This window comes from Talpa occidentalis, unplaced genomic scaffold, assembly GCF_014898055.3.
Source record: "Talpa occidentalis isolate TD23 unplaced genomic scaffold, MPIMG_talOcc4v2.1 talOcc4.12, whole genome shotgun sequence".
Lineage (NCBI taxonomy): Eukaryota > Metazoa > Chordata > Mammalia > Eulipotyphla > Talpidae > Talpa > Talpa occidentalis.
In genome coordinates this window covers 47630762-47751849 of record NW_023601212.1, presented here as the reverse complement: position 1 = coordinate 47751849, position 121088 = coordinate 47630762, and the positions used below count along the sequence as shown (strand labels likewise).

Genomic DNA, 121088 nt, shown 5'->3' with positions numbered 1-121088 from the left:
TTAATACATGCAAACATGACTGTTCAAGCAACACATGTATATTTTCTTTGTAAAAGATGGGGGAAAAACAACCTAAATGTATTTAGAACAAAGAACAGTTTCCCCCTTCTCACTTCCACATACCAATAAAGTGAAATGGATAAAATATCACACCAGAAACTTTCTTCCTCACACACTGGAGGTCCTGCAGCCCCTCCACAGGGTGGACTCCCAATTGCTGTGTGAATAGTGACAGCCTACTCACACAGAAGACACGGAAGTGTGTACTCTGTGAAAATACCTTCCCGCCCATGGCACTGGTCTGGGATCTGTAAGATGTATAAACAGGCGTGTTCTAGCTGGAGCCCTTAATGCAACAGCACAACTGCACATTCTATTCTACAGTGACTTTTTTTCACTTAAAAATGTACATATGTCTACGATGGGCTGTTACTTACACAAGCCTGCTCCTGTTGCCACGGGGCTGTTCCTAAGCTTTAGCTCCTACATTCGAGAACTCTTGTTTATAAAGACCCAATGGATCCTCCCCACAGTCTCCCCCATTCCTGACCCCTTCATGGCATTTCTGTGCCATTCAACTTTGGCTGCAGCCTGCCAGTGACCACATTTGCCCAACTGTGCCTGTGGGAGCTATGGACTGAGGAACTGCAGCTGTTCCCACCGGTGCCCACCCCTTCTCTATACTCAGGACACAGACCAGCTGACACCCCAGGTTCCCCCACCCAACATTGTTCTAGAACCTGTGTTGTAGAGGCTAGCAGTCTAAACCTGCCCTCCCTGTTGAAATACTCCCAACACCCAGTGGTCACCCATTGCCCAGCACAAGGGAATCAAGGCTGGTGTGTCTCACAACCCACCCTCCCTGGGCCATAGAGACGGGACCCTCCATGCCTCAGTTTTCTCTGTGAACCGGGGTGGAGACTTGCAGGGTTTCTATAAGACCCTCATGGAGAGGGTTTAAAGTTGATGTTTGTTCATCCTCTGTACCCTTGTCCCTGGGCCTCAGTTTCCCTTCCTGTGAAGTGGACATCCTACCTTCCACTGCCTGCCTGCTCAAGGGCAGGACCACATCTCCAAACAGCCTGCTTCAGAGACGGAAGGGATGCAAGGGTCCACTGAAGAGAAAATTGTCACCCTCCTGTGTGTTGAGGGAGTGGACAGTTGAGAGGACAAGCCAGGTGACAGTGCTTCGACTGTAGCCACTGACCTGCCAGCTGTTCCACCCTCTTGTACAGATGGGGAAATGGAAGCCCAGAAAGAAGAGTCTTGTCAAAGTCTTTGTAACTGGAATCTGTTTCCCCATTTTGGTTCAGGCTGGTAGTGTGTGGCACAGCAGCAACCTTTCCAGCTAGCTGTTGGGACTCTGGGGACAAGGTTAAGTTCCTACTCTTTTTTTTTAAATGAAGTTAAAAATTTTTATTTACTTATTCATACAAGAACTGGGGATTAAGCCAGAGGTACCAGGGGGGAGAGGGAGGATTCACCAGAGACAGAGTGGGGAGCAAAACAAGTGGATCTACTGAAACACACTGCTGAGGGGAGCAGCAGGCGAGACAGGAGAGGTCTGCTGCACCATGTGGGTATCTCCCTGGCCGGGGATCAAACTTGTGCTGCAGTGGCTGCTGATAGCTTCATAGTGCTGAGACTTAACTCCTTGCACCACCAGGGAGGCCCCTAAGTTCCTACCTTTGAATGTCATGTTGACAAGGCTGTGAATCCGTCCTCTACCATCAATGGGGATGATTCTCCACCCTGCCCCGGGTTTGTGGGACCTCCAAGACTTGCTTCCCAGGTCCTTCTCCAGGCAGCCTGCCCTACTCTCCCCAGGCCTGTACCTGACCACCTGGGCTGATGGGGCATCCTACTAACTGTCTCGTCCAGAATGGCACTTGAGGGCTGGACCCCTAAACCACCCCCCGCACAAAATAAATGTTTAATGAATGGACAATGCATATGTTGTACTAGGTGGGGCTCACCTTCGGGTAGACAGGCAGACCGAGTATAGTCCCACAGGGACATGACGTTAGATGACCCTGACCCCTGCCTTCTGGGACTCCCATCGACTTGGTTCCTAACCTAAGATTATAAAGTATGAGTTAAAGGAGCCAAAAGTGCCATTAATTGAAAGTCCCCTACTGCAGTATTTATATGCTATTTTCAAATACCGCGTTTGGTTGAATAGAAATAGAAACACAAACTCAAATATTTAAATACACAGTAATGAAAAATTCTGGAAAACTCCATATCCACATACTAAAGGGGTTCCTTTGGGAAGTGGGCTGAGCTGTAGGGGATTTCTCACTATCACCTCATACATTTCTGTGTGGTTTGAAATCTTTATTTATATGACTTTAGAGTGTCCAAAAAGTTAAGTGTTTATGAAAACATGGATGATAAACAGCCCTGGGTTCGTCTGACAGTCAAAAGAGGTCATGGGTATTGACTTCAGAATCTGGAGAACAGATTATAAACTGTGACAGAACTGAGTGTCAGTGGCCTTTCTGGATTCAAATCCAGTGGAGACCTGACCACTTCTCAGTGGAGAAACTGAGGCCAGGGTTGGCCTGATTCCAAATCCAGATCCTAGACACCAGCATTTCCAGTTGGTTTCATATGGTTTCAAAGCTTCTCATCCACACATGCACTAAAAATGCTCAAGCAGGGTCTCCCCGGTGGCGCAGCGGTTGAGTGCTGGGTTGCGAAGCTGCCCGCAGCCTCTGCAGCACTGGTTCGATCCCTGGCTGCTCCCCGGCCACTGGAGGAGGGTCCCACATGGCGCACAGACCTCTCCTGCCGCCCACTGCTCCCCTCAGCAGTGTACATCAGTCCTCCTGCCTGCTCTGCTCCCCACTCTGGCTCTGGTGAATTCTCTCACCCTCCTGCGCTTTTGACTGTACCCAGTGCTTGTATAAATAAATAAATAAATAAATAAATAAATAAATAAATAAATAAATCTTTTAAAAAAAAAATAAAAAAATAAAAATGCTCAAGCAACTAAAAATGCACGCGTGTGCAACATTCACACACCCATACATGTGTACCACACACATGCATACACACAGACGTGCACACGCGGACTCAAAGACATACACACATGCCCACGTGCATGTGCACAAACACAAGAGATGTGCGTGCACATATGAACACCCACCTGAGTCACACACATGGGCATATACAGACACGCGTGCTGCCCTTTCTATCTCTCAAGCCCATCAAGGCTCTGGGAAACCTTCACTCAGGATTCCAGCTGACCTTGAATCTGATAGCTGCTTCCCTGCAATCCCAGAAGGGGGACCTCATGAGCTGAGCTCTGCTCTGCTTGACTTCTACTTCCTCAGGAGAGCACTGCCTCCAGTTCCTCCAGTTCCAGGAGTGAGAGGTGAGGTCTCACTTCTGGATTTCTGGCCCATGACTTGATGACTTGCTTTTACCTGGAGTGAACTCAGAGCACAGCAGAACTTGCAGGTTTGAACTCTCAGTCTTAACATCCACCTGTACTATGTGCCTGGGGGCGGGTGATTCACGTCTGAGCCTCAGTTTCCTCCCTTGCAAAATAAGAGAGCAGCAGCACCTACAGCAAGGTTCCGAGGATCAGTCCTAGGACTCTGAGAAGCTCGCGGATGCCCGCAGTACTATGCCAGAGTCTGTCACAGGCGTCCTTCCCCATTCCTCCTCCTAAAAATTGTTTTCCAAGTCCTGACCTAGACCTGGTGATGTGATGGAAGGGCCACATCGGTGACCCTGAAGGACTCACGTTAGCCCTGGTGGCCTCAGTTTCCTCATTGGTAGAATAAGGACAGTCGTCTCTGGTGCATTAGCTGAGAAGTGGGGTTGTGCAGGAATTCAGAGGAAAGTGGTGCACACAGTTGACAAATTCCTGAGGAGAGTCCCCTCATTGACCATAAGCCCAGCCCCAGATTAGCTATGCTGATACCCAGCCTTTGCCTGTGCTGGTGGGATGGCACACCCTTCCTTGCTGGCATGCCTGAGGATTCCCCAACCTTTTTGTTTCTATGATAGAAAATTCACATAACAAAATGAACCATTTTAAAATGAGCCATCTAGAGGCATTTAATATATCCACAATGTTGTGCAAGCACCACCTCTATCTAGTTACAGAACATTCCGTCACCCCAAATGGAGACCCTCTCTCCCTCACTCTCCACCTCACTTCCTCAGCCCCTGAGAACCACCAATCTGCTTTCTGTCTATAGATTTACCTGTTCTGGATGTTTCCTTAAAAGCCCACATTGTGCTCTGTTGTGTTGCGTGTGGTACTTTCTCCTCAAGCATTTTTCTCACAAGTATTTTTTTGCCATATAACTAATTGTCCATAAAGCAATTTTACCATAAAAAAGAAAAGAACTGGTTGACACTGGTTTCGTTTTTCCACTGATAAAATAAGAAACCAACTCTTTGCAAATGGAGATTTCATTCTCCAGTATAGTAGTATTCAATCTGGCTTTACACTCTAATTTCACAATTGCGGTAAACCTGATTGCAAAAAAAAAGCAACAAGAATTGTATAAAACCATGAACAAATGAAAGACTTCGAAGACAAGTACTTAGGTACAATCCATGAAAGGAAAACAGTTCCTGGGCAGTGTTGCCAAGAATCTATACACACTTTGAAATGTATTTGAATATTTTGTATTTTTCTCAATATATTTACATTTGTTTAATGTTTTGTCTTTTTGTCCTGTGATTAATTCTTCATGCTTCATGCTGTCTTTTTCAATATCTTATTATTTTTTTTTTAGAGGCATGTTTTATTTATTTATTTCTTTATTTGTTTGTTTGTTTTTGTTTATACAAGCACTGGGTACAGTCAGAAGCGCGGGAGGGTGAGAGAATTCACCAGAGCCAGAGCGGGGAGCAGAGCAGGCAGAAGGACCGAAGTACACTGCTGAGGGGAGCAGCGGGCGGCAGGAGAGGTCTGCGCGCCATGTGGGACCCTCCTCCGGTGGCCGGGGAGCAGCCGGGGGATCGAACCGGCACCGCAGAGGCCACGGGCAGCTTCGCAACCCAGCGCTCAACCGCTGCGCCACCGGGGAGGCCCTCAATATCTTATTTTTATTCCTTTCTCTTTTATGGCAAAATTGCCATGAGGCCTGTTAATTAGGTGGTGAAAGTGCTTGGGAACAAAGATGCTTAAGAAACTGCCTGAACCCTTTATGTCTGTCTGCTTTCACTTCGAGTGATGATTTTAAGGTTCATCCACTTTGTAGCATGTATCAGAGCTTTGTTCCTTTTGATGGCTGAGTGAGACTCCACTGTGAATGGGCCTCCCTGGTGGTGCAAGGGGTTAAGCATAACACAGTGAAGCAATCCACAGCCTCTGCAACACAAGTTTGATCCCTGGCCGGCCAGGGGTCTACCCACAGGGCGCAGCAGACCTCTCCAGTCTCACCCGCTGCTCCCCTCAGCAGTGTATTTCAGTCAGTCTGCCTGTTCTGTTCCCCACTCTGTCTCTGGTGAATCCTCTCACCCCCACACCTCTGGCCTGTACCCCAGTTCTTATATGCATAAATAACCTTTTTAAAAAATAGATACTCCACTGTGAATGGACAACACTATGTTTAGGCATTCATATGTTGATGGACATTTGGGTTGTTCCTACCTTTTGGCAACTGTGTGTTCAGGGATTTATGTGGCTCCATGTTTTTGGTTCAGAAAGGTGGACACTAAGAGTGAAATTACTGGATCACGGGCATATGAGTCAGCTAATGACGTTTCAATCAACAAGGGTCCCCATAGACAGTATACCCTCTGGCCTAGGTGTGTAGTAGTCTGTACCCTCTAGGTTCATGTAATTAACTTCATTACCTTCTCACAACAGTGAAATCACCTGACAATCCATCTCTCAGACTGCATCCCTGTCATTAAGTGACGCGCGACTGTGGCAGCTCCATATTTAACCTCGAGGAGCTGCTGAGCTGCTCCACAGGGCTCTCATCCCAGGCCAGTCTTTCAACTGACCCGGGCCCATGTTCTTCTCAGATACAGAAAAAATCATCCAGGTCCTTGTCCGCATGTATCAGGAGCTTGTTCATGCTGCCAGGTCCTGGAGACAAATACAGGGACGGGAGGGGGAAGTTAAAAGGGCCTTCAGCTGTGAAATATGACGAAGATTTTAACAGAAGTTAAGTGGAGGAGCTGCAAAGCTTGGTGTGATTTGGGTAGAAATTCTATAAAATGTAGGCCGATCTCCATACACGCAGCTGTGTCTGGCCACGGGGGAGGGGTGCAAGGGAAAGTGAGGGTGGAGGGGACGGCGAGGGTTCTTCCTGTCTTCTCCCAGCCATGTGCTGTCACTCTGGGTAGACGCACGTGGTTTGAAAGGAAAACCCATTGAAGAATAGTCAAAGGAAGTAGAAATGACTAAACACAAGCTGGCACAATCGCCGGTCTTTGTTTCCAAGGCAGCTGTGGTCCTGGAGAAAAAAGCACCAGGTTTGAATGGAGTCTCTTACAGAGTCACATCGGTGAGCATTGTTTCCGCCAGGACTGATTGCAGGCCACCCTGAAAGTCCCTCCAGCCTCTCCCTGAGTCTCTTGCAGCCTCTGTCCATCTCTTGTCAGTTCATTCATCCACTCATCCATTCACTCACCCACCCACACTTTCTCTCACTCACTTGCTCATTCATTCATTCATTCACTACTCAGTCACTTATTCACTCATCACTTACTCATTTACTCACTCACTCACTCACTCATTCACTCACTGAATTCCTCACAGGGCAGATTTCCTAGCACTCTGACAGTGTGTCATCGCCTGGCCTCCCTGAGGCTGTCCCCGCAGCCTCCGTCCCAGCACATTGTCTGAAATGGGCCACCGACAATGTTCAGGTTCCAACCCAGCCCTGAGCACAAGGAGGTCACTTCTGAGGAAATGAGGCAGCCTGCCCCTTCCAGAAAAAGCTCAGCTCTCCCACTGTCTGCCCTGGAGCCTCTGACCATTCCTCTAGAGCCCAGTCTGGAAAGGTCCCCTTCTGCCACCTCTGACACTTGGCCTCTTGGCAGATTGTTGCGGTGGGTGCGGTGCTGAACTCTGCTGTGTCCCTCAGAAAACCTTTCTGTATCTGAGATAGCAAGGGCCAGGAGTGCTGGGATTTTCCTAGATAATATTGGCTGTTTTATAACATCAGGCACAACATAGGGCACTCACCACACACACTCCTCTCATCTTAGATAATCAGTTATTTCACAGATGAGAAAACCAAGGCCCAGAGAGGTTGTTTAACAACACATTTTTAAAAAGGATTTATTTATGGATTTATTTGTTTATGCATAGAAGTACTGGGGTATAGACCAGAGATACAGGGCGGGGGGTGGGGGCGGTGAGAGGATTCACCAGAGACAGAGCAGGGAGCAGAACAGGTGGATCTATTGAAATACACTGCTGACGGCAGCCAGTGGGCTAATCAGGAGAGATTTGTCGTACCGTATGTGGGTGAGCTCCCTGGCTGGGGATTGATCTCAGGCTGTCATGGTGAGGAACCCCTACACCGCCAGGGAGGCTCCCTTTAACAACCCTTATCTACTTTTATAAGAAGTGAACCCATGAGAATTCTTTTGGCCCCATAAAACCGAAACAGAACAAATTGATTAATAGAATTGAAATTATGATTCAGGTTCAGATGGATCACAGTTCTTAAGCCACCTCACCAGGGCCGCTTCTTTGTCCATCTTTTGGCTTTCCTTGTATCAACTTCATTCCCCGGCAGGTAGGAGGGTGGCTCACAGCTCTGAGCCAACCCTAAGGTGCGTAAGCAGCACAAAACAGCACCAGGCTGCCTCAGCGTGGCGTATGGATGGCTATGTCTGAATCAATCTCAGAGGCCAAAGGGCCAAAATACACTGATTAGCAAGGCCAATGAAGCCCACCTAGAGGGCAGAGGAGCCGTCCTCCCTCCACACATGGAAATGCTGTTCCCCAAGGAGCAGGAGGAAACTACGGGTGGGCAGATCTGATGGGAACCCGGGCATCAGCCCTGAGCTATACTGGCCTCAGCAGCTTTTGACCCAACATATTCATCTCTTCAGAGGTCACCCTCTTCAAATCACCATCAGTCAGGCCTGAAACCTTCTCCCCCGGCCACCCCCCCACACACACACCGAATCCCAGTCCCTGCCCACTGTGAGTCTCAGTTTCCTTGTCTGTAAAATGGGTCACAGGAAGGGAGTAGCACTCAGTGACAGGTTGAAGGTGACACTGGTTTTACGAAGAGCAAGTTGCTTCTTCAGAGAGAAAGGGAAGGACTTTTCTGAGTGACAAGGGGTCCTCACTGGGAGTGGTGTCTAGCCCGGGGTCAGGACTCAGCAGGCTTCTGTGGTGGCGCCAAGGAGCAGCTGGGGGCACCACAGAGGCTGCCCTGGGAAGCCGGCATCTGAAGTTCCGAATTCAAAACCCAGGATGGGCACCCTTCTCTGCCCTGCAGCCTCTTCCGGGTCTCTCCACTGCCCTACTTTCTTGTTTACCCATTTGCAGCCATGATTTTTTTTCAGATGAGAACACCCGTCCTCTTCACGCTCTGTGGCCACCTCCAGAGCCACATGCTGGCCACACTGCAAAAAGAGAAGTCGAAGGAGTCCAGCCTCCCTGAGCTGAGAGAAAGCTAGTCCTGGGGAGGGTCTCAGCAGGCCTGGCCCCCAATCTTCTGCTTATCCTCATAGACAGTAAAGGGGGTGCAGGCCAGGCCAAATGCTCCCATTTCTCCATGTTCCTGATGAAGGAAGAGACTGACATGCTTTGCAGTAGATGTGAGCACTGTTGCTCAGATATTGGCTCAGGTGTGGTTTAGGGTGGGTTGTGAGGTGTCCAAACATAAATACTACTCCAGCTCATGCACACAAATGCGGTGCATGCAATTTCATTTTAATTTTTTAAAATTTTAACCCATTTCCCATTTATTAGATTTATAAAGTTGAATTACCCATCAGTCTCCACTTTCAACTGGGCAAACTCCTATTCATCCTTCAAAATCCATCACACACACCCCCTCCTCCATCCATCACACATCTATACAAATGCTGCATCTTTGCCCTCTTCGTGCTGTAAGAAAGGAACCCCTGACGCTGCAGTCATCTATTTATGACTTGCTCTCCCCCGGGCTTCTGTTCTAGCGCTTAGCTCAGTACCCAGTACACATGGATACTCAGGAAATATGGGACTTAGTAGGAACAGTTTTAAAAACAGCTTTATTGAAATATAATTCCCATAACACTCAATTCACTCTTTTGAATCATACAGTCCAATATTGCTAGTGTATTTACAGAGTTATACAAGCACCACATCTAATTCCAGAAGATTCCATCACCCAAAAGGAGACCCCATTCCAATGAGTAGTCACCCCCCACTCCCCGCCCCCAGTTCCTGCAAACCATAATCTGCTCTCTGTCTGGGTCTGCCTGCTCTGGACGTTTCATGTAAGGACCACACAATGTGGACTTTGTGTCTGGTCTCTCACTCAGCATTGTGTCTTCAAGTTCATCCACATGGTAGCATGTGTCAGAGCTTCACCCCTTTTGATGGCTGAGTGATACTCCACTATAGGGATGAACCACACTGTGTTCACCCTTCATCTGTTGGTGGACACTTCAGTTGTTTCCACCGTTTGGCTATTGTGGACAAGCTTGTGCAAGCGCATGGAGTGTGTTCCCTTCTGTTGGATACATTCTGAGGACTATCCGCAAACACTGTTGAACCCAGTTAAACTGTAATCCTGCTGGGTAGATGAGAACTTTGATCCCACAGGCTGAGAAACTGAGTTAGGGGTGGAACCTGCCCACCAACTCCACAACCTTAAATGGCTCCATAACCTCCAAAGGACCACGGCCCATGAGCAGAAGAGGCCCTTTGGCTGTCAGTTATGTAACCACTTCCTCTTTCCTGGGTCTCTCCAAAGTGAATGTTTCATTCTTCAAGGTCCACTGGTGCACCTCTCCTGCCTCTCAAGGCCAAGAATGGCCTGTCTGAGGGGCAGGCAGCACCCAGATGTGTGACCAGATCAGGCCATGGGGTGGGGAGTAGATGATCTCTGGGCACCTGACCCTGGGTTTATTTCGTTGAGGGTGGCAAGCGGGTAAGCACCACTGCTGGGACTGTGAAACACGAGGCTTCTAATGCTTGTCCTTGGCCTGCCTGCCTGTGTCTGGGGGCGGGGGCGTAGGCGGGGAGGCCCTGCCAGCATCCAGCTGGGAAAGGCCAGGGTAAGCAGTTTTGAGGTCCCACCACTGGGTGCTCTCATTTTACCAAGACTTGATTCCCCCCTGCTGGGCTTCAGGGTGCCAGTATCAGTCAGAATCTCCAGAGATACAGAACCAAGAGGACATATGTGTAATTGATATATGTATATACACTCTCACACGATCTTCCTCAACTTAAGGTGGGGTTACATCCAATAAAAAATTGAAAATATCGTTTCAAAACATTTAACTGCACTTTGACTCATTACTACCCGAACATCACAGCTCAGCCTAGATGACATTAAACTCAGAACACTTATCTGCTCACAACACTGACGTGAGCCTCCAGTTGGGCAAAATCATCTCACACAAAATGTATTTTATAGTAAAATGTTAAATATTTCATGTAATTGATTGCAAATGAAAAGCAGAGTGTCCTAACTCAAAATCCGAAGGATGGTTTCTAATGAACATGTGTTGCTTTTGGATCATTGTAAGTCATGGTAAGTTGGGGATCATCTGCAGAGAAATTTATGTTATATAACTGGTTCATGTGGTTATAGGACCCACGAAGTCCCAAATCTATGTCCATTGGACTGGAAACTCAGGGAGGTTTTCTATGTTGCAGTCTAGAGGAGAATTCCTTTTCTCCCCCCAGGAAACCCAAGTTTTTGCCCTGAAGACCTCCAACCGATTAGCTAAGTTCCTCCTACAGTACTGAGGATCACTTCCTTTCCTTAAGGTCAAATAATTGGAGATGTTTACCACAGCTACAAAATGCTTACACAGCAACACACAGAGGAGTGTTTCAGCAAACAACTGGCAAGCAGACACATAAATTTTAACCATTATGGTATGCTCTCCTGGCCCCCGCTGCAACCCAGCTGCTAGAAACCCAAATCCTCTGAGAAATCCTCTGTGATGTGCCTTGTCACCAAGGAGCAAATTTTGACCAGCTGCATCAGAGGGAACCAGAGTGGGTGAGCAGGGTGGGCATGTGGGGTTGTAGAGATGTCAGGAAGCAGTGCTCCAAGGCCAGCCAGAAAGTGCAACTTTGCTGTTAGGGGGTGGGGAGCCATAGTAGGCATTGGGGCAGAGGGGGGTATCCTTAATAAACATCAAGTTGCAAGATATAATACTGGCTGTATCCCTCAGCTGCCTGGCCAGAGCTACGTCATGGGCTGCACACATTGAAGAACACGACCCTGCAAGTCTGTAGCATCACCTAGAGAGCTGTGTGTAGAGTTGGCTGCCACCTCTCCCTGCTTCCAGTGGAAAGCTCACAGGCATCTGTGTGCTGACTTCCCTTCCGCTTCTGGCAACACAAGAGCTGCCAATGCTGCTGATGCTCGGAACTGAGCAGGGTATAAATGAACATTCTGAACTTCTCCTGAAACCAGGCAAACCCAAGCAAAAGGGGATGACACACTTGGTGGGTCCTCACCCTAGCACTTAAGAATGCAGGACAGAACCCAACAGCAGACACACAGAAACAACAACAGGATTTGTTTACATGGGGAGTGAGAAAAGGGATTGCTGAGAAACAGGGAGCGGAAAAGAGAAATAATTTATAGTTTACAGGCTGGCGAGTAGCTGGATGCCATCTGTACTACCCCAGATAACATCCGCTAAACAGACTGAGGTCCAAGCCAAAGCCGCACGTGGCAAGCTAGTGATTTCTCCACTGACACCCTTTCTCACCAGTGGCTTCACTACCAAAGCGCTAGCCACTTAACTGCCACAGTGCAGTGGTTTTAACTGCCTAACCCCCAGCCCTGCCTCTACATCCCATGAGTCCCCAGGCCACCCTCACCTCATGACATCAAGGGGTGGAGCTTGGAAACGCCACCTTCTACCATCTATTCGGCTATGGGCACCACCCACTGGCTAGGAGATTGCTCCTCAATGTTCCTCTTAACATTCCTAAAAGGGAAGGGAGTTGACCTCTCCTGCCGCCCGCTGCCCCCCTCAGCAGTGTACTTCGGTCCCTCTGCCTGCTCTGCTCCCCGCTCTGGCTCTGGTGAATTCTCTCACCCTCCCGTGCTTCTGACTGTGCCCAGTGCATGTGTAGACCAAACAGACAGACAAATAATAAATAAATAAATAAATAAATAAATAAATAAATAGGACATGCCTCTAGAGAATTTAAAAAAAAAAAAAAAAAAAATTAAAAAAAGGGAAGGGAGTTGCAGGAAGCTGAGGTCACTGTGACTTACAATGGTCCAAAAGTGACACACATTCAACTGTACTCTAAATTTAGATTTAGATTTAGGGCACTCTGCTTTTCACTTTCAATACAGTCATCAATAAATTACATGAGATGCTCAACATTTTATCATTTATAGGTTTTGTTAGCATCATTGTTTACAAAAGAAGTCCTCGAGATTCTCCCAGTCTGAGGAGCAGAGCCAAACATAAACACCCTTGGCCTCAAGGAGTCAAGTCTGGGCTAGAGGAAGGAATTGTGGCTGATGTACCCCAGAGGGGAAGGCTGTCTGGAGGTTTAAAGAAGTCTCCCTGGAAGAGGGGCCAACGACAATGGGTACTGAAAGGTGAATACGAGTTCAGCAGTTGGTAAGGTGATGGGGGAATTCCCTGATAGAGGGAATCAACTAGCAATGTGTCCAACTACACTAAGCAAATCTGGGGAACTGTGAGCACATGAGTTCACAGAGATGGCGCTGCTCAAAAATCCCAGTCCAGGGCCTCCCCGGTGGCGCAGCGGTTGAGCGCTGGGTTGCAAAGCTGCCCGGCAGCCTCTGGAGCGCCGGTTCGATCCCCGGCTGCTCCCCGGCCACCAGAGGAGGGTCCCACATAGTGCACAAACCTCCCCTGCTGCCCGCTGCTCCCCTCAGCAGTGTACTTTGGTCCTTCTGCCTGCTCTGCTCCCCGCTCTGGCTCTGGTGAATTCTCTCACTCTCCCGCGCTTCTGACTGTACCCAGTGCTCATATAAATAAATAAATAAAGCTTAAAAAAAAAAAAATCCCAGTCCACTGAATGACTGCAAGAGTGCCTCCTTCCTGAGGTCAGCCTGGCTACTGTGGGATAAGACCAGCTTCCACATCAAATTCTGCTAGACTGAGATGAGAAACTTCCTTGCATAAGTCCTTATGCTACAGTGCTAGGTGGGCATCATCTCTGTGCCTGTGGACAGCAATATGACACTCACTGCATGCTGCTTCCTCACTATCGAAGGCAAAAATAGATGCTCATAGAAGTCAGGGCTTTGGATTTGAATCCTGGGCTAACGGGGGTGGGGGGAGCATCTGACCTGGGCTAGGGTTGGGGTATCTTTTCCTGCATCATCTCATCATCTTCACACCAACATGAGGGGGAGAGATTGGTCACCATTTATGAGCCTCTGATAGAGGCTTCCCAGTGCTGGCACCTCCAAGGAAATGCAGAACCTGTGGCCCCACCTGTACCCTCACCCCTTACTCCTCGAACGGAGGAGGGCGCCACCACCCACCCTCCGGTCTGGTCCTGGCCAGAGGCGCACCCAGGAAGCTGTTCCATCCCTTGGTCTTACATGACCATTTTCCCTAATTATAAAAAGGTTGGGCATTTTCCTGATGGAGAATAAAGAAGCAAAAAATAAAACGATCACACCTTTCCCACCACTGCTGGGCAGAGATCATCTCCACTCTGCTGCCTTCCAACATTTAAAACATGGTCTTATCATATTTTTGTTGTTATCTAAGTAATGTGACTCTGCTGGAGAAAAAGCAACTGCAGAGATAAGCAGAAAGAAAAAATAAACAGAAATTACCTCATTTCCAAAACAAGAACTGTTCACATTTGAGAGCACAGTATTTACTTTTTTCATACACAGCACTTCATATCTACTGCAGATGAATAGAAAATACAGAACAGTTGGAGGCAGGGAGGTTATATTTCATTCCCTGTGCGGAGATGGGGCCTGTTCCATGTGAATCCTGGTGTTTCAGACTCTGGACTAGACAGCTCAGGTTCAATGCCAGTTCTGATAACTGTCTGGGCAACTTTGCCCAAGCAGTTTCACCTCTTTGGGCTTTGGTTTCCTTATCTGATCAACAGGAAGATCAAAATTACGCTTGTTTCCAAGGGTGCTGTGAAGATGGAGAGAACGACTTACTGTGAATGGGAGAGTTTAAAAACCTTAATCTGGGCCTCCCTGGTGGTGCAGGGGTTAAAGTCTCTGTGCTATCAAGCTTTCGCCAGCCACTGCAGCATAAGTTCGATTCCCAGATTCCACCCCCCCACAAGGACCTGACCCACATGACACAGCAGACCTCTCCTTTCTAGCCCGCTGCTCCCCTCAGCAGTGTATTTCAGTAGATCTGTCTGTTCTGCTCCCCACTCTGTCTCTGGTGGGTCCTCTCATCCCTGTCCCCCACAACTCTGGCCTACACCCCAGTTCTTATATGCATAAATAAATAAAATCTTTGAAAAAATAGAAATAAAAACCTTAATCTTCTGACTTCTGCTCAGACTTGTGTACCTTGTGCGCCAGCCATGCACGCGCATGCACACACACACACACACACACACACACACACACACGGGTGGGGGTGGGGAGAGGGGCATTGCAGTTGGAAACCCAGCCCAGCAGAACCACAAGAATCAAGTGATAAGAAAAAAGTTAATTCTTGCAAAATTGTTTTCTGTTATTTCACTTAAATATAAAAATAGGGGACGGGTCAAATGGGTGAAGGGGGTCATTATAAAATAAGTAAGTCCTGAAGATGGAATGTTTAACATGGAAACTCTAGTAAATAACTCTGTGTGGTATGTTTACGAGTTGCTAAGAGAATACACGTTAGACGTTCTTATCCTATGTGTGGTGATGAGTGTTCATTAGATTTAGGTTTATTGCCGGTTTATTCTGTAAAATATATAATTACCGAATCATTATGTTGTATGTCTGAAAGGAATATAATGTCAGTGATAGGGCAATAAAAATATATATATTCAGTGTGAAAAATTGAAATTTATAGTTCTGTAGATAGAGAACCCTCATCCTCCCGGGTAGTTTACAACTGTCAAATATAAATGCACGGAGGCAGAAATATATACATATCCTTAATTTTACTAAAATGTGATTCTGCATTACATATGAATGTGCAAATTGTATTGTTTACCAACTCTGTGTTGTAAATATAAGCACATTTATTCACATAGATTTATCTCATTTTTTCCATAAATGGACCACCTTAACCCCTCCGTATTATCCAAATATTTTCAAATTTTTTGTGAAACATAATTCCATATTTTCCCCTATTTTTGCATCATGGAACATTCATACAGTGTATTAATTTTAGGTGTGGAGTCTGGTAAACTTTTATATGGTATACCCAGGTAACCACCGCACAGGTGACCTGGTAGAACCCCTCATGGTACTCTCAGTACATCATCTTTTTTTTTTTTTTAAAGATTTTTTTTTTAATAGAGGCATGTTTTTATTTATTTATTTGCTTGTTTGTTTGTTTTGTTTATACATGCACTGGGTACAGTCAGAAGCGCAGGAGGGTGAAAGAATTCACCAGAGCCAGAGCAGGGAGCAGAGCAGGCAGAAGGACCGAAGTACACTGCTGAGGGGAGCAGCGGGCGGCAGGAGAGGTCTGCGCGCCATGTGGGACCCTCTTCTGGTGGCCGGGAAGCAGCCGGGGATCGAACCGGTGCCACAGAGGCCGCGGGCAGCTTCGCAACCCAGCGCTCTACCGCTGCGCCACCTGGGAGGCCCTCAATACATCATCTTGATTGAAATAGCTGTTCAGGTACTACTATCTTCAGAGACCCCGCCCCACTTTACAAGTAATATTTATTGTTTTCCATTATATTGAATTTGAAATCTTAATCCTCTAGTATGGCAAGTCTTTTCTTCCCTGTCATTAAACTTTTTACTTTGAAATAATTCTGTGTGCAGTAGTAAAAATTAATACTGAGAATTGAAGGCATATGTTCATATAAAATCTTGCATGTGAATATTCATAACAGCACTATCATAATAGCTCGAAGTGGAAGTCATCTAAATAGCTACCAACTGATGAACAGATAAATAAAAAGAGGAATATAGACAGAGGAATATTACTTAGCATAAAAAAGAATGAAATTTTGGTACATGCTCTCGTGTGGATGCATCTTCAAAACATTGTGCTAGGGCCTCCCTGGTAGCGCAAGGGGTTAAGACACAACCTATGAAGCTATCCGCAGTCAGTGCAGTAGCTCCCGGCCAGGGAGCTACCCACACGGTGCAGCAGATCTCTCCTGTCTCACCTGCTGCTCCCCTCAGCAGTGTATTTCAGTCATTTCTCCTGTTCTGCTCCCCACTCTGTCTCTGGTGAATCCTCTCACTGCCCGCACCTCTGGCCTGTACCCCAGTTCTTGTATGCATAAATAAATAATTCTTTAAAAAATAAATAATAAAACTTTAAATAATAATTCTTTAAAAAAATAAAACATTATGCTACATGAAAGGAGCCAGACATAAAATAAAAGGCCACATATTATATGAGCACGTTAAAATGAAACATCTAGAATAGACAAACCTTATTGGAACAGGAAGTAGATTAGCAGCTGACAGGAGCAAGGGGATGGGTGGTATGTTAAGGGATGAAAGATAGGGTTCATTTTGGCCTGTATGGATGTCCTGTTCCTTCAGAACAATTTCTTGAAAAGTCCATGCATTTCCACGATTGCACAGCTAACCAGGGATGAAGCAGGGATTGAGTCCAGATCCCCAGATCCATTTGACTCCACTCCAAACAGTCTCTACATCCCCTGTGGGTCTGTCCTAATGTCTGGCCCAGCTTTGCCCCATCAGCAAAATGCAGCTTCTTTGTGGAGTGTTTGCCAAAGGAAGCAGGATGGGAAGGCTCAGGCCAGCTTCAACTCGCTTCCTTCCCGCGGGGATGATGAAACTCTGCCTCCTGCTGCCCCACCCCACCTCTTTCTATTTTTTCCTTTTCCTGCCTTCCCTTGAGGGGGAAGGTGGACAGATGTCGCAGCTGTGCATGCATTCCCCATGTGGAAGGTCTCGTGTGTCTTCACCAAGGGGAAGTTTAAGTTCATCTCCAAGTCTAGTACCTTCTGCCACTGCGAGATGTTACTCTGAGGGTCCACCCCAATCCTGACCAGTGTCCCCCAAGCCTTCTTAAATCAAGGAGAGGCTCCCCAGACTCTTCTCTCAGCCTGCAGAATATTTTACCCTTTGGCCAGCTTATCATGATTCCCTCCCAGACATCCTGGCCATCTCTCTCTGACTGGAAGACGTCTGGGCTCATCTTTTGCTTCCCTGACACTACCTAGTCCCTTTTCCCTGCAGCAGCCACAAAGAGCTTTCCAGATCTTAAACCGCATGGAGTTACTCCCCAACTCAAAGCTTGCCTATTGCTCCTATTACCCTGGGGTAGAAGCCCCTGCTTCTTGTAGCACTCCTCCCCAAAGAAAACCCAGCCCCTACCATCTCCCTGCCTTGCTCTCCCTCCTTCTCCCCTCACTGGTCCTTTTCTAGCCTCAGATACCTTCTCCATGCTTGTCACTACAACATACCTAAGGACTTTCCATTTCAGGGCCTTTGTGCTGGCTGTGCCCTCCACCTGGGGAGCCCTTCCTCCTGCTTGTGCGTGACTTCTCCCCATGTTCTCCAGGCCACATCCCAAATCCTGTTAGGTGTTGTTCTCTGCGCACATTGCCTTGTGGCTTCTCCTTGTTTGTATATTTGCCTTCTAGGCTTCAAGAACCCCCAGCACCCAGCCCAAGGCCTAGGACATGGTCAGGCCTCAACACATATTTGTAGAATGGATGGATGAATGTACTAAAGTGAGCAGAACTGGGGGCCAGAAGTGACGAGAACCCCTTCTGAGGCCCCAGCACACTGTAGACTGTCTATACCTGCCCCATGCAATGCAGACAAGACCCCAGTCTTGGCCAACAGGCATTTCTGGAGGGGGCTGAGTCAGGTGTGGGGTGTGGGGCAGCCAGACCTCATAGCTTGGTGGAATTGAGCCCTGGAAACACCTGGCTTGGGACCCTGGGCAACCCGGACACTCTGAACCTCAGTCTCCATGTTTGGAAAGCAGGCATGATAATGACTGTGACTCCTCCCAACCTTTCCACGTGGGTGAGTCTAGACACAGAAGTTACCGTCACCAAGGGGGTCGTCAGGGGCCGTAGCAGCAGGCACTAACCTATGTTGAAGAAGCCAGAGTTGCATTTATCCCTCCTTTAACCTCTTAGTTTTCAGAGTTTCAGGTGCTTCTCTCTGCTCACCTACCCACCACCCCAGCAGGAAGTTTGCTTTTCCTAAACCCCCAGCTTAGAGTGAAGGGGAGGAATTTGAGCCTTGGAGATTCCAAACTCATCTCACCTCAGTGGGGGAACATATACATGACCCTAAGCTTCATGGTAGCCCAGATGAGGAAACTGACGCACAGAGAGTTGGTTCCCCCCGCCCCGCCACTTTCTTTGCAGGCTTGAGAACAGGGCTGACCTTCTAGCAATGTCTTTCTGGACCTCTGAGTACAGTCTGGGGATGGACCCAGGGACTAAGGTTCAAGGAGGTAACCTTGTCCACTGAGGTACCCAGTGGGGAGGTGCAAAGCAAGATTTCCTGAGATGGGGTCCAGGCTGGCTCCACACCCTGCAGGTCAATAACACGACATATCTGCTTCTCACAAACACCCAGTACATGTGGGACCAGGTTCTAGAAAGGTTAGATGGTCACCATCAGATACCAAGGAATCCATTTCCCCTCCCTCAAGCCTCCCCTCATGTCATCTTTCGTCCCTCTCCTGCTCTCCCTTCCCTCCCTGCCGCCTTCTTTCCTTCCTTGGAGCATCAGCATGAACATGAATAGATTGATAACACATGTGATACCTTCCATCTCTTCCATATCCTCGTCCTTGCTCATTTGTTCCATCTCCGGCCAGGGGAGCATCCCTCAGGATTCGCTTGTTCCTCAGTCCTTTGACATAAATCCAAGCTTCAACTCCTCTGACCGGACCCTACTCAAATCTGACTCTTCTCCAGCGTGGCTCCTTTTGGGGAAATGGTATGTTGTAGAGACCATGGTTGGCCTCAGGCTGCTCACAGCTGCAGGGCTGGGTGCTCTTTTGAGGTCTTTTCAGCAGAGCCAGGAGATGCTTTTTCTTCTTAAGAAATTTGAATTTGGACCTGCCTGGTGGTACAGGGGGTTAAGACACAGCCTATGAAGCTATCTGTAGCCACTGCAGCATGAATTTGATCCCCGGCCAGGGAGCTGCCCACATGGCACAGCAGACCTCTTGTGACTCACCCGCTGCTCCCCTCAGCAGTGCATTTCAGTCAGTCTGCCTGTTCAGCTCCCCACTCTGTCTCTGGTGAATCCTCTCATCCCCACACCCCTGGCCTATACCCCAGTTCTTTTATGTATAAATAAATAAATCTTTTTTAAAAAGTTAAAAAAAGAAATCTTTAAAAAAGAAATTTGAAGGGCCTCCCCGGTGGCGCAGCGGTTGAGCGCTGGGCTGCGAAGCTGCCTGCAGCCTCTGCAGCGCCGGTTCGATCCCCGGCCACCAGCGAGGGTCCCACATGGTGCGCAGACCTCTCCTGCCGTGCCCACTGCTCCCCTCAGCAGTGTACTTCGGTCCTTCTGCCTGTTCTGCTCCCTGCTCTGGCTCTGGTGAATTCTTTCACCCTCCCGCGCTTCTGACTGTATGTACCCAGTGCTCGTATAAATAAATAAATCTTTAAAAAAAAAAAAAAAAAAAAAAAAAAGAAATTTGAAGTTCTTTAAGGATTTGAACCTGGGGGCAGGAGGAAGGCTACAATATATTCTGGGGTCTATTGATTTTCCAATTTAAATTAATTGGGACTGCAGAATTTGACTTAACTTTCTTGCTTTTATTTTTGTTCAACTTTCTTTCTGGAGCACTGAAAATCTTGGTTTCTAATATTCTTAAAGCAACAAAATTGCTTATTTACTTTATTTTAAAAAATACATATATAATAGTTTTAGAATAACAACACCAATGTTATTAATAACACTACAATTGTCAAAAACAGCTTTAAGATTTCTTTGCAATTCTTTTTGTCCTTGGGGTAAAGCCCACCAGGGAATGTTCTGAGTGTACTGAGCACAGTGTTCAAATGACAATGTTTTAAAGGCAGCAGAAATTATTCCTGCTTGTGGATTAAGCCACCAACTCAAAAATACAACTAGATTCAGTTGTTACATTTTGACTTTAAATTTTTTTTTGCTCTCTTCTCTTTCATTTAGTTTTGTTTAGTAACCATATAAAGCATGTACATGATTGGGGGCCTCCCTGGTGGTGCAAGGGGTTAAGCATAAGCACTATGAAGCTATCCACAACTACTGCAGCAAGAGTTCGATCCCCAGTCAGGGAAGTGACCCACATGGCACAGCAGACCTCTCCTGTCTCACCCATTCTCCCCTCAACAGTGTATTTCAGTGGATCCGCCTGTTCTGCTCCCCACTCTGTCTCTGGTGACTCCTCTCTCTCCCCTACACCTCTGGCCTACACCCCAGTTCTTGTATACATATAAAATAAAAATAAATATTAAAAAAAATAGAGGCACATAAACATACATTCAGACTCCCTCTTAGATAAATGGTAGCACATTCCATGCACTCTCTCAGCCTTACTCTTTATCTCTTTATGGTGTGACTTGGAGATCACTTTGGTGACAAAGAGCTGTTTCTTATTGCTTTTTACAGTACATGCTCCATGGGGTGGGTACATGGGTAGCTTTTCCCACCACTCCCTGTATGTTTCTTCCAGCCTCTGTTGTTACCATGCATTGCTATTTACACATCTCTTTGGAATAGATCCCTGTAAGTAGGGTTGCTGGTTCAAAGATCAAGTGACCATGCAGTTTTGCTACATACTTCCATCACCATGCCATTGTATTGCTTTCCATTCCCACCTGCAAAGCAAAGAGTCAGAGTGCCTGTTTCTCCACAGCCACTTCTGTGTAGGTTCCTGTGGGCTTGCACGTCTGTCTCCATGCATTTTTCTCCCAAAACAAAATGGAAATATAATTACTATTTTGTAAAACTCCAGAGTTAGATGGTCCGGAGCAGGCATGGTTGTGTCGGTCATGCTTAACGCTTCATGGTCCAAAATGGCTGCTTCAACTTTAACCATCACACCTGCATTCCAGGCAACAGGACTGAGGAAGGAATAGTGAAGGTAAGAAACAGGGTGTCTTCTTTTTTTTTTTTTTTTTTTTAAATTTCTTTTTTTTTTTTTTAATAGAGGCATGTTTATTTATTTATTTATTTATTTGTTTGTTTTTGTTTATACATGCACTGGGTACAGTCAGAAGCGCGGGAGGGTGAGAGAATTCACCAGAGCCAGAGCGGGGAGCAGAGCAGGCAGAAGGACCGAAGTACACTGCTGAGGGGAGCAGCGGGCGGCAGGAGAGGTCTGCGCGCCACGTGGGACCCTCCTCTGGTGGCCGGGGAGCAGCCGGGGATCGAACCGGCCCTGCAGAGGCTGCGGGCAGCTTCGCAACCAAGCGCTCAACCGCTGTGCCACCGGGGAGGCCCTCTTCTTTTTTTTTTTAAAAAAAGATTTATTTTTATTTATTTACACAAGCACTGGGTACAGTCAGAAGCGCTGGAGGGTGAGAAAATTCACCAGAGCCAGAGCGGGGAGCAGAGCAGGCAGACTGAAGTACACTGCCGAGGGGAGCAGCGGGCACAGCAGGGGGTGTCTGTCGCACCATGTGGGACCCTCCTCTGGTGGCTGGGGAGCAGCGGGGGATTGAACCGGTGCTGCAGAGGCTGCTGGCAGCTTCGCAACCCAGCGCTCAACCACTGTGCCACCGGGGAGGCCCGAAACAGGGTGTCTTCTGTGTAATTTTCCTTTGCATTTCTTTTTTTTTTTTTTAAGATTTATTTATCTATGCATACAAGAACTGGGGTACAGGCTAGAGGTGTGGGGGGTGAGAGGATTCACCAGAGACAGTGTGGGGAACAGAACAGGCAGATTGGCTGAAATACACTGCTGAGGGGAGCAGCAGGCTAGTCAGGAGAGGTCTACTGCGCTCACGCTGCGGTGGCTGCGGATAGCTTCATAGGTTGCATCTTAATCCCTTGCGCCACCATGGAGGCTCTGCATTTCTTATTAGAGTGCAATTAGGTATATTAACCCTCTGTAAGTTGCTAGTATTTCTCCACTTCATCATTTGTCATCTTGCATTATTAATAATGCGAAAGTTTTGTGTTGTACACATTCATAGACATATATTTGTATGAAGATGTGTAGAAAAATGTTCACACATGGTCTTTAGTGCTTGTAGGGTGTGTGTTTGCAAGTACTTCTCTGATCCATTAGGACTTGTTTCTGTGCCTGGTGAGGAATGGACCTGGTTCTACACTTTTTTGTATAGTGATCCAGTTAACCCAACACCTTAATCCCCTACCCACCAATCCCATGGGCTTGAGACCGGGGGAGGGAAGCCTACTTTGTTCAGCATAGTGGCATTTGAGCTAAGACTTGAATGAACAACCAGTCCTGAGAGGTTCACGACTGAACAACCAGTCGTGTTCAGAGGCACGAGCATGTGTAAAGGTCCTGAGGCAGGAGTGATTGACTCAGGAGGGCCAGCAGCAAAGATCAGGGGGAATAGAAGGAGGCGAAGGTGTAGAGGGGAGGTATCTGACTTTAGTTGAGGTCTTTGGCTTGCAGAAAGGGACCGACTCTGGTGCACAAAAGCCTCCCTCTGCTTCGGGCTGGGTGTGCCCATTTCTCAACTGTAGAGACTGAGCTCAAAGAGATTGGGAGTGTGGGGTAACGACAGCAGGTGGGAGTGTGGAACTCTCTCCTCTACCAATGCGCAAACTACATGGTCAGACGGCATCAGCTGCACTGGTTCCTGGAGCTGCGAAGCGGACACCAGTTAGTGCGCGACCACCGCAGCTGACTCGGTTGGCCCAATCTTGCCCCAGGTGTTCCTGCTTGACAATGGGGGCAAATGATCTTCCACAGCCCAGGTGGCCCATGGACCCCGCCCACCAGGTACCACTCCGCAAGGTGTAACTTTAATCAGTCCAGCCCACCAAATGAGGAGCTCTCACCTCTGTCCCAGCCCACTAGGCGTGACTCTACTCACTTCAATATTATTATTATTATTTTTTTTTTCTACTCACTTCAAATGGAGGCAGTCCCGCTCCGGCCCCGCCTTCCAGGCAGGCTCCCACCAGCCCCGCCCATAAACTGGGAAGTCCCGCCCCAGTCTCACCTGTGGCTCCACCCATTTAACATGGTAGCCCCGCCCCACCAGGCGTGAACCAGTCCCCTTAAGCTGGTCCTCCCCACTGTGCGGGCCAAGGGCACAGTGCTTGGGTCCCACCTAATGGGGTAGCCCCGCCCATCCCCATAGCTGCACCCGGGTTCACCTCCACTCTGCTGCTCACTGCTGTGTAACCCCACTGACCTTCTGTGCCTCATCTTCTCTCTATATACAGCCAAAAAGGAATAGCCCCATCCCAACTAGACCCTGCATGCCCCTTGCTGTATGATCCCAACATGTCAGTTCCCCTCTCTGAACCTCAGCTTTTCCTCATGTACAGTGGGTGCATGTGGAAACTCCCCCAAAACCTGGTCCTGCATCTCCCAGCTGCATCTACTTTGGCAAGCACCTTAACTGCTCCGTGCCTCAGTTTACCCACTCATGGTGGGCAGTGGGAAAATGAACAACTCTGAGGAGGCCCAGCACACAGTCAGCACTCAATAAATGTTCCAGATTGTTGACTCACTTCCCAAGAGATGAGATGAGGAAATAGGAGGTGGTGGAAGAGGATAACTGGGGGAGAAGTCAGCAGGGTGTGGGCTCAGGGTCAACTCTGAACATCAGTGTCCTTATCTGCAAGAAAGGTCTGTGCAGTTGCAGGGAGTCATGGGTCTGGGCTTTTTAGACAGTGCTTAGCAGATGCTTTAGGAAGAGGATTTCTGCACTGGTAGCATCAGAACAACCTAGCAATGGCAATTGGTCCAGCCACACAAGGGACATTCATGACTGACCACTGCCTGGGCAGATCTAAGGTACCCCAGCTTGGAGGCCAGAACAGGCCTGGTGCTTCTGAGAAGAGATTTTGAGCCCCCTCCAGGAGTGGGAAGGGCCAGAGGGGGCAAGTACCAGGAGCTAGTTGTGTGGGGACAGTGGGCTGTCTAGACACTGCAGACCAACCCCCCTTGGCAGGATCCCTTCCTGCTGGCAGGATCCCTTCCCACTGGGGCCAATCTGAGAACCTGAGCACCCAGACTGCAGCTGGTGGAGAGGTGGGGAGTAGAATTTACCTGAGGCACCTGGAGGAGGGAGCCACTTGCAATCCTCCCCAAGTGAACAGGTTAGAACCCTCCAGAAACTGAGTCCTGGCCCGAAGTCTTCCTAAACTCTAGAAAGACCCCTCACCCCAGCTCACACCAAAAGTCCCTTACAAATGGGCCATTGAAGAGAGTTGGGGGTAGCTGGGAAGCCTCTGGAGCCAAGTCATGTTGAAACGCCAGTGCCTCCCCAATCTCCAGAGTGCCAGGGGAAGGGCATTCATGGGCAAAGGTGAGGTGGTGGGGATGGGGATAGGGGAACTTTGCAGCGGGCACTAGCCGGGGTTTACTGCACAGTGTGAAACAGTGGGAGAGAGGACCCAGCTGCAGCACAAAGGGATGGGGTGCCTGTAGGAAACAGGATCACCACCAGTACCTGTTGGGTGCCCATTGCACACAGGCCACCTGGCTCTAAGGGCCACTTAAGATGACAGCTCCTAGACCACCCTGCCAGTTGATCAGTCCCTCAACCTGCTTCCTCCCTGTTTTTTCAGTGGCTTAATTCAGAGCATCCAGCAAGGACAGAGTCTGGCAATATGCAGGTGGATGTATGACCCGAACTGCCTCTGCTGGTCCCATGCAAGGCCCCACCAGAGTCCATGTTGGGTTTTTACAAAAAGCTCTGTCCAGAGAATGCTGACCATGGACCAGAGACTCGCCACATTGTCCCCTTCCCCCCAGGGCTTGGGAGTTAGGTTTGGGGACAATGGTAGGTGTGATCTCAAGTAATGGCAGATGTGACCTTTCTCCCCACCAGCCACTGCCCCCATGGGGCCATGCTCCCCAGCCACTCAAGTCCCAGTGTTTCCTGGCTCTAGGCCAAGAACTCCCATTTTCCTTCCCCTTCCGCTTTGGGGAGCCACTATGGAAAGTTTTCTGCCCATCTCTCACACTCTGATTTATTGCATACAATTCATTTGTTCTTCAGATTTTTATAAAGACAAAAATAAAGGAAAATATAAACAGGGGGTTAAAAACGTGTATCCTACCTGCTCCTGGCCACAATGCCTTTTTCAGGGTGGATTTTGGTGTTTGGCAGATTTTTTTTTTTTGGCCTGGCTCTGATCCACTGTCCATTGTATATTGTGTACATTGTATATTTTGCTAGCCATGATAAGAATAATCAGACTATAACTACTGTTTCATAAACATTCATTATTAAACAAATATTTACTGAGGACCCACTGTTTGCACAACACACAGTCAATGAGTGAGCAAGTGAATGAGTGAAATAACCTCAAGGAGTGATGAAAGTTAAGAAAAGAACAAAAGGGATCCTCCCTGGTGGCGCAAGGGGTTAGACACAACTTATGAAGCTAGCCACAGCCTCTGCAGCATGAGTTCGATCCCCGGCCAGGGAGCTACCCACATGGCACAGCAGACCTCTCCTGACTTGCCCCGCTGTTCCCCTCAGCAGTGTATTTCAGTAGAACTTCCTGCTCTGCTCCCCACTCTGTCTCTGGTGAATCCTCTCACCCTCCACACCTCTGGCCTCTATCCCAGTTCTTGTATGCATAAACAAATAAATCTAAAAAAAAAAAAAAAGAGAGAGAGAGAACAACTAAAGGGGGGACAGATGGAAAGTGCTGGAAGGGGCATGGGATTTGGGTGCAGCAATGAAAGTGCCTTCCTGGAAGAAGACATTTTTTTTGGGGGGAGGGGCCTCCCAGGTGGCGCAGGCGGTTGAGCACAGCGCTGTGGAGCTGTCCACAGCCTCTGCAGTGCCATTTCGATCCCTGCCATCCGCGGAGCAACCCACATGGCACAGCAGACCTCTCCTGTCTCGCCTGCTGCTCCCCTCAGCAGTGTATTTCGGTCATTCTGCCTGTTCTGTTCCCCACTCTGTGTCTGGTGAATCCTCTCACCCTCCCATGCCTCTGGCCTGTACCCCAGTTCTTGTATGCATATAAGTCTTTTTTTAAAAAAGATTTTATTTATCTATGCATACAAGAACTGGGGTATAGGCCAGACATGCAGGGGAGGGGTGAGAGGATTCACCAGAGACAGAGTGGGGAGCAGAACAGGTGGATCTACTGAAATACACTGCTGAGGGGAGCAGTGGGCATGACAGGAGAGGTCTGTTATGCCATGTGGGTCAGCTCCCTGGCTGGGGACCAAACTTGTGTTGCAGTGGCTGCTAATGACTTCATAGTGAAGAGACTTTACCCCTTGTATCACAAGGGAGGCTGTGGAGGAAGACTTTTGAATAGAGTTTTGGGAACTTTCTGGAAGGCAGAAACCACAGGCTGGAAGGGAAAACCTCTGGTTTTGTTTGTTTGTTTTTTGAGGTAAAATGCATATAACAAAAAATTCACCATTTTAAATCCTGCAGTTTTGTGGCATTCAACACATTCACAATGTTGTGTAATCACCACCATCTTTTTGAATTTCAGAATATTTCCATCCTCTCAAAAGGAAACCATGTTCCCATGAGCAGTTAGTCCCTATTCCCCCTCATTTTTTCTTTTCAAAGATTTATTTATTTATTTATACAAGCACTGGGTACAGTCAGAAGCGCGGGAGGGTGAGAGAATTCACCAGAGCCAGAGCAGGAAGCAGAGCAGGCAGAAGGACCGAAGTACACTGCTGAGGGGAGCAGCGGGTGGCAGGAGAGGTCTGCGCGCCAGGTGGGACCCTCCTCCTGTGGCCTGGGAGCAGAGGGGGAGCAGCCGGGGATTGAACCGGTGCTGCAGAGTCTGCGGGCAGCTTCACAACCCAGCGCTCAACCGCTGCGCCACCCGGGAGGCCCTATTCCCCCTCATTTTAATGCACATCTGTAAAACAAGTGTCTTTAATATTTATTTGCAAAGGTCACATGGAAATCCACACTCATCAAAGTGAGGGTCTGAGAGGCGGTTTTCTGCTTCAAGATGAAGTTGGACGTCTGAGTCCCAGCCACTGGCTGCCAGCAGCATCCCATCGAGTGGACGCTGACAACGCAACCTTCACACCTGCTGTGAGACGCCACAGAAGCTGCTGCTGATGCTCTGGGTGAAGAATGGGAGGGCGACGTGTGTGCGAATCGGGCGGAAACGACAGACAAGGTCTCCCCATGACGCAGGGTGTCTCCACCCGTGATGGGGTCATCTGTTACCGAGTAAGGGGCTTTCGAGTGACAGTCCAGGAGGATTGGGAAAGAAAACCCAAATCTGTCTGGGTGGCATCAGGATGCCAACATGAGTGTTCTCAACTTGGTCGTTGTGATGAAAGAGAGAAGGAGACTCCTGGATTCGTTGACGTGACTGTCTCCCGGGGCCCCAAAGAGCTAGCAGAATCTGTGAACTTTTCAGTCTCTCTGAGGAAGATGATGTCCACTGGGTGTTGTGAGAAAGGCCAGGAAACCTGGGGCCAAAGTACCCCAGGCCCAGCGCCTTGTGCCGTCCCCCGACCTCCCCATGCAAGTGGCGTGTCACTCTGGAGAAACAAACAAAAGACACCAGGAAGAAGCTGCAGACTCTGCTAAACTTTCAGCCAAGAGAGTGAAAGAGGCCAAAGAAAAATGCCAGGAACAGACCGATTGCCAAGAGGTAGAGGCTGTCTTCTTGCAGAGCTTCCACCTCTGAGTTTGAGTCCAGTTAAAAATGAGATTTTCTAAAAGCAACCAATAAACAAGACCAGTCATTTAAAAAAGGAAAAAAGAAAAGACAAAGCAAGGAGGAGGTCAGACATGAGATCCGAGGCATGGAGCTCAGAGCAGCCCTAAGGATCCACCAGCAGCCTTGACATGAATGATTCCACTTCTAGAAGTGTCCTCAAAATGTGTCCCTGGAGGAAACAACCTAGATCCCCAACCACTGGGGATCAATTTAATAAATCATGGAAGATGATATGGATGATGGCTTTTCTCAGCTGAGAGAAAAATCTAGACTGAAATAGATCATCTTGCTAGTAACTGCTTTCTGCGTGTGATTTTATGTTTAACATTTTATTCACTCCACAGACATTTGGGGAGCACTGGTGCCCTCACTGAAGAATTAGTTTGTTTCCTTTGTTAATGGGTTTTAAGTTTCCAGTGAGCTCCCCAGGAGCATGTGCCCCAGACACGACAGCGGATGAAGTTCTCTGCCATTAACGAAGACTGGGCGTCTATATGAATTTGCATTTAGACTGGGGAGGCTGGGGAGAGGGCCATAGAGAGCAGTTCTGCCTTTCACCCTCCCAGCCCAAGCTTTTAATACAGATATGAACAAAGGAACAAGAAAATAGCATGCAATTGTGTTTTTGCTTATACAGATTAATAAGTTACTGCTGAAAACAAGTTTTCCTGGTTAGTGGGGAACATGCGCAGAAGCCAGTACATCCACAGAGAACAGGAGTCAATTCTGGGAAGAAGTTCTGTTTGCAGAACTTCTAACATCCTGGAACTCCGTATGCAGAGTAAACAGGTGTTCTCCAAAAACTCCAGCTCCCTGTAGGGCAGCAGGCTCCCAATAAGCATGTAGTAGAGATGAGATGCTATGACTGGACCTAATTATTTACCTTATGCTGTATTTTTCTGAAGCTGTTTTTACACTGAGCACACAAAACTTTGGTAATCAGAAAAGAACGCATATAAAGATGTTTCCATTGGAAAGGTTCACATATGTGTCCCATGCAACCACAACCCCAGTCATGGTCCTGATTTCCCCACAGGTGCTGTCCTCCAGTCCCGCTCCTCCTGGTCTTAAACTAAGCACAGGTTGACATACCCCCAGCTCCCAGAGCCTGGGCCCCTGGGAAATGTGCAATTAAAATGAGACAGAGAGATTTTTTCCCATGGGGGAATTTGGGCTTAGAGAGTGACCCTTCATTGTCATGGAGTGTCTAAGTGTCAGTGGAAGCTGTCTGCCACTGGAGAACCTTCTGCTCATTAGAGCGGATTCAGGCCAAGCCTGGATTCCTTCCTATCCTGCAGCAGTTTTGGTGGGCTTTTAAGAGGGTGGTTTTATTACTGATATAGAATTCAACCCCACACAGGCCTGTTTGATTCCTTGAGGGGCTGCAGGCAGAACTTGCCAGTCTTCTGGTGCCACTCACACAGTGATGCCATTGGGCCCCCAAGAACATCAGCCCGAGGGCCTCCCTTATGGTGCAAGGGGTTAAGTCCCAGTACTATCAAGCTATTGGCAGCCACTGAAGCATGAGTTTGATCCCCGGCCAGGGAGCTACCCACATGGCACAGCAGACCTCTCCTGTCTCACCCACTGCTCCCCTCAGCAGTGTATTTCTGTAGATCTACCTGTTCTATCTCTGATGAATCATTTCACCCTTACCCCCCGCACCTCTAGCCTACACCCCAGCTCTTGTATGCATAGATAAATAAAATAAATCTTTTTTTTTTTTTTTTTAAAGTACATCAGCCTGAGACCTTCCAAGAGCCCTGGGCCTACAGAGACTAAATGTAACACAATCACTCTCAGCTCCATGGAATCAGGCCTGGGCTCCACCTGGAGGGCTACCTAGAGGAAGGCACACAGAGTTGGAAAGAATGATTAGAAATATGATAGGCTGAGAAGAGGAAGAACAGCCGGGATATGCATGGATGGAGGATTATGGATGATGCCTCCTTGCATGTGTGGGAGGGTGAGTGAATGGGTGGGTGAATGGGTGGATGGATGGATGGATATGTGATTGGGTAAATGGGTGGATAGATGAGTGTGGGGGATGGATGGATGTTTGAGTGGGTGGCTAGATGGGTGGATATTTGGGTGGGTAAGTAGGTGGATGGTGGATGAATGGATGGACGGATAGATGGATGGGTAGATGGATGGGTAGATAGATGGGTTGATAAATGTTTGAATGGGTGGATGGATTGATGGGTGGATGAATGTTTGAATGGGTAGCTGGGTAGATGGATACAATGGGCAGATGGGTGGGTGGATATATGGATGGGTGGGTTGTTGGGTAGATGAATGTATGGGTATGTGTGGATGGGTGAAGGGTTGACCAACTCTGGACCACCCAAACCCTGAAACCCTCCTCCTTCTTATCCCTGCTCTTTACCTCAATGAAATGTATCCCTGGAATAGCAGCCCAGCCACCAAACACATCCCTCCTGTCCCCCAGGAGAGATGCCAAAGCCTGAGGAACGCCAAGATGCAACAGGGAGCTCCAAGACATGGTAGGAAAACTTTCCCATATTCCAGCTCCCTGGTTCCTGTTTACATGCGAATTTGTTAGAGAATTAACAGAGCAGGTAAACAGGGACCACAGTTTCCAGAATTCCATGCCCTAAGATGTGACAGGGAGGCTAAATCCAACTGCCTTTCTCACTAGATATTCAACACATTTGCTTCCATTTCAGAAAATTGGGTCCCTCTGCTCTTGGGCATGCACCTTCACTCTCTGGAACTCAAGTTGTCCAGCTATGAAGATGGCAGGAAAGCTCAGGACAGCTTCTCGGTTTTGGGCTGTGATGTCACTATTTGAAAGTTTGAGAGGCCCTGCATTTCTTCTTCTTCTTTTTTTAATTTATTTATTCATGCATACAAGAACCGGGGCACAGGCCAGATGCGCGGGAGGGTGAGAGTACTCACCGGAGACAGAGTGGGGAACAGAACAGGCAGACTGACCGAAATATACACTGCTGAGGGGAGCAGTGGGCAAGACAGGAGAGGTCTGCCGCGCCATGTGGGATCCTCGCTGGCCGGCCGGGATCAAACCCATGCTGCAGAGGCTGTGGACAGACTCACAGAGCCACGCTCAACCGCCTGCACCACCAGGGGAGGCCCTGCATTTCTTTTTGTGTTTAGTCCTGCAAATCCTGTGGCTTTGTTGCCCCTGCTGCATCCAAGTGTGAACCTTTATCCAGTACCTGGTGCGAGTACCCTCCAGGAAGAATCTTCAGTCTGGAAGATGCAGCCACTTCTTCCAGGTCTCCAGAAGAATTGAATGGGCCAGGATTTAACCCAGATCGTGATTGCAGCCTGGACACAGTGTCTCCCCTGTGCATGCTGCTGGTGCCCAATGTGTGTTTTTCCTTTCTCTTAGTGGCCCCTCTCCCCCAACCCAGGCAACTGCAGGCTCCTCTGTAACTTCCCTTGGGCCTGCAGGATCCATGCTCTAGGAAGCAGATGTGAGCAGATGTTTCCGTCCAGTTGGGGGCTGGGATTTTAGTGATAAGACCAGGGCAAGCACGAGGGCCTGCAAGAGAATGAAAGAAAGGCCAGACAGACAGAGATGGGTTGTGGAGATGGGCTTCCTCCAGGGGCCATCCCCAAAGAAATAACAATACCACTAACAGCAGTGTCATCTGTTCATCCAGCATGGCCAGGATGCTCTCTGCATCACCAAAACCAGGAAGAAAGTGTTGGAACTACCCTCCTCCATTCACTCACCATGTGTCCATGTGGGGCCCTGACCAATCTCATCTAACCATGACCTGTGGAAAGACAGATCCTGTAGCTCTCCTGATTAGAAGTCTCCCATGGTTCCCCATCCAAACTCTTCATTGGGGCCCACAAGACCCAGTCTGTGGAGCACCCCAACCACATGATTCTCACTCTCCCTCAACTCCCCCTGCTCTGGCCATACCTGCCGCTCAGTGCTGCTCCAGTGAGTACCTTCCCACCCGAGGGCCTCTGCATGTGCAGCTTCCCGGTGCTCCCTCCACCCAGCAGCTTTTGCCGATAACTGGTTGTCTTTGCCTGTTTCTTTGCCTAGTTTTCTCTCCTTTACAAAATACTGTCAGAAGCCATCCTACTGGTTCCCTGTTTGACATCCATCTTGTCCTCCTATAGCTGTGAGCAAGAGCAGGCTTCCTGCAGGTTGGCACACAGTAAGTGCTCAATTAACATGATTAACAGTTGAAGAATCCCATTATACAAACCAGAACTCCATTGCATCCTTGGAGGTGATCCATTGGATCCATTGAGTCTAGGCCCAAATTGCACCTAGGCTGCCCGAAGGCAGGTGAATGCCTTCCCCTTCCTGTGGGTAAACAAGGCATTAAAGGCTGCAGAGAACAGAGCCTAACCTCTCAGATCTGCATTTGAGTATATGGGGGAAGGGTCTACACAGATAAGCCTGTCCTGTGGGGTCAGGGTTGGGGGAGTGGAAGGTATCTGAGAAGGCTTCCAGGAGGAGGGGGTATCAGGAATGGCATTCCAGGCTGAGTACAAGGGCTCAGAGTGGGGTCCAGTGACTTGACCAAAGGCCATGAGGACCTGATTCTTCCTTGGAGCCTCCAGGAGAGCCATGGAAAGTGCTGAGAGCAGGAAAATGAGCAATGCATGGCCTGTTAAAGGGATTCCAAGAGGGGGATGGTTTGGGGGCGGCCCAGAGGGCCGAATCCTGACTCTAGTCTGTGCCTGGAGACCAGGAATGGCCTCCCCTGGCAGACTGAGGGAGGAGGCTGCAGCATCTGAATCACTGGGTTCCTGCAAGAACATTCGGCACCCAGCGGCCCCGCGTGGGCTGTCACCAAGCAGGAACAAGGCCCCCAGAGCCCCTCCGCGCTGCCTTCCCCACGGCTTCCCGCTCTCTGTTCCCACAGCTGTTTCTTCAAGGCCACAGAAGGAGAGTAGGAGTGGGGGCAGGCGGAGAGGAGGCCATGCAGGCTGCTGGGCCAGAATTTGGGAGCTGGTGGGGGAGGGGAGCGTCCCTGGTTGAGGGTCTAGTGAGTTCCAGGGCTGCCTGAGCCTTGGGATTCTGCTCCAGATGGGGAAAGTGAGACTCAGAAAAGGAGAGGGCCTGCACCCATCCTGCACATGTACAGATTCCTGGTTCTCTCCTGAAAGCTGAAAGCTTGCCTGGATCCTTCAGTATAACGCTGATCACGTCTGTCTCTGTGGCTCCAAATTCTCCCAGGGCTCCCTGGTACCATCAGAACAAAACCCATACACCTCATCACCATCCATGAGGCCCTGCCTGGGCCCTAGGACCTTTTGAGTCACCAGAGCCCCCCTCTGAGAAAGTGAGCCTCCCCCTCACACTGCTTTGGCCTTTCCCCTCCCCCCTGCCTCAGGGATTTTGCTGTGCCTTAGACCTGGAGCATCTGTGAGTTACAGTCCCCATTTGATCCCTTAGGCTGAGGAAAGGCACAAAGAGAGAGAGAGGAACAACACACAGCAAGTCAGCGGTAGTCCTAGTCAGTAGTCAGTGTTCCCAAAGCTGGCCCATCTGACATACCACCTCCCCCCACTTCTCTTCCCCCAACAGTGCCTTATTTAAAGCAGGCTCAACCAGTCCACCGCAGAGCTGACTGATTCCCAGCCTCTTCAGGTCCTATCTCCAGTTATGTGCCCAAGACCCTCAGGCCCAAGCCTCCTGCTCAGGGAGCTCCCAGGCCAACCTGATCTCCAAATCTCCCAGGGTCCCGCCTATCCCTGTCATGGCCGTAATTTCTCCGCCCCACTTTCCACCCTTCACGTAGGCAGATTTCAGAGGAGCCTTCAAGGACGACACAGCCAAAAATAATCAGGTCCTGACCTACCTCCCAAAAATGGGACAGCCCCGCCCAGGCACCTGGCACCACAGAGGTAATTAGTGCATGTGGCAAATGAGGGTAATTAGGTCTGTGGGAGCCAAACTGAGATCCAGGTTTGGAGTTGGGGACAGAGCTGCTGATGCCCCCCACCCCCAACCCACCTTGGTCCTGGGACCTCAAGTTCATAACCCAGGGTCAGATCCCGCCCCTCAGTACCTTAATGCCTAGGACTGAGGGATACTTACTTCCTGGGGGCTGCTTGTTTAATTAATTAAACTTGGCTTTGGGCAGAAGTTAAATTGGATCTAAATTTAAGGTGTGGTCACTTTCATGTGATGAAAAACCACCAATATTGCGTCAGCAAACTCTCCTCTATCATGATACTCCATACTGAAAAATGCCAAGCCTAAAGAAGGCCTTAGCCCAGTTCTTGAGGTGCCCTCAGACTGGAAGAGTCAGCTAGACACAGGCATTCCCAGCCCCTTGGCATCAGGGTTTGGCCACAAGGAGGGAAGGCACTGAAAAAGGTTTAGTAGGAGAGAAGGAAAGTCTTCTTGGAGAAGAGGGCATTGGGGTGGGACTTTGAAGGATGAATAAGAGTTTGATGGGAGGCTGTTCTGGTGACTGGTCCAACTGGCCATGACTGGAGGGATGGGAGAATTAGGAGAAGGGTGGAGAAGGGATACATAAGAACCTCAGAGTTGAAGATTTACAGGATATCACACTAAGTTGGTTCCATTCCCTTAAAAGCTCATGCCTGGGTGGGACCCTTCAACCATAGAAAAAGAAAATCTTAAGAACATGGCTCATATATATAATGTTTATAATAGCTAGCATTTATTAAGTTCCTAAGGTCATGCCCTCTTTGTGTAATGACTCTTTTGATTCACACAGGAAATCTCAGAAGTAGGCACCATTCTTATATGCCTTCTATAGACGGGGAAACTAAAGCACAAGAGAGGGAAATTGGCTTCTTTAAGGTCACAAAGCTGGCAAGAGGTAGGCTGGGATTCATTCTCTACCTTATGTGAGTCTGGAGGTCACCAGATACCAAGGTTGGGGCCTAAGGAATCTCCCTCTTCTGGACGCATTTACAGATCCTGCTGCAGGTCAGGCTTGCTCCAGATGCTAGGACAGAGGTGGGCAGTAGCCAAATCATGCCATAAACTAATTCAAGTGGTCTCCATGAGCCATCATGCCTTGAAGCTAAGCATGTAGCTTTGGCACATTTCTTGGGACAGGAACCCTCTATGGGGGAGAGATGATTTAGGTTCAGTTCAAAGGTTGTATCAGATAACTAGGCAAAGGTCAGAGTTTGATCTATAACAGGCACTTTGCAAATGCACCTCACCTAAAGACAAATGACTTATCCTAGTCCCTGCATCACTCCTTCTATGACAGGGAGCTCATTATCTCATGTGTGTTCTCACTCCCAAGGGAAAACTGTCACTTCTAGTCAGCAGCCTCTAGTTATCCAGAAAGGATATCCCCCATCCCTTGGAAGAAAGTTATAAGCCTTGGGCAGAAGAGGACTCAGGCTGGGTTGACAGTCGCAACTCAAGGAAGCCCCCTATCCATCTGTACTCAGGGATATGAGGAGCTGCTGGTGTTGATGGATCTCCCCTGCCTCCTCCCACCACCCTTAGATGGAGCACACCAAAGCGTCAACCCATTCTCCAGGTGAGAAAACTGGACAAAGCCACATCCTCAGTTTGGACAACTTCAGGTAAGGGCTGCTCAAGATCAGCCACAGCCCAGCAGCCCCCAGAGGCCTAAGAGGGGGCCAAAGTCTCTGTCACACTGTTGTTTTCCACCTATACAGGAAGTCTGCCCAGGCCTCTCACCTGACCACCCCCCTAGCATAGCCACGTGGCTCTGTAGTTGTCTTGCATTCAGCATCCCCTAAGTGGATTCCAGAGCCTTGGCCCCACCAGCACCTTTCCAGTTACATTTAAAAAAAATAATGTTCTTTTTGGTAATAAGGAAAAGTCACTCTTTGCACAGAACAGACGGTATTTTCTTTGTTCCCCACAGTGTTCAAGTGTTTTGTGGCTTAGGGCCTGAGAGTGAAGCCAAATCTTTTGTTGGTGCAGATGCCTTGTGAAGCTAAAAGCAGCTGGGGAAACTGATTCTGTGCCTCAGTTTCCCCAACTAGAGTGAGCCATTTCTATGATCCTGGATGATGTTAGGGCTCCAAGACTCTGTAGACCCCACCATGACAGGATTAATAAGAAGGTAACACAGATCAGGGGTCTCACAGAATGTGAGGGGGGTTGGGGCAAGGGAGAGCAGGGGATGATCAGAGGACAGGAGGCCGAGAGTTGAGCCTGGAAGGATAAAGCGGAATGGATGCTGGGGAAAGGCATCCAAGGTGGAAGGAACAGCTTGGTCAAAGGCCTGGAGGGAGAAAAACTCAGATCTTGGCCTGGAAGTAAGTCTCCAGAAACCACAGGAACTAGAATTCACCTAAAGGTCATTTGAAGGAGGCTGCTGGCTCAGAAACACAGAAATAAAAGGACAAGGAACAGAGATGAAAAGCCCAAACCTCTGAGGTTGTCAGAGAACTCCAAGGTGAGGCTCATATTGTCAGGAAACTGCCAGCCTTAGTTCTGAGGAGCTGGGGAGCCTCTGCCACCAGCTCCATGTAACTTTTGAGGGGTCCTCAGAGAAAGGGCAACCACAGGATTGACAAGAGCCAGTTGGAGCCAGGGGAGGTCCATCCCATCTCAGGTCTAGAAGATGGTCTCCCAGGAAGAGTGTGAGGGAGAGGCACCCCTGTCCAGAGGGGGCACCTCTGGAGGCATCACTCACTGGTTGGGAACTGCAGGAGACATTCCCTCCAACCTGATTGTGGGATCAGCAATAACAATCTGAGTCCTTGTTATGGCTGTCCTGAGGGAGGCAGAAGGGGACAGGAGGCCCCTGAGTACCCAAGATCAAGTTCCATTAAATGTCTGTTTGCGGCTCTCATCGTTTTCCACCCCACTCTCTGGCCAAGTATTTTTCATTTCCTGGCAACACCCACTGAGCACCTACTATGTGCAGACACTGGGAGCCATCCAGGCCGCAAACATGTCCCTGGACCCCCATCACGGTCGGACGTTCATGACCCCAGGCAGCGAGGGCACTGGCAGCCAGACCTGGCGAATCAGGCCAACCCTGACCCCAGGACATCTCCCAATCCCTTCCCACTCCTCCCTCCCGCTCCGGGCCCGAGCACACGCCCCGTCCTCTCCCTCCCCCGCCGCGGTAGACCGGCAGGGGGCGCTGCGGAGCGGAGGCGGGGCGGTGGCGGTGGGACCCGCCGCGATGGGACCGGAGGCGGCGCGGGCGGCGGCGGCGCAGACAAAGGCGCGGGCGGCGGGCGGCGCGGAGGGCGCGGGCCCCGGAGCCAGCAAGCGGGCGCGCGCCGGGCTGCGCGAAGTCGGCGCTGGGGGGCCGCACCCCACTCGCGCGCGGACACTCTCGGGGCGCCGAGCCCGTAGGGTGAGCCCGGCCGACCGAGCCTGCGCCTGGGGCGCAGAGGATCCCCGAAGTTCCAGGGCCGGGAAGAGGAAGCAAGGGGTCCCCGAAGTTGTGGACACGGAGGCTGGGGGCGGCGCGGGGAACCTCGAAGTTCCAGGGCTTGAGGGGGGTCCGCAGGGGCCCAAAATTCGGGAGTCGGAGAGGGGAAGGAGCAGTGCGGGGATTCCCGGCGTTCCGGACCCGGCGTTGGAGGAGGCTCGAAGGTGTCTCCGGAGTTCCGGACGCGGGGTTGGAGCGGGGAGCGGCGCGAGGGGTGCCAGAATCCGAGCCTGGGGCTGGCAGGGGGCGCCCGCCGGGGCCGGGCGTGGAGAATCCCGAAGTTCTGGACCACGGGTTGGAGGAGACAGAAAAGGTTCCACGAAGTTCTGGACCGAAGTCGGGGAGCGGGGGCGTCGTGGGGATTTCGGAAGTTCCAGGGTCTCGGGTGGCAGTTCCCGAAGTTGGGGCGCGTACTGGGCGACCCGTTCCTGCCGCGCGTGGGGACTCGATTCTGACTGATATCACGGAGCTGAGATGCATGGGGTGGGGCTTCGCCCCCTCACGCGCTTGGGGATCAGGCACCGGGCGGGGTCGGGCCCCCCTCCAGGAGCCCCGGGCCGCCCGGCGTCCGAGGCGCATGACTAGTTGGTGAGTAACTTTCCCCAAACGTTGCAAGTCGCGGCAGGAGCGTCAGGACCGGAAGGGCCTGAGTTCCCGGGATCCCTGCACCCCAGAACCCCAGGACTTGCCTACAATCTCCACTAGAGCCGTCGCCCCTCCTCCACCCAGGGGCTCCGATTTCAGACCCTGTGAACCAGACAGCAGCTGCCCTGGACTGGGTGGGGAGGGGAAGAGGCATTCCCCCTCTGGCCACTGAGGTCGTTCCTTCTTCCAATTTGCCACCCCCTCCCCCAGATCCCTCTTGAGTCCCCCGGCTGCCGGATTGAAGGTACACAGGTGAGGGGCGGAAGTCTCTCTGGTAGTTGTTTCTGGCCTCTGTTAGGTGGTTGGCTAGAGGAGTCAGAAGCGAGGTACAGGGGCGCCCCCCATCTCCAGATCCTGGATACCCCTGGGCCTCCTGGTATGGAGTTGAGAGGAGATGGGTCTTCTGGCTGTAGGCCCCAGGGCTGACCTGTTTAGTTACATCTGTCTTTTTAACTAGGTTGGGGGCTCTCTGGGGATTTGTACTTTGACTCCAGGTTGTGCCTCTGCCCTGGAGGAGAAGTTGGGATTCCCTCAGAGTGGAGGGGGGAGTGGTCTCCAGTAGGCACCAGACTACACCCCATTTTTTGTGGAGGCCCTGGCTTGGGTCGTGACTGGGGAATGTGGCAGAAAGTACTGGGCCAGAATTGATCTTGGACTGCATCTCCACCCAGTCCCTAGACTGAGGGTGCTTCACTGGGGGTTCTAGTAACTGGGACTTGACAATGAAGGTTTGTGCTATGATGTCAGGTACCACCTGGCTCCCCTCAGAGTGTTGTGGGGATAGGGGTTCCTTCAGAAAGGGAGAGATGAGAGATGTTCTTTTGTTCTTTTGCCTTGAATGGTATACTGATTCCCTCCCGTTTTTGAAACAGTTATATGAATGGTGTGCCAGGTTGTGAGTCCTGAGTTTGGACATCTTTGGCCTCCCTCAATCTGTCACACGCCCCCCTCTCTCCCCAGAGGCCAAAGCAACAGACCTGCCATCCCTCTGGCTACCTCTTGGAACTTACCCAGCCCAGCCTGACCAATGTCCACAGCCAGGTAAGCCCCGGTCGCCCTCACTTGGCCCTTAACCCCTCTAGAGGGTTAGGGGGTTCGGGGGCACCCGACTCCCTCCTGAGAGCCCTCTCTCCACACAGGGAGCAGCCCATCTTCAGCACACGGGCACACGTGTTCCAGATTGATCCCGCCACCAAGCGGAACTGGATTCCTGCGGGCAAGCATGCACTCACCGTCTCCTACTTCTACGATGCCACCCGCAATGTTTACCGTATCATCAGCATCGGGGGTGCCAAGGTCTCCGGGTGGGACTTGGGTGTGAAGGCAGGCCTGGGTGTGGTAGCTGCCTTGCTGTTTGCCTGGGGTCAGGGGAGCGCTGAGCCTTTCTGTACCTTAGTGTCTTCCACCTGAAATGACTCAGGCCAAGGATCTCCGAGGCACTAACACAAAGTGATAGCCTAGGAATTTCATGTTCATTATTACCCGTCCAGTCATCCTTGAACTTTGTTTCCCCCTTCCTCAGGCCATTATCAACAGCACCATTACCCCCAACATGACCTTCACCAAAACCTCCCAGAAGTTCGGGCAGTGGGCAGACAGCCGAGCCAACACTGTCTACGGCCTTGGCTTTGCTTCGGAGCAGCATCTGACCCAGGTGGGTCGCCAGAGGAATGTGTCTGGGTTTTCTGGGTGACTGGGTCCCTGGACAGCTGCAGGGCCTCAGCTGTACAATGGGCATATGAAATTGGACAAGCCAGAAACCCCTTTCCAGGTCCCTCGTTCACATCTCAACTTTGCTGGTCACCAGCTCCAATTTTGGGCATACCTGGCCCCTGTGGGTGCTTGGGTGGGACTTGGAGCTTCCCCAAACACCCTGGCTTGTCTTTGTTCACATTGTCCCTCCACCCTCAGCTATCACTAGACTTCAATATTGTCTTATATACCTGACAGCCAGTACTTCCTCTGTCCTGCCGAGATCACCAGGATTTTCTCCTCCAAGTGATCATTTTCTTTTCACATTAAAATAGTTTTGAATTAATTGCTGTGGGCAGTAGAAGGTAATCTTTTTTTCCCCACATAAATGCTGGTTGTTCTTGACCATTTTTTAAAAAGACCACTTTCCCAAATGAATTGCACCACTCCCTTGACTAACATCAAATAGCTGTATGTCTGTAAATATTTTCTTTAAAAATTATTTTCAAATGAAGGAACTTTATTTAAAAATTAAAAGTCTGTCGTACCTTAACCTTATGGTAAAGGTAGAGATTAGTGAAACAAAAATGACACCAGCAGAGTGGTGAACAGATGACTTTCAGAGCTGCTTTCTCTTTTTGTTATAAAAGGATTTTGTCCCAGGCAGTAAATAGCACCTGCCTCAGGGTCTCCAAGTTGAAATAAACTTGGTAGAGAGAATGAGGGGATTCTTTTCTTGAGGAATCTCACAGTGAACCTTTGTGCACATCCCATCCTACCCTGAGGTTCCCTCACCCCCACAATGCTCACCAGGGTATCTTTTAACAAGTCTTCTTTCTAAAAGTTCCTTCCAAAGCAACAGGGTTGGCATTGGGTGGGGTGACCTGGTGGGGCTTAGGGGAAGAGGCTAGGGGCTGGTGACTCTTTGTTCCTGCTTGCCCACCCCAGTTTGCTGAGAAGTTCCAGGAAGTGAAGGAGGCAGCCAGGCTCGCTCGGGAGAAATCTCAGGATGGTGGGGAACTCACCAGTCCAGCCCTGGGGCTCACAGCCCACCAGGTGAGCACTCGCGCCCCATGCCCTGGTGCCCAGACCCGAATGTTCAGATGAAATGGCGGTAGGTGAGATGATGAGATGGTGATATGGTGGTAGGAGCCTGGGGAAGGGGAAGGGTGTGGTGCCATGCATGGGGCCTGTCTTATGGGTACGACCTAGTCTTGTTTCAGGGAAGGCCAGAAAGCCAACTCATAGGGCAGAATCAAAACCTGGTAACTGAAATGGCCACACAGGGGAACAGAGTAAAGACCTGTCCCTGGGCAGCTCTGCTGCAGCACCAGACACGTTAGATATGAAAAAGCAGGCTGGCTCTGGCTCCTGACCTCAGGGCTGGAGATTCTGGTGATAAGATCTATTCATAATGAATTCAGAGGAGAGGGCTTCTTGTCCCAATCATCGGTGGAAAAGGTGTTGAATTCTGCCCCCCCCCCCAGGGTATTGCTAGGAGGGCTTCTGAATAAGCTCGTGGATTTAAACTGGTCTACTATAGATCCCTCCTGGGGTGGAGGTAGGGGGTTGATGAAAGCTCAGGCAGGTAAGATGGGGGGCAGGGACCCAACTCCGCCAGGAGCCCTGGAAAGTGGTTGAGGAGGGGAGGGGCACCGTGGGCTCCCTGTGCTGGAAGGATCCCTGCCCTCAATGAGGACCGCACTAACATCTGTCCTCACCCCAATCATGACTTTCTAACCTGGGCTGGGCTGCAGCCACTCCCCCCTATGAGTCCGCTTCTGCCTCTGCCCTTAGGTGCCCCCCAGCCCCCTCATCAGCACCAACGGCCCTGGCGATGAGAAATTGTTCCGCAGTCAGAGCGCAGACGCCCGGGTCCCGCAGAGCGCGAGCGGCTCAAGAAGATGCTGTCGGAGGGGTGAGGGAGCCGTTGCGACAGGGAGCAGCGGGGCCGAGGGAGGCTCTGGCTCAGAAGCCGGTGGAGGACGGGCGGGCGGAATCCGTGAAACCGAGGCCTGAGAGCAGGGAGAAGTAAACCCCATCCAGTCCCGTGGGGAGTGGACCCCCTCCACTCTGCCCTTACTTTGGCCACGCCTTCCCGGGATACGGGATAATACGACCCCCACTCCCCCCTCCTCTGGGACAGTGCCTCCCCACTCGCCAGTTCTGACCCCATCCCCTGGGCCGAGCCCGCCCCGCATTTCTCACTGAGCTATCACCTAGCACCCTAGGGGAGACCCCCCCCGGCCCCCCCGGCACCCTAGGATGTACAGCCCCTGCCCCGTCTCGAGAGGGTGTGACCACACCTGGGTCCCTGCGCCTCCCACCCTGGCCCCCCCGCCCCCACCTTACCCCCTGCTGCCAGCCCCTGCCAAGCCCCTGTCCTCCCTGCAGCTCAGTGGGAGAGGTGCAGTGGGAGGCAGAGTTCTTCGCGCTGCAGGACAGCAACAACAAGTTGGCAGGCGCCCTGCGGGAGGCCAACGCCGCCGCCGCCCAGTGGAGACAGCAGCTGGAAGCCCAGCGCGCTGAGGCTGAGCGATTGCGGCAGCGAGTAAGGGGACACTTCCTACCCCGGGTCCTTGAGTTCCTCCGTCATGTCACTTTCCTGAACCTCCGCCTCTTGCTCTGTAAAATGGGTCTGATATAATGCCACCTGAAGAGTTGACAGGCCCTAAAGTCCCATCATCAGAGACGGGGTGGACCCAACCAGTGGGTGTTACTGTGCAGGAGGCAGGTTCCCCAGGGGTCAGGAGCTGTCCTTCCTGTCTGCGTAGGTGGCCGAGCTGGAGGCCCAGGCAGCCACGGAGCAAACCCCAGTCAATGAGAAGGAGGGGCTGTGCCAATCACTCCAGCTGGAGCAGCTGGAGGCACTGGTGCAAACCAAGGACCAGGTGAGCACTTAGCTTGTGAACATATCTATATTTGTGTCCCTGCCCTCGCCTTCCCTGACATCCCATGGGGAAGCCGGAACCTCCAAACAGACCCTGGGAACTCTCCCCTAGGAGATTCAGACACTGAAGAGCCAGACTGGTGGGACCCACGAGGTACCGGATGCCACAGAACGTGAGGAGACACAGCAGAAGGTGCAGGTATGTGAGGCTGCTGCGGTGGGGGAATAGGAACTAGGCAACCACCCCCTGCTGTGGGATGCATTTGGGCGTTCCCCCTCCTAGTGAGTCCTGGTAGCTGTGTGCCTCCCTGGGCCTCCATTTCTCTACCTGTAAATGGGGTCAGGAAGATCTGATGCTGGGAAAACCTGGTTGTAAATGGTAGTTGTTATTGGTACCATGTTTTTCTATTCATCCACACATTCAACAAGCAGTTTGATTCCCTACTGCATTCCCATGTTTGACCCCATCAAGTTCTCATACATCCCGGCCTGGGATCAAAAACCTGCATCTGAAGCTACACCTGACTATTGCTGAGGACTTTATCTGTGAAACTTTCATGGGATGCCTCCTGTGGGTATGGGAGGTGGAGATGTTAAAGGATCTGGTGCCCTCAAAGGTGTCCTAAGAGAGAGAAGTGGGCAAATGCTCCTTGTTTTCTTGGGGGCAGAATGCACAGTATGTGCAAAGGCCCTGCAATGGGAAGCTAACCAGTTCAAGGAAGCACAGGGAGGCTACAGGCTTGAGTTGGGATGAGCAAGGATAAAAGGGGAGTGTGGATCTTCTTCCCAATTTCTTGGCTAGGGGAGGGTTTTCAGTGGATGAGGGATGTGAGCAGTTCTATGATGTTGAAATCATTGGGGACAGGGAATGTCTTGGCAGAGATAGCAGGGAGGCAGTTGGGAGATGGAGAGCGGGGGCTGTGAAGATGGTGTGCAGAGGCTGAGGCCTCAGCAGAGCTGTGACCTGAGACTTACTGGGCCACCCAACTCGCCCTGCCCCTCCCTGCAGGACCTGGAGACCCGAAATGTGGAACTGGAGCACCAGCTGCGAGCAACGGAGCGCAGTCTAGAGGAGGCACGGGCTGACCGGGAGCGGGCGAGGGCCGAGGTGGGCCGGGCCGCACAGCTACTGGATGTCAGGCTGTTCGAGCTGAGTGAGCTGCGAGAGGGCCTGGCCCGCCTGGCTGGGGGTGCACCCTGAGCCAAGCCTTCAGAAGCTGCTTTTACATAAACCATGCCCACCTGGTGCACGGGCTGGGCCGCAGGCGGCACAGTGGGCCGTTCGCCCTGGCTGGAACTGGGGCTGACTCAGCCTGGGGAGGGCCTGGTCACAGTGCCCAGCTGGTCCTGGCTCTCAGCTCAGGGGCTGGTTTTGAGCTTTTCATCGTGTAGAATTTCTAGAATCCTTGGGGCATGTGCTGGCGCCCAGATTACATTTCTAAGCGTAGCTGTGTGTGCGTGTGGTGTGTGGGCACCAGGCATCAAGCCACCGTCATGGGGCCCTCTACCCGCCTTCTCTTAACTGTACCCTAGCCGCCTTGGTTCACATGGGACTTGGTCGGCCATGTGTAGGCGTGGCAACATTTGGAAAGTTGCTGGGCTGGGTTCCAGCTCTGCTCAGGGTTGGTGCCCCCTTCCCCTTGGACTCAGCCTGAGCTGTCAGAACTTAGGTGGCCCCTCGTCAATACCCTCTTCACTCTGGCCTCAAGCCTTAAATGAATTCAGGTGGGCAGGTGAGGCAGCCCCCAGAATTGGTGGGCAGTGGTGTTCACTGGGTGGGGGAGTGGTCTCCCTAAACCTCACAGATGCAACTGGAGAATGGTGCAGTTGCTGTGTTAACCTTTCAGAGAGGAAACTGAGGCCCTGAGGCAGCTTCATAAACCGGAGGTCACCACGCTGGAACACAGTGTAAAACTTTGGGCATGTCTGGACAGGAATGGAGACCCAGGGTGGGGTGGGATGACATGATATTTGGGGGTGGGGGGGAGGCACACGAAGCATATTAGCCACCTCTCTTCCCCTGCCTCCAGTCCCTAAGAGATAGGGATATCAAAAGATCCATTTATTGAGTGCCCCTTGCAAGCAGCTTCTTGTTCTGACCCCACCATACCTCCATGAAGGGACTCTGGCCACAGCCAGCCCCCCTTTCCTTCTCTGAGGCCTCTTTCCAAAGCTCGGAGGAGGGGCCAACGGGGACCACAGGGTGGATGAGCTGTACTCTGCATGATGGGGTGTCTGTACATGCTGCTGAGGGGGGCTGGCAGGTTGTGGTGGGGCCAGCTGTCCCCCAGGAAGGAGTCCTAGGTAGCACCCGTGGAGCTCAGGCCAGGTCCTGGTCCTGGGTTGAGTGGTTCTTAGGTTGGGTATTGGGTAAATGTCCCCTTCGGCCAGCCTTGCCAGCCTGTTGCTGCTTCAATGTCCGCTGCACTTTTTCTTTGAAGCGCCGGTTCTTCTGCTTGATCTTAGCCAGTTCTGCTTTGCGCTTGGCTTCCAGGTCTGGGTCCTGGCATGGGGAGGACCAGGGGAAGGGGGTATCTGAGCTGGGCAATGCCCCTACAACCTCACCCACCACCTACCTACCTGCCTGCTGGGTCCTCACCTTCCCCTCCAGGATCAGCTGCTTCCGCTTATTGATCTCCTTCTTTTCATCAAAGTTGGCTGCCTCCAGTTTCTGATGGGAGAGGGGGTGGAATCCCGTCATGGAGGGCCACCTCTTGGAGGGAGCACCCTCACCCCAGGACCAGCTCCCCAACACTCACAATCTCACACTCCCTCCGCACCACGTTGACCTGTGTGAGAATCTGCAACACCTCGGCCTCCTCCACTGAGAACTCCTCCAGCTTCTTCTCTGTGGGGATGTGAGGCGCGGCAGGGGAGGGTAGCATGACAGGGAAAGACAGTTTACCCACAACAGTGAGCTCCCCTTTGGGGAGAGGGCACATACAAGGCCATCCAGAGCTCTATCAGGTGGGCAAGACCAGGGATTCCAGCTTTCTGTCACTTAGCTTTTGGAAAGCATGCCCTTTAAAGCCAAAAGACATTTCGGAACATATGTGACCCACATTTCTGGCTCGCTACATATTAAACTACCCAAAGGGGTTTTAACACATCCAGGCTCTGTCCCTGGAGCCTCACATCCACAGGAACTACCCACACGCCTGAGAAACCCCACTCCCTTCCCACTTGACGTGGCTTTCAGCTGCTGAGAGCCACTGTAGGGAGCTCCTGTTCCAATGGTTGGGCAAAAGAAACTTCTCTAGGGTTTCAGACAAAAGTGACTTAAGCTGCTCACAGCCTCCCCCACTGTTCACACCCACTCACTGATCTGTTCTTCGATGGCGTGGACCAGGTGGATGTCGTACTGTGTCACTAGTGTGATGGCCTGGCCTTGTCGCCCTGCAGGAATGTACCAGTTATGTGTGTAAGGCCTGGATGAAAAGCCAACAAAAGCAGATCCTGACCACTTGGCAGCTAGGGATTCCTCCTGTTCAATCAAGGGAAGTAAAATCAAGGTTTGATAGGTAGGGGAGGTGAAGGAAACTCAGGGCTCTACCACCAGCTGGACCTCAGTCTAATGGGTGGTCTGTCTCAGGGCAGCAGCTACTTGTTTGACTTAAAAGGGGGTTGGCAACATGGCTGTTTTCCCTTTTCTATGTCACTGCCAGGAAGCTCAGGTTCTAATGTCATTGAGAAGCCTAGATCTTAGGCACACTAGTTCTCCACTCTTTTTCTGTGACAATGATTAATGCTAGGACAGCACTCACAAGTGATGAGGCCCATGAGCCTGGAGCAGCTGCAAACAGGCATGATGCACCAGGCATCTGGGGCCCACAGAGCTGATATGACCTATCTAAGGCCATGGGTAGGAGAGAAGGTCCAGGGCCCAGCCTAGTCTGGCCCCAGAAACTATGCCTCTCCCCGTCCTGGGTGTGAAAGAATCCCACACACTCCATGCTCCTCCCTTCTGGAGTTGAGCAGACATAGGACACCTCCTGGCAGGGTCATGATGAGGAACCAAACCTGGACACCATGGGGTCACACGGAGAAGCCAGAGCAGCTGGCTTCGTGTCTGAAAGAGCAAGCCCCTTGACTTGCAAATGTTGCCTCCAATATCTCTCACCTGCTGCTATTCCCCCCACCCAAAGTCCCTACTGTTCACATGTGGGCAGGCTGAGGGATGAACATCCAAAGGCCACCATACCCTGCTTGCTCACCTGCACGGGCTGTCCGGCCAACTCGGTGGATGTAGATCTTGGGGAGCCCGGGGGTATTGTGGTTGATTACCACCTGCACTGTGGGGATGTCTAGGCCCCTAAGGGAAGAGGCCAGTCAGCACCACTGTTCACATGGAGTAACTGAAGCAGGGACCCTCTAAGTTCACTCAGCATTGAAACTGGGGCCACTTGACCCATGTCCAAAGCCAACCTCCCCCTTTGGCCCCTCTATGGGGGCATCATGGGGCAAGCACATGAAGCACCCTGGGGCCACTCACCGAGAGGCGACATCTGTTGCAATCAGGATTCGGTAGATGCTGGACTTGAATTTGGCCAGGGCAGCAAAACGTTCTTTCTGTGCCAGGTCAGGGGAAGAACTGACATCAGTATTTCGGCAAACATTTGAACACTTACTGGTTGGGGTATACCAGTTCCCGGGGCAGAGGCCAGGGCAGTCCAGCCCTCCATGGGCTCACAGTCCAGGCAACCATAAGGGAGAAAGGCAACCATGAGAAGGTCAGATGGACAGACACCACAACAGACACAGTGGAACAACAGGACAGGAAGGCCTCGCCAAGGAGGGACTTGTGAGACTGGGACATGGAAAACAACAGCAGTGTGCCAGGCAGAGAAAAGTACCTGCGCAAAGGCCCTGAGGCTGGGGGAGCCCGGGAGGCATGCTGGAGTGGTTGGCATTGAGACAGCCTAGCAACTTACCTGCTTCATCATGGAGTGCAGAGCTACAGTGGGGAAGTTGAATTTGCGCAACATCATGCATAAGATCTGGCAGGTTCTGGTGGGAAGGACATGTTATAAACTCCAGCCAGGGTCCTGGGAAGGTGCTCCTAGCCTACCCACTCCCAGTCTCCAAGCAGATGGCCCTGCACTGCCAGGGAAGGAAAAGCAGGGGTGCAGGTGGTTGGACCCTGCTAGCTGACATCCTGTCTATTGACTGTTCCCATGGCCTAAGTCCACGAGAGTTGGTCCTATTTTCAGAATTTTTTGTTTTGGTAACTGATAAATTCTTGGGGGCCAGCAGCCAGTTAGGAGGCCTCCCCAACTCCAGCCCTGCTGGAACATCTACAATTTCTTGACAATCTCCCCCAATACTTCAAAGGAAGACCTGGTTAGAACTGCCCCTCTGGGTTATCTGGGACTGCAAGATGACTGCACTGGGGGTTGTGCTGATCTATGGGCCTCTGGAGACAACCCACGCACAGCCCCTCTGGTTAAGGTGGGTCTGACGAACCCTGAAGTCTGTTTCTGCCTCTGAGAAGGGTGGCCCCTCTCGGCCTCCTTGAGCAAATCCTCCGAAACTTCTGGTCAGAGCAGAAGCCCCAGAAACTGGCTGTGTCTCATGCCTGTGATGTGGAGTCATCCGTGGGCCTCTGTGGGGGTCAGGGGACAGGAGTCAACCGGGAAGGGGTGTGACAGGCCGCTCTTGCTCACTTGCACGTATTGGTGAAGATGATGATGGACCAGTCCTCATGCTCATCCTGGAAGCTCTGGATTAGGTGGACCAGATAGGCGTCCTTGACTTTCTCAGGCACCAGCAAGTAGCGCTGGTCCAGCTGCTCCACCGTGCGTACCCTGGGGATGGGCGACTGCTATTTTTCCTTCTGTGTCTACAGCCATACCATCCTGAATGCACCCTGTGTCATGCTTCCCCTTCTGTGGAATGGGGCTGATGCCCTGTCCACAAGGCATAACCTCTAATGGGTGTGAGCTTCACACTGACCACCCTGCCCTTGCCCCAATGTGGTCGTGGACTCACGGGGTCTGAGCCTCCCAGAAGAAGGGCTGGTTAGTGGCCAGGCCCTGCAGCTCCCTGAGTGTGTCGGTCAGGGTGGCACTGAAGAGCAGTGTCTGCCTGCGGGCTGGCACAGCTGCTAGGATGGTCTCCAGGTCCACAGTGAAGTCTGTGCAGCCCTGCTCCAGCAGCCGGTCTGCCTCATCCATCACCTGCAGCACCAGCAAGCAGGGGAATCTAGGTTAAGCACTTGTCCTGAGGGTGGGCACTCTCTCTTCTAAGTTTCCAGCACTCTTACCCCTCTTAGCTCCAACGACATGCCCTCAGTCACCTTCACTAACACAGGTCTCACCTTGTTGACCTCTGAGCTGTCATTGTCTCATGTCCTTCCTATTCTTTTTTTTTTTTTTTAATTTATGCATACAAAAACTGGGGTATGGGCGAGAGGTGTGGGAGGTGAGGATTCACCACAAACAGAATGGGGAACAGGACAGATTGACTGAAATACACTGCTGAGGGGAGCAGCAAGCGAGTCAGGGGAGGTCTGCGGTACCATGTGGATAGCTCCCTGGCCGGGGATCAAACTCGTGCTGCAGTGGCTGCAGACAGCTTCATAGGTTGCGTCTTAACCCCACCAGGGAGCCCCTTCCTCATCTTTTAAAATGTCTCCCAGATAGAGAAATCACTGCTTCGCATGACTCACCAGAAAGCGGATCTTCTTGATGCTGAAGGTGTTGGAGCTGCGGAGGTGATCAGCCAGGCGCCCTGGCGTGGCAATGACTACATGTGGTTTCCGGGAGAGCTCCAGGGCCTGGGCCACCATGTCTGCGGGCAGAAAGGGGGCAAGAGGTGGGACTGGGTAGTTGGCCTGAGGTTTCAGGGCTCCACGCTCAGCGCTCCCTGGGCCCCTTACCCACACCACCCAAGGTCTTCCTGATGCACTGTACCGGTGCTGCTCAGAGATCCCCTGGCTCCCCTTACCCATGCCGCCGACAATTATGCAGTCTTTCAGGCCTAGAGGCTTCCCCAGGACCCGGAACTGCTCAGCAATCTGGTAGGCCAGCTCCCTGTAGGCAGAAAGGATACAGGTTGGATCAGATAAAGAGTCTATGTCAGCCTCCCATTCCCTTCTCCACCCTAGGACTTGTGACCACCCTCTCCTGTTCACACACCCTCCGAGGCTTCCTGTCCCCTTTGACCAAAGGCTCGGATACTGAACATTGGAGGCCCATTGTGATTCCTGGTCCCTCACGATGCTGGGCTCCAGAAGATATCCCAACAGCCCTTTCCCTATCAATACCACCCAAACTGGCCTCTCTTCCTCCCATGGCTTTAGCACTACAGTCGCCAAAGCCTGACAGTGTTGGTCTCCTCTCCACATCCCTGCCCAGCTCCACACAGGCTCCAAGTATGGGATCCCCAAAGCTTCAGACCATCTACCCACTTCCTCATCTCTTGTTTTGCTCTGCCTTGCTCACATGCCTTCAGAATCGATCCTAAACCTCTTGAGATCCTTCTCAAGCTGGCTCTAACACACTCAACCCCCAAGACCCTTTCTTCCCTGCCTTCTCAGTCTTCGCATAAATGCAGTTCCCTCTGCCCAGATTATCTTCCCCCAAGTTTTTCCCTTTGAGGCACTCTTCTCATTCTATAAGGCATCCCTTGAATGAAACCTCCCTCACCCCCCACCCCACCATGCTCTCACAACATGCAGCACCTACCTTTCTTACTGTCCTTACAGACCTATATGTCAGTCACCATACCTGTCTACTTAAGGATGGGGAATGTATCTATTTATTGGATCACAAGACTGTTCACACTTTTTGCACACCATCTCGCATAATTCTTCAATGCCTCTAAGAGGCAGACACAATTTCTGTCCCCATTTCACACATGGGGAAAGCATAGCTCTGAGAGGCAAAGACTCTTGTCCAAAAGAATATAGATGGCTAACTCACAGCAAGGGTCCTATGGTTGGCTCACCTGGTGGGTGTCAGGACGAGGCAAAAGATACCATAGGGATCCTCAGACAACTTCTGCAAGATGGGTAGGACAAAGGCTGCTGTCTTGCCACTGCCTGTCTTGGCACAGCCCAGGCAGTCCCGACCTGGATGGAGGGCAAAGCAGCATCAACACATTCCAGGTGAAAACAGGCCAATTTTGCGACAATTAACACCTAAGGAACAATCACTGTGTGCCCAATAATGGCCTATATCATTTCCATTGTGAGCAACTGGCAAATTCCAAGAGGGAGAGGCCCTTAGAATCTTCAATAAACAGAATGGGAAACTGAGTCTCAGTTTTGCCCAGGACACAAGCTGGTAAACAGAAGTTGAACCACATCCATCTTATCCTAGATGCCAGTTACTGGCAGCCTCAGTTTCCACGCGTAAAATGAAGATAACAGTGTAAGCTCTAATGGATTTCCCCACTACTATCGAGCAGTCATTCACCAAACCCCTCCTGTGCTCTGAGGCTTAGAGAGTTGTGCGCGGACACACTGCAAGACAGTCGTGCAGCCTAAATGCCAACCTGCCCAGTCTACCTCCGTTAATGCTTCGCAGGAGTAGCGCGGTCAAAGGCTGCGAAAAGAAGGCGAAAGGAGCGACGACTGCTCCTGGGGAAGATGCCAGGCCACACTCACCCTCCAGGATGGCGGGGATGCATCCGAGCTGCACAGGTGTGGGCTGCTTCAAACCCAGCTGCCGACATTGTTCCACAAGCCACGACGACAACCCCAACTCCGCGAAACCAGCCATACTCGCCGCCAGCCACGGGGCGCCTTTGAGCCGCGCTTCCGGCGCGTGCGGATGACGCCATGGAAATATTCGCGTTTATTGGATCCGCCTTCTGCGTGGTACCACCCACTCCAGCTCATTCTGCAATTCCCAAAGTCAAACACAGCCTCACCCTGTTTCCCGGAATCCCTTTTGCTCGCAGAATCTAATCGAACTACAATTCCCGAGACGCCCTGCGAGCCGTACTTGCGGCACCCTCCCCTTTACTTTCTATTAAGGGTCTCCCATTGGTTGGTCGCCAGCCATCGGGGAACGAGTAAACTACATTTCCCGGCGTGCTGCGCGGTAGCTCCCTCCTTCCGTTGACGTGTCCCTCCGGAAGAGGGGAGTGTGAAGGCAGCGATATGGCACCTCCTGCCCCAGGTCCAGTTTCTGGAGGCTCCGGGGAGGTGGACGAACTATTCGATGTAAAGAATGCCTTCTATATCGGCAGCTACCAGCAGTGCATCAACGAGGCTCAGCGGGTGAAGGTGGGGCCGTTCGGGGGAGGGGGGCCTCTGGGGGGCGCTGGCATAGGATGCTCCCTGGTAGCCGCCGGTCGTGCTCTCATTTAAAACCTTTCTGGTCTCGTCTCGGCGGTTCCCCCGCGTATTTCTTCAGAACACGGCTAGGAATTGTTTTTGTGCCATGACAGAACGCGTATCTATAACAGTTTGTCACCCTTCTCGGAGTGCGCTTCCTCTGTGCCCTGAGAGGCATTTGGGTGAGGGAGGCGTTTGTACCACTTGCAGTAGTGATAGCAATAACTTTTGTTCACCGCCTACACTTTGCTGCCGAATCCGCAGTACCCGCGAAGTAGGAGCTGTTGTTTGTCCTCGTTTTACCGATGAGAACACCGACGCGGGAGACAGTAATGACTTCCCAGATCTTACCCTGATCCCTTGTGCCGGTTATTTTGTCCCAACCTTGCCTATTAATTCATTCCTGATTGAGCATCTCCGTGGTCAGGCAATGTATTCGTGCTGGATGCACAGCAGTGACAAAATAGGCAAAACTTCCAGATCCCTTGGAAACTTATCTTTGAAAGGGAGGTTTGACAGTAAATAAACAAGAAGTCAGGAAGTTTGGTGGAAAATGGTGGGAAGGAACTCGGTTGTTTGAGAGCAGAGCCCAGCCAGCACTGGTTGGGTGGCAGGGTCCTTTGCCTTTTAGGGAGAGGCATGGATGTTACTTTCATTTTGAGAGTGAGGTGCTGGAATATTTTTAAGAGCTGTGAATATGGCAGGGTCTTGGGGGGGGGTGGTAAAAGGGGCGGGCAGACTCACGGCAGAGGTTTGGATGTTATTTTGAAGGTGCAGAAGGCCATGGGAGCACAAGCAAGGGAGTGGCAGACATCTTCACAGAGTCAGCTTGAGAGGAATTTGGACTCTGAAGTAGAGAAGGCTTGCTTTCCATGCCTCTGTCTTTGGCAGTGTGCCTGGATTCCTGAGCATATGATGGGAATGAAATCTCAGACGTAAAGAGTCTGAGGATTTGTTGAGGTAACATTTGCACCATTGTATTGGTTTTCCAATGCCTCTATGATAATAAACAACTGCTTAAGATGGCACAAATTTATTATTTTACAGTTTCTGTAGGTCAGAAGTCTGACGTAGCATGCTCCAGGCTAAAATCAAGGTATTGGTCTACTGAGTCCTTTCTGGAGGTTCTGGAGAGGAATCCAACTTTCCTGACTTACCATAGCGTGCCACCTTAGCTCTTAGGGACTTCTCTCCAATTCTCTCCTGCCTCCTCTGTGTTCTTTCCTTAGCCAGGGCTATCACTGTACTGTGTGTCTACGAGCCTCAGTTTCACCTCCTGTCAAATGGGAATGATGCCACCTAACTCGGTAGAGTCATAATGAGCTCTAGCGTTACATTCACATTCCATCTTGCAACTTTTGCCATGTATCTCTTTTCCTTACATCATAGCAATGACTCTGAATCTTCTCTTGTCATAATCTGCAAACGTTATGTCCTCACTGAAAGAACCACCATTACCTTCTGTACAGGGAATGACAGAAAAGGAAGAGAGAGAAACCAGGCCAAAGTCACCCTGGCTGGGGGCATGCCATGGCCAGCCTCTGAGCACAACCTGTCCCCTCTTTGGTCACATGGTGAGGGTGCTCTGGTCCTAAGCCTAGGTGCTGCCTCAGTGCATCAGAAGAATGGATGGGTCCCTGCTGAGACACTCAGTGCAATTTAACTCTGGTCCTCAGAGCTAACTCTGACTAAGCCTCAGGCATTCTGTGCTGCATGGAATGGTATCTTAAAAAGATAACATCCACCATGTGTGTGACTTATTTGGGAAGGGAGTTTTTGCTGGCATAATAGTTAAGTGAAGGGTCTCTGGAGATCAGCTAGGATTTAGGATGGGCTCGAAATCCCACTGTAAGCATCTTTCTAAGATAAGGGGAACAAAAAGTTTCAGGCACAGAGAAGGTGAGGGCAGATTGGAGTGATGGCACACTCCACACCAAGGATGGGCATGCTTGCAATCCCAGGGGCTGAGAGAGGTAGGAAGGGTCTTCCTATGGGGCCATTGGTGGGAACATGGTCCCGCCAACACCCGGGTTTTGGAAGTCTGGTCTCCAGAGCGAAGATACTTGGGTTTCAGTTTGTGGGAGTTCATTCATCAGCTCCCAGCAACTTCAATAGGTAACACCTGGTCAAACACATGATGTATCATTGCCGTTGATCATCACCATGTCACTGTTTGTCACTTTTCTTAAGTGCCCACAAGATGGCAGGCAGTATCCAAGTGTTGGGGATGAAGCAGTGAAAAAAGCCTCAAGGAGCTTGCTGTCCAGTGTGTCCAGGGACCAATGGCCACATGGGCAGCAGAGTGAAGGGATGTGACTCCTGGCCCCATCGCTGTCCTCCCTGGGCAGTACCCCTTGTCCTCAGGCCTCACAACACCTCTGAGCCACTGGAGTAGTACAGGAGCACCCAGTGGGGACTGGGGGCAGTCCTGCCATCAGGGATGGGGAACACAGCATCCACCTGAAATGGTACATGAGTCTCCCGGTACTTTGATGGGGGTGGGGCTGAAACTGCTGCCTGCCAAGCTTCTGGAGATACAACTGCAGGTCGTTTGTCCTCATCAATGCCCACATATGAGGGCTATTTGAAGGTTATTTATGTACAGATCCCCAGCCTGGCCACCAAGGCTAGAGCAAGCTGCTGGTACCCTAGGGTGAAGTTGACCTGTCAGATCAGGGCCAGGAGCCAGGCTTCTCATTTGAGGCAGTGTTGGGCCTGGGAGGACATAGTCGCTGCCCTCACCCCTCTCAGGCTGGAGAGAAGAGGGCTGGCTCAGTGAGCAGAAGGGCAGTCCCGATGGACTCCCAGTTGTCAATTCCTCGACCCTTTGTCCCTGTGCCCTAGTTGCTGGACCAGCTGCCCCATTGTTTGCTTTCCTGGGGCCCATGGTTTGAAGGCTGCTGGAGTGCCTGTGCCCTCAATTGAAATTGTGCCCCTGAGAAAGGGCCCCTGCCTGCCTGCAGCCTTTTGGTCTGGCCAGGGCTTCCTCACAGTAACTCCCACTTCTTGGCCCTGCGTAGTGGCTGGGCTGAGGGCATGAGCCGTGGGCTATTTCCCTGGGATTTGGCCTTGGTCTGGTTGGGTACAGATGTCATTGTACCAGGGTAGCCCTGCCAACTCTACAGAAAAGTCCCCTGAGGGAGGCAAACCATGTCTCTTGTTTGTCATGTTTAAAGAAAGCTTTTTGGAGCAAGAGCAGGTCAGAAACAAGATGTGTAGAAGTATTTGCCACAGAAAGTTCTCTCAAGTGTCTTCCTGAGCCCTGTCTGTGCTCCAGCCTCCCCACCTACCTTCAGACTGTTGCTGACCCAGCATGGGGTACTTCCTTCAAACACCCTGACCACACACACTTTTGGACAGTGGCAGTTTGATCCGCTGCACCCGGCGGTCGTGAGGTTGAGGCCTGAGTTCCACCCTGCCTCTTGCTGTATGAACAGAGTGGCCATGGCAGCTGTAGGGGCCTGTTCCTCACTGCACAGACAGGTGCTGATGGGGCCTCCTTCCCAGGGTGGTGTATGTGTGGGGGGGAAGTCACAAGGCAGTTTCAGGAGCCAGGCTTGGGACTCCACTAGGGCAGCTGGGCCCTACCTCTGAGGACCTGTCCATACAAGGGTCCCTGAGTCCTGACCTGCCTCTATTTCCACAGCCATCCAGTCCAGAGAGAGACGTGGAAAGGGACATCTTCCTGTACAGGGCATACCTGGCACAGGTGAGTGTGGACAGGGTCAGGGCTCTACATGCCTGGTGAGGGGAACAAGAAGAGTGGGCCCAGGACCATGAGCAGCTGGTGTGGTCATCCCAAGTAGATAGGTCATGTCCCCAGAGTTCTGGAATGCCAGGCCAGAGGGACAGTGCCAGGATTTCTTACTATTCTCTTTTACCTGATGGGTAGATCTTATTTAGCGTGGTGTTGGGTTTACACAACAGTAACAGAAACCCCCCACTGCCACCCCCATGAGAAGGCAACTTCTTGTGTTACCTGAGCGGGTGCTTTGTTACAGCCACTGCACCTGTAAGGACAGTATTGTTAGCTAGTCCATAATTCACGGTAGACACCAGGGCCTTTAAATTGCATTGTTGCCCTCATGAGATGCCAAGAAGGCCTCCTCTTTCTCTAAAGACACCCAGGTGGTACAAGCAGGGCTGAATGTGCCCGCCTGGCTCCCCCAGACCCAGTATTCTATCTGCCTTGTCCCCAAGTGTTGTTCTTGGAGCTGCCCCTATCTCCAGGCTCTGGTAGCCTTGCAGGGTTCCTCCCACCTCTTTCTCTGCAGGGTGTTCTAGTACCTGACAGGGTCCCAGTTAATGCTTCCTCAGCCTCAGGGTAAAAACTCAGGCCTGGACAGCACATGTGATGTGGCGGGAAACTCCTTGGGATGCGTTCATGTGTATGTGCACACATGTCTATGCACATACCTTGTACATGAACTTTAAAAAAATAAACAGGGCCTCCATGGTGTTGCAAGGGGTTAAGATGCAACCTATGAAGCTATCTACAGCCACTGCTGCACAAGTTCAATCCCCGGCCAGGGAGCTACCCACATGGCACAGCAGACCTCTCCTATCTCGCCCGCTGCTCCCCTCAGCAGTGTATTTCAGTCAGTCTGCCTGTTCTGTTCCCCGCTCTGTCTCTGGTGAATCCTCTCACCCCCCACACCTCTGGCCTATATACCCCAGTTCTTGTATGCATAAATGAATAAGTCTTTAAATTAAATAAACAAACAAACAAACAAACACCTGTGTGTAGCAGTAATAACCCTGACAATGTAGGAAGAACTCAGTGAGAAGTAGGCCCCTGACTCCAGGCCCTTCTCAGAGGAACCACTGGCACTATCTGGTTTCAGCGCAGAGGTTCTGTCAGGTGTGTGTTTTGCTTTATTATTTCCCAGGACCCTGTCACCTCACTGGAGTCTGGACAGTAACCCTTCAGGTCGTCAGCTAGGATAGTGGGCAGTGTGACCCAAGGGGGCCTTTGGTGGAATGGCATCCAGTGACTGAGGGGTCCATACAGTAGTGGGCACTTGCCTCAGGTGTTGGGCCTCCCCCAGGGCATGCGTTTTGGGACTGATGGCAGAGATCCTGCAGGGAACTGCACTGACCGTGTACTTGTTCTCACAGAGAAAGTTTGGAGTGGTCCTGGATGAAATCAAGCCCTCTTCAGCTCCAGAGCTCCAGGCTGTGCGCATGTTTGCTGAATACCTGGCCAATGAGAGCCAGAGGTGAGGGGGGAGGGTGGGTGTTCTACCTCCTTGTCCCTCACCTTCTTCTATCTCCTGTACGCATACAGTGGAGAGCAGTGAAGGACCAGCTTCAAAGGGGTGGGAGGGGGGTAGGGGCAGGGACATGAGTGCAGATGTCCTTAGAGAATGCCCACAGGTTAAAGGTCAGCCTGTGGAAGCATCTCCAGAGTGTGGGGGGCCAAGGTGGAGGGTGGGCAGAGACACTCCAAATCCTCACCCTGGGCTGGATGTCCACCCTGAGCTGCAGACCAGCGATTGTCACAGGGGAGGTGGGGGTCGGGGCTCTGGGGCCCTAAGACCCCACAGGTTGCTCTGTGCTTGACTCCTCTGTGGGCACCTGTGACAGCACATAGTACAACCCTACCAGTCTCAGGTGGACCTCTGGGCATTCGTACAGGCTGTGGTCTTATTGGTCAGATGCTCACCCAGGGGCGTATTAGCTCACGACTCTGAAGATGGGAGCCATGCCACCTGCCTCTGTGCGGGGTACCTGGCACAACCTAGCAGGTTCCCTCTACATTCCATTCCAGCTGGTCAGCCCCCTTCTGCTTAGAAAGGGGTGGGAAGCTGGGCCCTCGAAGAGTGCTCCAGAGAATTGCATAGGGCAGATGCTCAGGGGAGCAGGCAGCTGTCAGTGTGTCCATCCTGCAGCCACATGCTGCCCCCAGGTCTGCTCAGCAGGCAAGTGGTGGAGAAAGTGCCAGACCCTGTGAAGATGATGGCTTCATGTTGCAGTCATGACACTGACATCACAGAACAGTAGTGGCGTGTGTGCGGAACCCGGCAGGAAGCTGCATGGGTGGCCTAGGGGCTCCTCACACCAACCCTGTGTAACCCTGTGCAATGTCACATGCAGAGCAAGACACATGCTCAGAATTGAAGTCATATACACTGGGCACCTCCTTGGTGGACACAAAGATGGGGATGGGCATGTCCTGCCCTCCAGGGACCCTTTTATATACATACTTGGCCCCCAGACCTCAACGCCCTGCACAACAAATACACATTCGTAGAAAATGAACCCTGAACAGCAGCTTTTGTGTACAGGTGACTCACACAACCTCATGGCTCCATTGTAGTGCCACTGAGGATGAGTCAGGCCATCCTCCATGTTCAGGACATTGGGGTACCACACCCCAAGTGCTGAGGACCAGGAATGCAAAGCCTGGGCAGAGGTGGTATGTGATACCTTCTACATCACATCTTCCCGCTGCATTTTTCTGATTGCTTGGGGCTAAGAGTGCCTAGTGGGGGTGGGGAGGTCAGCACCCAGCAGGTCAGCAGTTAGCCAATTCTGCCTGCTGCTGCTGTGCACCTCCAGTGGGCTGACTCACCATCTCTGGGCCCATCTGCTCGCTGAGACTACCATGCTTTGCAGGGATTCAATAGTCGCTGAGCTGGACCGGGAGATGAGCAGGAGTGTGGATGTCACAAATACCACCTTCCTGCTGATGGCTGCTTCCATCTACTTCCATGACCAGAATCCTGATGCCGCCCTACGTGCCCTGCACCAGGGAGACAGCCTGGAGTGGTGAGTGTTCCCTCTTTATTGGGGGTACAACCTGGAGTGGCAAGTGTCTTCTCATGTCTCTAGGCATCTCAGACTTTGTTGGCAGTTGTCATGGAGATGGGGGTGGGAGGGTTGCTATTGAGCTGGCAGCTCTGCTTTGCACCCCGCAGACTCCTTTCTGCAGGGTTGGGCCATTGCTCCAGGGACATGGTGCTCGGGGTAAAATTCTTTGTTCCTTACTATAGAGCAGAAGCACCTCTGTCTGCCATTGGCTCCTCTCTGGGGCCGATGAAAGCAGAACTGGGGGATGAGCTCTGCTCCCAACATGCCACCCTCTTCACAGCACTGCATCTGTGACTGCCCAGGGAAAGGAGAGTGTGGTACAGGCAGAAGAGCGGCCAGGGAATGGCCAGGGACCTGGAATCTGCACTCAGATTATCAGCAGCCCCTTTGCAAGGGTTATAGGAAGGTGGCACCCACGTGGAATGAGCCCTGGCGGCGGGTAGTGTGGGGAATGGGCCCACTGACTGACTGCCTTATCCTGCAGTATGGCCATGATGGTGCAGATTCTGCTGAAGCTGGACCGCCTGGACCTGGCCCGGTGAGTTCTCCCCTCTACCCCACAGGAACTATGGACAGGCCACGCATGGGGATGTCTGAGCAGAGACCAGGCCAGTTTGTCTCTTTCAGAAGACAGGCTCTGAGTATTGGTGCCTCAGTTGTTTTTCCAATTTATCCCAGTCCCTCCAGGTGGCGTACCACTCACTTGTCCTTTTCTGTAGGGTGTTACCTAGAGAATGAGGGGTGGTGCCATCTGTGCCTTAGTTTCCTTCAGTGAGGCAGGTGGCTGGGCCTGTTCTGCAGGGTTGAGTGGATGGAGAGGGTGAAGGGTGGCGTGCAACAGAGGGACAAGGCAGCTGGGCCAGAGCTCCACATCCTGAGACCTCATGAGTAAGATGAGGGGGAAGAACTTGGGGGATGATGGCTGGGTCAACATTGACCACTCGGCCCTCTCCCACTTCTCTGCCCCAGGAAGGAGCTGAAGAAGATGCAGGACCAGGATGAGGATGCCACCCTCACGCAGCTGGCTACTGCCTGGGTCAACCTGGCTGTGGTGAGCCCAGACCTGGGTCGGGGTAGGGTGTGGGTAGGCACCTTAGAGTGAAGGTGGGAGGTCTCCCCCACCCCAACTGCTCCTGAACAATGTGTTTGTATTGGGTGGTTGTGGCGGGGCGGGGAAGTGGGGGAAGTTGTTCCATGGACTTGCTGGACCTGCTGCTTCCTTTGGGGCCAGGGATTCATTCCTAAAGGAGCTCCTCAGGCTGCAGGGCCCCTGCCCATGTCCCCTTGGCTCAGCCTCAACCCTCTTCAGGGCTGCTCCTAGCTGAGGGGCTTGGCCAGAGCCCGCAGGAATGAACTGGGAACTCTGGGACCAGACACAGCGAGCATTTCCTTGCAAATTCTTCTCCCAACCAAAGCAGCCTAGCTGTGCACCCTCTCGCTTCTGGCGCAGAATGGGTGCGGGTGTCCCGTGGCACCATTCCTGAGCCCAGCCCCCATCTACCCCATGCCTGAACATCTTGCTCTCTTGGCAACAGCCCCTTTTTTGGCTTTGCCATTTGGCTTCCTTTTTCTGAGCCACTCTTTTGTTTGGGCCTTTTGAGATGCGTTCCCCATCTGCAGGCACTGTCCTGGGAGCCAGGGCCTCCCCAGGCTGGTGTCCAGTACCCATCCAGTTAGTGGACAGACCCTGACAGCTCATTCCAGCAGCCTGGTTTGTTTTCATGAGCCCTGCTGAGTCTCTGGCTCCCCTATGGCTGTGATGCTGTGCTTTTAGAAGGGGACAGAATCTCCTATTTAGAACCAGGCTGTTAGAGCAGGGCTGCTGGTAATGGGGCTCTGTGACTCAGCCTGGTGTCCTGTGCTGCATCTCCCTCTGGAAGCTGAGGCTTCCATGTCTATAAATTAAGGGCTTGCGGGACCTCCCTGGTGGTGCAAGGGGTTAAGTGTCAGCACTATGAAGCTATCCGTAGCCACTGCAGCACGAGTCAATGCCCGGCCAGGGAGCGAAACCACATGGCACAGCAGACCTCTCCTATCTCACCCGCTGCTCCCTTCAGCAGTTTATTTCAGTAAATCTGCCTGTTCTGCTCCCCACTCTGTCTCTTGTGAATCCTCTTACATCCCCCCCCACCTCTGGCCTTTACCCCAGTTCTTGTATGCATAAATAAATCTTTTTTAAAAAATTAAGGGCTTGGGAACCCAGGTGTCAGGTGGCCATCGCTATCATGTGCCACTTCACTGCTCTGGAAGAGCACAGGATGCACAGGGGTCTCTACAGGGAAGGGCGGCACCCACAGGGTGTTTGTGAGGCCCAGCCATGCCAGGACCCTCTCCACACTGCACTGGTGGTGTTCTGTTCTGTGAGGGCACAGGCTGGACTGGGCCAGGCAGCAAGAGGACAGCTGTGATGGCAGAAATGTCCCCGCAGGGTGGTGAGAAGCTGCAGGATGCCTACTACATCTTCCAAGAGATGGCTGACAAATGCTCGTCTACCCTGCTGCTGCTCAACGGGCAGGCAGCCTGCCACATGGCTCAGGGCCGGTGGGAGGCCGCTGAGGGTGTCCTGCAGGAGGCGCTGGACAAGGTATGGTTAGGCCCATGCCCTCGGCACCTGGGCAGGGCAGGCAGGTAATGGGGCACAGGCTTGCTACAGGGTATAGCGGGCAGAAGGATCTGGTCAGAGCCCCCATGGGCCTGCCATGTGACCACTTCAGGACTTAATGTGAATCAGGTAAAAGATAAGATTTTAAATGAAAGTCCCGATTCAGCCTCTCTTGGAAATGGGAGGATCCCGTTGGCCTCACCTCTCACCTGGGTCCCTGCTTGGTCTAAGACACCCACCATTCATGACCAAGGGCCAGCTTTAGACAGGGACACTGTCCAACTAGTAGAGAAGGGACCTTGGGCCTACCCTCTCGGGGTGGCTACAGCTGCCTCCTGACTGATGACACCTGAGGTCTTTCATGCTACTTCACAATCCGAAAAGACATCAAAACTTTTTCCATTTTGGGGGAAACATTGTTTTGTGTTTTTGATGAAAGATGGGCATGGTGCAAAGCTCTGCCCCCCTGTCTCTGCTGGTGTCCTTAGGCTGCATGTGTGGTACCAACTCGCCTGCCAGGCCATGCCCTGCCCACACTGACCCCCATGGCCATGCCATCTGAGAGGGTCCATCCAGCTTAGCTGCCCTCTGCAGTCAGGGCCAGTCAGGAACTCCTGACCTGGTGGGCATCTCTGCCAGGTTATGTCCCTCCCTTCCCCAGAAGGACCAGCAGTGGGGTCCCCAGTTAAACGACTCCCTGCTGTTCTTGTCCCCTGAAACATCTTCCTGCTGGCAGCTGCCCTGCGGTTTTGCCCGCCTCTATGATGTGGGTATCCCAAGCTCCTTCCGTCAACTTCCAGAGATTTTTGTGTCCGTTCTTGTTTCTTTCCGGGCTGTCCACAGCTACTGCTGTGAGCTCTTGTCCTGAGTGGTGCATCTGCCCAAGTGCCCAGGCAGCCCTCGGAGGTTCCCTGGTGCCTGAGCCTGAACCCAGTGTGGCCTGGCAGGATAAGGTCACATTTGGAGATTCCCAGCAACTTGGAGGTTCCCTGCCCAGGCCCCTGGAGAACAGGCGGGATGGGTGAGATCTGCCCTGGCCTGGGACTTCATCACAGTAGAGGTTGGGCAGTGGTAGCCTGGAGACCTTGGGTCAGACTCTGTTTTTACAAGATCTGTACTGTAAAGACACCCGTCCCAAATTGTAGCAGGCAAGGGGGCACTGGCTGCCTGACTGCTGGTGAGGAAACAGGCTGGGGTGAGGGAGATGCAGCTGGTGCAGGGAAGAGGGAGGGCAGGAGCTAAGCTGCCCCTCAAGGTGGAGGGGAGGGCTCCCAGCTCACTGCCTGGCGGGGCAGCCTGTGTGAGGCACTCTGGGTCCTGTAGCCCCAGCTCTGAGGCTGACCTTGTGCTGGTCATGCCCCTTTCCAGGCAGCAGAGCCATCCTGCCTGAGACAAGGGGAGCAGGTGAGTGGGAGGCACTGACTCTGCCCACCCGATGTTCCTCTTCTTCCAGGACAGCGGCCACCCGGAGACGCTGGTCAACCTCATTGTCCTATCACAGCACCTGGGCAAGCCCCCTGAGGTAGGCCTCCCAGCCAGGTTCAGGAGGGCTTCCCAACCTTCTCCCCGCTTTCTTCCCCCTACCAGCCTGGGGTGGGTGGGGGTCTCGGGGTTGGCCTAGGATCAGGGTAGAAGCCCACTCCCCATAGGGGCTCAGCTGCCATCTTCCAAAGGGTCCCCACCCTGACCAGGATCACAGTTCAGCTGCTCTTTTGGATCCTACAGATGAGCAGGTGAGGCCCGTGAGCACCTCAGTGGGGAGTGGGCAACAGGACTGAGGAAGGGAATTCAGAGGAGCTGTCGCTGCAGGAAAGACTCTGCTCTTAGGTGCTCACCCAGGGTCACATGACAGTTACTTGTCCCTTGTAGAAGTCCATCCAGGCAGACCCAGGACTAGGCGGACAGCTTTCCAATGCACCCCAGAATCTACTCCCTGTCTCAGAGACAGCCAGCCAGATGGCGTCAGGACCAGGGGCTGGGGGGACTGTGCTGGGATCAAGGGCTCTGCCTGGGACCCAGGTACCAGTCACCAGAGCTTTGGGGAGGGGGCCTCCATATATTGTGCCCAGAAAGAACTCATCACCTCAGCCCTGTCCCCCCGGGCCTTGCCTTCTCCCAGGGCCAGGCACCCTGTAGTGCCATCTCCAGCTGTGTCCCAGGTGCGGGCTCTGTACCAGGCAGTGTTCCCAGCAGGACTCCCTGACCCTGAGGGGCCTGTCATCAGACTGATTCCCTGGTGTGGTGGGATGAGGAGCCTCCAGGGTGATGGAGGAGATGGGAGAGACAAGGACTCCTGCCTGGAATATGCTGGAATCCCTTGTGCCTCCCTCCCCTATCCTGTAGCTTAGGGCCAACATGGGGGTCCCCATATTTCACTAATTGACCCTTGCGTCCCCCACAGGTGACAAACCGCTACCTGTCCCAGCTGAAGGACGCTCACAGGTCCCACCCCTTCATCAAGGAGTACCAGGCCAAGGTGAGCCGATGCAAGTGGTTGGTCTCCAGCCCAGCCCCCCAGGCCAGGCAAGGGACAGCCTGGAACTCACCTGACTCTCTCTCTCTCATATCCCCTCCCCCTTGTTGAAGGAAAACGACTTTGACCGACTGGTGCTTCAGTACGCCCCCAGTGCCTGAGCCCACCCAGATGCCTGACCAAATCCGAGCTGTGGGATGGCGAAGCTGGGCATGTTGCCTTCCCCGCCAGCACTCTTCCCTTTTCACCCTTTGTCCCACTTCTGTCAATAAACATGTCCATTCTGAATGTACCCACCCAATTCAAGTGTGCTGTGGCCACCTGGGACGGAGTGGTGCTCATGGGAACCAGGACTGACACAAGGGTCCTGGGTAGTGTGACCCTGGGCTGTTCTGGGATAGGGAGAGGACCTGGGGACCAGGGTCTGTGAGTAGCTACACCAACTACCCCAACCCTCAAGTGGCTGCCTGGTTCTGCTAAGCTGCAGGTGGCACAGCTGTGCCCCTCGAGCCCAGTTGGCATCCAGGTAAATAGGTACAGAGAGATCACAATCACAGGATTGAAGCCCAGGACCCTGAGGGGTGGGGGGTGTTCCGGCTTGGCTCAGCCAGGCGGGGAGAAGGTTATATGCAGAGTCCTCTTGGGAGTGAGGTCAGCCCCCTAGCCCTCGCTCCTCACTGCTGCCTGGAGGTGGTGAGTCATCGGCCAAGACGGAGACCTCCTGTGTGGACACACCGAGCTTCCTGCCCTGAGAGATAAGAGGAAGCTGGACAATGAAGGCGGGAGGTCAGTGGGCAGGAGAGGGGCAATAGCTGGTCTCTTGAGGAGGTGACCTTCAAACTGTCCACCAAACAAGGGGCTGCCAGGACACATTCTAGGGCAGCAAGAAAAAAACAGCCTATCAAACACATCAAAGACCCTGAGGAGCAGGAATTTAAAAAACCTAAATAAGAGACCAGGAAAAAAACTAATCAATACAAAGTAAAAATCAAAAGCAACAAGCAACTATAAACCAGAGACACTGGAGGCGGGTGCGGTGGGGGAGGTGGGGAGAGGAAGGACTAGAGTCAAAATAAGGGGGGGTGCAATTGTATGGGGAATATAACCAAAACGAAAATGCATACATTGTGCAAAGATGAAAAAAGATGTAAGAATTATATAAAATAAAATATTTAAATTTTAAAAAAGACCCTGAGGTCACACTGGCTCTGAGCTGGACATGGCTGTGGTTTTCCTTGTGCCAGTGTGGGCCTGGACTTGATCATCTGGATAATAGAAAACACCTGGACCCCAGTCCCTGCTGGCCAGGACAGGACATAAGGCAAGGGCCCCACTGTAGCAGGGGCTCGGTCAGGGTCATGGAGCCATGCAATCAGCCAGGAGGCCTGTCATCTCTGGTAGGACCAGAAAGGATGCCACCCTTGGGACCTCAGTAGGCCCTTGCTGGGCCTATGAGCCTGGGAGTTGCAGGCCCAGCTGCCAGCATCAGGAGCCACTTTCCATCCCTGCTGTGTATACACCTGCCAAATTGAAACTGGAGGCCGGACCAGCACAGGGGGCTAGTGGGCAGGGCACTTCTCCCATTACTGATGGGTGTCATGGCAACCAGATAGTGCTGGATGGGAAGACCCAGGACTGGTCCACAGGCCCAATGGAACCTGCGGGAGCAGGTTCAGCCAGCCAGGGACCCCTGAGCAACACCCTGCACCCCAGGTTGACCTTGGTATTAGTCACACCTGGCTTCCAGTTGGACCTTGCAAACCCCAGCCCACACAGTACACATTCAAAAATAATGAGTAGGAAGGTGGAGACTTCCAAAGGGCAGAATGATGGGGGGCATCAGGGAAGCACACTGAGTGTTCCAGGATGGTTTCCTAGAAGGCAAAGGTGATGGCTGCAGCTTGGGGCACAGGGTCTGGTCAGTGGACAGTGGAAGTGTGGTCCCAATGAAGCTGCATCTGCATCCAGCCTGAATCCCCCTCACCATGGGTGCCCACTCCCTCCCCTTCCAGGCAGACCTGTGTTAACTTGCTGCAGAGAGGCCTCAGGTCCCCAGGATCACACAGGTGAAGTCTGAAACTAGTGAAGGAGGAGCCCTGTCATATCTGGGAGAACAGCATTCCAAGCAGAAGGAAGAGGCAGGCCCTGAGGCAGGACCGTGTGCAAGGTGTAAGATGAACATGAAGGTGGCCATTGTTGATGGAACAGAGGGGGTGAGAGGAGGCGGTAGTCATGTGGGATTCTGAGTGAAGGGCTGGGCTTTTACTCAGCAGTGGGAGTCATGGAGGGCTGTGAGTGAAGGAGGAAGGCAGGCTCCATGTGACTTCCTTGGGGTAAGGAGAAAGCAGGGATGCCAGGCAGGAGGCAGGAGGTTACCCATGGCCACATGAGGATGTCTAAGTGCAGAGAAGTGGCAAGATCAGGAAATATTTGAAGGGGAGCCAACATGGAGTGCTGCAGTTCTGGAGAAATGGTGAGGAAGGAAAGATGAGGGTCCCCTTCCTGTTTTCACCTGTGCAGCTGAGGTCCAGTCAGGCTACTGGCCAGATGACATTTTGGCCCCTTCAGGTTGACACTGACTCCTGCACCAGGCACCTCGAGTGTTCCAGGATGGTTTCCTAGAAGGCAAAGGTGATGGCTGCAGCTTGGGGCACAGGGTCTGGTCAGTGGACAGTGGAAGTGTGGTCCCAATGAAGCTGCATCTGCATCCAGCCTGAATCCCCTTCAACATGGGTGCCCACTCCCTCCCCTTCCAGGCAGACCTGTGTTAACTTGCTGCAGAGAGGCCTCAGGCCCCCAGGATCACACAGAGCAGCTGGTGGACCTTGGGCCAGGCAATGGTAAGGTCCCACAGTGAGGCCCTGTGAGAGGCATGCCCGAGGGTCAGGAGCAGGGAGTGGTCAGTCAAGGTGCTGCTTATTGGTAACCCAACGTGCCCACGCACAGACACAGCATGGTGGGGTGGGGGGCCCGGGTTGTATGGGGCGTCCCTGAGCGGAGACCGGGTGGAGCCACCGGGTGGCTCAAGGTCTCCACAGGCCAACTCCACGCCGCTGCTCCGCGCCACGGTTTCTCCTGCTGGAAAACAGGCCCGAACGCGACCGCCTCCGGGAGGCAAAGAGACCACGCCGGGACTCATCAGCTGCTGCCTCAGAGGCACCCCGCACCCCGCACCCGCGCGCCCCCAGGTCGGCGACACCGCGTCCGGGCCCCGCGTGCCCGTCGCCCGCGCCCCCGCGGGGGCGGAGCCTGAGTCGGCCCCGCCCCTTCGTCCCCCGCGCTCCAGCCCGCGCGCCCCCGGCCCAGTTGCGGCGCGTGACGCGGGGTGCAGGACTTCGGCCGCCACGGCTGGCGGGCACAGGCGGCGGGCGGCGGCGAGCGGACTGCATGGCGGAGGCAGAGACCGTGGGGCCCGAGCCCATGCCGAGCTACGCGCAGCTGGTGCAGCGCGGCTGGGGCAGCGCGCTGGCGGCGGCGCGGGGCTGCGCGGACTGCGGCTGGGGGCTCGCGCGCCGCGGCCTGGCCGAGCACGCGCACCTGGCGCCGCCCGAGCTGCTGCTGCTGGCGCTCGGTGCGCTGGGCTGGACTGCGCTGCGCTCCGCGGCCACCGCGCGCCTCTTTCGGGTCAGTGCTACCCGGGTCCGGGGCTGGGTGGCCGGGTGGAAGGGACATTAGGGGGCCCTGGGCCGCCCTGCGCCCCTTTCCGTCTTAACGAGTCGGGCCACTGGAAGGTGGGGAGCCTCAGGCGGGAGAGGCCAGGACGCGGGATCCCGAGCCCACGCTCTCCCCTTTTGGTCGGTGCGGGTGGGGGTGGTTACGGGGGTGTGGCCGAACTGAGGGGAACCCAGGACGTGCGACCCCAACACGGTGGTGATGCAGATGGAGAGGAACTGGGGCATAACCCTTTCCTGTCGAGGCGGGCCCGGGGGGCCCAGGGGCGTTGTGAGGGCCCGGGCCGCCCGCACCCTTTTGGGCAGGGCCGAAGCAGAACTGAGGAGCGGAAGGCACGGGCGGGGAGGACTCGGCGCTCAGGGGGCGCCTGCGCCATGCGCCCTCGGGCCGGGCGTAGCGGGCTCGAGGTCCTGGGGCCGGCTCTTCAGCCGCTGTGGGGTAGTGGCTGCAGCGGGTCTCAGCCTCGCGCCTGTCTGGGGTCAGCGCCGCCCTCCGACCTGGGGAGGCAGTGGCCTGGGCTCCCGGCCACGCTTGTGGTCACAGCCTTGGGGAGGTGCCGCGGCCTGAGTCTTAGGAGAGGGACTGTGCCGCCTCCAAGGGGCTGAAACTGAATTGCCCAACTTCCACAGAACCCGGGTGACCGCGGGAGTGACATTGGCGCTTGGCCTCATTCCAACCTCGGGGGCCCCCTGCTGTGTTTTGCCCCCCCCCCCTTAGATTGGCCGAAGCTATCCCGTGGATGGACTGGAGTCACCCAGGCCAGTCTGGCTGGAGGTGGCAGGGGGTGCAGGGATAGAGCCCTGGCGCCAACAAAGGGGCCTTTCTCTGCTGTCCAGGAAGAGGCTGGCCCTTGTTAATCGGGGATGGGGCGTTGTCTGGCCGCCATTGTCCCCGCCCCCAACCCCATATCACTCACTTGGGACAGAGACATCAGCCATCCCCCTGCTCTGGGGAGGGGAAGCAGGCATGACAGAGCCCCTTCATAGGTCAGCATAATCACAATCTGGCTTTGTTGCTCCCCTGACCATCCCAGTTCCCAGCTGGGAAGTGGGAAGGTCGGAACCCAGGATGGGGATGTGGTGGGCCACTCTTGGATGACCAGGCAGAGGGAGCATGCCCGAGGGACCTGTCAGGGGCACAGCAAGGTCAATGGAATGTGTGGAGGCAGGGCCCCAGCACCAGGAAACAGGTTCACCATTCCCAGGGAAGAGACTCGCCCTTCCCAAGAAACAGGCAACCTCCCAAGCTCATCTTCTTGGCAGGAGCCTGGTTGCCAGGGGTTACCAGAGCCGACTATCTCTATGGCAACTCCTGGTGTTGGGGGTGCCTTCAGCCTGGGGGAAGGGAAGCAGCTCATCCTGACTGCTCTGGAGTCTGGAACCCAGGGATTGAAGCCCTGCCCCCAGAACCCCATGGGTGCTGGCTTTCCCAAATTCCCTCATGCCTCCCAGTGCCATTGTGCCCACTTCTCTCATGTTCTCCCTGATGTCCTCTCAGATTTGAGGTGCAGTCCATGTCCACCTCTGTGTGGCCTCTTTTCCCTCCCTGGTCCCCTCTCTCTTCTGGCCCTCTTCTCTCCTTTGGCTCCCCTACCTACTTGTCCCACTGTCCTCAGACTCATCGTCCTCTCTGGTCTTCCCAAATTCCTCCTCTGAGGCAACCCCTTCCCTCATGTCTACCCATGGGGATCACTTGGTGTTCTGTTCCCCATGCTCCCCACATGCCCTCATATTACTGTTTACAGGCTCACCCATAGTCCCCTCCACATCTTCTCTTTAATCCTCTCTTCCTCTTCCCTACCCTATCCCCAGCTCCTGTGATACTCCTACCCCCCCAACTCTCCCAGGGGTGACCCCTCTGGTCTTCCTAGCCTTATGCCCATATATCCCCCTCCTTGTGCTCACAGCCTGTCTTCATGTCCCTGCAGATCCCTCCACCCCCTCTTACCCTCCCTGAGCTGTCTCCGGACAGCTGGACACTAAGTTTAGCCTTGGCAGGCACACATGGGCTCTGGTTACGTTCCAGGTGGCTGTGGGTACTGGGCAACCCTCCCCAACACTGCCTGACCCAGGGAGTCGGGCCTTGGTCCCCCCTCTACTAAGAGCACCCCTGGTGCTCCCAGCGCTGATGGCCTGCCACTTTCTTGCCCACAGCCCCTGGCTAAGCGGTGCCGCCTTCAGCCTAAAGATGCCGCCAAGATGCCAGAGAGCGCCTGGAAGTTCCTCTTCTATCTGGGTGCATGGAGCTACAGTGCCTACCTGCTCTTTGGCACTGACTACCCCTTCTTTCATGACCCACCCTCCATTTTCAACGGTAGGGGCCCTTCTGGATAGGCTGGGTGGGCAGGGCTCTGCTCTGAACACTGAGATAGGGTACTCGGGGGAGCCAGACACTCATTTCATGCCAACATGAAGCCAGCCCAGAGACCAGGGTCATCGAGGGACCCTGGGGACAAGAAAGGAGCCACCTGGCTCAGGAGGCCTCCTGGGGAAGCTGAGCCCTTATGTAGGTCCAGAGGGCACACCAGTTGCTGAGATCAGCATGTACAAGAGGCCCACACATGCCCCAGGTAGGGTGTGCCGGCAGGAGGAGGGTGGCAGGAGTTTGAGTTCCATTCTGAATAGGATCAGTTGCAGCAAGGGACAGGTGAGGTTGGGCTTGTGGGTTCTAAAAAGCACCCTCCAACTGTCGTGTGGAGATGTGAGGAAAGCAGGGTTGGGGGGCTGGGGTGGGAGGCAGGGACTGTGTGTTTGGACCAGGTTGACAGGATAAATTTGGTGAGAAGTGACTGTGTTGATGGAGTTCAATGTGGGTGTCACTGGGACCTGAGTGCTGGGTGGGGTGGGCAGGAAGGTGACTGCAGTATTGTCTGTCAGCAGAGTCTGGCTGGTTTAGAAAGCGTGGTCTGCAGTGGTCCTGCCCTATGTGTAACCCGAGGGCTCTTGGTGACCGGGCTCCATTGTCCCAAGACAAACGGGGCACTTGTCTGCCCTGTAGGGCCGTGCAAGCATTCCCGGTGGTGGATCCCCAAAGGGGGCATAGCTGTCTGCCTTCTACTTTCCTTTGTGTGAGTGAGCCAGAGTTGCAGTCGCAGCATTGGGCACGGAGCTGCCTCTGGCTTCTCGTGACCGATGCCGAGGTGACATGCTGGTGAGGCAGCGCTGCCTCCATGCTCATGTAGCGGGCACCTGCTGTGTGTCAGGCCCTGTGCTGACACAGCGGCCCCCGGCCCACGTCCTAAGGCAACTCTGAGGTAGGAAACCTAGTCATGGGACCAGGAGGTGCCTGAGGTGAGGAGAGAAGTGGCTGATGTGAGGATGTTTTGCAGGGCATGCTGGAGAAGAGGGGGTGGGGCGACACCAGTCTAGGGAAGACCAGGAGCTGGGTCCCCGGGGACAGATCCTGGAAGTGGGGAGGGAGACCAGCCGGGACAACCAGGAGCACCCACAGAGCAGGTCGAAGTGAACGTGGAGAGGATGGTGGAGTCTGTGTGCCCTAGGGAGGAGCAGTCTGCATGGTGAATCATATGCACCCCTAGATCTAGGCCTGGAGTGGAGGGTGTGCTCCCTCACTGTAACAATCCTGCCAGTTCGATGGGTAGAGAGATTGGTCTTGCATTTCCACGCAGGCCTCTCCGTGCCCCTCCTGGGTGCTACCACGTGAAAAGGAACGGAGGCTTGGGAGGCGTGCGGTGGGGTAGGGAGGCCCCATGGCCACATTCTCGCAGTTTCATGCTCCCACATTCCCAGGCGCTCAGAGGAGGACCTGGGGAGGGCCCACTATGAGCATGGGTTTTGCTGCCCAGCGTTGGGGAATACCTGGACATGTTAAAGTAGCGGGGACAGGGGGCAAGATCTTATTTGTGGGATGTTTGCATTTTTTTTCCTAATTAGGTAAAATTTACTTAATGTGAAATTGGCCATTTTAGCAAGTCACAAAAGAAAAATGCTGCAAGAGCTCACTCATGTGAGGTCTCTAGAGGAGTCAGATCATAGACAGAAAGCAGGAGCGGGGGCCGGGGCCGGGGCAGGGGCAGTGAGTGTTGAGTGGAGACGGGGGTTCAGTTTTACAGTGTGAGTTCGGGAGATGTTTGCATGACAATGTGAACAATCCTAATGCTGTTGAACTTAAAGTGGTTATGATGTATTTATTTCTATATATGTATGATATTATGTATTTTTGCCACGGTTTTAATATACCCCCCATTTTACAATATGTAAGTGGCATTTAGCACATTCACAAACCGTACACACCACCAGCTCTATCTAGTTCCAGAACGTTCCATGAATCCAAAGGAAGACTCCCCCTACCCATGAACAGCACTCACCATCCCTTTCCCTAGCCCCTGACAACCACTCATCTGCTTTCTGTCTGTGGATTTGCCTGCTCTGGACATTTCATATCCATGGATCATACAGTGTGGCCTTTTGTGTCTGGTCTCTCTCTCAGCATTATGTTTTCAGTTCATCCATGTTGGAGTGTGTGTCAGGGTTTCCCTCCTTTTCATGGCTGAGTGATACTCCACCATGTGGATGGATAAACACGCCGTTTATCCTTTATCAGCTGATGAACATTTAGATGGTTCCTCCTCTTGGCGAATGTCACCAATTCTCCTTTGGACACTTTGTTGTTGTTTTTTTTTTTAGAGATTTATTTATTAATGCATACAAGAACTGGGGTACAGGCCAGAGGTATGGAGGGTGAGAAGACTTACCAGAGACAGAGTGGGGAACAGAACAGGCAAATTGACCGAAGTACACTGCTGAGGGGAGCAGCAGGCGAGACAGGAGAGGTCTACTGCGCCATGTGGGAATCTCCCTGGCCGGGGATCAAACTCGTGCTGCAGTGGCTGTGGATAGCTTCATAGGTTGTGTCATAACCCCTTGAGCCACCAAGGAGGCCCCTCCTGTGGACACTTACCCTGAGTCCTTGTGTTCAGTTCCCTGGGGCACATTCCTGGGACTGGGTTTGCATATTCACAGCATGGAGGCCAACCAGAGGAGAGTGGATGATCAGGATCCCATTCTGGAGGCTGGGAGGAGTCAGGGCAGCGCTGCATGGGAGGTGGCCTTGTCAGGACTGGGCTGGGGGCAGTGAGGAATGGATGGAAGAGAAGTCCTGATGGGTGTCCAAGTGCATCCTGGTTGCAGGAGGGCAGGGCACAGGTGAAGGGTCATTACTGAGGTGGGGGAACTAGAGCCTTCTGGAAGCAGTTGGGCTCCAGGGAGTGTCTGGCTCTAGACGAGGGGTGCGTGGGGTGTCGGGAGACCCAGGATGGAGCCCGGGAAGTATGGATTTGGAAGGTGGGCAGGGAAGGAGTCATTGAAGAGCAGGGTATAATCCAGTGAGTTCTGTGTTGGTATGAGCTGGGGGAGGAGGTGTTGGAGGGGCAGATGTCAGCTGGGAAGCCTAAGTGTGGGTGAACACAGGCTGCAGAGGCAGGATAGGGTAACAGGGCCCAGTCTTTGGCAGGGCTGCATTCAGAGGAGGGGGAGGAGGGTGGCGGCTTCCATAGGGTGAAGGCTTGCCAGGACTGAGATCCCAGCTGGTTTGAAGGAACCTGGTAAGTTAAGACAATGAGAGGGGCTGGCAAGAGTTGGAAATCCTGCAAGGGACTGGTTTTGGACCAGGAGCACCTTCACCATTTTTTTTTTTTTAACAAATCTAAAACTGCTCTATTCGTACAAAATAATTGGGACAGGAGAGCCACTACTCAGTACACCTGCAGAGATGCATGGCATGCCCAGCATGAGGAGGGTGCTGGCCTGGCTTGAGGGGGCTTATGGGGCCTCCTGGGGGTCCCCGACAGCTCAGTCTGGCTCTCCCCAGACTGGACGTCAGGCATGGCGGTACCACGGGACATTGCAGTCGCCTACCTGCTGCAGGGAAGCTTCTATGGTCATTCCATCTATGCTACGCTGTACATGGATGCCTGGCGCAAGGACTCCGTGGTCATGCTCATCCACCACGTGGTCACCCTGGTCCTCATCGTCTCCTCCTATGCCTTCCGGTGAGTTCAGGAGGGGACTGGGAGGGGTAGGGTGAGGTGGGGGAGAGGGCACAGCATGGGGCGGAGGCCAGTGTCTGGGGCGCAGGGACATGGGGATTTCATTGGGAGGATTCTGGTGAGCGATACTGGAGCAATGGGGTAAGAGCCCTGCCATACCCCACCCAGTCCTGCCTGGACAGCCCCCTTGGGTGCCACTTGGCACATGCTCACTGCTATCAGCCATGCACAGCTCTGGCAGGGGTACTGCCTTGAACACAACAGACAGACTGGGCATGGTCTAGCCCGCTGCAGCTGGCATGTGGGACCCCTAGTGCTTCTGCCTGAATACGTGCAGGCGTCAGTGTGCTTGCTATCTGCAGAGCCACCCCGGCCAGAGGCAAAGCAGCCCTTTCGCTGTAGTGGTTGCAATTTGAAATGACCATATCTCAGACTTAGTGAGTTAATTAGAATATAGCATTAACTTTAACTTTGCCTCTTCCTCTTTTCATAAAAACAAGACTGGTAATAGATCTAACATGGGGGCATCCCTGGTGGTGCAAGGGGTTAAGTCTCAGTACTATGAAGCTGTCTGCAGCCACTGCAGCACGAGTTCGATCCCCGGCCAGCCAGGGAGCAACCCACATGGCATAGCAGACCTCTCCTGACTCGCCCACTGTTCCCCTCAGCAGTGTATTTCAGTCCATCCGCCTGTTCTGCTCCCCACTCTGTCTCTGGTGAATCCTCTCAGCCTGCCCCCCGTGCCTCTAGCCTACAGCCCAGTTCTTTTATACATAAATAAACATCTTTAAAAAAAAAAAAAAAGATCTAGCATGACATAAAGGGCACGTGTTCTTCCATTGCCCTGGCTGCTCCAGCCATAGGCGCCAGTGTAGCAGTTGCCAGTCACAGGTGACTAATTCAATTTGAATTATACTTGAAGAAATTCACGTCTTCTGTTTGTTAGCCACATTCAGGCTGCTCTTTGACCACATGTGACTGGAGGCACCTATATTGGACATTTCCCATCATTCTAGAAACTTCTATTGAATGTCAGTCCTCTGGAGGATAAAATCAGATGATAAGAACATGAAGGAAGAAGTAACAGTTTGAAGGTGATTCTCTGAAGAGGAATCAAGTTGGAAGACTGCAGGGATGCGGGGGAGTGGGTGGCAGATGTGGGTTAGATGCGTAGGTGGGGAGGTGTAGGGAGGGTGAGGACAGCAGGTAGAAAGGCAGCGAAGGAGACCTTGAATGGCTGGAGGTGCTTATCAGGCTGTGGGACAGCACATGCAAAGGGCAGTGACAGATGGCAGTGGTTGGGGGCAGGGAGGGGCTGGAGACCTGGTGAGAAAGATTTATAGGGTAAGACCAAGTATGACTCAGGCCCCTTGGCCCAAGTGGCTGTGAGGTGGGACCAGAGGGACTATGGCGGCCTCTGACCGTGGTCTTGTGTGTGTGTGTGTGTGTAGAAGAACTGGGGTGTAGGCCAGAGGTGCGAGGTGGGGGCCTGGGGGTGAGAGAATTCACCAGAGACAGGGTGGGGAACAGAACAGGCGGACTGACTGAAATACACTGCTGAGGGGAGCAGCGGGTGAGACAGGAGAGGTCTGCTGTGCCATGTGGGTAGCTCCCTGGCCAGGGATCGAACTCGTGCTGCAGTGGCTGCAGATAGCTTCATAGGTTGCATCTTAATCCCTTGTGCCACCAGAGAGGCCCCCGGCCCCAGGCCTTTTTGAGGTAAGTCTACAGTTTGCAGCTCATGTTAAGTGTATAAACCTGGGAATGTCACCTCAGCAATGAGGTTCACTGTAGGAATGAATGCTTGACTTGGTGGATCCGGACACAGAATGATCCAGGCCTGTGAGGATCAGGTGTCATGGAGGGATCAGAGGTCACAGAAATGCGGGACAGAGAAGGAACTTCTAGGGAGTATTCTGGGTCCCCTGTGGATAGTGAGGTGGGGTGGGACAGGATCTGTTGGACTGGGGTGTCTGGGAGCTAGTAAGGCCTAGTTCTTGATTACTGGCCCTGCCGAGTGGGATGGGCAGGGCCACCGGAAGCCTGGAACCATAGCAGAGAGGGCCTGTGCTAGGGCTTCAGTGCAGGGAAAGGGTCTCCAGTGTGACCCCTTCAGTCTCTTCTCTCCCCGCCCAGGTATCACAACGTAGGCATCCTTGTGCTCTTCCTGCATGACATCAGTGATGTGCAGCTGGAGTTCACCAAGCTCAACGTCTACTTCAAGTCCCGAGGCGGCTCCACTTACCGCCTGCATGCGCTGGTGGCGGACCTGGGGTGCGTCAGCTTCAGCCTTAGCTGGTGAGCCCGTGGAACTGGCAGGAGCAGTGGGGGCGGGTAGAGGTGGGCAGGGGCATGGGGAAGGAGGTCTTGGTCTTGGTGAGGTGGGTGGGGCAGTCGGGGGATGGGAGGGCCTGGGCGAGAAGAGGCTCAGGTTGAGCTGGAAGGGATGACGCAGGAATGAAGACAGATGGGGAGAGGTGGGCAAGGATGGGACAACAGAACAAGGGTGTTTGTTGACAGGTGGATGGGACAGGGCTGAGTGGGGCCAACCTCGCTGATCGGCCTCTCTCCTCACAGGTTCTGGTTCCGCCTCTACTGGTTTCCACTCAAGGTCCTTTATGCCACGTGCCACTGCAGCCTGCGCTCAGTGCCTGACATCCCCTTCTATTTCTTCTTTAATGCACTCTTGCTGTTGCTCACCCTCATGAACCTCTACTGGTTCCTGGTAAGTGAGCTGCCCCATAACTCCAGGCCACCTGCTCCTCCTCAGTCCCTCTCCCCAGGCTCTCAGTGGGCTAGGTGCAGGCCATCTCAGGTTCACCCAGGGAGGAGGGGCATATTAGGCAACAAAATAGCATGTGCAAAGGCACACACAGCCATTAGGAGGGCAGCTGATGAGGGCTCCCCAGCTTACCTGTGCCTTCCCCTCCCACAGTACATCGTGGCTTTTGCCGCCAAGGTGCTGACGGGCCAGATGAATGAACTTAAGGATGTGCGGGACTACGACTCTGCAGAGGCTCCAAGCCCCAAGCCCAGCAAAGCTGAGTGAGTGTGCGGGGCCATAGCCCCAGGTCCATTCCTTTAGCCGCCTCTTCTGTCTGTCCATCATCCTTCTACCTGAGTGTGCTGTGGGCAGGCACTGAACATGTAACAGGGCAGCAGATGAGGCGACACGGATGGTGCTCCCCTCACCCTGTGCCTGCATCCAGAACAGAGACTACAATTAAGGTAGATGGTGGAGCAACAGAATTAGATGTGTAGGACAGACAGCAAGGAAGTGAGTAGAAAGGTCTGGGCTGGGGGCAAAGCTGTGAATGGAGAGAATCAGGGTCTCTGCACTGGGAGTGGTGAGGGGCAGGCCTAGTGCTGGCATGGTTGGAGTAAGCGAGAGCTGGTGTGTGGCGAGGAGCAACCACAGGCCAGGCCAGACAGTGATCTCCAAGCTGGTGTATATGGAAGTGGTGACAGGTAACCCACCTCTGTCCAGCTGGTCTTGAGGTCTAGTAGGGCAGCCCACGCATCAGTGAGGCAGGAGATGGGACTGGAGTCTCAGACCCAGTACAGCTCAGGGGAGAATTCTAGGAAGGAGAAAAAAGGGGCCTCATGAGCATCCTGAAGGTGGTGCCCCTGGGACTTGTCAGCCTCAGAGTCAGGTGGTATCAGAAGTACCCCCCAGAAGGCTCCAGGAGCAAATGGAGGAGGGTTTGGGTGACCAGAAGGGTCAAGCATGTGCAGTACCCCAAGGGACTGTGGAGTTGAGCAGCAGTGGATTGAGCAGCAGTGAGACGTGAGGCTCAAGAAAGCCTGAACGATGCTAACATGTGGGCCTCTCACTTGACCTCTGGGGCATCATCCATGGTTTGGGAGAAGCAGTGGCCTTGGAGCTTCATGAGGTGGGTTGGAAGCAGCAGTGAGGAGCATAGAGGAGCAGAGATTTTTAAAACATCAAAAGATGAGATTGAGATCAAGGGAGGACTCTCTTGAGCAGAGGGGGGACTCTCTGCTTTCTCGAGTTCGAATACATGTTACGTCCTGATAAATCCATCATAAATTGAAAGCAGCATAAGTGGAACATGCATTAACTACGTCTAATCTCCCAAACATTGTAGCTCAGCCTGGCCAATCTTAAAATTGCTCAGAACACTGACATTAGCCACCATTTGGACAGAATCCTCTAATGCAAAGCCTTTTTATACGTTAGTTTATAGTAACATATAAAAAAGCCCAGAATCACTAGTGGAGATGGTGTGGTGCCTCGCAGGCCTGGGAAAAGCTCAAATTTCAAACTATGGTTTTTACTGAATGTGTATCACTTTCTTGCTATGGTACAATTGAAAAATTGTAAGTAAGGGGTCACCTGTAAAAGGAAGCATTTTACATCTGCCAGGCATGAGACCTGAGGCACAATGTGTGAGGCCCAAAGCCATGCCTGGGGAAGGGAGAAGAGGGGTCAGGCAGGATGGCAGGGGTGCCAAGGTGCCAGCTGACCACAGGGAGACCATCTGTGTCATCAGGTATTTAGCCAGGAGGAAGTGTGTGTGTTCAGATCCCAACTAAGGAGACAGGCTTTGAATGTAGGTGAAACAGAAATGTAAGAATCAAAGACCACCCCAAATTTTGGCTCAAGCTGGCAGTTACTGAGATGGGCATTGAGGCAGCCTAAGGAGGGGGATTGGGAGTCTAGATTGTAGGATCATTGATGTCCAGGGAACATGAGTCAGGAATTCTTTTTGGGGAAGGGGTCATTTTTATTAATTTATTTTTGTGGTAACATTGGTCTATAACACTGTTTGTGATTTAGAGGTTCAGTGGGTCGGGAATTCTGCAGAGAGATTCATGAGGTTTCATCGCTGAGTCTGAGCCATCTCAGAGGCTTCTGGAAGAAGCGGTAGCTAAAGAGAACTGCAACTGGGGGTGGGAGGCACCTGCTTGGCCCAATTTAAAGTCTGGAAGATCTCCCTGCTATAGAACAGTAAGAGCTGAGCCCAAGGCAGAGACAGGCCAGACCTCACGCTGCCCAGTGCCGCTGCCTGCTCTACCTCCCCAGAGAACACCCAGCTTGCCTGTGGGCTGGGGTAACCCAGCTCCGAGCAATGGCATTTCTGCTGTGAAGACAGCTTATTGGGGAGCACTCTGCCACTATCAGCCCTGTGGCGCCATAGCCCCCAGGGACAGCTGGGTCTGAAACTGGGTGGTGTAAAAAACAATGAGGTGGAGGCACACACTACAAAAGAGCTGATCAGGACACTTGACTCCGTTAGGCCGTGGAAAACAGTCAGGCAGCGGCACCTCCCAGATCAGAGGAGACCAAGACCACTGAATGCAGAGTGGGGTCCTGGATTAGAAAAGGGTGCCTGTGGAAAAACTGTGGAAGCTAAGTAAAGTCTGCCATTCGGTCAATAGTGAAATACTGGGGTGGTCCCTAGTTGAAACCCTGTTCCTTGGAGCTGTGAGATGCTGACGTCAGGGGAGGCTAGTAAGGGCTCTGTGGGAGCTCTCTGTACTATCTTTGTGCCCTCTCTGCATACCTAAAGTTACTTTAAAATGAAAAGATTATTTAAAAAATAAAAGATAGGAGAGACCTTCAAAACCAGCACTGGATGTTAGATTAGCCTCCTGGGGCTGCTGTAACAAAGTACTACAAACTGGGTGCCTTAAAACGATAGGAATTTATTCTCTCACAGTTTTGGAGGCCAGAAATCTGAAGTCAGGTGAAATCCAAGTAAAGCCTGTGGTTTTGTTCAGCAGGGCAGTTTTTCTTCCCAAGGCTCTTCCTTGTCTCCACCATCTTCCAGGGGCTCGAGACGTCCTTGGTATCACCCCAATCTCTGCCTCTATCTTCACATGGCTTCTCTCCCTCTTCTCTCTTATAAGGATACTTGTCATTGGATTTAGAGTATACCCTAACTCTAGCTTGATCATCCCGAATTCCTTTGCTTCATTATATGTGCAAAGATGCTTTTATCAAATAAAAGTCACATTCAGATGAACAAATCTTTTGGGGGTCCACCATTCAACCTACCACAGATGCTAAGACTCAAACAATTAGATACAGTAGAAGAGAGAATGAGCAAATTAAATGAAGGCTGTGAAGAAATGACCCAGAATTCAGCCTAAACAGATGGAAAATAGGAAAGCAGAAGTCTAAGAACTATCTGGTCTAACTGTGCTCTAACAGGAGACATAATTACATGATTTCATTCTAATGAGGAGAATAGATTATGCTGAGCATTTTCCAAAAAGTGACAAGACGCAAATTATAAGATGAGTAAAAAGGCAGCTTGTCCTCAAACATCATAGTGAAAATGGGGAAACAACCACAGAAAAGAGGACCCACAAGACCATGACAGACGAGCATCCATGGGAGACACAGGAACTGCGGGGTCAAGCAGCATCTCCAGTGCCGAAGCTATAGCCACTGGCAGCAGGGAATTTTGTACACAATTTTAAAAACAATTACTCAAGAGAAACAGGCTTAGCAACTAAGAAAGTTACCACCACAGATCTACTGTACAGTATATTTCAGGAAATAAGGACACTCCCAAGAGGTAGATCCAGCAGAGAAATTGACACATATCTGGATAAGAATTTTAATTGCCTAATTGGAGAAGTTTTTTTAAAGTATTGTGAAGTATTATCAAAAATACTTAGTGGTTTTTTTTTTTAAAGATATTATTTATTTATGTATACAAGAGCTGGGGTTCAGGCCAGAGGTGTGGGGGGTGAGAGGACTCAACAGAAACAGAGAGGGGAGCAGAACAGGCAGATTGACCGAAGTACACTGCTGAGGGGAGCAGAGGGCAAGTCAGGAGAGGTCTGCCGCGCCATGTGGGTTGCTCCCTGACCGGCCGGAGATCCATCTCGTACTGCAGAGGTTGCGGACAGCTTCATAGGTTGCATCCCAATCCCCTGCGCCACCAGGAAGGCCCCTACTTATTGTTTTTGAATATTAAATATTATCAAACAGGACTGGGGGCTTGCATGTTATAAGAAGGTAAGGACTGCCTTTAGGCTGTTACTTATGCTAAAACTGATGGGGTATAGAAAGGAGAAATTAGAACAGGTACAACAAAATAAAAGGCAAGGGGAAGAAATCTAAAGCAGGAAAGGTAATCTCGAGTATTGAGCATCCACAACATGGAATAGTCATGCCTATTAGAAATTAGGTTTTTAAAATACCCTGTCTCTGTGCTGGTTAAGAAACTCCAGGGCATGTAGAGTTGCAAGTAAACAGACAGGAAGAGACATCAGCTGTAATTCTTAATCTGGAACATTTCACATGATGCAGTCTCAAACCACCGGGACAGGACTCCTTCATCAGAACCTGAGTGAACTGGTGTTCTCTTTAAGCACAAGGAACATGCCTCAAAATTGAGCAAGTCAAGGAGTAGGGAAGCTTGGAAACAGGATCACAGTGACCACAGAGGTGAAAAGTTAGGTTTGAAAACAGGAAGAAAATGATGACTGAGAGTCTGGAAACATACTATAGGACAATGAAGTTGCCCCTGGTCATCTGGTGGACCACCCGTCTGAACACAGGCCTTCAGCCCCCAGGGCTGGCCACTGTGCCTGTTGTCCTCTGTGGGCTTCTGAGGCCACCATCTGCGGACAGACACGCACCACCTCTGGCTCCACTGCCTGGCCTGATGATTCCCCATCCCTTGCTCCATCCTCTGCTCTACCTCTGCTCGCACACCACTGCCCCTGAGTCTGAAGAACTGGCTCTCACTGAGCACAGCCCCACCTGATGGGTTGCATGAGGACAAGGCAGCCCAGCACGCCGGCTCTCCTGGGACTGTCCTTCCTCCTTGACGCCAGCTGTCCTCCCCACCGTCTCCTTGACCAACATGTCCCCAGGATAGCAGTCTGAAAGGACAGCTACTCTCCCACCAGCCAGTCACCTCAGTAGGTAGCCCCTCTCCTTCCAGGCCGCTGTCCCACTCATGGCCGACTCTCTGGTCTGTTCCTGGCAGTTCCAGTCAGGAGAGACTCCCCCCTTCACCTCTGCCTCCAGCTTCTTCCTTGCAGTAGACCATTCCCCTCCTCTCTTGAATGCTCCCCATGCCCACTACCCTGACACCTTGCCCATCTGGCCCCACCAAGGCCTCTTTTCTTCTAAACCCAGGGGTCCCAGCCTTCTCTTTTCTTGTTGCTCACAGCTTTATTCTGAGAGACTCCACGTATCATACACTTTGTCCATCTACCATGTCTAATGCAGCGTTTTTAATCCATTCTCAGAGTTGTGCAGCCATCACCACTGCCAGCTGGAGATTTTCATCACCCCCCCTCCACCACCACCAGAGAAATCCCTGACCCAACCCAGTGCACCTCAGGCAGTTGCTGGTCCGCCTGCCCCTCACCCCTTCCACTTCACAACTTCCAAGGCCCTATTCAGGTCCATAGTGCTCCCCAACACCATCCTGTCTCCAGTGTCAGCGGCATTCCAGGCGTCCTCTAAAATGTACCAAACCAGCCCCTTCCCCATCCCAAACCCCCTCTGCTGACATTTGTCCATTGAAGTTGGTGGTAACCCAGGCGAAGACCTTGCAAAACCCTAGGGAGCCCCCTCTTATCTTCAGGAAAACATCCATAACCCTGAGTCAGCCGCCTGCCCTCACCTCCACCCCCTCCACCCCTCCATCCTCACAGCAGTCTTTCCCTGCAGTGATGCAGGGACGTGAACAGTGTAAATCAGAAGCCGAATGTCTAGGCCCTCTCATCCGAATTGGGTACTCCCCCGGCAAAAAACAAAACAAAAAACCAACAAAAAACAGTAAGGCTGTTTCGAGGGAGGAGGAGATCTTGGAAACTTGTGGGGTCCTCTGGAAACATAAAAAGACACAGGCAGGGCCTCCCCGGTGGCGCAGCGGTTGAGCGCTGGGTTGCGAAGCTGCCCGCGGCCTCTGCGGCGCCGGTTCGATCCCCGGCTGCTTCCCGGCCACCGGCGGAGGATCCCACATGGCGCACAGACCTCTCCTGCCGCCCGCTGCTCCCCTCAGCAGTGTACTTCGGTCCTTCTGCCTGCTCTGCTCCCCGCTCTGGCTCTGGTGAATTCTCTCACCCTCCCGCGCTTCTGACTGTACCCAGTGCATGTATAAACAAAACAAACAAACAAACAAAATAAATAAATAAAACATGCCTCTATAAAAAAAAAAAAAAAAAAAAAGACACAGGCAGGATACCCATCCTTCAAGGTGCTGAATTTCCTGTAAAAACGTAGAAATTAAAACCACCTGGAAATAGACAGGAGTCCATAAATACAGTAGACCGGAGCTCATCAAACTTTAGCAAGTGATGAAGATCCTGGAAGGGAAGAGCTATCAGAACATGCGGGACACGTGAGCTCATGGAGGAAAGAGCAAATATGTGTGCGACATCAGAGCACCCCCCCCCACCTGTGGGCAGCCTCCTCCCTGCAAAGTGTGAGCCAGCCGGGGAGCATGTCATCTAGCAATTCATTCAACCTGGAGAAGGAGGACGCTGGGAAAGGAAGATTAATTTGGCCACAGGCAGAGACAGAGGACGAAAGACAGATGGGAGGGCTTATCACTGACCTCACAGATAAAGGGCTCCCGCTGGTGGTGGCGGGAGAAAGAGCCACAACCCTGGAGAAGTGGCTGCGCCTATTCAGGAAGGAGTGTCCATTTGGCCCCAGCCCAAGAAAAAAGGGAGTTAGAGTGACCAGATCATGTCCTCCAGGAAAGCTTTCCTTTTTTCCATCAAAGGGTGACTGAGCCTGAGTATTGGGCAAAGCAGAAGGGCGGGGGACAGTCCTGTGCTCTGCCTGAGCTGTAAGGCGGCACCGCAGCAAGACCCACGCTCGACCCTCAGCAGCAACGTCTAGGTGGTGAGACTGTTTTGCCAGCTTAGGAATGTGTAAGTTCAGCTGTAGAGCCCGTGTCTACAGGGAAGCAGAACATGTGCAGAGGCATGAAGAGTTTCCATAAAAGGGAACAGGGATGGGCCAGTAGCCATGACAGTGGGGTTGCAGTGACATGTGTCTAGGCACCACAGGGGCCCATTAAACAGGATGGGACTCTGCACCAATGTTGGCAAAGGCAGCCAGGACAGGACAGAAAAAAGCCCTGTCCGTCCAGTCTCATGGGCCTGGGCAGACCCCTGGCGCCCGGGTCCAGTCCCATCTGGGAAACAGAGTGTCACTAATTCATGCAGCAATGATGGAATTTGTGGAGAGCGGTCGTGCATATGTGGAGCGATCGCCAGTGAGGGAGTGGGTTTTTTTTTTTTCGGAAACATGAAGTGCAGGAGACATCTTTAGAGAAGTTTGGAATACCTAAACCGGGCACATTATTTACTTTTTATTTATTTTTAAAGATTTATTTATGCATGCAAGAACTGGGGTACAGGCCAGAGGTACATAGGGTGAGAGGATTCACCAGAGACAGAGTGGGGAACAGAGCAGGCAGACTGACTGAAATACACTGCTGAGGGGAGCAGCGGGGGAGCCAGGAGGGGTCCGTTGCACCATGTGGGTAGCTCCCTGGCCAGCTGGGGGATCAAACTTGTGCTGCAGAGGCTGTGAATAGCTTCATAGTGCTGTGCTTAACCCCTTGTGCCACCAGGGAGGCCCCTGGCACATTGTTTAAAAGTTGGGAACCTTTCTCTGGGATCTTAAACTGGACACTTAATGTATTGATAAGAGATTTAAAACACTGCATACCTTGTTTTAAGAACAAGGGGAGGGAAAGCAGGCGCCATAGCAGATGTGACAGGACAGAGGACAGTGGTCAGAGACTCAGGGCCTTTCCTGGTTGCCCCGTGAGCTGGTCCAGGCCACTGGAGCAAGGACTAAGCAGTCCCGGCGGGCGGTCCTGGTGGCAGGGGCTCTGGCCAGAGGAGGAGGATAAAGGGCCTCTTTACCCAGGGGCTAGTCAGGTGTGGGTTGGTGGGCCCTGCGGCCTTCCAGCAGCCGCGGGTGGTCCAAGGGAGCAAGAAAGGGGGGAGGGGAGAAGCAGGGACGCTGTGTCCTCCAGTGGTCAGCAGGATGTTAGGGTAGGAGCGGGAAAATGGAGGAGGAAAGGGCGAGGCGAGGCAGGCGCCCGGCTGGGAGGAGATGGGGAGGGCAAGCGGTGTCGGGGGAGGACACACCCCCATGCCTCACTGGGCCCCGCTCTGGCCTGCAGGAAACCGCCGAGGAACGGGCTGGTGAAGGACAAGCTCTTTTGAACCCATCGCCCCCAGCCCCGCCCCCCTGAGTCCCGGATCAACCACGACACCCCCGGGGGCGCCGGCCAAGATCTTCTCGACCCGGGAGCCCGGCCCAGGCCACCTCCGTCCCTCGCGGGCTCTGACCTTTCCCTGTCACCTCCCCCCAGGCCCCGCCCCGGGAACCTGACCCTCCGGCCCCGGCCCCGCCCCCGGCCCCCGGCGCGAGGGGCCCCCGCGGCGCTCCCGCACTCCTCCGGCCGCCTCCCGAGAGGAAGATGCCCGCGCCTGGCCGCGTCGGCCGACGCGTCCTCCTCCTCCTGGCCCTGCTGCTGCCATTGGCGCCCCCGGCCCTCGCCCCGGCGCCCCCCGGACCCGCCGCCGCCCTGCTCCAGGCTCTCGGGCTGCGCGACACACCCCGAGGTGCCCCCAAGCCCCGGCCGGTACCTCCCGTCATGTGGCGCCTGTTTCGCCGCCGGGACCCTCAGGAGGCCAGGGTGAGCCTGCGGCGGACCTCCCCGGGGGCCACCCTCCGACCCTGCCACGTGGAAGAGCTGGGGGTCGCCGGAAACATCGTGCGCCACGTCCCGGACCGAGGTGAGTTGGGTTGTGGATGCCGGAGGTCGAGACCCCGTTGGGCGCTGCGTGGGACAGACCCGAGCTGCTCCAGGGGCCCCAGCGCACCCGGGCCAGTGCGTGTGCAACCTGGGTCTCCACTCCAAACTCGCTGCTCGCGGCGGACACCTGCAGAACCCCGAGTAATCCTGAGAAGGCAGCCCCCGTGCTTGCTGCCGAAACCCTGCCCCCAACCCCCAGCCCCCACCAATTCACACCATTTGATGCCTTCCTGCAGATCCCACTCCGCCCCCGGCATCCTTCCCCACGGGCCCCAGGTGCTCGCTCACCCCTTCCCCTCTTGCATGTCCCCAGCCTTTCTGGGCAAGGGCCTCTTCGCGAGCGACCGCCTACCCCCGCCCCATCTCTCACCTCGGTCGCTTCACACCATTTGACGCCTCCTAACAGATGGTGCACCCCCTTCCCTCACCCCCGACTCCTGTCCCCAACGGACATCCTCTGGCGTCCAAACGCAGCCCCCGTGTGGGATGCCGCGCGAGCCGAGTCTTTCCCTGCCTCCCCAGGTGCGGCCGCTCGGCCCCCCGAACTCTCCCCGGCCGCGGGGCAGTGCCCCGAATGGACCGTCATCTTCGACCTGTCGGCTGTGGAACCCGCCGAGCGCGCTAGCCGGGCGCGCCTGGAACTGCGCTTCGCAGCGGCGGACACCGAGGTGGCGGGCGGCTGGGAATTGAGCGTGGCGCGGGCGGGCGAGGCGGCGGGCGCGGGCCCCCGGCCGGTCTTGCTCCGTCAGGCGGTGGACGCGCTGGGGCCACCTGTGCGCACCGAGTTGCTGGGCGCCGCCTGGGCCCTCAACGCCTCGGCGCCGAGCAGCCTCCGCCTAACGCTGGCGCTGCAGCCCCGGACCCCTGCCGCCTGCGCGCGCCTAGCTGAGGCCTCGCTGCTGCTGGTGACCCTGGATCCCCGCCTGTGCCATCCGCTGGCTCGGCCGCGGCGCCAGGCCGAGCCCGCGGTGGGCGGTGGCCCCGGGGGCGTGTGTCGCGCTAGACGGCTCTATGTGAGCTTCCGCGAGGTGGGTTGGCACCGCTGGGTCATCGCGCCGCGCGGCTTCCTGGCCAACTACTGCCAGGGCCAGTGCACACTGCCAGCGGTGCTGCCCGGGCCCGATGGGCCGCCCCCGCTCAACCATGCCGTGCTGCGCGCCCTTATGCACGCGGCTGCTCCGGGGGCCCATGACCTGCCCTGCTGCGTGCCCGCACGCCTGTCACCCATCTCCGTGCTCTTCTTCGACAACAGCGACAACGTGGTGCTCCGGCACTACGAAGACATGGTGGTGGATGAGTGCGGCTGCCGCTGAGCTGGCAAGGGTCAGACCCACAATAAACACCCTGGTCCGTCTAGCCTCCTTGATCTCGTCACCTGGGTGTGGGTGGAGGAAGGGGCTGTCTCCACCACGGGCTGCCAGCTCTCCAAGTGACACCCTGTCCACCCCGCCAGGGTTGAGTTCCTAGAGCCCACCTCCAGATCTCCCCATACCCAACACAGGGGACTTTAGGCGCTGTTCCCACCTGACACCCACCACCTCTTTGACTCATGGCTGTTTTCCAAGTGACTCCCAAGTCCCGCACCCTGCAACCCGGCCCCCTCCTGTCATTTATCCAGCCCCAGTGTGAATGCAAGAGCTGTTTATTAAGATTTTATTGGTGACAAAAGAGCTTAAAACAAATTGACCAAAAGTCAAGTTACATTGCCTTGGTACAGATGCTCCTCGGTCCAGAAACTTAAAAAGAGTACCCGCTGCTAGGAAGGTGGACAGGCAATCGGCACAAGGCGAGGCAAAGCATTCCAAGGAACAGGGCAGGGGCACAGGCAGCGCCCCCGGGTGCATGGCACAAGTGTCATAGCAGAAACCACACTCTGTGCCTCTATGCAGCCTACCAAACTGCCACAGCCCTACAGCGATGGAATATCCTGGCCAGAAGGAAGGTGGCTGTGTCCCACCTGCCCAGGTACAAGCTGGGCTTTGAAGGTTTTGGGATAAGGGACAGTGTCAGCCACAAGGGGAGGGGGGCTGCAGGGTCACTGTCCCAACCAGGTGGTCGTCAAGGAGAAAAAAGCATGGTGTAGCCACCAGAACCAGACCCCCAGATGCCCGGGCCCAGCTGGTGTGACCAATTACAAGCTCCTCCTGCACAGAAGCATCTCATTCCAGAAACATTTCTTTTCCTCAAAAAACCAGCAACCATCCCCCTCATGAAAGTTGTGTCCAGTCCGCAGGCAGAGGGGTCCAAACTTGGGGGGCAGGGTGAACAAGGAGTGGAGGGCTCTCTGGGTATCTGGTGACCACCAAACTGTGGCACCTCCCCAGGGACAGCCCTCTTGGTGGCTGCTCTCTGCCAAATCCTTGGAAAGGACCCTGGAGAACTGGCCTCCTGCCCTCTGGCCTCACAGCCAGTCCTGCCTGGGCCCTCCTGGGGCTGAGTCCACCGCGCGTAGGAAGCACGTTGCTTCGCAGAGTCCAGTGGAGGCCTGAAGCCACTGCCGGAGCGGGCTCCCTCAGCGCCCTGATACACAGGGAGAAGATGCTGGAAGCTAAAACAAACTAAAATCCTCCTCAGATCGCCTCACACGTGTTGATCCTAATCTCAGGCTGTGATGGCGTGTTTAAACTTCATTTCTGGAAGCCTCTTCCATCTCCCAGGTCCACCACTAAGATTTGAGAGACAAACTCAGGAAAGTATATTTTCAGTACTCCTTTGAAAGAATCTTAAAAAAAAAAAAAAAAGAAAGAAAAGAAAAACAAACAAAACAAAAACCCCAAACACCGTTATTTTCTTTAAATGAAAACCCTCTTAGAACACAGGCAGCAAGGCCACGGCAGTTTCAGCTGCATGGACAGAACTCGCACTTCCCGGGCTGCCCGGCACAGCCGCCTGCAAGGAGCCTGCTCAGCACAGAAACGTGAAGTTTTTCCTGCTAAAACGTAGTCCCCTTTCAATAAAAGAGAAAAAGAAAGAAAAAGAACAGAGGAAAGGGCTACTCTGAGACGAGGGTCTTCCTCCCTCCGCCCCGGTCGCAGGCCCAGGTGTGGACGCGAGCGTGGCCTCCTGAGCGGCTGACGGCACGGCGGCTCCGCGGGCCCACCCGCCGCGCTCCCGACTCCTTCTCCTCGCCGAGGGCCAGCGTGGGCGCTCGCTCCGTCTCGGGCTCCTCTCCCTCTCCTGTTGCTCACAGTGGTGCTTCAGTTTTAGCAGTGGAAAACAGGTATCCATTTATTTTTATTTTTTATTACCCAGAATAAGATGCTGATGGACTAAGCCACATAGCTTAGCTCTTCTGCCGCCACCTACACGGGGGGAGGGGGGGTAAGGAGAGGAAGGGGCAGAAGACCATATATAAGGAATGGCAGTTGCTTTGCACCCCCCATCTTAACTGTGAGGGGGGTACCCCAGATCCATGACACCACACCAAGGAGGCTGAGTCTGGGTGCAACTGAGGTCCTTTCGCCCAAGCTGCACCCATACCCCATTTTCCTGCAGAGAGGTGGGAGCCATGCCCCCACACACTCTGCTCGGTCACTGCACAAACAGGAAGGAGTCCCCATGCATTGGGAGACCAGGTACCACCCCCTCACTGACACCAGTGGCCATGGGACCCCCTCATTCACCCCTTTCTCAGGGAGCTCTAGGACTCAGGAGAGGGCCGTGACAGGGAGGTTCATACACCCTGCCACTGTACAGAGAGGTGCAGGGATGCAGTCCTTGGCACAGGCCAAACTGGGCCCTCAGTTTCCTGACTTGCTAGATAGAGATGCCCTGGAGGACCACCCCCCCCACTTGCCTTCTAGTACTGGGACAGCCCCGTCACTCCACCATGCTGGTATGCCCGCTCTCCCTGGTATGTGGAGTCTTGTGACAGCGCCACATCGATCTGGGACTTAAACTCATCGCCAAGGTAGCTGTCCTGAAAGACAGAGTAGGAGATAAATACAAGTCAGAGCATGCATCCCGAGAACCTGCTCAGCACCCAGCCTCTCACCAGCCCAAGAACAATCTGGAACCCTAGGTCTAAGTGGCACGGGACCCACACTGGTTATCAAACCAGAGAGACAGAAAACTGTCCTGGCTGCCCAGGTGATGATGGAATGTGGCAGACCAATAGGTCTGTGCTAAGGAAGTGCTCGTGCAGGAGGCTGAGCTAAGGTCTCTGGAATGTAGCAGCGGACTCACCAGCTGACTCACCTGGGATAACTCGGGCTGGGAGAGACCGGGTTGGCTCATCTGGGAGGGCTGGCTCATGGAGATGTAGCCTTGTGTGAGCGCGCCCTGTGAGAAAGGCTGGGATACCACGTCCTGGCTGGCCTGGCTATTGGGCAGATTCGTCTGACTAGGTCCAGGAAGCCCAAAGCGGTTCTTCTGGCGGCCCCCACGACCAGTCTTGCCTTTTGGGGTACCCCGGCCTGAAAGACGAACAGTTTAGGAGAGCTCCCAGACAGTCTGCTCAGAACCCCACATGAACTCGAGGCAACGCACTCTCCCAGTACCACACTGCCGGCACTCACCTGCAGCAGGCCCATTGGCTTGTCCAAAGTAGCCGGGTGGTGGCATAGGTGGCATCACCAGGTTGAATGGGATGGGAATGTTCATGGCAGCCACATGGCTGGGGCCGGCACTGATCATGCCGATCTGGTCATGGGTTTGGAAGTACATGTTCGAGGGCCGGCCTGTAAGACAAAGAGGGCACAGGCGTGTTGCCTATTGCATCCCAACAAGCCTGTCGCCAGCCCTCACGAGCTAGCTGGTCTACCTGCATAGGTATGTCCGTTGCGCCTGTCAATGCTTGGCCCACCCGTGTTTCTTGGTGCTATTCCCACAGCAAAGTCACCTGCTACAGATCCACAACTCTCTACTCCATTACCAACAGTCCCCCCCTGCCCTACAGAGATCTTACAATTTAAGAATCTCCACACTGCATTTCCAATGATCAAAAAAAAGGGGTCTTTTTTATGGCACATTTTATATGCCCATTATACCCAAGCACACAGCAAAACACAAGGCAACATCAGCTCCACAGAGCAGGTGACTCTGGCCAGAGGCAAAGCTCCACGGTCTAGGGGTGACCCAACCCTCACAGAGATGCCCCTGGGGTTGGGAAGCCAAGAGCCCTGGTGAGCCTGTGGCCTTGGTGGTTAACCCAGCAAACTTAGGGAAGTCAGGCCCAGATAACTCTTAGCCACACAGCAGTCAGAGTTGTCATTCTGGAACACAGTCCTCGATCTGAGCCTGGAACTAGAATGAGAGAGACCCGATAAGGGGGCTAGCCAAGGCATGAGGAGGTGAATGCATCTGCCCACAGAATGGAGCACAAGACAAAGGTCAAAGTATGTGGTATATGGCAGAAAGCACCCTCTGCGGGGCTTGGGCCAAGGTCCCAGGTGACACAGGGGAACCATGTATAGACTGCTGAGGCAGAAGGCAGCATCCAGACAGCAGGGCAAGCTAAGCCTTGGGGCAGAGACCTATAGGAAATCTGAGGTCTAGGAAGCCAGTAAAGCATCAGGATAGCAGCTCCTGAAAAAGCAGTGCTGTGGCGTCCCTCTGAGAAGGGTGGGCAGGAAGCACAGGGCAAGCAGGCAGGCTGCAGGGTGTAAAAAAGATCTGACACCACAAGCAGAACTGCATTATTGAAAATACTTGTTTCTAGAAAGAGACCAACTTGTGATTTCAAAAAAAGGAACTGGGTACACCTGTTGCTAGGCTTTTTTTTTTTTTTGTGGATCGATGCTGGGGAGGTCACCAGAAGTGACAGGCAGGATGCAGCAGGCATGGGAACAGTCAACATCCACGGGTGGCCAGGTCCCCCCCCACCAGACACTCACCCTGGCTGCTGCGGTCATAGACTGAGCCTGGGATGATAGCCTCCCGGGCATCATACATGGCTGTTGTCATGAAGCGGGCTCCCTGCAGAGAGTTTGGGTAGGTGAGGAATTTACCACCTAGATGCAGAACTTTCCAAAGACCTAGTGTCTGCATGAAGGCCTGCTGACCCACCCTCTCATGGACAGTCCATCTCTGACTTCGGTTCCGAAACATGACACCCCCTAAGCCACCAAAGCACCAGGTTTCCAAAGTTTCCTAACTGCCACGTGTGACTTACTCCCAGACAACACTCAAAAGCATCCCCAGTGCATGGGTTCTGGGGGACAGGCCTGCACCACTGCTCCCGTGCACGCTGCATCCCCACGGCACTGGCTTGGGGAATAAGGGGTCTTGGCACTGTCTTCCACCCCCTCCTGCCTGAGCGATGAGGCTCACCTAAGTGATTCACAGTGCCAAGGCCCACAGGCTGCTGAGTCGGGTCAGGGTGGCTCACTCCCCCTAAAGCACTTACAGGGTTGATGGTGTTGACCAGCTTCCGGGGCTTGCTGAACTGCATAAGGCTCTCCCGCAGGTTGTTCAGGGGTCCCTCCACAAGGACTTTCTGCTCTTTATAGTAGTTCAACAGGTGGTTCCACAGGGGCTGCTTGGACAAGGCCTTTGGGTTGCCCACAATGATGACCCCATATCTGCAAGCATGACACAGAGCATGGTGCCCAGGGCTGCCAGCGAGCAGATGCCGCGCACATCGACTCAGATCCAGCACCCCTCACAACACAGGAGCTCTTGGGGCTTCAGATGCCCTCACCCTTCCTGCCTAGAGGCCTGGCCCATGATAGAACTCAGTGAGTGATGGGCATACTGCTGGCTGTGTGACCACAACTGGAGTCCTCTCCATAAGCTGATGACAATGCGAATATACTTGGGTATATTTAGGGGTGCATTCCTGAGTAGCCCAGATGTCAAAATACTACAGTGGGCAGAGCTCAGAGACAAAGCTGCTTGTCTGTAGTCACAAGTCAGACTCCAGGGCACCACTGGTCCCTAGCAGGCTTTACCACTCACTCAACATTTAGGGACCCCACCCAAATGTTGCCCAGCAAGTTAAGAGTGCAACATAAAAGAGGTTACACATAGGAGAGGGCACCAACAAGTGGACCTAGTCCAACCTCTAGCTGACAGAGGGGCTGTTATCTGGTACTGCAGAGAACCACCAAACCACTCTATTCTAAGTCCTCTGCTACCATCACCATTTCAGAAAAGCTGTATCCAGAGCAAAGGAAGGGGGATAGGACCAAACCAACATCAAACAACACAGTAGGGAAACACCCCACAGGAGTAACTATCAGAACACTACCCAAAGACCAAAGCCATGGAATTACCAGGACATGGAGACAAAGGTGCCTGGAGGTGAGCGGGTTTCTAAATCAGTGTTGGGGGCCCTTGGGTCCCATATATGACAAAGCATCTTCACACCCAGTGCCACCAGCACAATGCAAGGCTGGGACTCAAGGATTTTAACAAGGAATCTAGGTAGCGCCAGACCCTGAGGGAAGGTTCCTCAGGATTCCACAGCAGGATCAACACCTGCCACCACTAAGGCCCAGCAGGCCAGGGGTATGTCCATACCGCGCTCTGGTCAGGGCCACGTTGAGCCGCCTAGGATCGTTTAGAAACCCAATGCCTTGGTGCTCGTTGGCGCGCACACAGGAGAGGATGATGAAGTCCTTCTCGCGCCCTTGGAAGGCATCCACACTGGCGATCTCTACCTCCTAAAACGGGCACACGGTCATGTCAACCAACAGACTGCCTTGAGACCAACTGCATGAGACCTGTGAGACGCACCAATCCTGCATGGGACCATCTGCTCATGTGCCCCCAAAGCAGGGCCGTCAAGGTCCAGCCCATGGGTCTCAGGTGGTCCCAGCAAAGCACCCCTGGTCCACTCACTTGGTAGAGCTTGGTGTGCAGGGAGCCACTGAACTGCATGTACTGCACCAAGTAGGAGCGCTGGCCCTCGTAGGGCGTGATGATGCCGATCTGGTCTGGCTTGGCCCCTGCCTTCAGCAGCTTCGTGGTGATTTTCTCCACATTTGCAGCTTCCGTCCTGAAAGATCAGGCTTTCAAATCTTGATGCCTCCTGTGTGCTCCCCCAAGGCTTGAGGGTGGAAGCCAAGAGGCCAGGGCAGCCCCATGCTTAACAGGGATCATGAGGGACAAAAGGCTCACTCAACAAAAAGCATACATTGAAAAAACAAGTGGAGATGCCCTTAGGTTAAGTGTCTGAACCGAACGGTGGTGAGTTGTTGTCTCAGTGGACACAGCAGGAGCCTGCAGATACCAGGAGTCACTTACCTGTTCAGGTAGGAGGTGCCTGAGCTGGCGATCTCCTCCTGGCCCTGGGTCACATAGAAGAACATGGGCTTATCAGGCTGGGGCCACTGGAAGTCAAAGCCCTTCTTCACTCGATCCGCTGTCACCAAGGAAGGAGAAAAGGCAACACCTCAAATTAGAGAACAGCGGAGAATGCCGCAGCAGGTCTCTCGGGCAGAGGTCATGCACAGGAGGCGGTAACAGGCTCTGGACGGGAAACCCAAGTCTGCAGGGCCTAAGGGAGGACTCTGGGTCCATCTGTTCCCAAAGTGCCCAGGGCTAAGGGCACAGAGCTGATGTACTTGCTGAAAAGACTTCACTGGGAAAAACCAGTCTGGCAGCCTGTTTGCCTTTACCTACACAAGATACTATTCTCTTCTAGAAGCTTTTCTACTGTGACTTAAAGCACCCGTAAGCTCCTACACCTGGCTCAGCGGACTTGTTCAGGCTCTTCATGTTCATTTTGCTGTGCATTTATTTCCTTATAATTTAAAAAAGTTACTTGGTTAATTCCCCCATCCCTTTGGGAATTTTGACTGGAGTTGTCTTTAATCAGATCAGTGTGAAAAAGTTTCATTTCTGCACTGCACTGGTCTAACATCAGGGAGGGCATGCTATGATCCCTTTTCTATTCAGCTTACAATAGCAAAGGGCCCCCTGGCAAAGTGAAGGCTGTGAGCCCAGGTGCTGCCACACCTTTCTCCCGTGGGGTGGGCAGGCAGGCTGAGGGTTATAGTGCCTGCCAAAGATGAGGTCCTATAGCAGTGGGTCTAGAGGCTCTAGCCCTACCTGGAGAGAGTCACCTGAGGGCTGAAGGGGGAGCTGGTGGTTGTGTTCAGGTGCTGGTGACACACAGTCACTTAGGAAAAGTTCAGTTAGCTGGACACTGGGTTCAGGCTTGTCTTCACACTTCAATATACAGTACTAAACGCATGCTCACTGGATGCAACCCTCGTGCCGGGTTCTAATGGCACCCATGGACCCCAGCCCCCACATCACAGGGCCAATGCCCTGGAGGAGCAGGGCTGCCAGAGGCTGAGCCAGTGTCAAAACTTTCCCAACAGGGGTCAAAAGCATCTGAATCAGACTTCTAGCTAGACCTGGCCTTTTTAAAATTTTTTCTTTACATCGTTGTTCATTTTTAAACAATATTTGCTTCCCCCCAAACCCTCCAGGTGTAATCCCCATGGAATTTCCTTTCCTAATGCACCCGTGCACCATCACCTCAGTCCCCTGCGTTCTTTCCTCCCTCCCTCCCTCCCTCCGATCCCTCTCCCTCCTCCTCCCCTGCATTATGTCTCTGATTTATAATTGTCCAGTTTTGCTTTGTTGTGATTTATACTGTTATTATTCTTTTACACTGATGTCTTGTTGGGTTCCCCTATATTCCTGCTATAAGTGAAACCATCCCATATTTTTCTTTTTCCCTCTTACTTATTTCACTGAGCATAATTCCTTCTAGCTCCATCCACATTGCTGTGAATGGCATGAGTTTATCTTTTTTGATTGCTGAATGATATTCCATTGTGTATATGTACATCTTCTTGATCCAGTCATCTATTTTTGGGCACTTGGGTTGTTTCCAGGCTTTACCTATTGTAAACAGTGCTGCAATAAACACAGGGGTGCAGGGTTCTTTTGAATCAATGTTTTTGTGTCCTTTGGGTAGATCCCTAGGAGTGGAATTGCCAGGTCGTATGGTAGCTCCATTTTTAGGAGGTTGATGAACATCCAGACAGCTTTCCACAGTGGTTGGACCAGTTGGCACTCCCACCAGCGATGTAGGAGAGTTCCTTTTTCACCACATCCTCGCCAACATTTGTTGTTGCTTGTTTTTTTGATATGTGCCATTCTTACTGGTGTAAGGTGGTGTCTCAGTGTGGTTTTGATTTGCATTTCCCTGATGATAAGGGATAGTGAACATTTTTTCATATGCCTGTTGGCCATTTGCATTTCCTCTTTGGAGAAGTGTCTTTTGAGTTCTTCTGCCCATTTCTTGACTGGACTGTTTATTTTGTTTTTGTTGAGCCGTGTGAGTTCTTTGTGTATCTTTGTGATCAGTCCCTCATCAGTTGACTGGGGTGCAAAGATTTTTTCCCCATCAGTGGGGTGTCTCTCTGTTTTGGTTAATGTCTCTTTTGCTGTGCAGAAGCTTTTCAGTTTGATGTAATCCCACGTGTTTATCTATTCCTTGACTATCTTTGCTTTGGGTGATGAGTCTTTAAAGATGTTACTGAGGTGTATGCTTTGTAGTGTTTTACCTATATTTTCTTCTATATATTTTATGGTTTCAGATCTTATGTCCAGGTCTTTTACCCATGTTGAGTTGTTTTTTGTGCATGGTTGAGTAGTAGTGTAGACCTGGCCTTTTCTAGCCCCACCACCCAGAGGACCAGTAGCTCTAAGTGCCCCTGGGACAGCAAGAGCAGGCCAATTCCCAGGACCCCAGTGTGCAGATGCAAGAACCTATAAAGTGGAGTGAAGCAAGGCTCAAAGGTGGGCTGTTATGAGACACCAAGTTCTACAAACCGTTGAAAAGTCCCAATAGCTAATGTGTCCATGGATCATCTCTACTGATAATACTCGCTGTATTTTAAAACTTAAAAGTCTGAGACATTAATTCATTCAAAAATAAACCCATAACATGTTAAGATTTTTTTTTTTTTAAAAAAACAAACAAAAAAAAACCCCTCATTTTCTACTATAGTAGAAATTTAGTGAATTTTTGCAACTTGTTTCTCTATCTGGCTTAGTCAGATCCAGTCTGTCTCCTGTGGCTGCTGCTGTGGGCAAAGAGTCAGGCTTCAATGCTGTGTGCGGCGGGAGAAGAAAAGTGTTTTGTAACTTCTCTCACGGTGGTGGAATCTTCCAGATTCTATAACCAACTTAGATGGGAGGTCACCCTGCTGGTCAATGGTAACAGCCTTTCTAGTCTGCCCTGTGCTCTTTATGGCCTATGACCCAGGTAGCTTTGTAAGCCTCCACGCTGGCTGCCAGAATGGAGGTACCTGCTCACCGAGTCAAACACACCACAGGGGCAAGACACTTCAGATACCTGTCACCTCACAATCTCGTCAGAAAGTCATTTGATTTTGGGAAGACCTGGTCAGTTAATGCTAGGGAGCAACATTCTAATTTCCTTTTGAAGTCTCAAGATTTTCACTGGTGATGATATCATCAGTTGTTCCACTGAAGTTTTGAGCACTTCCTTCAAACACCTGCCTTATAGCCAGGTATCCCAAACTCCCCAGTCTACCACACAGGGTCAGGGAAATGCATGCTCTCTGCGCCACTGTTCAGGCTGTGGTGCGATAGCACCCAACAGTAACAACACAGCCATTCAGCGGTAGCAGCTTTGCTACCATCAGTGGGCACGTCAGCACAAAGAAAGGGTGCATGGCACCTCAGCATTACCATGGAAGCAGTTTACCCTTAGTTCACACATGGTCTCTTCTTCGAGAACCACCGAAAGTAGTAGGACTGGGGGCAATCAGTTCCCTCCTTCCCGTTCTGGTGTGTGGTAAGCTCAGAGGTGAATTTCATGAGGACTTTCTGACTACAGTGCCTAAGGCAACCTGCCCTCCCATCCCAACAAGTGGCTGCACCATACTTTGGCAACCCCTCACCTGCAGTGACGCCATTCTGCAAAGAGCCCTCATAAAAGATGTTGGAGGGAAAGGCGCTAAGTGCAGGATGCATCCGGTACTGGACCTGCAGGCGGATGGGACGGATGCCCAGCACCACCAGGCGCTCAAACAGTGATTGGGAGAGCCCAGCCTTGGCTGCCTTCTTGCACATCACCACAGGGCCCAGCTGGCAGTGGTCACCCACGAGGATCAGCTGCAGAAAGAGATCCAACAGAAGAGCAGCTCAACAACATAGCCTAGACATCCACCCACAGGGACGAGACCGTGGGTCCATGTAGCCAACTGGCCATGGAAATTCTCCAGGATACTAAGTGGGGGTATGAGAGCCACCCACCACAGGTCTGCTCAGGACCCACTGGCAAGACTATATAGGAGACTGGTGAGAACCCTCCCCTTCAGAGATAACCCTCCCCACCCCTGTGGTAGGTCCCTCTGCCCTTTAGGGTATCACATAGCATCACAGGACATTGAGAAACACATCCCCGGCACAAAGGATCACAGATGGAAAGAGACTTCAGTGTAAACCACATGGCCCACCTGCTTGGCTCCAAGGACCACAGGGACCATGCACTCTGGTTCAGTGGCCTGGGTGCTTTCATCAATTAAAATGGAGCGGAACTGCATCTTGGCAAGCCTGGGGTCACCAGCACCCACACACGTGCAGCAGATGACATCCGCATTCTGGAGGAGAGCAAGGTGTCAGGGCACAGGCTGACAATGGGTGCAATCCCTCCCATGTAGCATGAATCAGCTGATCCTCCCATGTAGCATGTCTGTGCAGGCCAAGGTGAGCTGAGTAACTGAGCCCCTCTGAGGGCAGTGCTACACATGGAACCCTGCAGGATCTTCAGTAGGAGGGCATGATCCCACCCTCCTCTGGCACAAAGTGGGGCGGGGGCTTCTACACTCACACAGCAGAGTGGAAACTGCTTCTAAAATTGTGGTTTAAGCACTGAGACCTCTGACTGGGCAGCCACAGAAAAAGCAGATAAAGGGACACCCGTAAGTTCTCTCAAAAGCAAATTACAGATGCCAACACGGGCTTAACATGTTCAAACAGGGTCTCAATCAGAGGCAACAAAGCCAAACCAAAGGCAGGGGGTTCCTCCTCACCATGAGCAGCTCCCTCTCAGCAGTGCGCTTTAGGGCCCGGTAACGCTTCTCATCTGCAGATGACAGTTCCCCAGTCTCGTCCTTCAGCTGCTGCAGCTTTTGAAGCTCTGGCATGCTGGAAGCACAGGGCCATCAGTGGGCACAGGGGCATGGGCATAGGATGCCCAACACAAAGTCCAATACCCACCTGTCCATGTTCCTGATCTGGTTGTGCAGAGCCAGGAAGGACACTGGGGAGTCGATGGCCTCACGGCTCTTAGCACAGAGCCGCACAACTTTGAGTCCAGTTTGATGAATCTTCTCAGTCAGCTGGTCCACAGCTATGTTACTGGGAGCACAGACAAGTACAGGCCTGCAACACACAGCCACCGTCAGTGCAGGAAATGCCAAGATTCACAGGCAGAAAGCATAATGATGCTGACCCTTGGGTGGTTCCACTGCCACTCTCAGTCCTATTAATGAGTGGACCACATCTCCACTCTCTCGTTGGCAAGGCAAAGACACAAGCAGACAGGCAACCTGGGACATGTCCACCCGGTAGTGCCTGCGCCAGAGCAGCAAGCTTGCTTGTTAAAAGCAACCACACGACAATCAAAATCAAATAATGTAAAAAGTTGCACCAGGTCATCAGTCCTGAGCAGACCAGACCTACCCGTTGCCTTGACGAGCCAGGTGGTAGACGATGGTGGCTGAGGTCACTGTCTTCCCCGTGCCTGGCGGTCCCTGGATCAGGCTTAGTGGTCTCTGCAGCACAGTCTTCACGGCGTAAACCTGCAGGCACAGTGGTGTTAAGGGCACAGATGCTCCAGGGCAGCCGCCTGCCAGCACTGAGATCAGCCCCCACTCTCCACCCCAGGAGGGCAGAAACCTGGGAATGGTTGAGGTCAGGGAGGCCCTGCGCAGTGAAGCGCTTAGGCAGCTGGCACTTAATGATCACATCCTCCACCTCGTGGCCAAGCAGCTTGTGATAGATGTAGCCTGACACAGAGGTCTCATCCACAGCAAACGTTTTCAATGCACTCTGCATCCTGTAAGAAGAGTTCCAGGTCAGTCCTGAGCTGGAAACAGTCCAAGAGACAGCAGGTGATTCCAAGGCAGTGGCACCCAGCGTACCTATCAAATGAGGTCGACTTCCACACGAAATCCACCTGGAAGTTGTGTGTCACTTCCACGGGAGCGCCCACACTGCTCCGAAGCTCAATGGCGATCTCATCGCCATAATCTGTGCCCTGAGTTAAGTACCATCCTCGTCAAAGTCAGCTCTACAGGACCCTCTCCTCTGTGCCATGAGAAAGCACCCATCAGACCTCGGCGCTCAGATATTCACTCTGCATCCAACCCTGCATGCTCCAAGTCTGGCACTGCCTAGGACTGGCAGTGAGTGGACACATCAGGGTCCCTTCCCAACTCTGAGCTTCCTTAGACCTCTGGGGCAGAGCTTGGAGGAGCCTGGCAAAGCACCTCTTATCAGTTTTATACAAACAGGCACCCTCCAAATACAACTGAAAAAAGGCCCAGAAACAAACACAACTCAAAGCACACATCCCAGCCAGAGCAGTCTTGTATGATACCCTTTCTTCCATCAGATGTCCCAAAACTGGTCTCTGAGAGGACCCACATTGTCTCCTGTGTTCAGGATAAGCTTGACAGAGACCCACACAGAGGGCTGTTCTAGAATTCTCAAGAAAGAGACTCCAGGCCAACCTACCCAATCTCATGGTACCATCCAGCTCCAGGCCATTCTCCAAAATTCCCTCCCACAAAGCTCCCCGCCCACTGCACCCTATAGCACCTGAACTGTGCAGATGCTGCCAGGCCAGAACCACAGCCTCAAGCTGGACCACCCAAAATACAGCATGTCATGGTGCATGGCCAAGCAGACGGGCTCCCTGTATCTGCACATATCCCGGTGGCCCAAGCCATAGTCCCATAGTCCCCAGCCCAAGACTCTAACACAGCTTCTGGGCAAGGGTCTTCAGAACCCAAGCAAGCTCCCAAGAGTAGAAGCTGTTCCTTGTCACACACACAGCCTCATTTACCACAGTGGGCAGAGAAAGAGCCCTTATAACCTTTTTAGGGCAACATTCTGGCACTTTCCTGAAAGTAGAGTGCACTCCAGCCCAAGATTCTAACACAGCCATGGTCACCCTCTCCCCAATCTCCTATCATTCACCTCCCCCCACATACAAAGGATACTATCAGGGACCTTGATGACATGGCCGATCCCTTTCCACAGGGGCGCCAGGTCCCCTTTGTAGCGCAGACAGATCTCATCACCCTGCATGAGTCGCATGTCTTATATGGAAAAGAGCAAGAAAATCGGTGTTTTCACATGTGTGAAGCTGTCACCACAAATTCAAATTAAGGGACACTTTATAAGGGTAAAACTAGGAATTTTATGCTACTATGGTCACAAATATTTTAAAACTTAAAATCACCTCTTAACCAAATTATGACTAAATCCTCATTACCAGAGTCAGTCTTGGGCAAAGTGAAGTAGGCGATTCTCTTCTTGTTAAGGCCCAGGTCCCACCTGACCGTGATGTTATCTTGAGTCTGAGCACATGGAAAACAAGAGCCCTGTTAGCCTACCACAGACACGGGCCTGGACTCCACGTGCCTGGGTTTCCATGGGCCTGTGCCCCACAGTGACCTCTGAGTCGCAATGATGCGAGCAGCACCCAACGGCCTGAAATGCCAATGAGGCACATCAAGAGAGAAGTCGTTAAAACTCCCAGAACCCATTCGACGTCTGTTGTGGAGGCAGCTTCTCCGTGGGCCTTGGAAGGGGGAGAAGAAGTTGATGGCAGGACCCAGCCCACGGTGTTGGGCTCCACACTTCCCAGGCCCTCTGTGTGCTGCAGACTCCTCAGGTTTGACTCGTAGCTGCGGGCAAAGGCTGCAAACCCAATGAGGGACTTCTGGTGGATTTAAATTTTAGCTCCGAGTGACAGGGAATCTGCCCACAGGCTACAAGGCTCAGCCTCAAGGCCTGCGGAGAGCTGCACTCCCCGACCCCAGGAGAGATGCCCACCATGTTACAACACAGCCTTCTGTACACACATCACCTGGGACTCCTTCAGTTTCTTGTCATAGTCAGCCTCCAGCTTGACCAGCGGTCCAAAGATGTTCTGGTACTGGTAAGCATCCTCATAGCGTAACAGCACATGCTGTGGCTCCTCGTCCACTCCTGGCTTCTCCAGGTCCTCCAAGGTGGCCGAAGGGTTCTCCTGGAAGGCAAGAAGGCCACACCGTGTTCTCCCCATTTTCAGCAGCTTGCATGGACAGGGAAAACTGTCATCTTAGAGAAGCAGTCAATGCAGGGCTCAGAGAGAATGGCGTCAGCCCTCAGAGGTGTCCCCCTCACAGGACTACATTCAAGGCATTGGGAAAGAACGTCTCCCCATCACAAGGTTACACCAACAGGGCAGACCCTGGTGCTGACCCCCCAGGTACACAGTCAGACATATCTGTATCATCAATGGCTGCATTATCAACAAAAGCTTAGCCTATGGCCTGGAAGAGAACACTGCTCCCAGGCTGCCAGAAAGACTGCTGCTATCTCTGAGATGTGTAAACACAAGGAGGGAGAGAGGGCCACTTCCCGTTTCTTCCTGCCCCTATAGCAAGGACAAGGGCAACCACCTTTTCCTGGCAGGGAGAGAACATGATCTGGGCTAAGTGGGCAAAAACAGAAATGAAAACCACCACTGGCGGCAGCCTGAGAATCCAAGTGGAAAGGTACTCTACTAGCCAATGCTTGAAAAATATTTTGACTTGCACTCTAAGTGAAAATAAATTCACACTTAAGGATTCTGATTACATATGGATGCCCAATGAAAACGCCTGGTCTAAATATTAAAACTATCAGGAAATCTGAACAGCCAGTACCAAAGGGCTTTCATGGAGGAACGGGTGGGGGAATCTCCCCATGGGTCTGCTCAGCAGGGCAGGAACTCAACTATCTGACCCCTCTCTCCTTCAGTCATCAGCTGCTCTGAGCCCCACTTTAAGTTTCTGACCTTTAAATCTGACTCCTAGCCCAAAGAACATCAGCCTGCCCTGCTGCCACCCAGCTCAGTCACAGCTGGGTCCCAGCACACTCGGTCCTGTCTGTCCGCTCAGGTCCCAGGGATCCTCCTGACCTGGCCACCCACAGCCACCCACTTCTGCCACCACCACCCTCACCCAAGCAGAAAAAGCGAGCAGAAAAAAACCTCCAACAACTGCAGTTTCCCTTCTCTATGCATGGGCCACCGGAATGAGAGTTCCTTCCAGAACCTGTTTATGAACTCTGGTTCCCAGAGCCCATGCTGAGGGAAGCCTCACCTTCCAGAGTTCCTCCAGTTTATTGATCTGCTGGGCTGTGATCTGCCGGGCCCGCAGTTGCTCCTGCTCTGATGGTATCTTCACCAGCCAGGACAGGAAGCAGCGGTCCTGGATCAGCGGCTGCCACTGTGAGCTGTCCCAGTTGATGTCCTTGAGGCTGCTCTGGCTGGCACAAGGCTGCCTACAGAGCAAGGGCAAGGGCTGTGATATAGGGTAGAGGGGGTCTCTGAAGATAGGGCAAGGGCACCCATGAGGCCAGCCTCCACCCGGGGGCTTGCCTTCCTCCCAGCCTCAATCCCCATTCTACCATGATCTTATCACTCGCAATCCGTTAGTGATAACTCCATCTCCCCTCACACTCGAGCTCTGAGTTCTTACAATTCAGGAGACTTTGTTTTCACAGAATTGTTATGATTCTCCCAGAACACACTCCAATTTCCCAACACCCCTATCTCTCTCTTGAGCCCCCACCTTCTAGCAGGGCACCCCCACCTGCACAGCAGCACCACCACTGAGTCAGCCTTGGCGGGAATGAAGCCCAGCAGGAATACATTGCGGCATCCGCAGTTGTAACACTCCAGAACAGTCTCCCCCAGGGGCCCATCCTTGTGCAGCGTCACCTCTTTGCATTTTGCCCTCACGAGGTGATTTACAATGTGGCTGAAACCAGGAAATGATAAATAGTTAACACCCAAAGTTTGGCTTTTCACCACTTCCAATTTTCGGGCCCCTGTCAAAGTTCCGGTACCGTTCACGGTCCATTAGCAGAGGCGGTCACACCTCATCCATCTGGCGTCCCGGGGGTTGGCCCGCCCCTGAGTTGGCTCCCCACTGAATGCAAGAATCAATCTGACTTGAACCATCTTAAGGAAAGCTTTTCTAACACGTTTCACATAGTTCCTGCTTTTCCCCCCATTCCCCCCCCCACTTCCTGCTTTCTTCAATCCAACTCCTGAGTCTACCCAAAATCTGTGACTGGGGCCGAAGCTGTTATCCTAGAGAGGTAAGAAGCCAGGGCAGGCGCCGGCCCTCCCATGGCTCCTCTGTACTTTCAGAGTCTCTCTCTGGGGCCTCAGGGCCTCCTCCAGGAGCAATGGCCCTCCTAACGCACTACAGGTCAGGAAACCTGATAACTAGCAATTTGGAAACCTGAGGACAGTAGGACACATGAAGCAGGAGGGCTCCCATCGTCTGAAACCTGCCATCTCTGAGCTTTCCTTGCTGTCGCATGACCAGGACCCTGTTTAGGCCCCTGGTCACTAAACTCTGCTCTGTCCAGTCAGTCCTGTTGGGGCCCACGAGATGCAGGTGCAGCCTGACTCTCCCAGACTTCCTCACTGCAGCAAACCCTCCCCCCCACTTAGGAAACCCCTGTTGCAAGCTTCAGCTCAGACCCAACTTTTCCAACTCTCTCTGCCTCCATAAAGTCAAACAGGTTATCCACCCAACTAATGCCACCCTTGGCACCCCAAAGTCCCTCAATGCGCTCCTGGAGCTGCCACACTGCGATTTTACCAGTATCTGCCATCTCCCCTCATCTTTTCTGTGCCCATCTCATCCTGTCGCATTCAAGTTCCCTGAAGGCAGTCCTCTTGGTCATCATGGAACTCGTAATGCCGGTGAATCTGAGCTGTTTTCCCTTAGAGGCCCTTCGCTCATTCCCCTGACCTTGGCTTTGCTGACCGGAAGTGGGGGTTGCCAGCTAAGACAAGTTTTATTTAATTGCTTTTCCTGTAGGAGAGAGACTAATGCAAAAAACATTCACACTTAAATTAACCAGGATATTCTGAAAATGGGATGTGATCTGTTGGCGACCCTCAAGATGCTTTTCCTTTCAAATCTTTAAAAAGCATCGGCTTCGTTTTTTGCCTGCTCATAACCCCACAATTCACAACACCAACTCCAAGATGACATGAGATCTGACCACTGTGTCCTTGGGTGGCTGAGATGCTGAGGCTGGGTCTGCAGCTGCTTTAAGACACAGGAAGGTTGGGAGTTCTGTACAAGTCAGTCTGTTTGCTGACTTACTTTTTCTCTAAAACATCAACCTCAGAAGATGATTCTGCTTTCTGCTGGCTACCCGGAACACTGCCCCATGAGACCCCCACAGTCATGGAGCAAGCCGGCGGTGGAGCATACTTTTCAAGCGAGACACATGGGCTCCCTCCTGCAAACTAAGCGCCAGCACAAGGCTGTCTAGCCCCAACACAAAACACAGAACAAGGGACCCCATCACAGCTGCTGCTGATCAACAGCAGGAAGGGAAGCCCAGAGCTGACGGTCAAGTGAACTTAATTTAATCCGATGATTCAGGATCTGGCCCGTATTAGCCTCGGGACTGCTCCAATGAGCTCAGGCCAGAGGGAGCATTCTCAGGAAGCAGCCCCCACAGATGCCCGTTACTGTCTTGGGAACATCCTCCCCAGGCACCCAGTAATGAAGATGAGCGGGCATGCCAGGAGCTCATCTTGCAGAAAAATATAAATAAAAACTGGGGACAAGAATTAAGTCAACCCTACTTGCATAATAAAAAGAACCACAGAGAATAAATCAAGGGTAAATACATTAAGGCATTCACACACCACCATCTGTTTCAAGTTAAACCAGGCACAGAGGAGGGAGAAACCAGGTTTGTTAGCGTGATTTTATATTGTGCTTCACTTCAACATTTCCATAATTTACACACAAACCCCGCACAACCCTGATTAAAGACACATGCGTGGTCAGATTATCTACCTGCCAGAAGTATTTCCACGTCCGTTGCAGAACCATTTCTTGCTGGTATTACAGTAAACCACGCAAGCAGGATCATGTATTCCACAGTAACTAGAAAAGTCAAAACATCAACAGTTAAAACTGGAAGGGTGCTCTCTGGTTTTAATTTGGCAGGATATAAAATTCTTTCCTCTTACAACATTTTTAAGTTTTTCATTAAACACATACTCAAACTCAACGATCTCACCAACAAAATCCAATCAGTCAACTGCAAAGGCTCCTTCCCCTGGAACGCAAGGAGGGGGCAGGGGTGCTGTGAAGAAAGCCCTTCCAGGTAGGGGCAAGGGTCATGCCAGGTGTACCAGCATCGAAGGCCTACCACCCAAGGCATCCAAATTATTCCCCTTGACCTAAAGTTTCAGGAACCAAGTATAGGCAGGGAAAACAGCATTCCCAGCGCTGGCTTGGGAAAAGGAATCAGAGCACATGTGCTCCTGCTCCAGCAGAGGGCGTCCTGCTCCCAGGAACAGGTAGCTCAGAATCAGTGGTTTAGGGTATGGGGGCAGAGAAGTTTGGTTCGCAAGGAGCACCCGGCCCCAGGGCCCCAGAGCCCCAGCGTCTGAAATCCACACAGCATAAATGAAACACCGCTCTCCAGACTCACTGTGTATGAAGCACAGAACCAGCCTCAAATCAGAAAACGCTGCAGCCCAGAACTTGCCCCATGCCCCACACTGAGAGATGAGGCGTATATATAGCAACCACTCCCCAGTTCCGGGAGCTCAGCCTGGAGGTTCAGGGGAACATTAACACAAGTTACTAACACGTAAATTAAATCATCTGTAAGTCAGAGTGAGCCCAAGGCCAAAATGAAGAGTTTCCCCGCAGAGCAGGGGAAGGATGGCTCTGTCCTGGTGGGCAGGGACCCAGGCTTCGGAGGGCAAGTGCCCTGTACAAGAGTCTTCCACCTCCTTTGGTCTCAATTTCAGTGCATGTAACAAAAAATGCGAAATCAAATCAGTTCACACATTAAGGGATGGTCATGACTCCAGATGATAATTCCAAACTACCCAATGACTACTCATTCTATTTTTCAGGAATCTTGAACGCATGAGGGAGACAGGAATCTAAAAGAATCGTGCAGTAATTCTTTGTACGAGACACCTTAACAGTTCTGTTTACCCTAACCCGGATGCTCCCCAATGGATGAGTTCTTGTAAGTGAGGGGGCAAAGCCTGGAAAGAGTTAGGATGCAGGAGGGTGCCGAGCTCCCCTCATGCCCCACACAGGGACACCTGTGGGCACCTAGACCCAAGCCACCGCTTTATTCCTAAGGTCGGTGCCACCAGCACAGTGTCACAGTACATGTGCTCACATGGGCTTCGGTAAAGGCAGCAAACTCAGAAAGGGCTATATCCTGCTGTGGGCACTCACCTGCATGCATGTACAGGGAGATCCTTCGTGTAATATGTGTCTTCCTCATCTTCCTCGAAGTTCAACTCGGCCAACAACTGGCTGGTCTTGGCCACACTGTCATCCACGGCCCCATTTTGCAGGATGCCCTCTGGTCCGCCCACCTACAGCACAACGGCAGTGTCACTGCAAGAGGCTGTATGCTGGGCCTCATACTGGGTACATGGCTTCTCTCACATGAGCAGCCTTTCAACCCTCCCAGGAAGCCTCTACTTTGAGACAGTTCAGTTTCTTCTGATTCAACTTTGCACACACTCCCCTGCCCCATCAAACCTACCCCGCCCAAACCACAGGTCAGTGGGTCATCCACTGTGCAGACCCACATCCAAGTCTAACTGGTCATGAAGCCAAGGCCATGATGGGGAGGCAAAGGCTTCGTGCCCTCACTGAGGACCCCCCAAAAAGCTAGATGACTTTTCATAAACGAGTTAACTTCCCAGGGAAAGTCCCATATGGACCAGAGGCTGGCATTTTACCCAGTGGGAGGGCCTCCCTCCCTGAGTACGTACCAGCTAAGGTAGTGCCCCTCAGCCCTGAAGAGGGGGCAGCTCCCTCCTCAGTCACCAAACTCCCCCCACTATAGTGTCCCTCAAGAGGCAACCTTTCCTGATGAATTGGGAAATGAATGTGAGGATGAGTTTCCCAATCAGGCCACAACCCTATCAATGTCTGACCTTAAGTATGTCACAACAGCATACACATACACAGGCAACATTAAGGAACAATCCCTGAATTGCACCGGGTGAACACATGCACTACTGCTGAACACATGTGGCCAGATTACGAAGGAAAATCTGGAAAACTGCCTCGGAACCACATTATTTCGCCACAGGTCTCTGCACACTGTAGGGCCCTCACAGGGTCCCTGCTACCCAGAGCCAGGAAGGGCATTCAGGCAGCTCCCCTGAGCCCACAGTGCCCAAGGAGCTCTCCAACTCAAGACAGTGGTCCCTGTGAAGGCATATGGCCCATGGGGGTGTACTGAAGTCCAAAAGTATGTCTGGGTGGTCAGAACAACTGTCTGTGATGTCTCACCCAGATGGGAGCCCATTCGTGGCTACAGCCCTTTCGTAAACTTGTTCCAGGAAGGGAACAGCAGGTTAACAGTAAGAAAGACTATGTTTTCGGGGGGGGGCGGGGGGGTGTTTTCAAAGAGAGAAAGCAAATCAACTTTTGGACTTTGATGCAAAGATGACAGCGCTATAACATTACCACAAATACTACTGTGACTCTTTAACATTGTACCCATGTTTAAACATGCAGTTCAGCGGCATTAAGTATATCACATAGTTGTGCATCTATCACCACCCTCCATCTGCAGAACTTTTCATCTTCCCAAACTGAAGCTCTGTCCCCACTGAGCAGTCACTCCCACATACTGCCCCATCCCTCTTTGTCTCTATGAATGTGACTCCTCTAGGGACCTGACGTGAATGAGATCACACATTATGTGGCCTTGTATGTCTGGCTTCTCTCACTCAGCATGTTCTCAAAGTTCATCCATGTTGGAGCCATGTCAGGGTGTACTGGCTCTTTGGATAATTCTCCACTGTGTTGACGGACCACACTGTGTTTATCACCCATTAATGGACAGGTTGCTTCCATCTTTTGGAGACTGTGAAGAGTGCTACTGACAACTGTATAAATAACTCTTTTGTACGCCGCTCTCAATTCTGTGAAAGGTGTAAGACCCTTGCAGATGTAGAAATTGCTAGATCCGATGGTGACTCTGTGGTATTTCAGGAACACCCCCCCCCCGCCCCAGACTGTTTTCAAGGTGGCTGCACCATCTTCCATCCCACCTGCAGACCACCATGGTTCTCTGCACATCCTCAAAAACATTTATAACATTTATAACAATGTGATATATAACACTGTCTATTCATTTATCTACTTTTAGTAGGTATTTGACTTTTTTGTTATAAGTTGTGCTGTTTGAGATCTGATAGTTGCCCATCACCTCTCCTCTGAGTACTGATTTCACCTCAGGGGAAACCCAGGGCCAGGGGGTGGTACACCTATAAGCTGCAGGAGAGGGCCTAGTCTGTGTTCTAGAACAGAAGTAGCCTGCAGGCCAGGCCTCTCAAGGACTGAGGTGGTATCCATGTCTATAATAGCTGGCTCCATTCCCTTAAAAAAATATTTGCTGATTCTTAGTCTAGAATAACACCCAAGATTTCTTATCAAGTTGCATAGCTTTTACCTGTAAAGAAATATTCTTGGTGATATTTGAATCTTTTCTTTCCTGAGATATCAAAGTCAGTATGATAGTAAGACAGAAATTATCATACTCCATAGGGCCCTCCCTCCCACAGAAGACACAGGGCTCAGCAAGCACATGAGACGCCCAGTAGACTGACTAGCACAGAGGCCCCTGCTCTGCACTGCACTGCTCACCCAGCAGGCTAACAAGGAACAGAGACTGCAAATCAGTTTCAGGCACACTCAGGAGACAAGAAACAGACATGGGGTGGGGGGTGGGGTAGGCAACTCCCTCAAGCCACTAAAGTAGGCAGGCGGGCAGGTAAAAATCAGTCCCTCCAGTCACCATCTGGGAGGCTCAGTAAGCCCCTCCCCTTAGTACTCCCCTCTTGGGCCTGCGCGCGCACACACGCGCACACACACACACACTCACACACTAAACTATGCACACATGGGTGTTCACTTGGCCACACCCCTGCTGGTTATGACCTGGCCACCACACAAACAGACTTCTACAGCTGGGTTGTTAGGTCTCCTCTACTCTCTGGATGGTTTTCTGGTAAACATTAACTTCAAAAAATGCACGTGACCTTAAAAACTATAATTAAATAAGTTAAGGCACTTAAGAGTGCCTGGTACAGAGAAGCCCACAACCATGCCAGGTGACAGGGTGGGATAAGACCAGTGCTAGACTCAAGTACTTGGGGTTACCACCCCCAGGCACAGTCCCCATCAGTTTGCCAGTGCTTCCAGCTACAACTGAGCCACACTCTATGCATCCTGAGTTGATCAAGGCCTGCAGGGTTCTCTGCCCAGGGATAATCTGTACACCACCACCACAGACCCAGTGTGCATGTCAGAGCTGTAAGAGGCACAACGCAAAGGTATGTATACTCTAACATCACCCCTCACTGTGCTGGGAAGAATGTTCAAGTAGACTCACACTCCCAACCTCTAAGTGTCCCACCACTCAGTGTGAAAGGAACCTTTCTGCCCCTCAGTCTCCAAGTCTGTCAGTGCCCCAGGGCCTTTGCACTCCTGTCATGTGACCTCTGCATAGCTGGCTCCTTGACAGCCCTTCAGGTCTTGGGCCACACAGTACCTCCCAGGGACGCCTTCCCAAACTCACCTGAGGCCCAAGAGGGTCCCTGCTCCTTGCTATGATACCAACACAGAATTCAGCCCACACCCAGGGGCCCTCCTAGTGCCAGCTGAATGGAAGCTTGTCTCCTCAGACACAAACAGGCTGAGATGTAGAATGACTCATCTGGAGTCTTTGATACAAGGTTTAAACACAACAAAGAGTGGGAAATCGCCTTTCCCTCAGGGCAGCTTCCTGGTCTGAAGAAGCACTTCGGGAACAGGCTACTAGAGGGTCTGGTCTCCCCTATCCTTTGAAAAAGCTCCACACCTACAGATAATGGTCACCCCACACCTCATCTCCCAGAGCCACCAGTCACAAGTTGCCTATCTCCTTGCTCTACATGCACAATTTACTCACACATTACACACACGTATATGCTCTGCACATGCCACACACATCCAGACATGCACATACTTGTATTCTCCTGGCCAGTTTCTGAGTTCGGGTCCCAGGAAGGGACTACTCCACATAATCACGCTAGCTCTAGTGCTTAGGAAGTTAACATTGATGTAATACTGCCACTCACACACACAGCATTTTCCCATGTCTTGCCAGTGTCTTTTAGTTTTTAATTCCAAGACCCAGTCAACAAATGCACATTACTTGTAGCGTCTCTTAATGTCCTTTAATCCATACGTTTTTCACTGAGATTGCTGAGATTCACTGATTTGTGACCTACAAAGGTGGTGACTTAACAAAGGTGGAGACTTCCCAAGCTAACAGAGCAATCCCTGGGTCAGCTTTCCATATGTGTTCTAGATAGAAAGCCCCCGACCCCACCCTTTACTCTGGATCTTTCTCTGGTCAGTGTGCAGGAGCCAATCCCCAAACTTCGTTTCAGTATGTCAAAGGCATCCCCAGCGCCCCATGGCTGGCTACCCCTGGCCACCCTATCCTGGGACCAGTGCTCTCCAGTAACCAGGGACTCGGGGAACCCACCCAGACCTGCAGGGCAAAGTCAGCCATGACAGGACTCCTCAGCCATGACATGACCTGAGTGACATGGAAAAAAGGGGTAGCGGGGTATTGGGCAGGGGCAGAGGCACAGCAAGCATGTTAGTGCTGGGCCTCACAGAATCCGACTGAACAGGGATGGCCTCTTCTGAAGAGTGCAGGGGGAATTCACATTAGATGACCTCAGAAATCGTTGGTGGTGCTTTTGTCTCAGGCAGCACACAGCTCTGAGGGGAGATGCCCTTTATGTTTCTGGACTGCACACACAATATTGTGGGTCAGACAGCTGAGCACCACTAACTCATATGGCCCCACCTCAGCAGCAGGGCACAAAGACACACTGGAATGCTTTCAAACATATTAGCAAAGAGGGGCAGAAGCTGTTCAAATTGCTGAACTGAAGGGAAGAAGGGGAGAGTGTCTGCTGTGCTTAGATGTTAGGGAACAGTTACAAACATTTCACACAATTCGGCACTGAGGTGGCCACCTTGATTCCCTGTCAGCTCTGTGGGCCGATGGAAGACTATCAAGGCTCTAACTGCCAACCCCCCCACACCCTCAGAGCACACTTCCACCCTGAGAGTCAGGGGGTTCTGAGTAGCCCCAGGTGTGACCACCATTCTGCCAGGTGTTATAAGAGTCCCAGATGTTTCTACATTCAGCCTTTTAAAAAAACTGAGGGCCTCCCTGATGGCAGAAGGAGTTAAGCACAGCACTGTGAAGCTATATGCAGCCACTGCAGCAACTGAGTTTGATCCCCGGCCTGCCAGAGAGCTACCAAACATGGCGCAGCAGACCTCTCCAGTCTCGCCTGCTGCTCCCCTCAGCAGTGTATTTCAGTCTGCCTGCCTGTTCTATTCCCCACTGTCTCTGGTGAATCCTGTCACCCTCCTGCACCTCTGGCCTGTACCCCAGTTCTAGTATGCATAAATAAATCTTAAAAAAAAAACCAAAAAACTGCGCTTCTCCAATGGGTGAGCAGTGATGTCCATGTGACTTTTCTTTTAATAGTTTCATTGAGGTAAAGCTAACAAATGGCACATGATTAAAATGTGTAATTGTAAAAGTTGACATCAACATAAACATAATGAAGTCACCCCATAATCAAGATAAAGAACATATCCATCACCCCAAGACTCCTGTGCCCTTTGTCCCCCTCCTGCCTTCCCGTCCTCTGGAACTAACAGGAACCAATGAGTTGCCTCTTATCACTATATGCTAGCCAGCCATTTCTGAAAGGTTTACAAGAATGGAATCAGAACATGTACTTTTTTTTGTCTGAGCCTCTTTCACTTGGTGTAATTTGAAATACATAGGGACTGTTGTATTAAAAGTTTGCTCCAGGTTTTTGTTAGGTAGTGTTCCCAACTCTTGCATTTTCACCATAATTCAAAAGTTTAGAGGAATATAACAGTAGCAACATTCAAGAGGAAACATTCCAACCAGGCAGATCAAAAGGTTTGTAACAACAGTTATTATGCAAAGGACTTCTGAAGTTCCCTTTCCCAGCCCTGTGGAGCACCAGGCAAAGTGTCAGACACACAAATGTACACTGTCCCTTTATCTTAAGGACATTGGGCAGGGCTGAGTCAGCAATTTTCACCCCAGGATCTCTAGGGCATTGATCATTATCAGTTTCATAAATAAGAAAACCCAGAATTATCACAGAAACAACTCTAAGCTCAGCCCCACATCCCTTCTCCCACCCCTGCTGCATACATTCTGCCTCTGAACGCACTTTCAGGTAAAACTGCCTGTGCACACAGGCCACTGAGACTGTAACAGCGTAGCAGCACCTCCAGAGCCATGCACAGACACATCCCACCTGCCAGCAACCTCACTGGACACATCCACATAGAAAACTTAGCACTAATGTTCACAGTTAGTACTGCTCACAATAACTCAAAGTAGAAACTCAACATCCATAACAAAAAAGTGAATGGATGTAATGTGGTCTATCCCTACTGTGGAATATCACTCAGACATAAAAAGGGATGGAATGGACTCGCTACAACATGGATAAACCTTTAAAAAACAACAACAACAACAACAACAACAACAAAAAAAAAACAGTCCGTGAAAGAAGCCTGACATAGAAGCCCACTAGTATGTTGGCATTTCCACTGACTATCCAGAGACAGAAAGCTCAGTGGTTGCATGGGATGTGAAAAGGGAAACCAAGGGGCCAACAGGTACAAGGTTTCATTTTCAGGTGTTAAAATGCCCTAAAGTGGACTGTGGTAGTAACTGTACTAAAGTGACTGAATTGTACAATGTAAGTGGGTGAATGTGATGGCATGTAAATTCTATCTTAAAAAAAAACTGATAACATCAAAAGGCATTCAGAATGGGAGGCTTTCTGGAAGCCCTATAGTACAGTGGATTATAGAGCCAACACCTGAGAACAAATAAGGAAAATCTTTTCAGATGTGGCAGGCAGACAATACCACCAACTGGCACACAAGATAATCAACTTTTTTTCCCACTTTCCGATTATAGTCAGATTCCCTGTTCCCAAATTCAGGTGCTCTTCTTTTAGCACAAAAGGATAGCATCCCTTCCCCAAATATAAAAGTTAGGCTACAGGTATGTGTGTGGGGGGGGGGGTATCAGAGTTAGAAGTGAGGAAGGATAAGCCCTTCTGATGTCATCTGAAATCGTGAGTTCCACAGCAAGGTTTACTCTGCAGAGCATTATAATGCTCTATTTTGGACAGCTTAGTGTTAAGGTGCAGGAAAATAATCGATTATTTCAACTGAAAGAGGACACGCCCTGCAATTATTAAACACAGACAGAACATAAGGAACAAATCTAGAACTCCAAGCTGCTCCAGGTTTCCTGCTTTATATAGGCAACGTTAAAAGGAATTTGCAATAAAACCATTACCTTTCACAACCCCGAGCTGCCATGAAGCACGGCACAGGGCACTACCTAGCAATTCCTAAGCTCAGCCTTCTGGACACATTGGACGTGAGTCACATACAACTCTGAACAGTCCATTTACATACTTAGGTTTAAAATTAACAGAAAGAAAAAAGCTAACCCCCATTTTACAGCTGTGGAAACAGAGGCCCACAGAATATGGAACTACAGGTGCTCATTCATTTCCCCAGGCAACCTTCCCCTACCTCTCTCACCACAGGTAAACAAAAAATGAAAACCCTGCACACCTGTTCTCCCAGCGCTCCACCCATCAGGTTTCTATTTTTACAGAATCTGGGGTTAGATGAGTCAAATGTTTTCTGCTTCTATTAGGGGCTGAAAGAAAGTCCAAGTGGGTGGTCTACCCACGGGAGTGACTCAACGACCAGAAAGGAAGCCCCCTCCCCCAGGACAGGGTCTGAGCTCACTCTGGCTGAGGATGGGTTGGCTCTCCCAGTCCTGGTAATGGGTCCTCATGCCAGGGGACACCTGAGACAAGGTGAGCCTACAGCTCCTCAGTGGCTGAAAATTCAGGAAAATAAACAGGAGGGAGGTGCCAAGTACAGGGAAATTTGGTTGCACTGCAATCTGAGACCCAGAAGATGATGGAGACATCCCCTGGGGCCGCCCCCCACCTGGGACAGGTACCCAGTGTGTGCACACTTCTCACAACTCAAACTCAAACTTAAAATACCCAAATAACCTCCGTTAAATGTTCACATTAAAAATAAAAGTTTACAGCATGGGAGACCCATTTTCACAACAGCCACTCTCACTGCCCCATTAGTGGGCAGACTCAAATCCAACTTTCCCAAGGCAGGGCTGTGGGTTACATAACAAGTCAGTTTAAGCAACAGGCAACGCAAGGAGGAAAAACAAAATACAACCTGACTTCCGAATCATCTTAATAGCTAGGGATTGTGGGGTTCTCAACTGTAGACAAAATTCTGATTTTCCTCCAGGACCTTGGACCCCTCCACTGGCCAGCATCTCTGTGCCCCAGGAAAATTTGAACACGCAGGTAGGTTGGAGGGAAGGGGGTAGGTTGCCCAGATGGCTGCCACCACAGGTAGGGAGTTGGGGTAGTACAGCCAGATCTGTTAGAAGAGGACCGGGCAGATCATCCCTGGACCTTGAGCAGGGCAGACTCAGGTGAAGGGGAACTCTGGGCAGTTCACCCCCACCCCACCAAACACGCACACACCTGGCTGAGACAAACCTCGGACAGACAGAACTAGACTTAAGTCCCCTAGTCAGAACAGGTCACCCAGACGCAACGAGAGCAGGACCAGGAGCAGGTCTGCCTAGGGTGGGCCAGAAAGCGGAAACCAGAACAGGTTCTTCTGGACCGCGCTGGAATGGGGGACCCAAGGCAGGTTAGTCCCCGACTGGCGGGAGCGGGGGAGTCAGGCCCGGTCAGCGTAGGCCCTGCCGAAGTAGGGAGCCAGGAAGGGTCGGTTTGAACCATCTGAATCGGAGAGTTGGGACAGATAACTACAGACCCGGCCAGAGTTGGGGAGCCAGGGCTGATCACTCCGAGTGCGGCCGAAAGGGAAGCCGGGTAGGTTGCCGGGTCAGAATCCGAGACCCGGGGCAGGCCCCCGGGCCCGCCTGTGTGGGAGTCCCGGGAACGGTTGCCAGTCAGAGAGGTGTAACTAGGCAAGTGTCCCGGCCCTGCCGGAGTGGGGAAGTAGGGGAGTGGGAGTCCAGGCAGGTTCCCGGCTGGAGTGGGGGGGCCGGGCAAGTCCCGGACGGGTGAGAGTGGGGGCCCATCGGCTTCCGGCGCCGCCATGTGCCGCTCACCTGCGCGTCGAGCTGTCCGGCCGCAGCGCCCGCGCCGGCGCCACTAGGGCCGCCCGCGCCGCCAGCTCCCGGCCCGCCCGGGCCGCCGGGGGGCGTCTGCGTCTGGCTGGGGAGGGTGAAGTCGGTGAACTCGAACTCGGAGCCCTGCGTGTCCGCGCCGAGCAGCTCGGCCTCCTCGGTGTCCAGGAAGGTGAGCGTCTGCGAGCTGGGCCCGTACGCCTCCACGCTCATGCTGCCGCCGCCGCCGCCCGCCGCCCGCAGGCCACTGTACTCGAGTCCGCCGCTGCGCCGGAGCCTAGGCCGCAGCTCCGGGTCGCCGCTGCCACGCGCCGCGCCCGCCCGAAACGCCCGCCGCGAGCGAGCCAGCAGCCCCGCGCGCCCCTCGGACCCCTACGTGGCCGCCGCGCCCGGCTGGCCCCTCGCGCCGTCCTAAGCCTGCCGCTCGAAGCCCCCGGCAGGAACCGCCGCCGCCGACGCTGTCGTGCGCGTGCGCGACCGACGCCGGCGCAGGTGCGCGTGCGCGAGCCCGATGCGACGCAGGCGCGCGCGCGCCCTGCCGACGCCCCCAACCGCGCCCGGACGCGGGGAGCCCGGGTGAGACGGCTGGGCGCGCAATGCGCACGCGCGGGGGCGGCGCTACTAACCGCCGGCGCGGCGGCCGCTCGAGGACATGGTTTCGCCCAACCGCTGCTCACCGGCGCCCGGGCGCGGGCGGTGCGGACACCTCCGGGTGTGCCGGTTGGGGCGGCTCGGAGCCTCGGCGTTACTAAGCGTGTGAACGCCTTCCGTAGGTGTTTCGGACTCGTGGCTAGAGACCCTCCTCGGGATGTGCCCCCCTCGCTGGCGGAGAAGCTTCTCGGGCGCCAGTTTCCCCTCAGTAGGTGCTCAGGGGGTTGTTTGAATAAATGCAAGGGGACAGCCCCGAGCACGGAGCCTGGCGCCGAGGTGGTGGTTGCTGCTTAGCAATAACATTCAGAGGTGTGCTGGCACACACCGGTGATACTGCAGGTTTGGTTCCAGACCACCGCAGGCAAGCGTCGAGCCGGCCACTTAAATATTTTGGTGTCCTAGTGCATGTGAAAGTTGTTCACACTATGCGGTAGTCTGTATAAGGTGTAAAATGGCTTTAGGTCTAAAGCAAAATGTACATACCTTAGTTAAATGTGAACCGACACCAGGTGAGTACATGCTGTTGGAAAAATGGTGCCTATAGACGAACTTAATGCGGATTACTGCATACTTTCACCTTGTGAAAAACACGTTATCTGCGAAGCGCAAATAAGCGATGCGCTGGACAAGCTATTCCTGTGCAGAGCAAAGCGACTGGGAGCACTTCTCTGGACGCTGGCTCTGTGACTTGTGCAAATGATTTAACCTCTCTGAACCTTAGGTTTCCTCAGTCGGGAAAGGAAAATAGTTAACCATTAAGATGGAATACGGTGGGCCTCCCTGTGGCGCTGGCGGTTGAGCAAGTGCTGTGAAGCTGTCCGTAGCATCTACAGCGCTGGTTCGATCCCCGCCGGCCACGGAGATACCCACATGGCACGGCAGACCTCTCCTGCCTCCCCCGCTGCTCCCCTCAGCAGTGTCTTCCGTCCATCTGCCTGTTTCGTTCCCCACTCTGTCTCTGGTGAATCCTCTCACCCTCCCGCACCTCTGGCCTGTACCCCAGCTCTTGTATAAATAAATAAATAAATCTTAAAAAAAATGGAATGAGGAATAAATGAGCTATTTACTCCTATAATTAGTAAGCATTTATAAAGGAAAGTTCTGGGTGGATAAGGGTTGGTTTTGTTCATCACATGGTCTTCCTGTGGGAAAAATCTCCTAACTCTCTGCCTTACCTTCCTTTTTTTTTTTTTTTTTTTTTACCTCCTTGAAGAACACTACCCTCCCCCAAACACACACACACACTTTCCTTTCTCTCCCAAGATTCTAGAACTCTAAATACTTAGTTCACAGGAATCCTGGTTTGCACATCTGTTCAAATAGTTCCTGATCCTGCATAGTTCCTCATTTTCCAATATTCCTGTCATAATGTCACAACCATTTCCTTTTTCCTTCTTTACATCTTTTTTGGCCTGCTGTGTATTAAACCATGACGAAAAAATTATTAGGTCCCCCTCTCCAGAAAGACATAAACCAATGGATGGTGTCAATAAAATGCAAATCCCTCTTTGGAAAACACCCGATTTAGTTGTTAAAAGCATTTAAAATCAATCTGGTAAAACTTATCAGAGTTTTAAGTGCAACACCCCACCTGCCTTTGACCAAGTAATTCCACTTCCAAGGATATTTTATTTCCTACAGACACTCAAATTTGCAAAATGACATTGTGGATGGCACACTAAAACACCCATTAAACACACAATAAGTCAGTAATGAAGGAATTTCTTTTAAAGACATAATGTATATAGAAAACAAATGCAAAGATAAATATTAATACATTAAATGTAAATGGATTAAACTGTACTTCAAAGGCAGATTGTTAGAATGAATTCTAAGACAACACGATCCAATTATATGCTGTCTACAAGAGACTCACCTTCTTAGATTCAAAGACTAAATAGGGGCCTCCCCTGGTGGCGCAGCGGTTGAGCGCTGGGCTGCCCGCAGCCTCTGCAGTGCCAGTTCAATCCCTGGCCGCTGGTGAGGGTCCCACATGGTGCGACAGACCTCTCCTGCAGCGCCGGCTGCTCCCCTCAGCAGTGTCTTTCGTCACTGCTGTTACCCGCTCTGGCTCTGGTGAATTCTCTCACCCTCCCGCGCTTCTGACTGTACCCAGTGCTTGTACAAATAAATAAATAAATCTTTAAAAAAAAAGACTAAATAGGTTGAAAGTAAATGGATAGGGCCTCCCCAGTGGTGCAGTGGGTTGAGCGCAGCGCTGTGAGGCTGTCCGCAGCTCCGCATCGCCAGTTCGATTCATGGCTGGCCACAGAGATTTCCACATGGCGTGGCAGACCTCTGTCCCTCCCGCTGCTCCCCTCAGTAGTGTATTTCAGTCCTTCTGCCTGTTCTACTCCCTGCTCTGTCTCTGGTGGATTCTCTCACCCTTCCGCACCTCTGGCCTGTAGCCCAGTGCTTGCCTAAAAAAATAAATAAATCTTAAAAAAAAAAAAAAAAGTAGGGCCTCCCCGGTGGCGCAGTGGTTGAGCACTGGGTTGCGAAGCTGCCCGTGGCCTCTGCAGCGCCGGTTCGATCCCCGGCTGCTCCCTGGCCACCGGAGGTGGGTCCCGCATGGTGCGCAGACCTCGTAGACCTCTCCTGCCACCCGCTGCTCCCCTCAGCAGTGTACTTTGGTCCTTCTGCCTGCTCTGCTCCCGGCTCTGGCTCTGGTGAATTCTCTCACCCTCCTGTGCTTCTGACTGTACCCAATGCTTGTATAAATAAAAATAAATAAATAAATAAATAAATAAATAAATAAATAAATAAATCTTTAAAAAAAAAAAAAAGTAAATGGATAGAAAAAAGTTTTCCATGCTAACAATAGCCAAAAGAGAGCTGAATTTGCTATACTAATATCAGGCAAAATGGGCTTTAACAGTAAAATTGTTACTTGAAACAAAAAGCATTATGTAATGATAAAAGGTTTAGTCTATCAGAAAGTCATAAACATGTACTTAACCTCCAAATAAAGGAAGCAAAATGTGATGAAAAGAGAAGTAAACAGTAGTTATGGTTTCAGCATTAACTATAGTTAACTATAGGAGAAGGGAGTCAAAGACATAGGGAGGCAGAAATTTTAAAATGGATTTGTCATTTAATACCTACTTGGCCACTCTGGGAAGGTTAAGAGGATATAGCTTTTATGAACCAGAGACACTTTTTGGGGGGTGGGGGGCGGGAGGGGAAGGATTGGGGTCAGAATGGGGCGTTTGCAATTGTATGGGGGAATATAAAAATAAAATTTATTATTTTAAAAAAAAAAAGAGGACATAGCTTTTACCACAAATGTGAGAAATAAATTTGAGGGGAGCCCCAGCCTCACTGAAGCTCTATGGTTGTTATTGTCTATAGGTCAGATCTTATGGTGGTAACTGCAGTCAGTGAATGGGAAATCTAATGCAAAGGGAGTAATTGAAGCCTGGATTTCAGCAGCCAACCAGCAGCACTCAACTACCAAAGGCAAAGTGGGCATAGTTACCATAATGCACAGCAGAGCCAAAGCAGCAATCAGAATAGTCTGTTGCAAAGAGACCCATAACACCTTAAGAGGGGGCTGGGCAACCTTGAGGAAGGACCCTCCTATACAAGTGAAAATTTATATGTTAATCTTTCTCCTGGCCTTCTCCCATGAGACATACAACCCTTTACCAGGATAACTGCACATGTGAGGAAAAAGAAATAATCAAACCTTTTAGGGATTTCTTTTTTATATATAAAGATTTATTTATTTATGCATACAAGAACTGGGGTACAGGCCACAGGTACAGGGGGTGGAGAGGATTCACCAGAGACAGAGTGGGGAACAGAACAGGCAGACTGAATGAAATACACTGCTGAGGGGAGCAGTGGGCAAGTCAGGAGAGGTCTGCTTTGCCATATGAGTAGCAACCTGGCTAGCTGGGGATCAAACGTGTGTTACAGAGGCTGCAGATTGCTTCACAGTGCTGTGCTTAACCCCTTGTGCCACCAGGGAGGCCCCTTTCAGGGATTTCTGAACATGAGTTCTGAATTAACACCAAGATATCACTGTGGCCCTTTGGTCAGAGTAGGGGCTCATGGAAGTCAGATAATCAATGGAGTTTCAGCTCAAGGCCATTTCATAGGGAGTCTAATGAGTCCCCCAACCCATCCTGTGGTTATTTCCTCAGTTCTATATCTATTGGAATAGATACATGCAGCAACTGGCAGAATTCTTCATTGGTCTCCTACCTGTGGAGTGAGTGCTGCTGTGGTAGGAACAACCAAGTGGAAACTATGACAACTGTCTCAGAAAGTGGTAAGCCAAAAGTAATATAACAGTCACTTAACAACAGGGACATTCTGAGAAATGAGTCCTTCTGCGAGTTCATCGCTGTACAAATGTCATAGAGTGTAATTACACAAACCAAGACGGTACAGCTTATTACACACCCAAGTTAGAGGGCACAGCTGCTTGGACCAATGTCTATGCAATCCATCATTGACTGCAACATTGCATTAATCAATGTGTGACTGTACTATATTCTTGGAGGGCTTTCAGAAGCTTAGTGCCACCATCAAGTACTTAAAAGACGCAGAAGTGTTAAGTCCCGCACATACCCA

At 52.2% G+C, this 121088-nt stretch overlaps 6 protein-coding genes and 1 pseudogene across 8 annotated transcripts; 5 read left to right on the top strand and 2 right to left on the bottom strand.

Moving 5' to 3' along the window:
* Window positions 1-24723: 24723 nt before the first annotated feature.
* LOC119242239 (40S ribosomal protein S6-like) lies at window positions 24724-28080 on the top strand (annotated as a pseudogene).
* Window positions 28081-37683: 9603 nt separating this feature from the next.
* HOMER3 (homer scaffold protein 3) lies at window positions 37684-44662 on the top strand. The gene is given in 11 exon segments (XM_037506210.2): window positions 37684-38059; window positions 39077-39157; window positions 39256-39412; window positions 39639-39770; window positions 40757-40864; window positions 41606-41675; window positions 41678-41726; window positions 42203-42359; window positions 42583-42699; window positions 42811-42897; window positions 43708-44662. Coding segments are annotated over 10 exon segments (1083 nt in total). The 5' UTR covers window positions 37684-38059; window positions 39077-39143; the 3' UTR covers window positions 43900-44662.
* DDX49 (DEAD-box helicase 49) lies at window positions 44000-51460 on the bottom strand. Its single transcript, XM_037506209.2, has 13 exons — window positions 51307-51460; window positions 50646-50769; window positions 49644-49729; window positions 49366-49487; window positions 48687-48874; window positions 48362-48502; window positions 47630-47705; window positions 47191-47267; window positions 46913-47010; window positions 46020-46094; window positions 45458-45546; window positions 45298-45369; window positions 44000-45201 (listed from the first exon to the last, which is right to left on the bottom strand). The coding sequence occupies exons 1-13, from the start codon at window positions 51419-51421 to the stop codon at window positions 45019-45021; spliced, it is 1446 nt and encodes a 481-aa protein (XP_037362106.1). The 5' UTR covers window positions 51422-51460; the 3' UTR covers window positions 44000-45018.
* A 267-nt stretch (window positions 51461-51727) lies between these two features.
* COPE (COPI coat complex subunit epsilon) lies at window positions 51728-64198 on the top strand. The gene is made up of 10 exons (XM_037506212.2): window positions 51728-51930; window positions 55628-55690; window positions 57100-57200; window positions 58600-58752; window positions 59279-59332; window positions 59764-59845; window positions 61223-61378; window positions 62850-62918; window positions 63798-63872; window positions 63983-64198. The coding sequence occupies exons 1-10, from the start codon at window positions 51805-51807 to the stop codon at window positions 64028-64030; spliced, it is 927 nt and encodes a 308-aa protein (XP_037362109.1). The 5' UTR covers window positions 51728-51804; the 3' UTR covers window positions 64031-64198.
* Window positions 64199-67173: 2975 nt separating this feature from the next.
* Window positions 67174-84879, top strand: CERS1 (ceramide synthase 1). Of its 2 annotated transcripts, none has more exons than XM_037506207.2 (7): window positions 67174-67493; window positions 69695-69854; window positions 73371-73551; window positions 75685-75846; window positions 76126-76273; window positions 76484-76593; window positions 84693-84879. In XM_037506207.2, exons 1-7 carry the CDS (start codon window positions 67257-67259, stop codon window positions 84733-84735), a joined length of 1041 nt encoding a protein of 346 aa, XP_037362104.1. In that variant the 5' UTR covers window positions 67174-67256; the 3' UTR covers window positions 84736-84879. The 2 variants fall into 2 exon arrangements, with proteins under 2 accessions (XP_037362104.1, XP_037362105.1); XM_037506208.2 differs by lacking the exon at window positions 67174-67493 and adding an exon at window positions 68087-68686.
* Window positions 84880-84992: 113 nt separating this feature from the next.
* Window positions 84993-87187, top strand: GDF1 (growth differentiation factor 1). Its single transcript, XM_037507979.1, has 2 exons — window positions 84993-85311; window positions 85854-87187. The coding sequence occupies exons 1-2, from the start codon at window positions 84993-84995 to the stop codon at window positions 86642-86644; spliced, it is 1110 nt and encodes a 369-aa protein (XP_037363876.1). The 3' UTR covers window positions 86645-87187.
* On the bottom strand, window positions 86940-116110 carry UPF1 (UPF1 RNA helicase and ATPase). 2 transcript variants are annotated; one of them, XM_037506205.2, is made up of 24 exons: window positions 115839-116110; window positions 106775-106917; window positions 105362-105451; window positions 103118-103285; window positions 102626-102806; window positions 101365-101526; window positions 100735-100852; window positions 100493-100591; window positions 99410-99518; window positions 99165-99324; window positions 98949-99067; window positions 98484-98648; window positions 98297-98411; window positions 97721-97864; window positions 97163-97376; window positions 93519-93636; window positions 93114-93270; window positions 92793-92935; window positions 91678-91852; window positions 91166-91247; window positions 89849-90010; window positions 89529-89746; window positions 89128-89250; window positions 86940-88633 (listed from the first exon to the last, which is right to left on the bottom strand). In XM_037506205.2, exons 1-23 carry the CDS (start codon window positions 116067-116069, stop codon window positions 89131-89133), a joined length of 3393 nt encoding a protein of 1130 aa, XP_037362102.1. In that variant the 5' UTR covers window positions 116070-116110; the 3' UTR covers window positions 86940-88633; window positions 89128-89130. The 2 variants fall into 2 exon arrangements, with proteins under 2 accessions (XP_037362102.1, XP_037362103.1); XM_037506206.2 differs by having other exon boundaries at window positions 100768-100852; window positions 115839-116109.
* Between the last annotated feature and the right edge of the window lie 4978 nt (window positions 116111-121088).

Coding starts and splice junctions, on each gene's coding strand:
- GDF1 (XM_037507979.1), top strand. CDS start 84,993: ATGCCCGCGCCTGGCCGCGTCGGCCGACGCGTCCTCCTCCTCCTGGCC. Junction 85,312..85,853: donor GCGCCACGTCCCGGACCGAG/GTGAGTTGGGTT, acceptor CTGCCTCCCCAG/GTGCGGCCGCTCGGCCCCCC.
- DDX49 (XM_037506209.2), bottom strand. CDS start 51,421: ATGGCTGGTTTCGCGGAGTTGGGGTTGTCGTCGTGGCTTGTGGAACAA. Junction 49,730..50,645: donor CTCGTCCTGACACCCACCAG/GTGAGCCAACCA, acceptor TTCTGCCTACAG/GGAGCTGGCCTACCAGATTG. Junction 45,202..45,297: donor AGCTGATCCTGGAGGGGAAG/GTGAGGACCCAG, acceptor TCCCCATGCCAG/GACCCAGACCTGGAAGCCAA.
- COPE (XM_037506212.2), top strand. CDS start 51,805: ATGGCACCTCCTGCCCCAGGTCCAGTTTCTGGAGGCTCCGGGGAGGTG. Junction 57,201..58,599: donor CTGGCCAATGAGAGCCAGAG/GTGAGGGGGGAG, acceptor CATGCTTTGCAG/GGATTCAATAGTCGCTGAGC. Junction 58,753..59,278: donor CAGGGAGACAGCCTGGAGTG/GTGAGTGTTCCC, acceptor CTTATCCTGCAG/TATGGCCATGATGGTGCAGA.
- UPF1 (XM_037506205.2), bottom strand. CDS start 116,069: ATGAGCGTGGAGGCGTACGGGCCCAGCTCGCAGACGCTCACCTTCCTG. Junction 100,592..100,734: donor AGTCATAATTTGGTTAAGAG/GTGATTTTAAGT, acceptor TTTCCATATAAG/ACATGCGACTCATGCAGGGT. Junction 98,412..98,483: donor CAGATCAGGAACATGGACAG/GTGGGTATTGGA, acceptor CTGTGCTTCCAG/CATGCCAGAGCTTCAAAAGC.
- CERS1 (XM_037506207.2), top strand. CDS start 67,257: ATGGCGGAGGCAGAGACCGTGGGGCCCGAGCCCATGCCGAGCTACGCG. Junction 73,552..75,684: donor GTCTCCTCCTATGCCTTCCG/GTGAGTTCAGGA, acceptor CTCCCCGCCCAG/GTATCACAACGTAGGCATCC. Junction 76,274..76,483: donor TGAACCTCTACTGGTTCCTG/GTAAGTGAGCTG, acceptor CCCCTCCCACAG/TACATCGTGGCTTTTGCCGC.